Source organism: Juglans regia, chromosome 2 (genome assembly GCF_001411555.2).
Source record: "Juglans regia cultivar Chandler chromosome 2, Walnut 2.0, whole genome shotgun sequence".
NCBI classification, from domain to species: domain Eukaryota; kingdom Viridiplantae; phylum Streptophyta; class Magnoliopsida; order Fagales; family Juglandaceae; genus Juglans; species Juglans regia.
Window position 1 is genome coordinate 1,468,481 of NC_049902.1, and position 109,629 is coordinate 1,578,109.

Consider the following 109,629-nt stretch of genomic DNA (forward strand, 5'->3'; position numbering starts at 1 on the left):
TATTTTTTCTTGATCATGTTCAAGTACTCTAAGGCTCAATTTGCACTGCCGAGTGACCTAATCACGGCTCATAATATAGATCATCATAGTCTTAGATTTAGGAAAATTATATAATAACAACTATATCATAATTTATTTACAACTAATTAAGTATTAAATAATTATTTTTTCATGTCCTTTAAACTATTACTAGGACAATAATTTTGAAATAAAGCAAAAAGAAATATTTTTTTTAATATGAAGTTGTAGATAAATTATAGAATAGTTGGTGTTGTGCTATTATCCAATACTTTCAACATATGGACAACAATTTGAATTCTTATTCTCATTTAGTTATACAGATGAGATAAGATGATATGATAAATATGTAAATAATAGTGAAATAGTTTGTAAATGATAGTGAAATAGTTTGATTAAAATGTTTTATGAGATTTTGATAAATGAGAGAGAAAGTATTGAATAAAAATATTATAAAGTTAAAATATTGTTATAATATAAGTTTGTTTTGGAATTTGAAAAAGTTAATTTTTTTAAAAAAATTTAAGAAAATTATAATGATTAGTTGAAAAGTTAAAATTTTAAAATTGAAAAGTGTTTGAATTTAAATGATATTTGAATGTTAAGATAAGATGGATTGAGACCATATGTGAAATCAAACGAAGTCTTACACAATAATCTCATTGAGGCTAAACAGGTTGCGTTTGGATTTTGAGATGAGATAAATTGAGTTCTTTACAAATATTAACGAGTTGAAATGGTAGAGTGAGTTTTGTAAAATCTACTTAAAATGAGTTTAGATATTAAAATGAATTTAAATGTGTATATGAGAAGTTAAAAATGATTGTAGATCACGCATGTAAAGAGATTAGTAGGTCTCACATATAAAATAGTCTTGAGTTGAGTAATGTTTAATGATTTAAAAATTATATATTTAGATGTTAAATTAAATTTAAATTTGAACTCAACTCAGATGAACTCAACTCCTTTCATGTTCCAAACATAGCTGAAAAGATTCTGCTTGGCCCCCTCCCACGAGCCTACTGCCTGCCTGCCTGCTTTCTTAATTATTACTCAACACGAAATTCCATAATTAAAGAAAATCAAACATGAATATCATGACCATGATTAGCTTTGTAATGGTCACCATTATTAACATGCAAAGTAAAAGCTAGCAGAAATAGCAGCTTTAGTTTCTAAACAATTGGGTATAGACCGGAGGATACACACACACACACACACATATATATATATATATATATATATATTATAGGCAAATTACTAGCTATAAATATTAGAATAAGAGAAGTGAATGAGAATCATGGGTACGAAGGTGAAGTTTGGGTGTAGGAGTTGCTCCAAGCTGATGGAATAGGTGAGAATAGCTTACGGCAATATTGTCGAAAGTAGCCTATTGGACGATAATGTTATTGTATGCGATACAATAGATCATATTTTTATGAAGTTTGTCGTCTTCTAAAAGACCATGATTTTAAGCATCTAAAATATATATCCTTTATGACACGAGAGATGATCTTTCAATCTGAATTAGTGAGACGATCATTTTAAATGATTGTGACAACTACAAGCGAATCTCTTTGTAAGAGGCAGCCATATATATAAAATGAAAAGTTATATTTGTAATCGTGGAATGCGTAAGTGTCGTGTAATATTTTTGAAAAAAATGAATAAATACAATATCTATATTATGAAAAAATAAAATTAATTTTTTAATAGTAAATTTTTTTTTTTTTTAAAATGGTTGCATATTTTATGACTGTATATAACATTACTCATATATAATTCCTAACAACATTCATTGTATGTACTCTACTCTTCGAGGAGTACTAAGTTGAAATGCGGTTGGTCTTTATAACCATAATTTAAGATAAAAAGCACTTTGTAAACAGATGAAGCTAGGGAAAGACAGAGACTAAGGAGACGTTTGGATTTGAAAATGACTTGAGATGACTTGAGATGAGTTGAGATGAGTTGTGAATAGTAATGAGATGAGTTGTGAATAGTAGTGAGATTTGTGAGTTAAAGTTGCTGAATAGTAATGAATAGTAGTGAGATGAGTTGAGATGAGTTGAGATGAACTGAGATGAGCTGAGATGTCCTACGAATCCAAACGTGTTCTAAAAAGAAGAGTACCTCGAGGTTGTCTGTCCCTCTTTTTATCGAAGTAATGCCAAACCCTAGCACTAGAGGCAGTCTTTTCTCTCCTTTCTTAATGGTTGTTTATGGTTTACTTTTTCCTCGCACTGTCTCTCAAAAGGAGAATCCACTTGTGTTTCAAATTCAATTACGTACACACAAGTTGTAAATAAATCTGAATCGTTTTGCGCATGCAAGTCTTAATATTTGTATAATGGCTTTAAAGCTATATATGCCTCTAATGGAAGATCTTTTTACAGGCCGTCACAGTTGTTGCTCCATGCCTAGGTACTGATTTATATATATTATATATACATAACAATTTATTAAGCCTTAATTAATGTTGCAAAAAAAAAAAAAATACAATTGAAATGCCTTTTATGGAATCTTATGCATATTAATGCATAGTAGGAAGACTTTTATGACTTGTATGTTTTAAGCCTAGCTTCAAGTTCACCGTTTCAAATTCTGTATATTAATCATATGCGGTGCATCAAATAAAAGAATAATGATATATACAAGTTTCAAATATACAAGTATCGTATAAATTTTTTATAAAAAAAAAAAATGAATTCTATTAAGAAAATAGAACTGCTACAAACCCAAAGATATATTATACAAAGTAAATGTGATACTCCATATGATATGGATAAATGTTGGTAATGTATGAGATCTCACATTGCTTAGGAAGGAAAAGTTCTTGCTCTTTATAAGGTTCTAATTGTATCATTGACTAGTCATTTTGGAGTATAGACCATGTGGTTTAAGTATTCCATTAGGCTGTTACAAATAGTATCAGAGACTATTCCAACCAGAATTGTTTGAAAATGAGAAGTTCTTGCTTTTTATAAGATTCCAATAAGACTCTAATTGTATCATTGACTAGTTCTTTTAGAGTATAGGCCATGTGGTTTGGATATTCCATTGGGACGTTACAGTAAATCTACATACTGATGTGATTTCATGGAATCTGTTAGATTTATTTTATAATAAAAGTAATGTTATAATTTGACATACAAAATCAAGCTATATCAGTCTATAGATTTATTTTTATATAACTTATTTGTGGTTAAAATATTTTTATATAAATTTTTTTTATGGGACTATTTTTTTTAAAAAAAAGTTTGTATTAATTCATAACTTTATCTCTAACCTTACTCATCAAATAACAGTCGAATGGCGAAATCTAGACTCCACCTAATGAAATATCTCCCTATTGACAAGACAAATTGGGCAAGAGCATTAATAATCTCAAGAAGTGGTTTAGTAGTGATCTTGAGACGAGCCGTAAGGCGTAACGGAACATTTTAAAAAACGTCTCCAAAAGAACTCATAAAAAACGAGAGAAACTGAATATTAATTAAGAAAAATGACAAAACATAGGATTACATCCCGCATGACACATGACATGGTAACAACCCTCAAAAGGTCGGATCGATGATACTCTTTGTGATGAAAATAAGATTCGCGGCCACTTCGATACACATTATATATAAGCACGTCGTAAATAAAATAGTAATATTATATATAATTTTTTTTTTTTTTTGATAACATATTATATATAATTATAAGTTGTGCAAATGTCGCACATTTTTTTTTTAAAAAAAGAATGAGATTTATTATTAAAAAATTAATTTTTTTTATAAATCTCATATTTATTCATTTTTTAAAAGAATTATACAGCGTTTGCACACTCTATATAAACTACAAATATTTGTTTTTAATAAAATATGTGATATTATATTATATAATTTGTTGCATTAATGAAGCTAACTAAAATTCTTTATATCAACAAATTCAAAATATATATAGAATTAATACATTCCAATATGTTTCATTTAATACTATCTTAAATATATATATATATTTTAATTACCTCCAAGTTCCGAAGAGTAGTTTTGGTCCTTTCTCAGTTTGCTGTCATTTTAATAATCGCACGCGTTTTACACATCTTTTAACGTATTTCTACCTTTACAATTTAAAAATTTTTCCTTTCACAGACACATAGTTCCATACCGCTTTTTCTTTTTTTACCTATTTTAATCGTTTGTTTACCGTAAGAAGAGGTACCAATTTCATTCAAATGTTTGCTGGCCTTCTTCAGTAGTACTGCACGCAGCTTTACGTAGACAGGCCCAAAGGAAAGTGTGGTGGAAATAAAAAACGAGTTTATAAAAGTAAATTTATGGAACTGAATTTAGTTAAGATGAATTAAGATGGTAAAATATTATCAGAATATTATTATTTATTATTATTATTATTATTTTTTAGAATTTAAAAAAGTTAAATTATTTATTATATTTTACATTGAAATTTAAAAAAATTATAACGATGAGTTAAGATGAGTTTAACTTCCAAACAAAATCTTAAATTAGCCGATTTGGATTGGTTTGAGAAATGAGATGAGATGAGATGATTTTATATAAATTTGATAAATTATTTTTAAAATATTCTTTTTCATATTATTATTATTTTAGTAATAAAAAACGATTTCATAAAAATAAATTTTTAAATTTTCGTCACTTGTATTTAAATTGATGTAATTTCGTATGATTTATTAAGTATATTTTACAATATTAAAAGTACTTTTATAATCTTACATCAATTATATTAATTAATAAATTTATTTTTATAAAATATTTTTGTACCTAATCAAAATATTTCTTAACCCTGCCTCGTTTATTTTTTCAAAACATATCATATCATCTCATCTCATCTCATCTCATTATTATAATTTTTTTAAATTTCTACATAAAATAAAATTAAAAATTCAACTTTTTTCAATTCTAAAATAATAATAATATTAAAAAATATTTTATAATAATATTTTATTTAATTTTTAATTTTTATTTTAACTCATCTAATCTGTAAAAATAAATGAGACTAGTATATAGGCTTCTATAAATAGTGGTCCATCAAGTACCAGCCTTGCAAGGGCTCCCATAAAGGATCAAGTCATAAGATTCCTTTCAACTTATATTTATATTTGTTTAAAAAAAATATTTTTTAGATCGTTCAAAGATATTGGTTTTGGAATTTTCAACCCTACGGCCACCTAAAAATACAAGTCCGTCCATGCCAACAACTTGAAAAAATAATAATAAAGAACATCAGTTTTTTGCTTTACTTCTTATTTTACGGGCCTAATGAATATATTAGTGTATATATTTTTTAAGTAACGTCCAACTACATATATAATATTAATATATATAGGATGATGTTATCAATAATGCAGACTCGATCTATCTTCCTGAATGGTGAAGATCTAACACGTATGTATGTATATTTGGTCATGATACCGATTTATTTAAGTACTGAATATAAATCAATATATATATATATCGGTTGTTGCATGGATTACATCACAAATTATTTAACCTCGGAATCTCCTTAATTAGAAATCTCTCTCTCTCTCTCTCTCTCTCTCTATTCCATTATATCCCATTATATCATATAAGAATATATATGTTAGCTGTATATAATATAATAATATAAGTTAATTATAAACTCTTAAAAAATCATCTAAATTAAAATAGTCATATATGATTATAATGATCATCATGTAGTAGTACTAGTTACCCTTAAAACCTAAAAGACCCTAATCATTATCTCAATATCATATATACTACGGAAAAATTACTTATTTACGATCAGTTAATTATAGTGAAATGACTATTTACAGTTAAAATGAATCTGTTTTGGACACAAATAACTTTTTTGTCGCAAACAAATAGTCACAAATACTCGTTTTTCTTATAGTGTGTATATATATATATATATATGCATGCAATTTCTAAAGTCATCTGGTTTGTTTTCAGGAAATTTCTCAATTCATCTCATCTAATAATTACAATTCTTTTCAAATTTTTATATAAAATAAAATAAAAAATTTAACTTTTTTAAATTTAAAATAAAAATAATATTAAAAAAATATATTCTAATAATATTTTATTTAATTTTCAACTTTTATCTCATCTCATTTGTAAAAATAAACAAGTCAGGTTGAATATTGAAGCTGATCAAAGTCAAGCAATTCAATTAATGCTTCGCTAATGGATCCAAGAATATAATGAATATGCAATAATCATGTGAACAAAACTAGCTAGTTTGACTAAGCATGCGCAGTTATATTCTGAGCATGAAACGGTTCTCCTAATTATTAATAACATATATAATTATTAACATCCACCTTGACTATAGTCTATGACTCTAATTTCCACAGTTCTAACCCTAAAAAATGTCATCTCTGTCGGTGCATGCAGCAAACTATATATAATGGGGCATGCAAGAAGTACTGATCATCGGTTAAAAAGTTAAAAAAGATGAGAAATGATACTTGTAGTCGTAAGTGTGTAAATACTATACAGTCGTTTTGAAAAAAATAAATAAATATAAGATCTACATAAAAAGAAATTAATTTTTTAATTGTAGACCTCGCTCTTTTTCAAAATGTCTATACGATATTTATGTATTCTACAACTGTATGTAGTATTACTCTAAAAAGATTGAGTTGTCATTGCCAATCAATATTTCGTAATTGAGCAAGATAATGATGAATGAGTTGTACGTGTTTTATTAATGATCACAATACTGGCAAGCCACCCCTTCAAAACCAAACCTTTATATATTTTTTTTCTTTGGAGAAGTAGTTATAAGTACGTATTAAATGTAAATATAAAAAGTAGAAAACGTGAGAGAAACCAGATGCAGCAACTATCCCATTTTCTTGAAGTAAACCTCACCTTTGTAACGGCGCTTATTCCTTTGTACAGTAATTCAGGGCGCATGCTGCATGGTGCACATTTGTCTATAATATCTAAGAAGATTCCCTTTTTAAAGCATATAAGTACAAGCTAATACATGATACACACATGCACAAACAGAGCATAGAATAGGAGAAAATATACAAGAGAAGCTGAGAAGAGAGAGATGGGACTAGGTCATGAGCTGTGTGCAAGAGTGGAGGGCGGTTTCTTCACAAATCTGGCCAAGTCATGGTGTAAAATGGAGAAAAGCCTAAATAATGCGATCTCAAAGAGCTTTGTAGGGAAATACTTCAAACTAGAAGCTCGAAAGAGCTGTTTCACCAGAGAACTACGAGCAGGAACGGCCACTTTTCTCACCATGGCTTATATCATCACCGTCAATGCTACCATCCTCTCTGACTCCGGCGGAACTTGCTCTGTTGCTGACTGCACGGCTCCTGCAAACCAAACAGCTAGCCCGGATTGCATGTTCAAACCCAATTCTGGGTACCAAGATTGTCTTTCGAAGAACAAAAACGACCTTATTGTAGCCACTGCGTTGTCAGCCATGATCGGGTCCATCGCCATGGGAGTTCTTGCTAATCTTCCCTTAGCATTGGCCCCTGCCATGGGACCTAATGCCTACCTTGCCTACAACTTGGTGGGCTTTCATGGATCTGGGGCCATATCTTACCAAACTGCCTTAGCAGTGGTCCTAGTCGAGGGCTGTGCATTCTTTGCAATATCTGCAATTGGGCTGCGCGCAAAGCTCGCCAAACTTATACCTCGCCCAGTTCGGCTTGCTTGTGCTGCAGGAATTGGGCTTTTCATTGCGTTTGTAGGCTTACAGGTGCACCAAGGCGTGGGGCTTGTTGGTCCCGATTCGTCTACATTGGTGACCATCACTGCTTGTGCTAGCACAAACCCAGAAACTGGTGAGTGCATGGGGGGAAAATTGCAGGGTCCAAAGTTCTGGCTTGGATTAGTAGGCTTCATAATCACATCTTATGGGTTAATGAAAGACATTAAGGGGGGCATGATATATGGCATTGTTTTTGTGACAATGATATCATGGTTTAGGGGTACCTCAGTGACAAATTTTCCAAACACCCCACTTGGTGAAAACAACTACAAGTATTTCAAAAAAGTAGTTGATTTTCACATGATCAAATCCACAGCCGGGGCTGTTAGCTTTAATAATTTCAATACTAGTGAGGTTTGGGTGGCATTAGCAACCTTGTTCTATGTTGATGTGCTTGCCACCACAGGCACAATGCACACAATGGCTGAGATTGGAGGGTTTGGTAATGATGAAGGAGGTTTTGAGGGTGAGTACCTGGCCTACTTGGTTGATGCGGGCTCCACAGTCGTGGGGTCCACATTGGGGGTTTCCTCAATAGCCACTTACGTGGAATCATCAGCAGGGATGAGAGAAGGGGGTCGAACAGGATTAACGGCTGTGATCATTGGTTTGTACTTCTTCATATCATTGTTCTTCATCCCACTGTTTTCAAGTGTTCCTCCATGGGCGCTAGGCCCTTCACTAGTTATGGTTGGGGTGATGATGATGAAGGTGGTAAATGAAATAAATTGGAGTAACATGAAGGAAGCAATCCCAGCTTTTGTCACAATTCTTCTTATGCCACTAACTTATTCCATTTCCAATGGAATTATTGGTGGGATTGGGCTCTATATGGCTCTTAGCCTCTATGATTTTGTAATGGGGTCCATAAGGTGGCTGATCAAGATGAGGAGGAGGGTTATCCAGGAACAAAATCAAGTCTCTCATGCTACTGCTGGTCATCATGCAGATCCAACATCAATTCATGATCAGATCACTCATGTATGAAATATATATATTTATATATATATATATATATATATTAGACCTACCAGACCGGATCGATTAACCCTAATTATTTCGATTAGATTAATGTTTGGTATAAGGTGAAATTCATCTCCAATTGTCTACAGTTGAGTATCTAGATTTTCATTTACATTAAAAGAATTAATTTCACCCAAACCATGTTAATATATTTCATCTCATGATTATTAAAAGATATTATCTTAATAATAATAAACATTAATTAAGAAAATGAAAATGAAAAGGTGATCAAAAATTGGGTGGCTAGGCTACCGTTGTGGCCTGCTGTGACCACCCACAAGGTGGCTGGCAGTAGCCACCGTATTGGGGCCTAACGTGGCCACCCTCAGACACCCGTGGCTGGCTGAATAACTGCCGCCTCAGGGTGGTTGGGCCGCCATAAGGTGGTGAAACTCTTTCATCTCATCTCTATTTCTTCACTATTCATCAAAATATATATGGAATGTATGCGCATGCAAGAATTTACATGATTTGCCAGACACTAGACATCAACAAAATCAAAACAACATACTAAAAGATCATGAGTCCCCCCAATGCAGGGAAAACGTACATTGAGTTGAGTTGAGTTAGCCATCTCAAATTAAAATGATCAGATCTATGAACCTCAAACATGCATTCAAGTGAAAAAAACCTTTTTTTTATTTATTATAGTAGGTCTTAATTTTTCTTTAATAAGTTATTGGGCCGGGCCGGAAAGATTACATTTAGCAGGCTCGACATAAATCACAATGTTAACGTTTCATGTTGGGCTCAGCACCAGCCGCACCAACCTAGTCATAATCGCAACGGACGTAAACATTATAAGGCGAGTGGTTTTTCTGTCCTTTTGCCGTAACCTAGTATGTCACTGATCATCAAGTTAATTTGAACCCCAAAACAAACGACTCTCTTATCTGCCTGTTTTGTTTGTTATTTTTTTGAATAATTGTGGATAGTTTTTAGAGGAGATACAACAAGATTTCTGTAACACCCAGGCCCAGCATCAAGCCTACGTACTATTAACATTTTTTTAGTTAATATGTATGGATAGCCCACTTAAGATTTAATGAATAATTTTGAATAAGTCATGCACCCAAAATCTATTTTGGTGGAATATAGATTTTATTAGGCTTGATAATTAAGTTAAAATCATTTAATATTTTAGGGACCAAGTGAGATTTTTATTTGGTAATTGGCCCGAGAAATTTATGAGACGAGTTGGATTATTTTAGAATTTGAGTCGAGACTCATTAGCATTCATTATATACTTGGCTCATGATAATAAGGAAAAATCAAAGAGATTATTTAGGCCCGGTTTGGATACACAAAACCATCTTATCTTATTATTACAATTTTTTCAAACTCTCACAAAAAATATAATAAACAATTCAATTTTTTCAAATTTTAAAATAAAAATTATATTAAAAAATTATATTCTAATAATATTTTATTCAAGTTTCAACAAAATATCTTATTTCATCTCATCTTATCTGAACTGTGTAACTAAACGGGATCTTAGACTGCTTAGACCGGCCTAACTCATTTGTTAAGTCTATACACTACGTACCCAACACGTGGGCCCAAATATTTCGAAATGGATCCAAACCCAAATATGTCTGTTAAGACCAACTCAAGTCATAATTCACGAAAGCCCAAACCATGTACGCCCAAAACCCAAGCCGTGAGAAGTGAGAACCAGGTCGGGACATCACGCCATGCACGTCTCCATGGCAGGGACGTCTCCTTCCCACTAGGGTTCACGGCAACACTGTATATATATACACACACATTATACACGTTCACGCACAGCCTCTCATGCACGAAGAAATTCTCCCATCAAATCTAGGGTTGCCGCTCTGCACCTCCCCCATATCACCTCTCGGTTTCCTTGGCTACAAGTCACAGAAGGGTTCCTCCCCAAGCCGCAGCCTCCATCTCACGAAACCACCTCCCCACGTGAAGTCCAGCAGCCCACGTCTCCTTCTTCAGCCATCACGTAGCAACCTCCTTCCTCTGCTCACTCACCGTGCCACGCCAAACAGAAACCGACGCCACAGCCTGGCCACGAGCCACTGCCTTGCACCACCAGCCCGCATCCAGCCTCCATCTCACGGAACAGCAGCCCCCAAAGGAGGCAAGCCTCTGCATTGCGGGACTACTCTCACAGCCACGGTTCGTCCTCCACTGTAGAACCTCCAAGCCGCATCACCACGCACCCAGTCCAACCACAACCAACCCAGGACGGCAACCTCTGCTTAGCCACCGTAGGCCATCCCTGAAACCACCGTGTAAGAGAGCCAACAAACCACCTGCAATCATACGGCAAGCCTCTGTCTTTCACACCCAGAAACAGAGCAACCCACGTCCAGTAGCTCTTCCACGCCTTTTTCCTCAGCCGCAGATAACGCCAACCCGTTTCGTTGAGCACCACCGTTCGGTCTTGGATTTTCTTGGGTGCATATATTCAAGCCCAGCACGAAGGCGATCGAAGACACCAACCGGCCAATACGATGAAAACGATGATACCTGTCTCTGAATTTGTGCTTTTGAAGGTGATTCTTTCTCTTAAAGCAACTAAAGTTTATGTTTTCCTCGTCTTTCAATCATCGGGTTGCTCAAATTTCGTACATATTTTCTACGTTTTTTTACCTTTTGTTTCAAAGATAATGCCAACATTATTGTCTTGTTCTGAAATCCACAGAGCCGCGAAAAACGCAGTCATTCATCAGTGGATTATCTAAGTGAATTGCCGCAAGAAATTATTGTCTCCATCCTGTCACTACTGAAAATCAAAGAAGCAGGGAGGACGAGTGTACTGTCCAGTAGGTGGAGATATCTGTGGAGATACACGTGTGGTTTAGACTTTGACGAGTCAACGTTGATGAGTCAGATCCGGTGGCGAAAGGTGCGGATCGAGTGTATGGAAGCTGAAAGGCGTAGGTTTTTCCGTTTGGTGAAACATGTAATGGAAATGCATCAAAGTCAAACAATAGATGAATTCAAAGTAGGTTTTGAAGTGTACCAGCTGGGGTACTTTAAGTCTGATATTGAAAGCTGGATACACTTTTCCCTTAAAAAGAAAGTTAAAAGGCTTACACTGGACTTTGAAAATGCTACTATCTTTGGCATTACTCTTGGAAATTACACTCTTACTACTCAGTTCCTCCATAGGTATAGCATTCATTCGCTTACATCCCTCTGTCTGGCTGCAGTGGAAGTGATGACAGGACTAGTTATTGAATACATTTTATCTATACTATTAGGGAGGTGAGAGTTAGTTGGGAGGAACGAAAAAAAATGAATGCAATAAAGCAGATTTTCGTTAGAGGGCCTTAAATAAGCAATGTCCCACACCATATATATATATATATATATATATATATATATATATATATATATATATATATATATATATATATATATCTATTATATATATAAGTGCGCATCGCTTATAAACAATATTTCGTCTAACATATTTTTCCTATTTTGTCTATATTTTTATTTTTAAATTTTGGTTTTGCCCTTGGTCTTCTTTCCATTTTGTCCCTATTTCTATTCTCAATTTTTTGTTTTGCCCCTCCTCCCCCCTCCCCCATCCGTTTCTTAGTTTCCTGCAATGCGCCGCCGTATGCCGGGGTGGCCAACACCACCCCGGCCATTCTCTTTCCCTCCAGCCGGCGTCCCTCCCCATCCAATCTCAACCCCTTTCGTGCCGCCATTAACCGCCATGAGGAAATCCAAGGCGCGGCTTTTCCGTTTCTTCGTCCCCACCAGTGCGCCGCTGCATGCCAGTGTGGCCAACACCACCCGGCCTATTCTCTTCCTCTCTGTTCGGCGTCCCTCGCCTTCCAATTTCAGCCTCTCTCGTGCCGCCGTTAACCGCCACGAGCGAATCAAAGCTATCGGCTGTGCGAATAAGGCATAAACAGTGTTTTCGTCAAATAATAATTTTCCTATTTTGCCCTTGATTTTATCACGAATATAGCTTATGTTTTGTCTTCTTTCTTGCTTCTGCCGACTTCTAGTTGATGTCTTTTTACAATACTTTTCATTGAGCTTATCTCTTTGTTTTGTATTTATTTCATCTCAACTTCTTACAAACATTTTTTTTGCTTTTTTTTTCATTTTCTCATTTAGGTCCCGCTTAAATATAGAAAGATTATCAATTCATCTCATCTCATCTCATCTCATTATTATAAGAAAGTATTTTTAATGATATTGTAATTTTTTTTAACATTTAAGGGTATAAAAAATTGAATAAAAAAAATAAACTTTTTTGTCCTTATCGAAACCCATCTCGGAGGGTGTAGCACTGCTCTTAGGCTTTAGATATGAAAAATAAGTAATGTTACAAATCGGTTTGAACTTTACAATTGGACTATAGTATTTTTTTTTTTTTTTTTCAAATTGATACCAACCCTTCATAAAATTTTAATAAAAAACCAAAATGTTGAAAATTAAACTTTAATGTTGTGCAGCATTTTATTTCCTTTAATTTTGAATTATGTAAATATCGAATTGAATTGTTACATTTTAATATAAATCTAATTTTTTCCTTTTATTAATGATTTTTGTTTAATGATTTATTAAGAAATAAACTTAAATATTTTTTTTTTCATTTCTGGATAAATTGAATAGTTTATTAATTAACCCGAAATTAATTACACTATTTGAGGTAGATTTACAATTTCTAATGTATTATAGTTTGTTTAATTTTTTTTTAAATGTAAAGGATGAGACTTTATAAAATATATGATTAAATTATTTAATACATACCACTGTAGTTTTGAATTTTAAAATTGACACATTATATATTTATTTTGGAATTAACAAATATACAACATGCGCATCCAACTATAACTATTAAGAGTAATAATAGTAGGTTGGTTAGTATAATTACAAATTTTTATAAGGAAATAAGTTATAACTTCTTAATAATTTAAAAATATAATATGTCATTATTACTATTTTATTAAGCCAAGTGTGAAAATGTTAAATAAATTAATGTTTTTCCTTGTTATTATTTCTTATAGTGCTTCTGTTTTAGTAATATTAAAAAGGGTTATGAAAACTTTTGAAATAAATTAAGATGATCTGGTTTACATTCTTAAATTAAGAGTTAAAGTGCCTTTGAACTAACGCAATGATTTAACATTATTTGTAGTGCTGAATAATATAGTCTAGAATAGGTTAATATATATTAGAACATTTTTAATTTTTTTCCTTCTCTGAAAATTTATATAATGTTGGAGAGAGTTAGATGAGATAAAATTTTATAAAAAATAATTGAAAGAGAGAAAGAGTTAAATAAAAAATATTATAAAATTAAAATATTATTAGACACTTAGATTATAATTTTATAATATTATTTTTGTTTTGAAATTTTAAAAAATAAATTATTTGAAATTTTAAATTTTAAATTTTAAAAAAGTTGTAATGATTATTTTAAAAGTTTTGTATTTCAGTTAAGTTTAAAAAGGAAATGGGATATGATATGAAAATTTTGGAATAAGATCTATTTTCAAATAGACTTTTATTTGAAAATAAGTAAGGGATAAACAGTGTTCTCATCAATCTCTCTCTCTCTCTTTGTTTTTCCCTGTTTTTCTCATCAAATCCGGTTCTCTTATATTTTTGCTCTTTTGCCGATTAGGTGAGTTTGGATACTGAGGTTTTTTTTTTATAGGTTAGATCCTAATTGAGATGAGATTAGTTGAAATAAAAATTAAAAGTTAAATAAAATATTGTTAGAATATTATTTTTTAATATTATTATTATTTAAAATTAAAAAAAGAAATATTTATTATATTTTATATGAAAATTTAAAAAATTTATAATAATTTAATGAGATGAATTAAAATTATCTTTATATCCAAACCACCAAAGTTTGTTGTCTTTTTACATTTTTAAAATTTGTCCATTTTGTACTTATTTGGTCTCTACTTTGTAGAAATACTCTTTTTCGTCTTCTCATCTATGTCATTCCTCATTTTTCCGCACAAACTTCTCAGTAGCTTTCAAATTGATTGTGGTATATATGTTAAATTAATTTAAATTAAACCAAATTACAAAACACTGTCTAATATAGGTTTGTATTTTTTATTGGACAAATGTGCAAATTAGGCACATGTGCAGGGCACGTCCGCCCTTCCTAGTAAATATATAATATATGAATAATGCTACATACAGTCGTAGAATGCGCAAACGCCACACAATCATTTTGAAAAAGAGTGTAATTCACTATTAAAAAATTAATTTGTTTCATGTGAGTCCCGTATTTACCTACTTTTTCAAAACGAATATACAGCGCTTGTGCATTCTACGACTGCAAATATTATTTCTCTATATATATATACATATATGTATTATGTTGATATTTTAGCAAAGGAAAGAGATAGAAAATTGACAATATGGTTTTTCAAATGGCTACTCTAAATGTATTATAGTTCTAGTTCTACTCCCGAACCCACAACAGTATAGTGCATGTCCAAGGGATCACACCATGAAAATCATCTAAGAGATCTCAAATTAACCCTGATTGTAATATAAGATATACATATATAATAAGATATAAGATATTCAAGTTGTAATATGTTTACAGGATGTAGGCAGGCTCATCTATTTATTTGTTTAGTGCAGCAGGATCAAGGTCGGCCGCTACCCAAGTTGGGAGAGTGGGATGTAAACAACTCTGCCTCTACAGAAGGATTTACAGTCGTATTTAACAAAGCTAAGGATGAGAAGAAGACCAGTGCTGCTGCTGTCAAAGTTGTAACACCACGAAGAACTAACGAAAGATAATCAGTGATCTCCATTGATTAGCATCCTTTTTAAGTCCACAAGACATTCCTGATCTCCATTTTCAGACATTCCTGATTTATTGATTTATTAGAGTTGAATAGTTCAATTTATAATTAGATGTCATATAAAATGAACATGCTTTCTTCAATAGAGTGAAAAAAACCACCTCATCTGTATAAATGAATTAGCCCCCTACACTCATGTCAATTTTAAGGATAGTAGTGGGCAGTGGGCACACTGATTCAAAGAATGCTGCTCCTAGTGCCAGGGTATAGGCAGCTCATTGTTCGACAGAGTGCACACATCAGTTTTACGAATTTATTTGTGGTACAAGTTAGGGCATCTATGCAATATACAGTGAGGGACCTTGTATTGCAAAACAACAGCAAAGCCAAAAATAGACAATGAGAATTTGATAAAAAAAAAAACAAAAAAACAAAAACAAAAACAAAAACGAGAAACAGTCAGAAAATGGCGTTTTGGTAGACTAGAAGTGCCATGACGGCATTTTTTGCCATTTCAGTAACAAACCAACCAAGCCCTTAGCCCCCCCTCCCAAAACAACCCACCACCACGGGGTCTAGTATATAATGTATAAAGTTACACATCCTTGGAACAGTGATTCCTAGAATTCTAGGGCCTCTAGAGCAAAAATATTTACACAGGCTGCTGAAGAGTGGCATCATTTCAGCTTTCCACTTCCAAGTCCCAGCCACCCCAGCCACCCCAGCCTCATCTCTAGTTACAGATCACCAAGATGCTGATCATTCCCAGCCTGAGCCTGGGTGTACTGGATGGTCAAATATACAAGCTTGCCCAAACTTGCAAATGCCATAGCGACTATATTGTTCACAAATATAATGATCCTGTATTTCAGAGAACAAGAGCATGAAAGTAACTAATCAAGGCAAAGAAAGCATATGGTAACCTTTCCAAGAGCAGAACAAATGTTAAAAATGATATGAGATATTTCCCATATAGTTAATAATAATCATAAAAAATTTTAACAATAGTTTATCTGCAAGCTTTTTAACAATGGAACTACTTCCCGAGTTTTTATTTTCATTAAAAAAGCACAGCCCAGAAGAATAAACTTACAGGTCTCAAAGGAAGACCCGTGTCACTGAAAGCACATGGGGGTGACTTCACGATCCTATCCTTAGGGTGGTGATATCTGCAATTCAATTTAAACTTACAAGCCCCAGTTTTTATGAAACGGCTGCACTCAGGTTGGCCAGGTCGTTCTGGATATTCATCAACTTGAACCTGGTCCTCATGGTACATATAGACGTTGGCTTCAGCCAGTGTTGGATGCATACTCATTTCAGGAATATATACAGGAGCCTTAACAATCCACAAACAGGTAAAATTAATAGGATTCCCCTGCTGCTAGGTCTCGTCTACACATCATCTATTCAGGTATTAGCAAAAGAAAAGAAATCGCAAAAGAGCATAAGCAACACCAAGACTAGGAACAGCCATAGATTTACCAGACTTTCTTGAAACAGAAGCAAATACATAATTGATCCTTATTTGTTACCTAGCTTTTAAATTCTACAGTAACAAGGCATTTGGAAGTTGGAACCCCTGTAATATAGCATCTTTCATCTGTTCCAGTTACCCTAGAATCTGTCTTCTGTCAACCCGAAGATCAAAATTAATGATCATGTCAAGGGAAAATACATTCTTTTTGACAACACAATAAAGAAAAAAGAGAAATGTTTGGTCTACACATAAATCTTACACAGTAAAATTTACACACTGGTGTGGTTTATGTGATCCATCATATTGTAAAGCTCTTTTTATTGTAAAGTAAATCTGAGGAATTACATTAAACCACTTTAGTGTGTAAATTTTCTTGTGTAAAATTTGTGTGGAGACCTAACACTTCCCAAGAAAAAATACCCTCCTGTCTGAGGGCACTTACGGAATTTTAAAATTGTGATATGTGAGATAACTGATGGACACAATTGACCTAAAAATGAGTCACTTGAGGAATTTGACTAATCAACCTTCAACCATTTCACCCATAACACCCTTTTTTCATCCAGATGTAAACACTGCTTTTTTTTAATAGGTGACTGCTTTTACTTGTAAAGATGCGCTATTTCTTATTCAAAATCTAAAACAACATCCCATAAGAAGCTAAGTCAAATAAAGCTAACAAATGCCGAGGTAGCCTAGTAGTTTAAATGAAAAGACATCATCTGTAAAAATAAATACATTGATCTTGTCTAAAGAACCAGGATTTAAAGAGTTTAGAGTCTACTGAAGTTCCATGACAAGAAACAAATCCAATGCCTCCGAAAGGATTAAAAACCAAAGCAAATAATTTGGGCACTGATTATAGGACAAAAATGAACCAGAAAGACGGAGAAATTGCAAGGACCATATACTTGGATTTTAGGTTTACCGGCCAAAGAAAGAAGATAAAAATACTTCATTTTAAAATATTGACATACAGGATCTCACGTGAAATTTACTTTCTTTTTCCTAGATAAGAGAAATGAGAGGTGGTACAAAAAACCAAGGTACCTGATAGCCATAAGGATTTGGAGTAGGAACACCGTGCGGAGGTGAAAGCTCCATTGGTACAAGGGGAGCAGTTACATTCAATGTCCAAGGTGGAGACGAGGATGGCATTGATGATTGGGAAGAAGCACCTGATGCAGCAGATCCACCATCATCCTCCTGATCCACGGCCAAAGGATCAGGATGATTAAACCAGCAGTTTGCTCCATGCTTGCAGGAGCCAGTAGACATGTAGAAGGGGCACTCTTTCGCTCCCTAAGATGAATTAAAACATTGTCAATTAATCAGAGCCACTAGGACAAAAAAGAGGGGTAACAGAAGTCTCACAAAGAAATTAGAGGTTGAGAATAGAACATAGAAATATCATATAATATGGACACAAGGATTTGTCAAGAAATTATAATTAAGACAGATGTAATACTGGTCTAATTGGCAAGTCCAGAAAGTTCAACTCTAGAACTGCGGTTCCTGAAGCTTTGCCTTTTGTGTGTTTGTGTTTACAAGCTCTTCCGTACTTGCACACCCCTGACGTCAAGTAACTCTGGAACACAGCACAAGATGATGAAAACCATCATTAATGCATCATTCACAAAGCACAGAGTCAAAATGAGGTACAAAAAGAGACTAAATGTAAAAGTCACCAAAGAATCTGTTTGTAGGAAATGTTACTCTTTCAAAAAGGAGAAAGTATTTTAACAAAAAAGAAAAAAAAAACAATGTTACAGAAAGTGGCTAAATACTCCAATCCATATTAGTTATACCACAATGTTACATAGAAGCTGTAATCTTCCTTCTTTACACACATGGGCAGTGTTTGTAACAATTCATCCAGGCATTGTGCAAACTATCTCAAGTCAGGTGCGAAGGATGACTAATATGATAATATTTTTCCATCAATCGAGTCTATCTTGGGCCATAGATAATCAGTGAAATATATTTGAAATATCACTTAGAAAATGCATGAAAGACGGGATCTATGCTAGCGGAAAAATTCTGCAAAAACTGTAGCCTGCAAAGCTGTCAGTTACAGAGACCATGATAGTAGAAATAAGACCTTGCATTCTGTCTGGCCAGGCCTCTCTGTGGATTTGCCTGGTTTCTTCACCTTCTCCTTAACAACCTTCAAATCAATAAAATTGAACCACCCAAATCAGTGAAATATATGTGAAATATCACAAGAGAAAATGCCTGCAAAGCCGTCAGTTACAGAGACCATGATAGTAGAAATAAGACCTTGCATTCTGTCTGGCCTGGCCTCTCTGTGGATTTGCCTGGTCCCTTCACCTTCTCCTTAACAACCTTCAAATCAATAAAATTGAACCACCCAAATCAGTGAAATATATGTGAAATATCACAGAGAAAATGCATGGAAGATACGATCCATGCTAGTGGAAAAATTCTGCTAAAACTGTAGCCTGCAAAGCTGTCAGTTACAGAGATCATGATAGTAGAAATAAGACCTTGCATTCTGTCTGGCCAGGCCTCTCTGTGGATTTGCCTGGTTTCTTCACCTTCTCCTTAACAACCTTCAAATCAATAAAATTGAACCACCCAAATCAGTGAAATATATTTGAAATATCACAGAGAAAATGCATGGAAGATACGATCCATGCTAGTGGAAAAATTCTGCTAAAACTGTAGCCTGCAAAGCTGTCAGTTACAGAGATCATGATAGTAGAAATAAGACCTTGCATTCTGTCTGGCCAGGCCTCTCTGTGGATTTGCCTGGTTTCTTCACCTTCTCCTTAACAACCTTCAAATCAATAAAATTGAACCACCCAAATCAGTGAAATATATGTGAAATATCACAGAGAAAATGCCTGCAAAGCCGTCAGTTACAGAGACCATGATAGTAGAAATAAGACCTTGCATTCTGTCTGGCCAGGCCTCTCTGTGGATTTGCCTGGTTTCTTCACCTTCTCCTTAACAACCTTCAAATCAATAAAATTGAACCGCCCAAATCAGTGAAATATATGTGAAATATCACATAGAAAATGCATGAAAGATTCAATCCATGCTAGCAGAAAAATTCTGCTAAAACTGTAGCCTGCAAAGCTGTCAGTTACAGAGACCATGATAGTAGAAATAAGACCTTGCATTCTGTCTGGCCTGCCCTCTCTGTGGATTTGCCTGGTTCCTTGACCTTCTCCTTAACAACCTTCAAATCAATAAAATTGAACCACCCAATGAAAAAGATTTAGTAACAAAAAAATGTTATCATATGATGCCAACAAAATTTGATGCTTGAAAGAAACACACACAAAGCACCAACTGCCTGTTCTGTTCAACTGAAATATTCCTGAATGAGAGAGAGAGAGAGAGATCATTGATTGATGGAACTACTTTCCTTCCAAACGAAGCTCAAATCAAAGTTTTGAATACTGTTTCAGTGGCTGTTTCGGTTAAGACATTGGAATGAAACATTTTGGTATCGGTACCGTTTCGGGTACAATTTCGGGATAGTCTATATATAATAAATTAATTATATATGTATAAATTTTATTTCAAAATAACATTAACACAAATCTTAAAAATTTAAAACACATTTATAATCAATAATACTTCTAAGTTCTCAATCCAACTATTTAAAAAAGTAATTATTCATCTTCATCACGAAAAGAGAAGTATGGATTTGATTTTCAGTCCTTGAGAAAAAGGGATTAAAAAAAGTTAAGAAAATAGTCTTTAGATGTGAGAATTCGAGTAAAAATTATAAAAAAATCAGAATTTTTACATTAATTACACAAAAATAATAATTTCAGCCGGTACACCGAAACTGGCCGGTACACCGAAAACCGGCCGGTATTGACCGAAACGCACCGGTACGGCCGGTATTTGACCTGGTACGAAACCCCTATCTCACCCATATCAATTACTATCCGGTACGGCCGGTACCGGTACGATATTCAAAACATTGGCTCAAACACATAATACCATATCAAAACCAAGCTACCACAATCCATAGTATCACAACAATAACATTACTTCCCTCTCTACCACGGTACTATTTTTCCCTCGAATATATTTTTTTTATTGGTAAACGAAATTTTATTGATAATTAGGTTAGGCAATAACCTAAGTACATGCGATATATACAAGCGCATCACCTATGATTGATTTCCCTCAAATATTAAGCTTTTTTTTTTTTTTTTTTTTGGGGGGGGGGGTGGTTAGTATATAAGGTAAGTCAAACCTCATCTCTAAAAAAAGTACATGCAATATATGATGCATGTTAACAAAAACATTAATGTTAAACCGTAGCCTGGAAGGATGTCAGTTAAAGACCATGATAGGAGTAAAAAGAACCTTGCATTCTGTTTGGCCTGGCATCGCCATGGATTCTTCCTTTTTCTTGACCTTCTCCATCATAACAACCTTTGAATTGATAAAATAAAATAAAAAAACACAAAATGGTTAGCACCACAAAAAAATCCTATCATACGAAGCCAACAAAATTTGATGTTTGAAAGAAAAACACACAAAGCAACAACTGCGTGTTCATTTTGACTGGAATATTCCCAATTCATTGAGAGAGAGAGAGAGAGAGAACATCTATTAATGAAATATATCTGAAGTGGGAAAAATAAAATTCACTTAAAGCAGAAATCCATCCAAACTTCTCAGAAACTACTTTCCATCAAAACCACTTAAAAAAAATTAAAAAAAAAAATCCATCAAAACTATCAAAGCTCTAACAAAATTTACCCTAAAAACAAAAACCAACCAACCACAACTCAAACTAATAAACCTAGGTTTAACCCCCAATATTGAGTCCTCAAATCCAACCTCTATTTATAGTAAATTTCAAGTGTCTAGCATTTATCTAGACTATTTTTACACTAAAGCCCTCGTTCTCCATCTAAAACATATAAAAAATTCTTAGATAGGTAATGATTATTGATTACCTATCATATAAAATGGAACTCATAACTTTAACAACTACAGCTAAGGAGAACGGTGTTACCCTTATTTTCTCCAAACCCGGTACATTCCTCTCACAGAATCCCCATAAACACGGAGTTTCAGATATCCATAACAAAAACTAGGTTTCTTCTTTGCTGAAACAAAAACTTGGACAAATATATACGTAAAAACATGAATAAACATCTACAAATACACAAATACAATACATATAAACATACAGACACTTTTACACATCCATAACACCCACCCACAGCCACATATAGAAATAGATGTACATCTGAATATACCTTGTTTTTCCTTCTCAAGGAGCTATTAAACTTATTGGATCCAAACCTACTCGCCCCAGTCTCGAGGCTCCGATACTGATGGCTTTCGGTGAAAGCACCACCATTTCTCTCACCCCTGTCCACAATCACAGTTTCATTCTCATTCCAATTATCATCTGTTACGATCCAGGGGACTTGAAGGTTTGTATTATCATCCCAACCGTTGCATTCGCTCCCACCGCCCATCTCTTCTTCCCAATTTGAAGGCCCATTCTCTTTCTCTAGCTTCAGAACCAGTTCTGATACCTCTTCGAAATCCAGGTGCTGAAGCTTTTCCTGGATGACCAGTGTGTGCTCATCTGCTGGGTGATCGGGATCAGACAGTGCACGATCGAGCTCATGACTAGGGATTGGAGGCGATTGAAAACCTGATTCCCAGCCCGTGTTGTTGGAATTGGCAATGAGTTTTAATCCAGACAGTCCCATCCTCCCTCTACATTTAGAATCCTAAATTCACAGGAAAAGAGAAAGGGGGCAGAGTGCCAGAGTGTGCGTTAGATAGAAAAACAGTTTCTGTGCGGAAAGGTGGCTTTTTTAAGTTATGAATAAGAAAGGAGAAATGTCTTTTGAGATCCCAAAAAAAAAAAAATACAGAAAGGGGAAATGTCTTAACGTTTTGAATGTTGTATACTTGTACATGTACAGGTTAAGCTAACACTGGTACATTCTCTCTCAAACCCTCCCTCTCAACCTCTCCTTCCTCCTCTTGCTGAACTTCATTCACCTTTGGTCCTCAACATTTTGTTTTCTTGAAATTTCAAGAACAAATGACAATAATGTCTGATCTATAGCATTTGAGCCAACACTGTACTACATGCATGCTGGCACTGAAAAACGTATAGACATTTGAACTTCATTCACCACACAAGCTACCCGTGAGTCTCATGTGCTCTATGTCCCCAAACCTACAACGACAACATGCATCGCATTGTTTGATACATTAGCTACTGCTAGGGATGGCAATATGTGACATGACTCGGAAACCTAACATGAATATGATATGGAATTAGCGGATTTGGGTTTTGATATAAATGGGTTCATGTTAAAACGGGTTGACCCTAAGACATGATTATAAACGGGTCAATAATGCAGGGGGTTGGCATATAAGTCAAACCTCATCTCTTAAAAAACCATGCAATGTGTGATGCATGTTAACAAAAGCAATAATGGTAAAACCATAGCCTGGAAGGATGTCAGTAAAAGACCATGATAGAGTAATAAGAACCTTGCATTCTGTTTGGCCTGGCAACGCCATGGATTCTTCCTTTTCCTTCACCTTCTCCATAACAGCCTTTGAATTGATAAAATAAAATAAAGAAACCCAAAGACAAATGGTTAGGACCAAAAACAAAAATCCTATCATACGAAGCCAACAAAATTTGATGTTTGAAAGAAAAACACACAAAGCACCAACTGCATGTTCATTTCGACTGGAATATTCCCAATCCATTGAGAGAGAGAGAGAGATACAGAACATCTATTACTGAAATATATCTAAAGTAGGAAAAATAAAATTCACTTAAAAGCAGAAATCCAAACAAACTTATACCCTTTCAAAAAGGAGAAAGTACTTTAACAAAAAATAAAAAAATGTTACAGAAAGTGGCTAAATACTCCAATCCATATTATTATACCACAATGTTACATAGAAGCTGTAATCTTCCTTCTTTACACACATGGGCAGTGTTAGTAACAATTCATCCAGGCATTATGCAAACTATCCTGAGTCAGGTGCAAAGGATGACTAATATGATAATATTTTTCCATCAATCGAGTCCATCTTGGTCCATAGACAATCAGTGAAATATACTTGAAATATCACTTAGAAAATGCATGAAAAATACTGTCCACAGACTCACCCCTGTTCCTACATATGCAACACCAATCTGCAATGATCACCCTACGTTTCTTCAAATTGTCGATTGTGAGGATCTTACCCAAGAAAGCTGTCCACACAAAGAATGTTGCTTTGGGAGGCGCCTTATGGCTCCAAAGCCTTCTCCATGGAAACTAAATATTGGGATCTTGTGTGAGACTTATAAAAAGAGCGAACTGAGAATGAACCTTTACTTGCGGGTATCCACTACAACATATCTTCTTGTTGGTTGTTCGGTTTTATCGAGTACAAAAGGTTGAAAAAGTCTTCAAAGCTGCTCATTTCCCAATCTTGTGCCGCCCGACTAAAATTGATATTCTATTGGATTTGCTCCTCCGATATCACCATGACTTCAGCCACTGAAATATCTTTGGCACTTGCAATCCAGAAAAGTGAAGGAAATAAATCCTTTAGAGCACTGTTACCACACCAAATATCACTCCAGAATTTAATCTTGGAACCCTCACCCACAAGAACTCTTGTGTGTTGAGTAAAGACCCCCCATCCTCTTCTTATGTGTTTTCACAACCCCACTCAATAAGCCCCTCTCACTTCCTTAGTACACCATCCGCCCATAAGCCTTCATATTTGCTCTCAATCACCATCTTCCATAAGGCTTCTAGTTTCTTATTGTATCTCCATAACCATTTTCCAAGTAAAGCCCAATTAAAAATTCTCATATTTCAAATACTCAAACCACCATTGGAGATAGGGTAACATACCTTCTCCCACTTGACTAAGTGGAATTTGAACTCCTCACCCACTCCACTCCACTAGAAACCAAGTTGAAGTTTCTCAATTCGAAACGCCACACTTGTTGGGATAGGAACTAGAGACAAAAAGTAAGTTGCTAGATTAGATAATGTACTCTCGATCAAGGTAATCCTACCACCTTTTGACAGATACATTCTCTTCCATCATACCACTCTCTGCTCTATTTTCTCAATCATTGTGTCCCATAATAAAGACGCTCTTGAGGCAACCCCCAATGGGAGTCCAAGATAAGTCATAGGAAGAGAGACGATCTTACACCCCTGAGTGCTGGCCAATTGTCTTATATGATGAACACCACCAATTGGCACCATCTCTAATTTGTCAAATTCACTTTCAACCCGGCTTCAAAACAAAGGAGAAGGGCCTTCAGTGCTCGAACGTGGTTATGATCTACCTCACAAAAGATAAGTGTGTCATCTACAAATAATAAATGATAAATATTCCCATATCCGGGGTTCCAATCGAGAAGCCAGTCATTAAACTAATGTTAACCAATGCCGAGGTCATTCTACTTAGCGCCTTCATCACAATAACAAAAAATAATGGAGACAACGGTCTCCTTGTTAGGCTCGGCATCGCATGGACTATGCCCAGGAGGGTGATAGATTTATTGACTTGTTGACAAGGGATTAGGGGCAATCGCCAGATCACAATTGTATGGAAGATGGTGCCTTTATGTTTAATGTGCCTTTATGTTTCAAGAATAGGGAACGCTCTCCGGATGGTTTTAGGGCTTTTTTCTTTCATTTAACGTGATCGTACGCATTCTCCATGTCTAGTTTGCAGATGATCCCTGCAGTGCCAGCTTTTAGTCTACTATCAAGGCATTCATTGGCGATAAGAAGAACGTCTAAAATCTGTCTACCCTTTACAAAAACATTTTGGGGTTTTGTAATTATCTTCCCCAATACCTCACCTAGATGATTCACAAGCACCTTGAAAATTATCTTATATACCCCATTTACTAAACTAATGGGCCGAAACTCCCTAATCTCCGCAACCCCAACCTTCTTCGGTATCAAGGCGAGGAAAGTGGCGTTAAGGCTTTTCTCAAATTTTCCAACAGAGAAAAGCTCCTAAAACACCCTCATAAGATCATCATTTAATACTTCCCAGCATGTTTGAAAGAAAGCCATAGAAAAACCGTTAGGACCCGATGCCTTGTCTTTGACCATTTTCCTCAATACTTCGTAAACCTCCGCCTCCTTGAAAGGCCTCTCCAGCTGACAAACGTCATGCAGCCCAATGGAGTCAAAACCAAGCCCATCAAGTGTAGGCCACCATCCCACCTACTAGGTAAGTAACTACTTAAAGAAATCAACTACATGATTGTGAATCATCTGCTCTTCCTTACAATCAACACCATCAATTTTCAGCATATCAATGTTGTTGGTTCTCCTGTGAGAGTTAGCTATTCTGTGGAAGAACTTCGTGTTTCGATCTCCTTCCTTTAACCACAATGCTCTTGATTTTTTACGTCAAGAAGTCTCTTCTAATAACATAATCCTCTCAAGATCTACGACCAACACTATCTTCCGAGCAAATTCTTCCTGTGTAAGAGTATGATCCTCTTGTACCCTCTCTAACTCCTGGATCTCCATCACCTTGCTTTTCTTGCGTTCCCTTATATCATCAAACGACAGCATGTTCCAAAGCTTGAAATCTCTTTTTAGAGCTTTCAATTTACCCGCAAAGGTGAAGTTAGGTGTACCTTGTATCAAATATGAGGACCACCACTGTCTAACCCTGTCCACAAAGCCTTCAGATTTCAGCCACATATTTTTAAATTTGAAATACCAACACCTTCTTTGGAGACCACCACAATCCAGCATGATAGGCTAATAATCCGAACAAAGACGAGGCATTCTCTTTTGCCATACATCCGGAAAATGGCTTTCTCATTCTGGTGATATTAAGAATCTATTCAGTCGAGACCATGTCTGATTATTAGACCACATAAAATAACCCCCGCTAGTGGCAGATCCACTAAGTTCAAATCAAAGATGCACTCCGAGAATTCTGTCATTGCTGGCCGCACTATTCTGTTTCCAGAACATCCACTTGGAAATCTTATGACATTAAAATCTCTACCAATGCACCATGGAAGGTCCCACCAGCTATGTACTCCAGCTAATTCTTCCCACAATAGTCTTCTATTGTTGTCAAAGTTTGGTCCGTATACACCTGCAAAAGCCCACAAAAAGTTATCTGTCACGCTCTTAAAGAAGCATGCTACCATGAACACCCCTATAAATTCCTCCATTTTCTCCACCACCCATCCATCCCACATCACGAAAACACCTCCTGATGCCCCATTAGATGCCAAATACACCCAATCCACGTGTACACAACTCTATAAACTTCGCACAATTCTTCTAGTAATTAATTTCAGCTTTGTCTCCATGTAAACAAACAATGTCCGCCTTCCACTCACGAAGCAAGTTTCTTATTTGGAGACGCTTATTGGCCTCGTTGAGCTTGCGAACATTCCGCGATACAATTTTGGATTTCATTGGGGGGAGGCCAAACCCTTTTCTTTTGACCTGTCCTTGCTGGAACTGCCCTCATAATTCATCGACCATGTTAACCTCTTAAGCTCTCGCTGTTTTTTTGAGTCAGCTTTCATATGTTGTTGATGCCCCACTTCAATGGCGGTAAGTAGAGCCATAAATTGTTCCTCGAAACCTTCACACTCCATTCCCACACATTGTCGTATTTTCTTCACCTTGTGAAATACCATGAAACACGAGATTGAACTGGTAACATATAATTAACGAGATAGGCTCACCCACTTTGAATACCATCGGCAAACCCTGTGTCTCTTCCGCAAAAAAAATTTCACCCACCCCAACAGGCCCACTGAGCACCTGGATGAGTCTTTGTGAATTATCTTCTTCAGAAAAAGGCAGTTCTTCATTGCCAGATCGGGAAAGGTCATCTGAACACGCCTCCAAATTTTCCTCTGAGTGTTCATCCACCATAGAATCGTCAAGGAGCCATGTTTGGGAGTTCGCCAGAGTATACCCTTCTCCCCCGCATCCCATCGGCACTTTCTAGCCACCACTCGATAGGGTTGTACAGTAACCGAGAAAACCGGCTGACTCTAACTCAGACCGGTTGCCGTAGCACAGAATCGACCTAAACCGACAAGGAACCGGTCAGCGTGCGGCAGGAATATATGAAAACCGTTGTTGGCCGATTCGGCGCCGGTTTGAACAGGAAAAAACCGCTAAACAGGCCGATCGTTTACATATATATTTTTTTAGAAATATATGTAAATGAAACGGCGTTGTTTTCGGGCCTGAAAGTTTAAAAAAAAAAAAAAAACATAATAGCCAAACGGCGCCGTTTCAAAATGGATTAATAATCCCCCTACTTCTTCCCCGCGTCTTCTTCTTCCTCAGTTTACGCTGTTTCCTCGTCTGCAACTTTCTTCTAAACTCCCATGGTAGACAACAGCGCGACGCAGCATCCCTCCTCCTTCACAGAAGACGCCGATGGTAGATCGAAGGCCGCACCGACGCACGTTGAGACTGATATGATCTGTTTTCTCTCCCCAATCGACCGGTTTCGGCCGGTTCAATAGACTCATGGCAGACATCGGTGGGGTCTCGATTTGGCATCGAAACCGACGCCGAACCCATCAGTGTACAACCCTACTGCTCAACAATGAAACACCACACGGAGGTGTAGGAATGCCCACTGGATGCTCCACCGTTGTTTTTTGGACACACAACGTGTACTGACCACCTACTGACTATTCCACTGCAGTCGCCGGCGTCTTCTGTGTCCTTGTCGACAAATCCTTCGTCGTCCACTTGCTTCGCGTCAAGTTTTCTAGTGGATGGAGCCCCTTTGCATCGTTGGATGGATCCCTTTTGCATTCTCTCCACACGGGTTAGGTTCTTCCGTCATGGTGCCCCATGGGCTAAGGCCCAACTAGTAGGCCCACTTTACTTCAAAGAAATATATTTGAAAAATCACTTAAAAAATGCATGAAAGATACGATGCATGCTAGGGGGAAAATTCGGGTAGCTTGCAAAGATGTCAATTACAGAGACCATAATAGTAGGAAAAAGACCTTGCATTCTGCCTGGCCTGGCCTCTCTATGGATTCCCCTGGTTCCTTCACCTTCTCCTCAACAACCTTCAAAACAACAGGATTGAACCGCCCAAAGACAATAGTCTTGAAAAAGAAATTAGAGGTTGAGAATGGAACGCAGAAATATCATACAACATGGACACAAATATTTGTCAAGAAATTATAATTAAGACAAATGCCATACTGGTCTCATTGGCAAGTCCAGAGAGTTAGGCTCTAGAACTGTAGTTCCTGAAGCTTTGCTCCTTGTGTGTTTGTATCTACAAGCTTTTCCGTATTTGCACACCCCTGACGTCAAGTAACTCTAAAACAGAGCACAAGAAAAGAACCACAAGACGACGAAAACCATCATTAACGCATCATTCACAAAGCACAGTCAAAATGAGGTACAAAAAGAGATTAAGGTGCCGTTTGGTTAGTGAGTTTAGATGGGATGAGTTGAGATGAAAGTTGAAAATTGAATAAAATATTGTTAGGATATGTTTTTTAATATTATTATTATTTTAAGATTTGAAAAAATTGAATTGTTTATTATATTTTGTGGGAATTTTGAAAAGTTGTAATAATGAGATTAAATGAAACACTTTTACTATCCAAACGGAGCCAAAATGAAAAAGTTTACAAAAATCTGTTTGTAGGAAATGTTGGCCTTTCAAAACGAGAAAGTACTCTAACAAAACAAAACAATGTTACAGAAAGTGGCTAAATACTCCAATCCAAATTAGTTATTCCGCAATGTTACACAGAAGCTGTAATCTTCCTTCTTTACACACATCGGCAGTGTTAGTAACAATTCCTCCAGGAATTGTGCAAACTATCTTGAGTCAGGTGCAAAGGATGACTAATATGATAATAATTTTCCATCAATCGGGTCTATCTTGGGCCATAGATAATCAGTAAAATATATTTGAAATATCACTTAAGCCTCGTTTGATTATGTAGTTCAGATGAGATGTTTTATTGAAAGTTGAATAAAATATTGTTATAATATTATTTTTTAATATTATTTTTGTTTTAAAATTTGAAAAAATTAAATTGTTTATTATATTTTACGTAAGAGTTTGAGTAAATTGTAATGATTATATAGGATGAGATGAGATTTAATGATTTTGTGTAACCAAACCAGCCCTAAAAAATGCATGAAAGATACTATGCATGCTAGGGGAAAAATTCTGCTAAAACTGTAGCCTACAAAGATGTCAGTTACAGAGATGATGATAGTAGAAATAAGACCTTGCATTCTGTCTGGCCTGGCCTCTCTGTGGATTCGCCCGGTTCCTTCACCTTCTCCTCAACAACCTTCAAATCAATTAAATGAACCACCCAATGACAATAGGCTCAAAAAAGAAATTAGAGCTTGAGATTGGAACATAGAAATATCATATAACATGGACACAAAGATTTGTCAAGAAATTATAGTTAGGACAGATGCCATACTGGTCTCATTGGCAAGTCCAGAGAGTTAGGCTCTAGAACTGCGGTTCCTGAAGCTTTGCTCCTAGTGTGTTTGTGTCTACAAGCACTTCCTTCCCAATTCGAAGGCCCATTCACTTTCTCACTCTCCAGCACTTCGTCGGCCTCTTTCAAATCCCCGTTCCCAGCTTTCCCATCCTCTTGCTTCAGAACCGGTTCTGATACCTCTTTGAAATCCAGGTGCTGAAGATTTTCCTCGATGACCAGTGTACGCTCATCTGCTGGGCGATCGGGATTAGACGGTGCACGATCGAGCTCAGGATTAGGGATTGGTGACGATTGAAAACCAGGTTCCCTGCCTGTGTTGTTGGAATCGGCAACGAGTTTTGATCCAGACTGCCCCATATCTCCCTCTACATTTCGAAACCTAGATTCACAGGAAAATAAAAAGGGGGCAGAGTGCCAGAGCGTGCAGTAGATAGAAAAACAGTTTCTTCGCGAAAGCTGGCTTTTTTAATTCCTTCCTGAGTAAGAAAGGAGAAATGTCTTTTGAGATCCCAAAAAATAAAAATTGCATAAAAGAAAAGTGTAACGTTTTGAATGTTGTATACTTGTACACGTACAGGTTAAGCTAACACTGGTACATCCTCTCTCTAACCCTCCGTCTCTAGCTCTCCTCCCTCCTCTTGCCGTCTCTGGTCCACCTTTGGTCCTTCGACGTTTTGTTTTCTTGAATTTTCAAGAACAACGACAATGGCGTTTGAGCCAACACTGTACTGCATCCATGCTGGCACTGCAAAACGTAGAGACGTTTGAGCTTCATTCACTGTAGAAGCTACACATGAATCTCAATTCTCACGTGCTCTGTGTCGGTGTGTTCCCACTCCTACAACGACGATATGCATCGAGCTGTTTGATTCGTTAGCTACAGCCTGCTGCACTCAGCGTTGTCGTTCAATAACGAAGCTAAATCCTAGAACGAGTCACGCAATTATCATCCAATACTCCTGACGGGCCGCCAGCATTTATACCTGGCGAACTGCTGGCGGTCCCGAATGCGGCCTCTTTTTTTTTTTTTTTATATTTTATTGTAAACATAATTTTCTTTTAAATATTTTCTTTTAAATAAGAAATTTTTTTATTACATTTTATAATTTTCTTTTAAATATTTTTTTAACATTTTTAATCATTAAAAAAATTCATAAATAGTCAATTTTTTAATTAATAAGTAAAAAAATTAAAATATATTAAAATACATGAGCGATAAAATAAAGAGAGCAAACTCATGGGACCATTTAACATTTTTCTTGTGCAAGGATGCTGCTAGCGGGCCGCCTTGCCTTTATCGCTAGATATATCGCTAGTTGAAATTTTTTTCATATTTTATTTTAAACATTTTTTAACATCCTTAATCATTAAGAAAAAAATAAAAAAATATGCAATTTTACTAATAGTCACTTCTTTAATTATTAAATAAAAAAATTAAAATATATGAGCAGTAAGATTGAGGGACAAACTCATGGGGCCATTTAACAAAGGATACTACTAGTGGGCCGCCAAGCCTTTACCGTTGGGCGTACCCCTAAATGGTTTTTTTTTTTTTTTGTGATTTTTTGTTGAACATTTTTTTAACATTCTTAATCATTAAGAAAAAAATAAACAACTTCACTAATAGTCATTTCTTTAATCATTAAATAAAAAAAATTAAAAAAACATAAAATGCATGAGAGGTAAGATTGAGGAGCCAAAGTCATGGGACCATTTAGCATTTTCCTTGTGTAAGGATGTTGCTAGCAAGCCACCTAACTAGGGGTGTAAACTCAAACCGAAAAACCGGTCAGGACCGGACCGAACCGGACCGGTTTTACTGGTTTTGAACAGGTCCAATCCGGAACCGGTTTTTAAAATGTAAAAACCGGCCGGTTCCGGGATTTTTTGGCCCGGACCGGTTGATTAAAAAAATAAAAAATAATATTTTTATATATAAGTTTTATATATAATGTATAATTATAAATTTTTATGTGAAATTTTATATAATATATATATATTCATATATGAAATAATTTCTTATTATAATTTATAAATTATTACATAAAATGCTAATACTAAATCACTAAAAGTTTATAACTAATACTAATATATAACTTATAACTATACCAATAGTCTAATATTAATACTATTATAAAGTCTAATATATTAATAAAAGTATAAAACAATTTTTTTAAATCAAAAAGATTTTTTTTATAAACAAATTTTTAATGACAAATTGTGAAACTTACATTTTAAAAAAATCGTAAAACCGGACCAGACCGGACCGGAAATCGATAAAACCGGAAGTACAGGTTTAGGAGAGTAACCGGTGCGTAATCGGTTTTGAAAAATACAAAACCGGTACATACCGGTTCGGTCCTAGATTTTATCGAAAACCAGATCGGACCGGACCGGTTACACCCCCACACCCAGCCTTTACTGCTGAGCGTACCGCTTGTTGAAACTTTTTTTTTTTTTTTTGTGATTTTATTTTAAACATTTGTTAACATCCTTAATTATTACGAAAAATAAATAATAATAATAATAATTTTACTAATAATCACTTCCTTAATCGTTAAATAAAAATAAATAACAAATATTAAAATACATGAGTGGTAAGATTGAGTTGGCAAACTCGTAGGACTATTTAGCATTCTCCTTGTGTAAGGATGCTGCTAGCGGGCCGCCTAGCCTTTACCGCCGAGCGTACTGCTTATTGAAACTTTTTTTTTTGTGATTTTATTTTAAACATTGTTTAACATCCTTAATCATTAAAAAAAATACACAACTTTACTAATATTCACTTCTTTAATCATTAAATAAAAAAAATTAAAAATGCATAAGCAGTAAGATTGAGAGGGCAAACTCATGCGACCATTTAGCATTTTACTTGTGCAAGGATGCTGCTAGCGAGCCACCTAGCATTTACTGTTGGGCATACCGCTAGTTGGTTTTTTTTTTGTGATTTTCAGTTAAACATTTTTTAACATTCTTAATCGTTAAGAAAAAAAATAAACAACTTCACTAATAGTTATTTCTTCAATCATTAAGTAAAAAAATTAAAAAAAAATTAAAATGCATGAGTGGTAAGATTGAGAGGGCAAATTCATAGGGTCATTTAGCATTTTTTTTATGCAAAGATGTGCTAGCAGGCAGCCAAGCCTTTACCGCTAGGTGTACCGCTAGTTGAAACTTTTTTTTTTTTTTTTTGTGATTTTCTTTTAAACATTTTTTTGAACATCCTTAATCATTAAGAGAAAATAGAAAAAAAAATACACAACTTCACTAATAATCACTTTTTTAATCATTAAGTAAAAAAAATTAAAATGTATGAACAATAAGATTGGGTGGGCAAACTCATGCGACCATTTAGTATTTTCCTTGTGTAAGGATGCTGCTAGCGGGGCCCCAAGCCTTTACCACTGGGCATACCACTAGTTGAAACCTTTTTTTTTTGTATTTTATTTTAAACATTTCTTTAACATCCTTAATCATTAAGAAAAATAAAAGAAAAATACACAACTTTACTAATAATTACTTTCTTAATCATTAAATAAAAAAAAATTAAAATACAAAAGTGGTAAGATTGAGAATGCAAACTCATGGGGCCATTTAGCATTTTCCTTGTACAAGGATGCTGCTAGCGGGCCGCCTAGCCATTACCGCTGGGCGTACTGCTAGTTGAATTTATATTTTTATTTTTTGTAATTTTTTGTTGAACATTTTTTTAACATTCTTAATCATTTTGAAAAAAATAAAATATACAACTATACTAATAGTCACTTCCTTAATCATTAAAGAAAAAAATTAAAATGAATGAGCGATAAGATTGAGGGGGCAAGTTCATGGAGCTATTTAAACATTTTCCTTGTGCAAGGATTCTATTAGCTGGCTGCCCAACCTTCATCAGCGGGCTGCCCAACCTTCATCGCTAGGCATACCACTAGTTGAAACTTTCTTATTTTCTTTTTGTGATTTTCTTTTAAGTATTTTGTTAACATCCTTAATCATTAAGTAAAACAAACTAAAATGCATAAGCGGTAAGATTGAGGAGGCAAACTCATGGGGTCATTTAGCATTTTCCTTGTGCAAGGATGCTACTAGTGGGCCACCCAGCCTTTACCGCTGGACGTGCCGCTTGTTGAAACTTTTTTTTGTGATTCTATTTTAAACATTTTTTTAACATCCTTAATCATTAAGAAATAAATGCAAAACTTCACTAATAGTCAGTTTCTTAATCATTAAGTAAAAAAATTAAAATGAATGAGCAGTAAGATTGAGGGGTAAACTCATGGGGTCATTTAGCATTTTCATTCTGCAAGGATGCTGCTAATGGGCCGCCCAGCCTTTGGTGCTGGGCGTACCCCTAGTTGAAACTTTTATTTTTGTGATTTTCTTTTAAACATTTTTTTAACTCAGTTAATTATTAAGAAAAACTAATAAAAAATACACAATTTCATTGATAGTCAATATCTTAATCATAACGAAAAAATTAACAAAAGTGCATGAGTAGTAAGATTGAGGGGAGAAATTTATGGGGCCATTTAGCATTTTCCTTGTGCAAAGATACTGCTAGCAGACCGCCCAACTTTTATCGCTGGGTGTACTACTAATTGAAACTTTTTTTTATGATTTTCTTTTAAACATTTTTTAACATCCTTAATAATCAAGAAAAAGGAAAAACAAAATACATAACTTCACGAATAGTCACTTCTTTAATCATTAAGTACAAAAAAATAAAAACAAATAAAATGCATGAGCAATAAGATTGAAAGGGCAAACTCATGGGACCATTTAGCATTTCCTTGTGCAAGGATGCTGCTAGCGGGCAGCCTAGCCTTTACCGTTGGGTGCTATTTGAAACTCTTTTTTTGTGATTTTATTTTAAATATTTTTTTAACATCCTTAATCATTAAAAAAATTAAAAAATATACAATTTCACTAATAGTCACTTCCTTAATAATTAAGTAAAATAAATTAAAATGCATGAGCCGTAAGATTAATGAGGCAAACTCATGGGATTATTTAGCATTTTCCTTGTACAAGGATGCTGCAAGCGGGCCACCCAACCTTTACCACTGGCCGTACCGCAAATTGAAACTTTTTATTTTTATTTTTTTATTTTCTTTTAAACATTTTTTAAACATCGTTAATCATTAAGAAAAATTAATAAAAATACACTGCTTCATTAATAGTCGCTTCATTAATCATTAAGTAAAAAGAAATTAAAATGCATGAGCGGTAAGATAGATAGAGCAAACTCATGGGATCATTTAGCATTTTTCTTGTGCAAGGATACTGCTAGTGGGCCTCCCAACCTTTACTGTTGGGCGTACCACTAGTTGAAATTTTTTTTATTTTTGTGATTTTCTGTTTAATATTTTTTTAACTTCCTTAATCATTAAGAAAAAATAATAATAAAAAATACACAATTTTTTTAAAAGCCACTTCCTTAATTATTAAATAAAAAATAATAATAAAATACTATAAATTTGTACTAACGGTAAACACGTAGTGGCCGCTAGCACCTAGGTATGGGCTCTGGCTGTGACAGAGTCGGAATGCCCACCTCCAACTTCGACTGGGGTCAGAAGTCAACACCAGCTCCGACTCCAACTCCGATTGAAAAAATAAGTACTACAAAAAATATAAAATACTGTAAAAAAATAAGTTAACAAGCTAAAGCTAAATCAAACTACAAATCCATCAAATCGCAAATCATGAATGTAAATTTAAAATTACAAATCAAAATAAATTTAAATTTACAGTACCAAAATATTAAATAATGTCATAAATTTCATTCAAATGTGAAATAGCCACAATGACCAATGTCCCACATCAGTCTTGGACAGTCCATGTATTTGAATCGATAACTCGATAGTGATTTTCAATTTTCCTGCATGAAGTTTTAACTTTTATTGATCAGATGCACTATAGTTTTTTTAGTCATTTAACTATAGACTTCTAAACCATTAGCCAAGACTCCAAGTGATATTATGAACTCGCCTCCACCTCTAACTCTGACGAGTTTTGCATGATGGTAATTATCCTATGGTGCATCGGTCTCAGAGTCTCAATCATCCAAAATTATTATAGGGTTCACAGTTAGGTCTATAAAATCATATAAATTATAAATTAAATAATGAAAACATTAAAATTATGTAAATAATCATTTAAAATCATAAAGTTACATGATTTAAGCCTATAGCTCTCGGCATCAATTGTATCTATTCCAATGGGCGTTGAACTTAACCAGTTTTGTGTGCAAACGTGGGCATCGACGGTAGTCAGAGATAATGAACTCTGATAAGCATCCAAGACGCAACCTCCGGTACTAAACGCTGACTCAAAGGCTACCGTAGTGATATGAATGACTAGCACGTCTCGGGTTATTCGAGAAAGAATTGGAAACTTGGTGGAATTAACATTCCACTAAGTTGATAAATGAAATGTATCACTAGGTGTCTCGACATCTTCCATCAAATAACGCTCAACCTTAGACATACACTGCATAATATTCATCGATGCACGGATTTGATGAACCGCCACACCAATGGTGATAAAAGATCTGCACCTCTGTCATCCAAGAAAGATGTTGAGCTGATTGAGAGTAAGGAGCTACGACTACTACTTTCTGGAGTAGGCTGACCACTGTTGTTGTAGTGGTTATATAAGTCATCAATATCATTTCTCAACTCTCTAATAAACTCTTCAGCCTTCTTTTCCTTAAGGATGTCTCTAATCCAAGATTCTATAATTTTCAACTTATATTAGGGGTCAAGAATTGCAACCACAAATAATAACATATTTATCTTCTTAATATTCTCCCAATATTTATCATATTTGGATATTATCCTCATAATCATAGCAAATAAAAATCCTACAGTGTCAGCACAACTCTGTTTCAAGTGGTCATGAAGTCCCGAGAGCTTGTCGAAGAATGAATTTGCAGTACAATATTTGGATCCAAATAGTCATTGATTCTTAAGGTTAATTGAGGCCTAATGCAATGACCCTTTTTGATAAAATTATGTAGAATGAGCACTTTACGCATGTGGAGCAGGTTGACAAATCCTACCAACCCTTTACAATTTTTTTGGTTCATTGCTAAAAGCTTTCATTATAGAGAAGAAGAGAGGGAAAAAAATTGAGCAAAAGAGGATTAACGGATTTGTCATGTACTCAGCAACATTTCACAGTTCACAGTTTCATTTTCACAAACACCTTCCATGCATACACTGATGCCATTTTACAGTGTTCCACTCCACTATAATCCATTTAATTTTACATTTACAAGCAACTCGATAGGCCAACAGCCAACAACTACACCCAAAACAACTAATTCCAAGCAACCCAACATCATGGCAAAAAAGAAAAATTGTGAAAATTAATTAATATATAGCTCGAAGTCTCGGAGTCGGACTACACTTACGAGTTAAAGCGTCGCAAAGGCTGAACGGTGTAGACAATGACAAACGGGAACGGAGGCTCAAAGAGGGAACATAGAACTGAGAAGTGAGAAGATTCAGAGGAGATATTCAGAAGAAGGGAAAGTGATTGAGGAGAAGAAGGAAGAAGGGGGTTCTTGCATTTTGGACCCCCATGTGAAGAAATGACGTCGTTCCATATTAAAAAAGTCAGATGATTTTTTTTTTTTTTTAAAAGTCAGAGTTTGGAGTTCGGTATTCGGGACTTCGTGAAGCTCCGAACTCCGACAGTCATTCTCGGAGTCACTCTGATTCCGACTCCGCATTCCGATCACTTTGACTCTGTCAAAGTCGAAATCAGAGCGAAAGTCGGACATAATCAGAGTGGGGTGGAAGGTTTGCACAGCCCTACTAGCACCACCCTTCTTCTCTTTGTCCTAGGATTTAACCCTCTGCTACTTTCTTATTCTTGCCGTTCGTATTTTTTATTAGTCTCTTCTTATTCTTATTTGGAAGAACACTTCGGGTTTCACAAAGACAGAGAGAACAATATCATCGTTTGTTTTTTACTTTAAATTAAAATAATCGTTCCATCCACTGGTGCTGATTCTATGCATCGTTAAGGTAACCTACGGTAGATGGACAAAATGATCATTTTGAGTCAATATAAAAGAGTAGTGATAGCTAAAAACTATTTTGACAACTTTAAAAAATAATATTTTTTTATTAAATTTAAACACTTCCAAATCAAAATAAAATTTAAAATAATATTATTTAATTATATAATTGTATACAAATTGTTATTTAGGGGTAAGTTTTTCATTTCTTATAAAAGAAAACTAAGAATCAAACTTATGTATTTTGAAATGGATGTCGCTGCACGGCGACCCGGCATTTATAGTTGGGCATGCTCTACAGTGCATTTGTACCTTTCTATTATTATTTTTTTTAGTTTTTTAAATATTTTTTTAAAAAAATATAAAAATATAATAATAGTTACTTCTTTAATTATTAATAAAAAAAATTAAAATTATTACGATTATGAGTGGTCAATACTAAAGGCAAACTAATATCTTTCCTTTTAAAAACTTTTTTTTTCTCAATAGTACAAAACCCAAGAACCAAATGAGTATTTAACCCCAAATGAAACTATATAAATAAATATATATATATATATATTTATATATATATATATATATATATATATATACACTTTCCATCAATAGAGGAGGCAATGACCGGAATTGACTTCACTATCTTCTTACCAAATGATGATTATGATAATAATGTATTAGATAAATGAATCAGTCGAAGTGATATATCAGTTATAAAATTTTATTCAAAACTATAATTATTATAATTCTGATTTGAACCGGTCGGGGTGTTGTTGAGGCTTTAACAGAAACTAATAGTATTTTGTCAGGTCACATATTCTACATAAAAAAGAAGAGATGCATCACACTGGATCAACGAATTCTGCGAAACAAAACCCATAAGCCCCAATCGTTCTTCGACCTCAACCTCGTCACCTCAATCTTCTCTTGCCGCCGTCGCTCCATCACCCTCCAGTAATCTCGCATTCGCCCACCATCTTCGACACCCACCATCCTCTCTATCGTTTGCTGTGTTTGTTCATGGCTAACATTAAACTATTTCTCACTTTTAATAAATATTGGCCTCAATGATCCTTTTGCTTCTTACTTTTCTTGTAATCATATCTGCTTTACATAACTTTTAGATAAGAGCGGTGCTACTCCCACTGCTGGGAGCTCCCATTGGGGCTTCCGTTAGTGCTTTTGGAATGTGTTTTTTTTTTTTTATATTTTTTTACATGTATTTTTTAACACATTTAAATATATTTAAAAAAATCATAATATTATTAAAAAATATTTACTTAATCATTAAGTAAAAAATAATAATAAAAATAATAATTTTTTATTTAATCATTAAGTAAAAAATAATAAAAAAAACTCATAGCAGTAGAAACTAGCTGTAAGAGTAGTATTTTCCTTTAGATAAAGCTCATTCAAATTTACAATAAATGTTATGGTTCTTTATGTTAGAGTTATATCATTTGGATAATGACCCCAATCAGTTTCTCTTGCTCTAGGATTGAAATTTGAAGCTTAGCTTTGCCTAAAGATTGGAGATTTTTTGGATTTCTTTCCGTTTATTCTTTCCTGCACTCATTCTTACCATACTTTCTCCCATTTTGTAAAGACTAAAGAATAAAGAAGTATTTCCAAGGAAAGTGTGTTTTATTTTCATTGAATTCTATAATTGAATAACAGTGCTGTATATATACACAAAAGGAATGAGCTGTTGTGAGCTGTCCTAGGCCTTACTGCAAGCAGTAGGCGTGCAACCATGAGGTGGTGCTTGGCAGAGTTTGTTATAGTGCTCTGCCAAGGCCGTTACAACAGATTTCACAAATAAACAAAATTCACACTTTGCACTATGTTATTCCTGAAGGTTCTAGAGAGGCTGCTGACTTGGAGATTCCTTGCAATGTGCTTTCTGTGGTGGATGCTAGGCTGGATGCTTCAACACGCCCCCGCGAGCCTAACGGGGTGTCAACAACAGTGAGGCTCGTGCGCATTGATGAGAACCGAGTGGATACAATGGGCTTAGTGAAGATATCAGCCAGCTGGTCTTTGGATGGGAGAAAGGCAACTTGAATGGTTTTTGCAGCAACTCTATCACGAACAAAATGGAAGTCTATTTCCATGTGTTTTGTGCGGGAATGAAGGATTGGGTTGACTGAAAGATATGTTGCTCCAAGATTGTCACACCATAGTATGGGAGCTTTGGGCAGAAAAATATGAAGTTCTTTTAGGAGAGACTGTAGCCAAAGTACTTCTGCTGTGGTGTTTGCAAGGGCCTTGTATTCGGCCTCAGTGCTTGAGTGAGCAACTGTTCGTTGCTTGCGAGAACTCCATGAAACAAGATTGCTTCCAAGAAAAATGCAAAAGCCCCCCGTGGAGCGACGGTCATCCGGACAACCAGCCCAATCTGCATCTGAGAATGCTTGAATTTGAAGTGAAGATGATTTTTGGAGAAGGATACCAAAGTTTAAGGTTTGTTTGAGGTATCTTAGGAGTCGTTTGACAGCCTGCCAGTGTGAATGTTTGGGATTATGCATGAATTGGCAGATTTTATTCACTGAGAAAGCTATGTCAGGTCGGGTTAGAGAGAGGTATTGGAGGCTTCCTACAATGCTAGGGTAAAGGGTGGGATCAGGGAAGGTGGGAGAATCATGAATTGAGAGGCGTGTGGAGGCTGACATTGGTGAAGTGACACCATTTGCTGAGAGCATATTAGCTTTGGAGAGCATATCACAGATGTATTTCCTTTGGGAGAGATGAATACCATTTGCTAAGTATGTGATTTCAATGCCTAAAAAATATGACAATCGGCCTAGATCTTTTAAGGGAAAAATAGAGGCAAGATATGAGATCAAATGGTCGATTTGGCTTTGATGTGAGCTTGTTACCACAATATCGTCCACATAAATCAACACAAAAATCACTACAGATTGATGAGAGTAGATGAATAAAGAAGGATCAGCTTGGGATGGTTGGAAGCCATACTCACAGAGGGATGACCTGAGTTGCGCAAACCATGCGCATGGAGCTTGCTTTAGGCCATAAATGGCCTTATGCAATTTACAGACATAGTCTGGATATTCAGGATGAATGAAGCCAATAGGTTGAGACATGTACACTGTGTCGGTGAGTGTCCCGTGAAGAAACGCATTGTCGATGTCCAATTGTTTGAGAGGCCATCCATGAGATACTGCTAAAGAGAGAACAAGACGGATAGTGGTGGGTTTTACCACTGGGCTGAACGTCTCAGAGTAGTCGATTCCATCTTGTTGATGAAACCCCTTGGAGACGAGTCGAGCCTTGCGCCGTTCTATGCTTCTGTCAGCATGATATTTCGTCTGAAAAATCCACCTACAACCAATAACATTTGATGAGGGGGTGGGGGAACAAGTGACCAAGTTTTGTTTTGTAGAAGGGCTTGAAATTCTTTGTTCATAGCATCACGCCAGGCAGGGTAGCGTGAAGCAACTGTGTAGGAAAGGGGGTCTTCGGGAATGTCAGTAGTCGAGAGAAGACACTGCCGTGGTGTTGGGTAGGGTATTTGGCCATGGGAAAATGATTTGGGACGTGAGTTATTTGTTTTAGAACGCGTGATAATTGGAGATCTTGGAGGTGCCGGTAGTGGGTTGGGAGGTTGCAGAGAGTTAGGGTTGGAGGCTATCGAGTTGATTGGAGCAGAGGGGGAATCGGCTTGAGAAGGTGAGGTGAGAATTGGGTTATGCGAGGGGTAGATTGGGTCATGTGATGGTGGGCTTTGAATTGGGTTATTGTTGGGTAATTGTTGGGATGGGTTTTGGTCCAGAGAGGGTGATGCGATGATTGGAAGTGAGATGTGGGTGGGCTGAGTGTGATTTGAGTCCGGTTTGATAGACTTTGAATAAGGAAAAGAATTTTTGTTGAATATAACATCTCTTGATATGTACATCCTGTTGGTTTGAACATGAAGACATTTGTAACCTTTGTGAATTGGACTGTACCCAAGAAATAAACATGAAAGTGAGCGAAAATGTATTTTGTGGTTGTTGTAAGGTCGGAGATTTGGCCAACATTCGGTGCCAAAGATTTTGAGGAAAGTATAATTGGGTTCTTTTTTGAAGATTAAAAAATGTGGTGATTTGTTTTGAAGAGATGATGATGGAAGGAGATTAATGAGGTGTGATGCAGTGTGAAAAGCATCAGACCAGAACTTGTATGGGAGAGATGCCGTGGCAAGGAGTGCTAAACCCGTCTCAACAATATGACGGTGTTTTCGCTCAACCACACCATTTTGTTGGTGAGTATGTGGGCAAGAGAGTCGGTGAGTGATTCCTTGAGATTTAAGAACATTTGTGAGGGGCCGGAACTCACCCCCCCAATCAATTTGGACATTTTTTATTTTTGTGTCAAGAAGTCTTTCAACCATTTTTTGGAACATTAGAAATGTAGATGTAGCATCTCCCTTAGAGGCTAGAGGATAAAACCACGTATATCTGCTATAATCATCCACAAAAGAGATATAGAAACAAAAACCATCGTGTGATATATAAGGGGAAGGTCCCCAAACATCTACAAAAATAAGTTCCAATGGTGCAGTTGACCGATTAACAGAATGAGAAAAAGTAAGTTGCCGACATTTGGCAAGTGGACAAGTAGAACAAAAGAAACTAGGCTTAGTGGGAACAAACGGCAAACACTTGGTGTGCAAAATGTTTGAGACTAGCCTAAGTGAAGGATGGCCAAGGCGATGATGCCATTGACCAATTGTAGTCCTTTCACCAACAAGAGCCACAGAGGAGTTTTCGGGAATTGCTGAAGGAAAATGATAGAGCCCGTTATGTGTTGGACCTTGAAGTAGAAGACTCCCCGTTTGTTTGTCCTTCACACAAAAAAAAGAGTCATGAAATTCGAAGAAGACATGATTATCTTTGCAAAACTAATAAACAGAGATTAAGTTTTTGGTGATTTGTGGAACATGGAGCAAATTTCGTAAGAAAAAGTTTGTAGAGGAAGTTGAGAGTTGAGAATCACCAATGTGAGTGATGGGTAGGCTAGATCCATCACCAACTCTGATTTGTCCAGGTCCCGGATAATGGTCAGCATTGATGTTGAGGTTGTTGAGATCGGATGTAAGATGATTAGTTGCCGCAGAGTTGGGATACCAGTTCTGGTCTGAAGGAGATTGAGAGGTTGTGTAGTGAGCTGAGAAAGAACGAGGTGGTCCATGCTGATATGCTTGATCAAACCGATGGAGACACTGCAAGGCAACATGTCCTACTTTGTTGCAGACTTGACAAGTAGGCTTGAAAAAAGGTTGAGATGAGTTTTGATAGGAGTTGAATGATCGACCCCCACGGTTGCGACCATTTCGGCCATTGTTTCTTCCACCCCGAAATTGGTTATGTCCACCACGAGCGAAGGAAGGTGTGGTGAAATTTGCAGAGGGGTTGGGAAGAATGCCTTGCTGATTAGAGTGAAGAGAGATTCTGCTTTCAAGAGTTAGGAGATGATTAAAGAGTTCAGTGGAGCTAATAGGAGTTGCTCTTGTGGTGATAGAGATCACAAAGGAATTGAACTCGGAGTTGAGTCCGTTGAGAAGGTAGGAGACCACCTCAGAATCACGGAGAGGTTCTCCCGCTGCTATCATTGTGTCTGAAAGCAAGCGAACTTTGTGATAGTAATCGGCAACCGAGAGAGAGCCTTTTTTTAGATTAGTGAGTTGATGCCTGATTTGAAAAATTTTTGCTTGAGATTGAGAAGTAAACATGCCTTCTAGAGTGACCCAGAGGTCACGAGATGTACGAGAAGATATGACTTGGGCTAGGATGCTTTCAGTAAGAGAAGAAAGAAGTGTACTCAAGAGTAGTTGGTCAGTCCGACACCACTGGAGATACTCTGGACTGGTTTGTGGAAGGGGAGAGGTAGATGGAGAGGATGAGACAGATTTGAAAGGAGATGGTGGTGGAGTGGAACCATCGACAAAATGAAAGAGTTCTTGACCATGGAGATATGGTATGATTTGAGCACGCCATAGCAGATAATTTTCGGAGCTTAGTTTTACTGAAACTACATGAGAGAAATTATTAGAGAGCTGAACGGAAGGAGGGGAGTTTTTGCTGGGAGAAGAGATATCGCTGGCCATTTGGGAAGAAGACGTTAGTCGAGTGTGGTATCTGATACCATGTAAAGACTAAAGAATAAAGAAGTATTTCCAAGGAAAGTGTGTTTTCTTTTCATTGAATTCTATAATTGAATAACAGTGCTGTATATATACACAAAAGGAATGAGCTGCTGTGAGCTGTCCTAGGCCTTACTGCAAGCAGTAGGCGTGCAACCATGAGGTGGTGCTTGGCAGCCATTGCTTGTGCAAGACAACTAGAAACAAGATTACCTCCCGGGGTTGAACTGGTGATATTATAAAAAAATTATTTCCCCTTTAGGTGCAGCACCTGTACATGAAGCTTTTGAAGGCTCATTCATCTTGCTTATCAAAGGAAATGGTGCTTTAGATTACCTTTCGGCTGATAACTCTTGTTTGCAACAACTGTACTATATCTACTTTAATAAGTTTATCAATAACCCAATAAGAAGACTTGATTTTGACTTGGCTACTTGGCATTTTTCTCACCAAGGTAGCAAATTTATAAGGCATACTCTTTTTTATGCATGCCAGTTTGATCAGAAAAAAAAAGGATAAATACTATTTATCATCGTCCATGATTTGGTATAAAAAAACTAGGTATTATTTTTTTTATTTACATCAAGAGAACTGCACATATACAAAGAGATTACACAAAGTAAACCTACAAACTGATATAATTTTATAAAATCCGTTAGATCTATTTTATAATAAAAATAACTTTACAATATGACGTATCACATTAAATCACATCAGTTTGTGAATTTACTGTCGTGTAATTTCTTTGTATCTAAAGTATTTCCCTTATATCAATTATCGTTAAAAAATAATTGCTATGGGAAAACAACCTCAAGGCTGCTGAGGTTTGAATAAAATATTGCATTGCCAATTGAGCTTTTGCTCCAGACGCATCGTAGAAAGATCTGAGAAACGTATATACAAGATCCAATTACATCAAAGGTAAGGCTACTACTCATAGATGACTGGTGAACTAAACATCGATCAAATTCTGGATTCACGCATTCCCAAAACACGTTTCTAATTACAGGAGTTCCTCACAAAATACTAGTCTCCAATTTATATAGAATATGATGAGGCTTGAAGCAACTCCAACTTTCTTTACTTTCGGGCAATTCGGACACCATATATACCCTCCGAGGCCCTCTCAACCCCAAAAACACACTCATCTCCAGGTTGAATGCCATTCGCCTTGCTAAAAGCTTCCCATCCACTCGTCAAAATTGTGAAACCAGACCTCTCATGGTAGAGGACTGGCCATAATCTCATTGCCGGATCTTGCAGGAACACGACCCTCCTTTCCATTCTTCCTTTTCCATGATATGAAGATGGCAGACATGTGGGCAACTCCTGCATTGAAGGAGGTGAAAGAAGTCAGAATGGAGAAAAAAATCCAACCCCAACTCCCATGTAGCAAATCACGTTCTCATATGGTTGAGGAACCTAAGTCAAGCACAAATCATCTACTAGAACAATCATGCTAATCAGGAAATGCAATGAATCCCAACTCATCCCCAGACTCACATGAACATTCAACATTTCCTCACTTTACATTCGAACTAGTCATTAATGGTCGGCTTCATTTATACACTTTCAGCATGTTGACCTTGGTTAATGGGGAGTTTCGGGGAGGACCTATAAAACAAGGTAAAAGGGCTAGGTCACTCCTATCCCTTCATTTATAAGAGTTCTTCTATTTGCAAGTTGGTGTGGAATGAGAATATTCCACACCATTTACATGTCAAGTTTTGATTAGCGAGAAATTTGATTTTTAAACTTCTCTTGTAATTTCTCATTCCACACCATTTACATGTTAAGTTTTGATTAGCGAGAAATTTGATTTTTAAACTTCTCTTGTAAATCAAATCATACCAAGTCAACAATGTGGAGGTTGTATTTTTCACACCAGCCTAAATTTTTCCATTATAAATGTAGACTCTATTTTATTTTCAATTATTACACCAAATCAATTTATACTTGATATAACTTAAATCAGTAATAAAACACACAATACACAAACAAATAGAGAGATACATTTGTACATATATGTTGAACTAAATACTATACTACTCTATAAATAAACAAATACATCCACAGATCAGACTCTACAATCAATGCTATGGAATAAAATCTAGTTTTTAAATCTTCCAAATTAATTTCGAGATACTGTGCCACCAAATAAGTCGTTTGAACATTTCATTTATCCATTACATGGTTCTGTCAAACTAGTATAAGGAATAACATAGAAGCATACAATTGCATGGTGCACTCTCATAAGCAAATGGAATGACATTATTGAGGAATTAATAACCACATCGCTACTGCAACATGAAACAATATTGTTGATTGAGAGAAATTTGTGGTTGATATTAAAGACTGCAAAAAATAATTTCTTTTTTGAAAAGTAAAATTATTTTTTATTGAATAAAATACAAGACTCCAAAAAATGATAACTTAATAGGCTAAGGAATAACTTACAAGAAAAGATTGGCTTTCTTTGGCCACCAAACAGGAGAGACAGGCTGTATATGTTGAGGAAGTTCCAACTGAGTCAACAAGTTGAACTTTCGCCACTCGATATTTCTCTCTTGCAATCATATCAGAACTTGGGCTGTGACCTCGATCGATCATCTTTGAATCATTCGCTGTATTTGAAACGAAAAAGAAAGTGATGAGCATGCCAATACATACACTTAGCTTTAAAACAGGCAGTGACTGCTCAATTAACAATAATGAAACTTGAGTCCTAGACCACATATTTCTTGAATTATCTTCTAATGACTGCATAAATCTGAAGTCATGTTCAGAGGCACTTCTTAAATTATTTGATATTTCCATTAATTTCACTGTTAAACTTAGCAAATAATTGGTTTACGTATCAAACGGAATCTATTGAACGACCACCATTAACATTGCCCCAACAAGCATGGTTAGAAAATTAGAATACAGCAATTGTGAAGTACACAAACGAGTCTGACAGTCATGCATTTCAGTGGTAACGGGAACATCCACGAGCTCAGACATCCCATTAAATTCCTGTTTAGCACTTGAAAAACCGTCAATGAGTGAAGTATTCTCCTTAGGGAACAAGGCCACCTGATTGTTTTCTGACATTGACTCTGAGAGGTCTCCTATTACAAAACAAATAAAATGAAGGAACGGAGCATAAATGAAACAATAAAACAAGCATGATAGCAATAAATCTCCACAAGAGAACAATTAGAAGCGACTAACTTGACACTGCAGTCCCTGATCCCTCTGCAATTTGACACTTTGTAATTCCTTTAATTGGCATGTCAGAGATGTTCTCCTTATTTCCTTCAAGTCTCATGGCAGATGTGGTCAAGAGATGCCCAGATGTCCTATTTTTGCAAGAATTTTTACCAGAAGCGGATGCCTTCTTACTGATTTCTTTGGAGCAATGACTTTTCTCAATAGTTTCAAAGTCCAAAGCATCTGTAGCTGCTACTCCACTCACCATCCCTTTGGCCGCTGGGTCTTTGACAACAAAGCAGGTTTTCATTTGAGAGTTTAGTGATATATCAGTATCATAAGGAAACCTTCCATCTTTGACTGCAGCTTTGCCGGTAACATCAGCACCTGAGTTGTTCCACGTTTCAAAGTTAAACAAGTCAAACGCAGGATTTCTGTCATATCCTTGGTTGTCTCGCAAGTCTCGGTTGATTAGGTAAAATGGCTCTTCAGTGTATTCTGCTTTGGCCAAATGTTTGGCCCCTCCATTGCTACTATCACAATGCAGCATATCTTCAGGGGCTCTTAGTATTTCTTCAACATCATTCGGTTCACATTGGCTTTGATGTATCACTGCTTCTGACAAAGACATAGCAGAGGTGCTTGAAGCTTGTTTATTCATCGAACCTTCATTTTTGTGGCATTGGTCATGTTTGGAAGCTGAATTCCCATTAATCCTAGCTCTTTTCTTCACATCACTGTTCTCAGGAAAATCTACTTTTTCACACCCAGTTGTATTGAAAATCTTAACAACAAAGCCTGATCCCATAACATAATCGAACACCAAAAAATTTCCAACCTCCAGCCCATGGTCTAATGCAAAGGAACCCCATCCTCGTTCAAAAGCGAGTGAACCATTAAGATTTGATAATGCTACATTCCATTGCCGCCCACTTGAGTCCTCAAGAAAGGTTTCTTGATCAACCAATGATGATACCGTAGCAGCAAACTTGGGAGGCAAAAACTGCAATGGAATGATAGCTTATAAAGGACATAAAAGTAGTTCATTGGAGTAAAGAACTAAGCATCGCTAGGAAGACAAAGTTCTAAAGCATGTCAGAGTCTCAGAGAAGCCTGTTTAGACCCCAAATCAATTTTAGAGAAATAAATAAATAAAGGCATATGTTATAGAAAACATATCAAAAGTTAAGTCTGTATGAATAAGGTTCTTGCATTTTTGCATTATTAATCATGCTTTTGACAGCACTGTAGTCCTTTTGACAGAAAGGAAGGTGGAGTTCAAGCATTGTACCCAAATTACTGACAGAATACTTACCTTCATCCCAAATCCAGAGAACAACATAAAAAAAATGAAAAAAAAAATACACAAATTTACAGTATGATGCACTTGGAATAAAGGTAAGGAACTATTAATTTTTTTGAAAAGCATCGTTCAAGAAATTTCAACAGGATGCAACCACAAAACATAAGATAAATTGAAAGCAAACAGAAAGTAAAATGATTATAAAGTACCTTGCTGCCTTTAAAAAATGACGTTTAGGAAAAAAAAGTTGGCTCCTTGCAACTTGAAGAGAAGAAAGGGAGAGAGGGCGGGAAGTTAGTGGCTACTAAGTCAATAGGATCAGACCCACAAAGTTACTGGATGGGATAAACCTTTCCATAGAACAACCCAATAAGGAACTTATCATAGAAAGTTTTGATTTTTGATTGGCATCGGGTGCCCAGAACAAAGTCCCAACTAATCTTGGGCGTGCACAGGCCCTCAGCAAGGAATTTTCCGCAAGTGCACCTCGGATAATTTAAGGAGAAATGCCCCCAGCCATATGGCCCCTAGAAATTGTTTGCATCCAATGGTATGAACCTTAGATCTGGAGGGAGCATACCACCAAGACCAACGCTCTTACCACTTGAGCCAACCCTTAGGGGTTTATTATCATAAAACATTAGGAGTGTATTATTGATCAGACTGCATTCATGGGAATAATGGATCATCTTAATCACATCGAGAACTTTAAATGCAGCAAGACAGGCCTCTCACGTATAAAAATTATGATTCTTAGTTTCAAGCAGCTGTCAAAACAAATCAAAATTTCAGACAAGAACCAAACAATAGAATGAAAGAACCCACGATACATAGACGCAAACAGCACAGTGAAAGCAAGCATACTCATGCAGCATTGAAGGTAAAAGTGAAAGCAACAATAAACCTATAGAGTGGCTCATATAGAGGAAAAAACCCAAATTCTACTGTGCCAAGACTTTCAAAAACTGATCATCAATCATGACTGGAAAGAACACTACTAAGTAAGCTGCAGGTCAGTCATAGTAACCCTTCAAAAAAATGCAAGCAGCACAATGAAAGCAAGCATACTCATGCTGTAATGAAGGTAAAAGCGAAAGCAATTAACACATACAGTGGATTAGATAGAGGAAAATAACCAAATGCTACCATACCAAGACTTTTGAAAACTGATCGCCAATCATGACTTTGAAAAAAGCGGTAGCTCCAATCGTTGAGTTTTTCTTCCTCTGATGAACCAGCAAACATTTCTGGGTGCACTCCTTACAAGCTTCTGCCTTGCAACCCATTGCCCCTACTTTCCTGGCCACTTGCTCCACTGAAAAACTTATTTTGTTTCAACAAGGAAAGAAAAATGATTAGGAAGAAGTGAAATGCAAACCAAGAAATCCTCACCAAGGAAAATTTGGAAATTGATATGAGGATAAGCCTTAAGTGGCATATTGGCAATCATGCAACCCAGTTAACATGAACATAGATTACAGAATTGACAGACCAGAGAATCTATTTAAATAAGTAACCAGCTTATGACACCAGTAGATTGCATCTTGAAAAGACCACATTAGTGTATTTATAAGCCCCAATCTCTAACACTTCCCAAAGATGGAACTTCATGCTTTTTTTTTATTGGTAAACACTATTTTATTGATCATAAGAATAGGCACGAGCCAAGTACACGGGACCTATACAAGAGCAATGCTCCAATGCCTATGCATGATATTATGGTGATACAAGAATTTCCTTAATGTTCATGCCATTAAAATCAATTACAATTGACCAATGGAACAAAAGTGTTAAAATAAGAAAGTTCTAAGCTCATCCATTGAATGCTCATGATCTTCAAAGCTTCTCTCATTCCTCTCCCTCAAAAGACACCACCAAAGGCAAATTGGAACCATCTTCCAAATTGCTACAATTTAGGAAGTGCCCTGCGGGGCAAAGACAACACCAATTCATGAACAATGATTTAAGTTGCCTAACGTGAGGATTCCTCAAGGAAGCTGTCCATACAAAGAATGTTGCCTTTAGGGGGGCCAGCTATGGTTACTTGAGTCAACCCTGGTTTTTTATCGATTGATACTTCTGAACCTATGAAGGATTGACCCCATGAGCTGACTGTCTTCCTCTTTTATAAAAGAGAGGAAGATGCCATTTGATCCAACACCATTTACAGGTTATACAAATCAAGCTACCAAGCTAATGAGATGCAGAAAAGGATTAAAAAAAAAAAAACAAATGCCATATGGTTCACGTAGAAAATAAGAAACACATGGCAAAGTATATACTGAATCCGTTCCCAACCATATATTGTCACTGTATGCGATGTGTAGCATGTGTCTCAACTGAGGGGAAGAAGAGTGTATGGCAATGGAGATCAGTGACAGAACATTATCAGTTCTGTCGTGTAGAGAGTTCCTATGCTTCAAAGATATTGGTAACGGTGCCTTACTACCATTGCAAAGGGCTGAATTTTTTGTAAGCTACACTGCAGTTGAATATGATAAGTAATCGCTACATGAATCACAATTCCACCATCAAATAACAGATCAAAGGCAAAAAGTATGATGCTTTCCACATAATACCTGCAAAGTTCAAGTTCTAAAAACTACCTAAGACTTTTGCAACTATAAAATACCAGCGGACAAAACCTAAAGTCAATGCATTAAGATATTTTACCTCATGGACCAGAGAGATTTATCACCTAAACAGCACCATAAAGAATAAAAACTCAAACTCGATCAAAAAATATTAATCAAGTTTAAAGAGACATTCTTTCACAAAAAAGGCAAATTTAAACTCACTATATTATATTGTAATCTTGAGAAATAATATGTGCAATACAGAAAAATGAACCTTGGGTTTAAAGTCGCGCTCTTTGTGATTGTGACCGACTCTAGTCGATTTTCAGAGTCCAACAACGAACCACATGGACTAGTTTTAAGCACATTTCCGCTATAAAGCCCACGAATATGATTGATGAAACACTCGACTTCACGCCAAATTTTTTAGTTGAAACCCCAATCAGACGATAAAGAAAGAACAAAAGAAAACAAGAAGCAGATGTGATTACTTTAATTGCTCTCGGGGTATGCAGGAATTTGCCCTTCTGCTTCGTTTACGTGAAAGCGTCTGTTGGAATTACACTACGGAGGCCCCCATGCCAATTCCCAAAAGACACTCGAGTTTCGTTTCGACTCTGTAGCTTTCAAGGTTTCCTTTTATGGCGGGATTTTTTTCCCGGTACTGTTCTCGTTTATTTTTACAACATAAATTTTGTAAATTTTCAATAAATAAAGGTTTCCTCTTCGATCACTGCCATTGCTTTTCAATGAAATGAAGAGACAGGAAGATCAAAGATGGAAAGAAAGATTGATAAGCTTTTGGGTTCCTTCAGAGTTTTCACCGACTTATTCAACATCTACGTCGATTGTTAGAGGCTAGATAGAGCACTGGCATTCAATTCAAAAATTTGCCTCATTTCCTTGTGGCACTGAGACGATATGAGATAATACGAGATAAGTTTAGATTGGAATCAAATATTATTATAATATTATATTTTAATTTTATTATTATTTTAAAATTTAGATAAATTAAATTATTTTTTATATTTTTTATAAAAATTTAAATAATTTATAATAATAAAATAATTTTACTATTCAAATAAAATCAACTGCTGGATTGGAGTAGTTAAAAGAAAGAAGTTTAACCGTTGAGTTACAGTAAATCTAAAGAAAAATTTATATTTGGCATTACACTGTTCGTAGACAAATAATTATTTTATTCCTAATATGTCTCCTTCCAACTGCTCCAATTTCATTTCTCTTGTGAATCTGTCTCCAGAACTTAAAAAAATTATTAATTAATATATAGTTAATATAATTATAAAATATAAAAATAAATTTATAAAAAATATTATTATTAAAAAATAATATTTTATTATTATTTTGACTAATAGAGAGATAATTGTTATATCTCTAAGATAAAAGTAAAAAATAAATCATGTGGTTTTAGGCAAATCTCACTTTTGTCTTTTGCTATATCATTATTGCCAATGCTCTTTAAAGGTGAAACAAGAATAAGAAGATTTTCAACCAGCAGTATATTGAGATTCATCAGGCAAATTGGCTGATTAGATCACACAAAGTGTATCAAATAAGTAACCAATTTCACAACTTTAATATTTATTCAAGTCAAAAGACCAACATAAAACTTTGAAAATTCTGAACTCAAAGCTCATGACCAAAGAACCAAAAAGTTGTTAGTATGTACCTCATTATATTTGGATAGTCTATTTTTTAAAAAACATGATATACCCCATGCGTAGTATTTTAAACCATATAGGAATTGTTTTCCATAACTAAAAGTTTCCTAAACTATTTTCTTCATTTTATTTAGAATTTTTACTATGATTTGTTCTAGGGATGTCAAATCGTGTTAATGAGTCATGTCAAAACATGCATATTATACTATATAAGTCAATCATAATCCGATCCGTTAAGATAATCGTGTCAAAATCTCAAACTCTAACATGACTCATTAATATAGCAAGTCATGTCGTGTCAACCTATTTTGACCCGTTTATGTAAATGGGTTGAACAAATATGAAATTAACCCATTTGACCTAGTTAAGTTTAACATAATTTTATATAAATATTAAAATCACAACATCTATAAAAAAATATAAAACTAATTACAAATCTAAAATTACAATCTAAATAATTAAAATATCAAAATTAAAATCTCAAAAATTTTATTTTTAGGTATAAATATATAATTGTAACTTTAACTTTCTTAAAGGGTCATAACGAGTTGACTCGTTATCAACCCGTTAAGTAATAATGTCTTGATGGGTCAATCCGTTTTGACTCGAACCCGTTAAGACTAAACTCTAATCTATTTTTATCGTGTCGTGTTCGTATTGGATCAACGAGTTGTATCACATATTACTACGGCCCTTCCTTAAAGCCAATTGGAATTACAAGTTGAATGAGCTTTGCCAAAAATCCCAAAGCCTCCTTCTCAAAGGCCATGGAGCCCCAAGACCACCCCCTCCCCCCTAAAAAAAAATACGATAAACACAAAATACTTTTCACAACATATTTTATAATTATATTTTAAAATGAAGACTATTATTATAAAATACCATATAAAAGTAAAACTAATTTATAAAAATACCGTCATTTTAGATCATGTGTTGGGAAAAGTTTTGTAAAGAGTGTTGTGAGTATTATTAGTCATCTATTAATCTAAAATATAAATTCTAAATCCCGAACCTCTAGAGGCTCTTGATAACGCCGCAGCTGACCTTAGAAGTGGGACTTGCACCATCTCATCCCATTAGTTTAATCAAATAAAAAGATTACATTTTTTTTTCTTCATATGGGAAATATAATAACTGCATAATTTTGTAGAATTTGAGGGTTATAATTACGATAGGAGTGTTTTGATTGGAAGGATATAACGACTTTTCCAAAGCAACATTAAAAAAGCAGTCAAAGGGCAACGTTTGAAAGTCAAAAACTTTAATTTTGATCGGGTGAATACAATAAATACGGAGAAATGTAACGAACAAAGAATCAAATTTCAAATAAAACAAAAGAAGAAGAAGAACAAAATAATCTGCGTCTCTCTGATGTTTGATGAAGGTTAGGTTTTGATAACAGGCTGCCATACCCAACCAACCCAACACACACTTCGGAGACTCCTTCAAAGACCTTTCTTTGGGGCCTCTTTTGTTAGTTCAAACGTCCAATAATTTTACTTTAGTGTTTGTGGTACACGGGACCCACCACTTTCTGGGTTTCTCTCTCTCTCTGTGTGTTCATCTTCACCTTCACTGCTACTTTCATATATCCCAAAATCCTAACAAGGATTGGAGTCCTTTAGTGAGAGAAAAAGAGTGGAACAAAGAGTGACCGAAATGTTTGATAACTATCATCAACTTGCAGCTAAACCCTCTTACCAAGATTCCCTTAAGGTTCTGGAGGCAGATATTCAGCATGCCAATATGCTGTAAGTTCTCTCTCTCTCTCTCTCTCTCTCTCTCTCTCTCTCTCTCTCTCTGCGGGTGGTTTCTTAGTTCGATTTGCAAGTGGGGCTTGTTCTGGGTGCTAATGAGATTTTGTGGTTTGATGTTGGTTCAATCTTCCATTATATGTTACTTTTTTAAAAAAAGGAAAAGAAAAACACTCTACACTATCGAGGCTGACACTTTGAGAACATCGGATAATCAGGAAATCCTTAATAGGTCACACGTTAATATATTTTTTTGGCCCCTTCGTTCCTTTCGTTTTGGACTTTCTTTTTCCCCTTTTCTTAGTGATACGGAATTGTCACACACATTTAATGCATTTTTGGATCAAAATTGAGTCAATTTTGAGTGTACGTCGAATGTGTGTCTCATGCCTGTTCATTATGCCTATTAGCCATGCTTTTTGTGTTGTGTGAATCTGCGGATTTCAACATTTATGAAAAAATCAGGCATGCCTACAAGAAAAGGTTTATTTCTTCTGTTTATTATTGGGAAGAAGGTTTGGCTCCGCTTTGATTTATTGTAAATTATTTTCTTTCGGGTCACGAGTGGTTGGTCTCTGTAGACAATGGTTTAGGTCTGCAAAAATCTGTGGCAATTGCTGCATGTAGTGTACGCCCAAACCCATTTCACATTCAAAAGTTGTATCATAAAGAAGGTGGAAATCATGACCTCATTTCTTCTTTTCATTGTGCAGATTTATTGTTCTTTGTTATGATACTATTCTGAATTGGCAATTGATCCCGATAATACATTATTGAATTAGTAGAGCAAGATATGGTTGGTCAATTAATATGGTCTTTTGATTGGTTTGAATTTCATTATTAATGCAGGGCAGCTTCTATTCCAAGAAGCAAAGGCGGTGCCTGCCTTCAAATGAAATTGGTCTACAATCATTTGGCACCCATTTTACTGTTTTTGCTTCAGTGGATGGATTGCTCATGTACTTGTCTACTTTCAAGTTATTTAAACCTTTTTCACATAATTGTATATAAGGTTAATTTCCACTTCCCTGTTTATACATTACTACTGCCAATTAGATGGTTCTATGCACATACACACGCTTATGTATATATAATGTAAATTTTTTTTTTTTCCTTAAATTTTGTGTATTTTTTTAAATCATTTTTTAGGTGCGCTCTGATGGGAAGCCAAATATCTCTTCATGTGGAAGGAGAGCTACCGTTACAGAATTCTACGGTATGTAAATTATAGTCAATTCCTTTTCCTTTTTCTACCAGGATTTGTAATAAGGGGGTGTATGGAAAGCATACATGGTAGAAAACTGCTGCATTTGTCTGCTCAAATTTGAATTAGTTCTTTTGTACTGTCACATTTACTAGCATCCTTGAAGGATTTCTTTGAATTTATACAAGCGTTGCAACCCCTGTGCGTTTTAATAATATTGCATCACTTAAAAAAATTTCAAGAATTTATAATTGAACCTTTGTATTAGTTTGATGTTGTGATACGAGTTCTATTGTTCTTACAATTGATGTTTCTTCCAAATTGTTCGTTTCAAAGACACCTATGTGCTTTTAGAAATTACGTGTGAATTTTTTAGAATGATTTTAATATTAATATGCAGTTTTTTTACCACTTATAAAGGTAATTGTATACTGTTCCTGAACAGACTTCTTTCTTCACTATATCTCTTGTTAATGATACATCCTGAACAGACTTCACTGTAACTGCAGCTGTTATATTACCGTCTCTTCAGCGTCTCAATGGCGACTTGTCAGAGTTGGATGTTACTCGAGAGGAAGGTAGCTCCATTCAGATGGTAGTCAGGAAGAAATTAGAAAAGAAGAGAAAGATTCCAGATGTTGACTTGGAGAGAGAAGATGAGTGTGGGATCTGCTTGGAGTCTTGCACTAAAATGGTTGTGCCAAACTGCTGCCATGCCATGTGCATCAACTGTTACCGTGACTGGTATTTATGATCTTATAACTTTCATCCTCTCATTTTCAATTAGCTCCATGTTGATTTGTGATGACAAAGTGAAGCCCTAATTATTAACAGTTGGTACCTTTGTTTTTCTTTTCTATATGTTATAGGAATACAAGGTCAGAATCTTGCCCTTTTTGCCGTGGAAGTTTAAAGAGAGTGAATTCAGGAGACTTGTGGGTTCTGACATGCAGTGGCGATGTGGTTGACACTCAAACTGTGTTAAAGGAGGATATTTTGCGCTTCAATCTTTACATAAAGAACCTACCTAGGGATATCCCAGATGCCCTGTTCTTAATGTACTATGAGTACTTATTCTAATCTGAAAGGCATGAAGAATGAATGATGCACAGAAAGAGAAAAAAACTGTTGACCACCACCTGTAAAGTGCCTGGTGAGATTTTCACATCGAAAATTTTATTTAACTTGATATTTGAGTAGAACAATGTACATCCTTTGTATAAAGACCCAATAATTTTCGAAATTGCACTTCTTCCAGCATGAGGATTAAGCGGTTGGTGCTGTCTCTTGTGATTTCTGGCATTACCCTTATTTGCATAGCAAACATGTTCTGATCTAATCTCACCTTTTTTTCAATGGTTGATGGTCAAATGATCTTTTCAAGTAGAGCCCCACTTCATGACACGAGCAGGAACCAGCTTGTTAAAGTGCAGAGGCATGTAGTTCACACATTCTCTAGTGCGTTTTGTGCATTATTTTATTTTTTCTCAAGAGAAATAAACTTCATTGATAACCGAGATCTTAATACAAATTACAAAACAACACATAAACAGGAAGTCTACTTAACAATGATTAATTACAAAGTGAGGAGAATCCTTGCCGTTGTGGAAATCCAGTAGACATGGTGGGATTTTGATCAAGGGTATGATTCCATAAACATTTTTGGAAGCTGCCTATTGCGCAATTGCATGTGCGCATCGATTATGAGAATGATATATTTTTCTTGCTTTCCAGCTCTCAAATTTCTCCAGCATTAATTTCATGTCTCTTATAGTGCCCTCTAGAATCCAATCTTGAAGACTTTAATCTTCTTGTAACGCTGTTACGGTTCTCTCGGAGTCTCCCTCTATTATAATATTTTTTAAGTTTTTGGCTCGGGCTTCATGTACTACTCCTATGAATGCTGTCGTAGCTTCACCTTGGTTTGGGTTACAGCTTCCTGAATGCTCTACTGATCTGATGAATACAATTTCCCCACTGTGTTCTGGTACTGCCATGTGGTCTAACAGCAACTTCCATCTGCGCATTATAAAACATTGTACCTGTAGTTATAATCAGTTTGAAATTGTAAAATGAGCAAGTAGAAATAAAGATAAGCAGCATAATCTGTTTGTTTTTTTCTTTGGTTCTTTTCCTTTTGGGGGGGAGCATAGCCCGTGTATGCTTCATCTTGCTTGATCCGTACCATTTTCTCCTTTTGGAGGGAGAGAAGACTGCAACTACCTTAGGGGGCATAAAAATGGTGCAGATTATGCAAATGGGATAAAAAGAAAGAATAATGGTCAGTAGTGCTTTCAGATATAGAAAGGCGATCCTTCCCGGAAAGATTAACCACGAGAGACATTGATGGAGATCGGTTTATTAGATTTAAATATGTTTCAATCGTGCAGATAACCATTCATAATCGCCCCTTGTACTGCAAAGGCAACATCTATAGTCCTGCTGCCACTCGCGCTGCATTGTGATAGAATAGCAGTCTCTTGTTCGTGTAGTATATTTTTTGAAGACTTGGTCATATACTTTCTATATTATTCCTAGAAAATGGATTTGTTGTGGTAATCAAGGCAAAATAATTATTATTCCGAAAAATCTAGCTGAGTTCATTTTGCTTATTGCAGGGTACACGTGATAAGAAATGACCCCAAGAGGTACTAGAAGGAAAAAAAGAGAAGGTTGAAAGAAAAGTAGTTGAGAAGTTAATTTACATCACAGCCTACAAACTTCTTGCAATTCTTGTGGAAACAGTATTGCCATCTAAGTTGGATAATAGCACTTTGCTTTGCTTTTCACTAGGTCAAGGGTCCACCCATTTCTTTTTCTTTTTTTCTAAACAAGCAAATTTCATTAAAAAAAGGAAAAGATGATACATGAGAAGGGGGTAGTTCCCCAGCAAACACTCCAATACAATAATCACAATGCAAAAGTGACAGAAAAAAGGAAAATAAAACGGATTTTAGGACCAATTTCTTGGTCTTCACCCATGCCATACAAAGAGGATGTCATCTTAAAAGATGATTTTTAAGTAAGCCATCGCTAGAGATAGTGTAAGCTGTGGGTGCACTGTAGTTTGTTATCTTGAGATCTTTTTTGGAAAGATCCGTAATCCTTTTTTCAAGATCGTTGGTTAGGAAAAGCGATAACATAGTAAAAAGACCGATATCAGATGGACTAATTTGATGCGGATCATCTGTCTTTCTGCGCCTCTGTGGTGGCGTATGGAGGCCACACACCGATGGTTGGGAGGTGAGGTGGGACAAATCTAAAAAATCGTGAGGTGGGAAATCTGTTGGTACGACACGTGTAGCCAGCGGAGTCGATCCGTAGTCCCTTTTTCAAAGTGTCCACCCATTTCATTTGGGTGTTATGTGACCCAAGAAAAAACATTTTGCAGAGGCTTCAATAAAGACTCATTAGTCTACCTAGTTTATAGAACAATGAGGTGCCAAGTACAAATTAAGGTTAATACCTTGATCATTGGTGGAGTGGTGGTCCCCTTGATGGTTATAGCACAAATGATCTGCCAACCCCATGTTACTTGTCATTATGAATGTAGCACCAAACCAATGAAAGTTCAAATTTTTAGGTGCTCGCCATAATGGTAATGCACTGAGAGGTCGATCCCCCAACTACTGATTCTTGGTATTGTCAATTGTTCCAAGGCCATGTCTACTATAAGTCTATATATATATATATATATATATATATATATGTTGTTCTTGTCTTATCCCCAGGTAAGTTATTTCCTTGGAGAATTACAGGAGAGGATATCCATGCCATCTTATATGTTCTTAACAAAATCTTCCCAAATCAACTACTCCTTCGGCCACTTACATGTGTTTTGATTTCCCTATCAATCAACATAATGAGAAGCATCCCCAACACATGCATTTAGAACTTGCAGGCTTTCTGATGGCCGATTTAACAAGGCTGCTAGCAGACCAATCCATCATGTTACGAATACTTAAAATGATCTAACATTCTAAATTTTGGAGAGAAGTAATTAATGTACGTGAGCACAACTTCTGGCATAATATTTATGATGGCATTCTGTCATACATATTTCCAAATACAACCCCAGCTTTTGGAATCACAGCAAGAAGCAATAATGTTGTTCAACCGGAAAAATGGTAAAAATGGTTCAACCTACTCTGCGTTTCGCATCCAACAGGTAACTGAAGGGAGGGTGAGTAAGTGTTCCATTAAGGAACATGTTTGAAACCACCTTGTACATAGCTTCAGTGAGGTGAACGCCATCCCAGTTAATGTATTGTGCAGGGTTTTTGCAGGCAGTGGCAGAAGGCGTGCCGCATGTGCTGAAGATGTCAAAGTTGTAGGGTTCCCCAGTTCTTCCACAACAGGCTTTCAACTTCTCCTGGAAACCGTATTTGCTTGGATTCTTCATGACAGTCCGGTAGGCATTCCAGTAATCGGCGTAGGTGATGACAGCATGAGGAAACAGCCTCCTGAGTTGCTGCAACTTTGCCTGGAGGACTAGGTTGTGGGTGTAACTCTGGTTGTTTACGCTCTTCACACATCCTATATCGTCCCTGTCATCTTCAGGAGCCAGATACATGGCCAGCGGCAGGCACCCCGTTAATGGAAAACCTTGTACCACAACATATTTTGCACCCTTCTTCAGCAATGACTGCAAACCAATAACCTCATGAATTCATTGGGTCGGTCATTAATTACTCCAAATCAAGCATTTTTATTCAGTGAATGTCTATGAAAACGTTAACTAAAGAAGGAAAATGCCACTGTGTAGATCATGTCTAATCAACTTCTCTCTTTATCATCTATTTCTTCCTGTTACAATAATAGATTTAATTCGATTTTTGGTAGCAATATCCAAGAAGGCCGTTATGTATGAAGTGCATACGTACGCGAGGATATAGCAATGTTAATTAAGCAAACGTACCCTTATAACAGCACAGGACACGCAATATAGCAAATATTAATTGAGCACACCCTCAAGGCATGTCTTTGCCGCAAAGGAGACGCAAAAATTTAAGGTACTGTTTGGATATAAAGATTATTTCATTCTATCTCATTATTATAATTTTTTTTTAATTTTTATATAAAATATAATAAATAATTTAATTTATTTAAATTTTATAATAATAATAATATTAAAAAAATAATATTTTATTTAATTTATCTAAAATCCTCTCGTTATCTAAACAGTCGAAATCTGGCATTACGAGACGTTTACTGGGGTACTCAAGCCTCGTTTGTTTTGGAAAAATATCTCATCTAATCATTACAACTTTCTCAACTTCCAATACAAAATAAAATAAATAATTCAACTTTTTCAAATCTCAAAATAAAAATAATATTAAAAAATATACTCTAATAATATTTTATTCAATTTTTCAACTTTAATCTCATCTCATCTCATCTCATTTTCAAAAACAAACGAGACTTGAGTGGAGTCTGGAGGCTTCTTTTTTAAAATGCCATGCACGGTGGTGTACGATCAAGAGATTTTTCAGGAGAGATTGGTAGGCAAAGACAGGACTCATAACTAATAAATTTTATTTTTTTTTATCTAAAAAATATGCTGGACTTGCATAATTGTAAATGTGTTTTGGATTATTTTATAGAGAAATACTTTAATTTTTAAAAAATTATATAAAAATAAATCTATAAAATAACGTATATTGATATGATACATTATATTATAAAATTATTTTTATTATAAAATAGATTTAACCAATAACATAAAATCATATCACTTTTACTTTCATGTAATTTAATTCATTTAATTTGCATCTATAACACTTCTATGCTTACTATATGAAGTTGTTGATCTTATCTGGTTCATCGGACGTGTTAATAAAATCTAGAAACCGTAGTAATTTATCTAAATAATTACCATGCACAATTAATAGACCTTAAGGCTTTCTAAGTACCATTTGGAAAAAGAATTAAAGAAAAGAAGGCCATAGATTATTCATATACTAGAAGTTGGAAATCCCATGTGTTGTTACCTGCAAAAACTGGGTGAAGCTAGCGATTGAAAGCTTTAGGATGGTGTCACCTGGTATGGAAGATCCAACGCAGTATGCATAGTCATTGACTCCGATTTCACCAACCCAGACCAGCGCATCCTCAAATGCTGCTTTGCAATCTGATGTTCCGTTTAACTTTTTACAGTACCCCCGACTCTCCAAGAACCTCTCAAACCAAAGGAGCTGGGTTTCGATAGATTCAGGGGTTATGTCGAGGGTGATGTTGTTCTTCACAAAGAATGCATGCTTTATTGTTGTGGAACCAGCAACAGCAAAATTCACACCGGACGTCGTAGGATTCCCCTGTTTAAGGTTTCGGTAAGGTGGCAAGTAAGGCAAGGACAGAGTTTCAGCCACAAAGTCGATCACCAGCCGGCCATCGGAGTACCGGTTGGTGGGGTGGTGAAAGAAGGTGCTTCCATATGGAGGGTTCGACACGTGGCCAAAACCAGTCGGGCCGGTGATGGATTTCGTGTTGCCGGTGTCGGTGAACGAGTCGCCGAAGGCGTAGATCTTCTTGAAAGGACCCGGCGGTTTTGTTACAGTTGCAGCAGAAGATGGAGCAGCGAGGATGAAAATGGTGGTGAAGATGAATAGGTATGAATAAGAGGAAGACACGAAGTGAGAAGGCATTTTATTTCTCAAGGCTTCGATCGAGCGAGCTTTATTTTTGTTTGGCCCTTATTTCTAGCACAAGGTGGCGTTGGCGTGGCATATATATTTGGGGATCTCTTGTACTATTATTTATTAGGCTACAATTAATTCTCAATTTAATCGATCAATAATACCATTATATATGCATGGAATATAACATTAAAAAGATGATGTACATAAAATTATAAGCTAAACGATTAATGGAACAAAAAATGTGTTAGACGATCTTGAATTCTTTGATTGCCATTTTGTAATCGAGTAATGCTAGTTTTTATTCTAAAATCATACGTGCTGATATGACACGTCACGTTAGTCGGTGGGATTAAAAATGATAAAATTTAGATTTGATAATTTTTTTAAGAATAATGGGCTTCCAAATTTATTTTGATTTCAACTACGTAAATATTTTATTAAAATAATCTTATAAATTGATGTATTTTGCAAGTTGACGAGATATTTGGCATTGATTTAAGAGGCCTAGCTGTCCAAGAAGGCATGTATGTACATGTGATTTTTAATGTCAATCAACATAGAGTAGTTTGATTTGTGATTTTATATATTAAAGGATATACAATTATGAGTCAACCACTCATCTCCTACAAAATCGGCTTTCAGTTTCAGAATCAATGTGCCTATTCATTTATCAAGCGTTTGGACACGTGGTGAGAGCAAATACTACTAGCCAATAGCAGCTAGGCACATGACTACTCACACCTTTCAGGCACTGCAGATCTTCACTCCAATTATATTATTAGGGAGGTGAGAGTTAGTTGGGAGGAAAGAAAAAAAATTGAATGCAATAAAGCAGATTTTAGTTAGAGGGCCTTAAATAAGCAATGTCCCACACCAACTATATATATATATATATATATATATATATATATCTATTATATATATAAGTGCGCGTCGCTTATGAACAGTATTTTATCTAATATTTTTTTCTTATTTTACCTATGCTTTTATTTCTAAATTTCGGTTTTGCACCTGGTCTTCTTTTCATTTTGTCCCTATTTCTATTCTCAATTTTTCGTTTTGCCCCTCCTCCTCTCTCCCCCACCAGTTTCTTCGTTTCCTGCAATGTACCGCTGCATGCCGGTGTGGCCAACACCACCCCGGCCATTCTCTTCTCCTCTGGTCGGCGTCCCTCCCCATTCAATCTCAGCCCCTTTCGTACTGCCGTTAACCGCCACGAGGAAATCCAAGGCACGGCCCATCTGTTTCTTCGTCCCCTCCAGTGCACCGCCTCATGCCGACGTGGCCAACACCACCCGGCCCATTCTCTTCCCCTCCGTTCGGCGTCCCTCGCCTTCCAATCTCAGCCCCTCTCGTGCCACTGTTAACCACCACGAGCGAATCAAAGCCGCCGGCTGTGCGAATAGGGCATAAACAATGTTTTTGTCCAATAATATTTTTCCTATTTTACCCCTGATTTTATCACAAATATAGGTTATGTTTTGTCTTCTTTCTTGCTTCTGCCGACTTATGGTTGATGTCTTTTTACAGTACTTTTCATTGAGCTTATATCTTTGTTTTGTATTTATTTCATCTCAGCTTCTTACAAACATTTTCTTTGCTTTTTTTTTTCATTTTCTCATTTAGGTCCTGTTTAAATATAGAAACATTATCAATTCATCTCATCTCATTATTATAAAAAAGTATTTTTAATGATATTGTAATTTTTTTTTTGTATAAAAAATTGAATAAAAAATTAAAAAAATAAATTTTTTTTTATCCTTATCGAAACCCATCTCGGAGGGTGTAACACTGCTCTTAGGCTTTAGATGTGAAAAATGAGTAATGTTACAAATTGGTTTGAACTTTACAATTAGACTATAGTATTTTTTTTTTTTCCAAATTGATACCAACTCTTCATAAAATTTTAGTAAAAAACCAAAATGTTGAAAATTAAAACTTCAATGTTGTGCAGCATTTTATTTCCTTTAATTTTGAATTATGTAAATATCGAATTGAATTGTTACATTTTAGTATAAATCTAATTTTTTTCCTTTTATTAATGATTTTTGTTTAAAGATTTATTAAGAAATAAACTTAAATATTTTTTTTTCATTTCTGGATAAATTGAATAGTTTATTAATTAAACTGAAATTAATTACACTATTTGAGATAGATCTACAATTTCTAATATACTATGGTTTGTTTAATTTTTTTAAAATGTAAATGATGAGACTTTATAAAATATATGATTAAATTATTTAATACTTACCGTTGTAGTTTTGAAGTTTAAAATTGACACATTATATATTTATTTTGAAAATAACAAATATACAATATGCGCATCCAACTATAACTATTAAGAGTAATAATAGTAGGTTGGTTAGTATAATTACAAATTTTCATAAGGAAATAAATTATAACTTCTTAATAATTTAAAAATATAATATGTCATTATTACTATTTTATTTAGCCAAGTGTGAAAATGTTAAATAAATTAATGTTTTTCACTGTTATTATTTCTTATAGTGCTTTTGTTTTAGTAATATTAAAAAGGGTTATGAAAACTTTTTAAATAAATTAAGATGATCTGGTTTACATTCTTAAATTAAGAGCTAAACTGCCTTTGAACTAACGCAATGATTTAACATTATTTGTAGTGCTGAATAATATGGTCTAGAATATGTTAATATATATTAGAACATTTTTAATTTTTTCATTCTCTGAAAATTTATATATTGTTGGAGAGAATTAAATGAGATAAAATTTTATAAAAAATAATTGAAGGAGAGAAAGAGTTAAATAAAAAATATTATTAGACACTTAGATTATAATTTTATAATATTATTTTTGTTTTGAAATTTAAAAAAATAAATTATTTGAAATTTGAAATTTTAAAAAAGTTGTAATGATTATTTTAAAAGTTTTGTATTTCAGTTATGTTTAAATAGAAAATGAGATATGATATAAAAATTTTGGAATAAGATCTATTTTTAAATAGACCTTTATTTGAAAATAAGTAAGGGATGAACAATGTTCTCATCAATTTCTCTCTCTCTTTGTTTTTTCCTGTTTTTCTCATCAAATCCAGTTCTCTTATGTTTTTGCTCTTTTGCCGATTAGGTGAGTTTGGATACTGAGGTTTTTTTTTTTTTTGTATATAAGTTAGATCCTAATTGAGATGAGATTAGTTGAAATGAAAATTAAAAGTTAAATAAAATATTGTTAGAATATTATTTTTTAATATTATTATTATTTTATTTTTTTTTTAAAAAATTTATTATATTTTATATGAAAATTTAAAAAATTTATAATAATTTAATGAGATGAATTAAAATTATCTTTATATCCAAACCACCAAAGTTTGTTGTCCTTTTACGTTTTTAAGATTTGTCCATTTTGTACTTATTTGGTCTCTACTTTGTAGAAATACTCTTTTTCGTCTTCTCAACTATGTCATTCCTCATTTTTCCGCACAAACTTATCAGTAGCTTTCAAATTGATTGTGGTATATATGTTAAATTAATTTAAATTAAACCAAATTACAAAACATTGTCTAATATAGGTTTGTATTTTTTATTGGACAAACGTGCATATTAGGCACATGTGCAGGGCACGTCCGCCCTTCCTAGTAAATATATCATATATGAGTAATGCTATATACAGTAGTAGAATGTGCAAGTGCCACACAATCGTTTTGAAAAAAAGTGTGATTCACTATTAAAAAATTAATTTTTTTCATGTGGATCCTGTATTTACCTATTTTTTCAAAGCGATTATACGGCACTTGTGCATTCTACGATTGCAAATATTATTTCTCTATATATATATACATATATGTATTATGTTGATATTTTAGCAAAGGAAAGAGATAGAAAATTGACAATATGGTTTTTCAAATGGCTACTCTAAATGTATTATAGTTCTAGTTCTACTCCCGAACCCACAACAGTCTAGTGCATGTCCAAGGGATCACACCATGAAAATCATCTAAGAGATCTCAAATTAACCCTGATTGTAATATAAGATATACATATATAATAAGATATAAGATATTCAAGTTGTAATATGTTTACAGGATGTAGGCAGGCTCATCTATTTATTTGTTTAGTGCAGCAGGATCAAGGTCGGCCGCTACCCAAGTTCGGAGAGTGGGATGTAAACAACTCTGCCTCTACAGAAGGATTTACAGTCGTATTTAACAAAGCTAAGGATGAGAAGAAGACCAGTGCTGCTGCTGTCAAAGTTGTAACACCACGAAGAACTAACGAAAGATAATCAGTGATCTCCATTGATTAGCATCCTTTTTAAGTCCACAAGACATTCCTGATCTCCATTTTCAGACATTCCTGATTTATTGATTTATTAGAGTTGAATAGTTCAATTTATAATTAGATGTCATATAAAATGAACATGCTTTCTTCAATAGAGTGAAAAAAACCACCTCATCTGTATAAATGAATTAGCCCCCTACACTCATGTCAATTTTAAGGATAGTAGTGGGCAGTGGGCACACTGATTCAAAGAATGCTGCTCCTAGTGCCAGGGTATAGGCAGCTCATTGTTCGACAGAGTGCACACATCAGTTTTACGAATTTATTTGTGGTACAAGTTAGGGCATCTATGCAATATACAGTGAGGGACCTTGTATTGCAAAACAACAGCAAAGCCAAAAATAGACAATGAGAATTTGATAAAAAAAAAACAAAAAAACAAAAACAAAAACAAAAACGAGAAACAATCAGAAAATGGCGTTTTGGTAGACTAGAAGTGCCATGACGGCATTTTTTGCCATTTCAGTAACAAACCAACCAAGCCCTTAGCCCCCCCTCCCAAAACAACCCACCACCACGGGGTCTAGTATATAATGTATAAAGTTACACATCCTTGGAACAGTGATTCCTAGAATTCTAGGGCCTCTAGAGCAAAAATATTTACACAGGCTGCTGAAGAGTGGCATCATTTCAGCTTTCCACTTCCAAGTCCCAGCCACCCCAGCCTCATCTCTAGTTACAGATCACCAAGATGCTGATCATTCCCAGCCTGAGCCTGGGTGTACTGGATGGTCAAATATACAAGCTTGCCCAAACTTGCAAATGCCATAGCGTCTATATTGTTCACAAATATAATGATCCTGTATTTCAGAGAACAAGAGCATGAAAGTAACTAATCAAGGCAAAGAAAGCATATGGTAACCTTTCCAAGAGCAGAACAAATGTTAAAAATGATATGAGATATTTCCCATATAGTTAATAATAATCATAAAAAATTTTAACAATAGTTTATCTGCAAGCTTTTTAACAATGGAACTACTTCCCGAGTTTTTATTTTCATTAAAAAAGCACAGCCCAGAAGAATAAACTTACAGGTCTCAAAGGAAGACCCGTGTCACTGAAAGCACATGGGGGTGACTTCACGATCCTATCCTTAGGGTGGTGATATCTGCAATTCAATTTAAACTTACAAGCCCCAGTTTTTATGAAACGGCTGCACTCAGGTTGGCCAGGTCGTTCTGGATATTCATCAACTTGAACCTGGTCCTCATGGTACATATAGACGTTGGCTTCAGCCAGTGTTGGATGCATACTCATTTCAGGAATATATACAGGACCCTTAACAATCCACAAACAGGTAAAATTAATAGGATTCCCCTGCTGCTAGGTCTCGTCTACACATCATCTATTCAGGTATTAGCAAAAGAAAAGAAATCGCAAAAGAGCATAAGCAACACCAAGACTAGGAACAGCCATAGATTTACCAGACTTTCTTGAAACAGAAGCAAATACATAATTGATCCTTATTTGTTACCTAGCTTTTAAATTCTACAGTAACAAGGCATTTGGAAGTTGGAACCCCTGTAATATAGCATCTTTCATCTGTTCCAGTTACCCTAGAATCTGTCTTCTGTCAACCCGAAGATCAAAATTAATGATCATGTCAAGGGAAAATACATTCTTTTTGACAACACAATAAAGAAAAAAGAGAAATGTTTGGTCTACACATAAATCTTACACAGTAAAATTTACACACTGGTGTGGTTTATGTGATCCATCATATTGTAAAGCTCTTTTTATTGTAAAGTAAATCTGAGGAATTACATTAAACCACTTTAGTGTGTAAATTTTCTTGTGTAAAATTTGTGTGGAGACCTAACACTTCCCAAGAAAAAATACCCTCCTGTCTGAGGGCACTTACGGAATTTTAAAATTGTGATATGTGAGATAACTGATGGACACAATTGACCTAAAAATGAGTCACTTGAGGAATTTGACTAATCAACCTTCAACCATTTCACCCATAACACCCTTTTTTCATCCAGATGTAAACACTGCTTTTTTTTAATAGGTGACTGCTTTTACTTGTAAAGATGCGCTATTTCTTATTCAAAATCTAAAACAACATCCCATAAGAAGCTAAGTCAAATAAAGCTAACAAATGCCGAGGTAGCCTAGTAGTTTAAATGAAAAGACATCATCTGTAAAAATAAATACATTGATCTTGTCTAAAGAACCAGGATTTAAAGAGTTTAGAGTCTACTGAAGTTCCATGACAAGAAACAAATCCAATGCCTCCGAAAGGATTAAAAACCAAAGCAAATAATTTGGGCACTGATTATAGGACAAAAATGAACCAGAAAGACGGAGAAATTGCAAGGACCATAAACTTAGATTTTAGGTTTACCGGCCAAAGAAAGAAGATAAAAATACTTCATTTTAAAATATTGACATACAGGATCTCACGTGAAATTTACTTTCTTTTTCCTAGATAAGAGAAATGAGAGGTGGTACAAAAAACCAAGGTACCTGATAGCCATAAGGATTTGGAGTAGGAACACCGTGCGGAGGTGAAAGCTCCATTGGTACAAGGGGAGCAGTTACATTCAATGTCCAAGGTGGAGACGAGGATGGCATTGATGATTGGGAAGAAGCACCTGATGCAGCAGATCCACCATCATCCTCCTGATCCACGGCCAAAGGATCAGGATGATTAAACCAGCAGTTTGCTCCATGCTTGCAGGAGCCAGTAGACATGTAGAAGGGGCACTCTTTCGCTCCCTAAGATGAATTAAAACATTGTCAATTAATCAGAGCACTAGGACAAAAAAGAGGGGTAACAGAAGTCTCACAAAGAAATTAGAGGTTGAGAATAGAACATAGAAATATCATATAATATGGACACAAGGATTTGTCAAGAAATTATAATTAAGACAGATGTAATACTGGTCTAATTGGCAAGTCCAGAAAGTTCAACTCTAGAACTGCGGTTCCTGAAGCTTTGCCTTTTGTGTGTTTGTGTTTACAAGCTCTTCCGTACTTGCACACCCCTGACGTCAAGTAACTCTGAAACAGAGCACAAGATGATGAAAACCATCATTAATGCATCATTCACAAAGCACAGAGTCAAAATGAGGTACAAAAAGAGACTAAATGTAAAAGTCACCAAAGAATCTGTTTGTAGGAAATGTTACTCTTTCAAAAAGGAGAAAGTATTTTAACAAAAAAGAAAAAAAAAACAATGTTACAGAAAGTGGCTAAATACTCCAATCCATATTAGTTATACCACAATGTTACATAGAAGCTGTAATCTTCCTTCTTTACACACATGGGCAGTGTTTGTAACAATTCATCCAGGCATTGTGCAAACTATCTCAAGTCAGGTGCGAAGGATGACTAATATGATAATATTTTTCCATCAATCGAGTCTATCTTGGGCCATAGATAATCAGTGAAATATATTTGAAATATCACTTAGAAAATGCATGAAAGACGGGATCTATGCTAGCGGAAAAATTCTGCAAAAACTGTAGCCTGCAAAGCTGTCAGTTACAGAGACCATGATAGTAGAAATAAGACCTTGCATTCTGTCTGGCCAGGCCTCTCTGTGGATTTGCCTGGTTTCTTCACCTTCTCCTTAACAACCTTCAAATCAATAAAATTGAACCACCCAAATCAGTGAAATATATGTGAAATATCACAAGAGAAAATGCCTGCAAAGCCGTCAGTTACAGAGACCATGATAGTAGAAATAAGACCTTGCATTCTGTCTGGCCTGGCCTCTCTGTGGATTTGCCTGGTCCCTTCACCTTCTCCTTAACAACCTTCAAATCAATAAAATTGAACCACCCAAATCAGTGAAATATATGTGAAATATCACAGAGAAAATGCATGGAAGATACGATCCATGCTAGTGGAAAAATTCTGCTAAAACTGTAGCCTGCAAAGCTGTCAGTTACAGAGATCATGATAGTAGAAATAAGACCTTGCATTCTGTCTGGCCAGGCCTCTCTGTGGATTTGCCTGGTTTCTTCACCTTCTCCTTAACAACCTTCAAATCAATAAAATTGAACCACCCAAATCAGTGAAATATATGTGAAATATCACAGAGAAAATGCCTGCAAAGCCGTCAGTTACAGAGACCATGATAGTAGAAATAAGACCTTGCATTCTGTCTGGCCAGGCCTCTCTGTGGATTTGCCTGGTTTCTTCACCTTCTCCTTAACAACCTTCAAATCAATAAAATTGAACCGCCCAAATCAGTGAAATATATGTGAAATATCACATAGAAAATGCATGAAAGATTCAATCCATGCTAGCAGAAAAATTCTGCTAAAACTGTAGCCTGCAAAGCTGTCAGTTACAGAGACCATGATAGTAGAAATAAGACCTTGCATTCTGTCTGGCCTGCCCTCTCTGTGGATTTGCCTGGTTCCTTGACCTTCTCCTTAACAACCTTCAAATCAATAAAATTGAACCACCCAATGAAAAAGATTTAGTAACAAAAAAATGTTATCATATGATGCCAACAAAATTTGATGCTTGAAAGAAACACACACAAAGCACCAACTGCCTGTTCTGTTCGACTGAAATATTCCTGAATGAGAGAGAGAGAGAGTGAGAGATCATTGATTGATGGAACTACTTTCCTTCCAAACGAAGCTCAAATCAAAGTTTTGAATACTGTTTCAGTGGCTGTTTCGGTTAAGACATTGGAATGAAACATTTTGGTATCGGTACCGTTTCGGGTACAATTTCGGGATAGTCTATATATAATAAATTAATTATATATGTATAAATTTTATTTCAAAATAACATTAACGCAAATCTTAAAAATTTAAAACATATTTATAAAACTCAATAATACTTCTAAGTTCTCAATCCAACTATTTAAAAAAATAATTATTCATCTTCATCACGAAAAGAGAAGTATGGATTTGATTTTCAGTCCTTGAGAAAAGGGGATTAAAAAAAGTTAAGAAAATAGTCTTTAGATGTGAGAATTCGAGTAAAAATTATAAAAAAAATTAGAATTTTTACATTAATTACAAAAAAATAATAATTTCAGCCGGTACACCGAAACTGGCCGGTACACCGAAAACCGGCTGGTATTGACCGAAACGCACAGGTACGGCCAGTATTTGACCTGGTACGAAACCCCTATCTCACCCATATCAATTACTATCCGGTACGGCCGGTACCGGTATGATATTCAAAACATTGGCTCAAACACATAATACCATATCAAAACCAAGCTACCACAATCCATAGTATCACAACAATAACATTACTTCCCTCTCTACCACGGTATTATTTTTCCCTCCAATATATTTTTTTTTTTGGTAAACAAAATTTTATTGATAATTAGGTTAGGCAATAACCTAAGTACATGCGATATATACAAGCGCATCACCTATGATTGATTTCCCTCAAATATTAAGCATCTTTTTCTTTTTCTTTTTTTTTTTTTTTTGTGGGGGGGGGGGGGGGTTAGTATATAAGGTAAGTCAAACCTCATCTCTAAAAAAAATACATGCAATATATGATGCATGTTAACAAAAACATTAAAGTTAAAACCGTAGCCTGGAAGGATGTCAGTTAAAGACCATGATAGGAGTAAAAAGAACCTTGCATTCTGTTTGGCCTGGCATCGTCATGGATTCTTCCTTTTTCTTCACCTTCTCCATCATAACAACCTTTGAATTGATAAAATAAAATAAAAAAACACAAAATGGTTAGCACCACAAAAACATCCTATCATACGAAGCCAACAAAATTTGATGTTTGAAAGAAAAACACACAAAGCAACAACTGCGTGTTCATTTTGACTGGAATATTCCCAATTCATTGAGAGAGAGAGAGAGAACATCTATTAATGAAATATATCTGAAGTGGGAAAAATAAAATTCACTTAAAGCAGAAATCCATCCAAACTTCTCAGAAACTACTTTCCATCAAAACCACTTTAAAAAAATTAAAAAAAAAATCCATCAAAACTATCAAAGCTCTAACAAAATTTACCCTAAAAACAAAAACCAACCAACCACAACTCAAACTAATAAACCTAGGTTTAACCCCCAATAATGAGTCCTCAAATCCAACCTCTATTTATAGTAAATTTCAAGTGTCTAGCATTTATCTAGACTATTTTTACACTAAAGCCCTCGTTCTCCATCTAAAACATATAAAAAATTCTTAGATAGGTAATGATTATTGATTACCTATCATATAAAATGGAACTCATAACTTTAACAACTACAGCTAAGGAGAACGGTGTTACCCTTCTTTTCTCCAAACCCGGTACATTCCTCTCACATAATCCCCATAAACACGGAGTTTCAGATATCCATAACAAAAACTAGGTTTCTTCTTTGCCGAAACAAAAACTTGGACAAATATATACGTAAAAACATGAATAAACATCTACAAATACACAAATACAATACATATAAACATACAGACACTTTTACACATCCATAACACCCACCCACAGCCACATATAGAAATAGATGTACATCTGAATATACCTTGTTTTTCCTTCTCAAGGAGCTATTAAACTTATTGGATCCAAACCTACTCGCCCCAGTCTCGAGGCTCCGATACTGATGGCTTTCGGTGAAAGCACCACCATTTCTCTCACCCCTGTCCACAATCACAGTTTCATTCTCATTCCAATTATCATCTGTTACGATCCAGGGGACTTGAAGGTTTGTATTATCATCCCAACCGTTGCATTCGCTCCCACCCCCCATCTCTTCTTCCCAATTCGAAGGCCCATTCTCTTTCTCTAGCTTCAGAACCAGTTCTGATACCTCTTCGAAATCCAGGTGCTGAAGCTTTTCCTGGATGACCAGTGTGTGCTCATCTGCTGGGTGATCGGGATCAGACAGTGCACGATCGAGCTCATGACTAGGGATTGGAGGCGATTGAAAACCTGATTCCCAGCCCGTGTTGTTGGAATTGGCAATGAGTTTTAATCCAGACAGTCCCATCCTCCCTCTACATTTAGAATCCTAAATTCACAGGAAAAGAGAAAGGGGGCAGAGTGCCAGAGTGTGCGTTAGATAGAAAAACAGTTTCTGTGCGGAAAGGTGGCTTTTTTAAGTTCTGAATAAGAAAGGAGAAATGTCTTTTGAGATCCCAAAAAAAAAAATACAGAAAGGGGAAATGTCTTAACGTTTTGAATGTTGTATACTTGTACATGTACAGGTTAAGCTAACACTGGTACATTCTCTCTCAAACCCTCCCTCTCAACCTCTCCTTTCTACTCCTTCCTCCTCTTGCTGTCTCTGCTCTACCTTTGGTCCTCAACATTTTGTTTTCTTGAAATTTCAAGAACAATGACAATAATGTCTGATCTATAGCATTTGAGCCAACACTGTACTACATGCATGCTGGCACTGAAAAACGTATAGACATTTGAACTTCATTCACCATACAAGCTACCCGTGAGTCTCATGTGCTCTATGTCCCTAAACCTACAACGACAACATGCATCGCATTGTTTGATACATTAGCTACTGCTAGGGATGGCAATATGTGACATGACTCGGAAACCTAACATGAATATGATATGGAATTAGCGGATTTGGGTTTTGATATAAATGGGTTCATGTTAAAACGGGTTGACCCTAAGACATGATTATAAACAGGTCAATAATGCGGGGGGTTGGCATATAAGTCAAACCTCATCTCTAAAAAAAACATGCAATGTGTGATGCATGTTAACAAAAGCAATAATGGTAAAACCATAGCCTGGAAGGATGTCAGTAAAAGACCATGATAGAGTAATAAGAACCTTGCATTCTGTTTGGCCTGGCAACGCCATGGATTCTTCCTTTTCCTTCACCTTCTCCATAACAGCCTTTGAATTGATAAAATAAAATAAAGAAACCCAAAGACAAATGGTTAGGACCAAAAACAAAAATCCTATCATACGAAGCCAACAAAATTTGATGTTTGAAAGAAAAACACACAAAGCACCAACTGCATGTTCATTTTGACTGGAATATTCCCAATCCATTGAGAGAGAGAGAAAGAGATACAGAACATCTATTACTGAAATATATCTAAAGTAGGAAAAATAAAATTCACTTAAAAGCAGAAATCCAAACAAACTTATCAGAAACTACTTTCCATCAAAACCACTGGAAAAAAAAAAAAAAAAAAAAAAGACCTTTTCTCCAAACCCGGTACATTCCTCTCACAGAATCCCCATAAACACGAAGTTTCACATATCCATAAACAAGATGATGAAAACCATCATTAATGCATCATTCACAAAGCAAATAGTCAAAATGAGGTACAAAAAGAGACTAAATGTAAATGTCACCAAAGAATCTGTTTGTAGGAAATGTTACCCTTTCAAAAAGGAGAAAGTACTTTAACAAAAAATAAAAAAATGTTACAGAAAGTGGCTAAATACTCCAATCCATATTATTATACCACAATGTTACATAGAAGCTGTAATCTTCCTTCTTTACACACATGGGCAGTGTTAGTAACAATTCATCCAGGCATTATGCAAACTATCCTGAGTCAGGTGCAAAGGATGACTAATATGATAATATTTTTCCATCAATTGAGTCCATCTTGGTCCATAGACAATCAGTGAAATATACTTGAAATATCACTTAGAAAATGCATGAAAAATACTGTCCACAGACTCGCCCCTGTTCCTACATATGCAACACCAATCTGCAATGATCACCCTACGTTTCTTCAAATTGTCGATTGTGAGGATCTTACCCAAGAAAGCTGTCCACACAAAGAATGTTGCTTTGGGAGGCGCCTTATGGCTCCAAAGCCTTCTCCATGGAAACTAAATATTGGGATCTTGTGTGAGACTTATAAAAAGAGCGAACTGAGAATAAACCTTTACTTGCGGGTATCCACTACAACATATCTTCTTGTTGGTTGTTCAGTTTTATCGAGTAAAAAAGGTTGAAAAAGTCTTCAAAGCTGCTCATTTCTCAATCTTGTGCCGCCCGACTAAAATTGATATTCCATTGGATTTGCTCCTCCGATATCACCATGACTTCAGCCACTGAAATATCTTTGGCACTTGCAATCCAGAAAAGTGAAGGAAATAAATCCTTTAGAGCACTGTTACCACACCAAATATCACTCCAGAATTTAATCTTGGAACCCTCACCCACAAGAACTTTGTGTGTTGAGTAAAGACCCTCCATCCTCTTCTTATGTGTTTTCACAACCCCACTCAATAAGCCCCTCTCACTTCCTTAGTACACCATCCGCCCATAAGCCTTCATATTTGCTCTCAATCACCATCTTCCATAAGGCTTCTAGTTTCTTATTGTATCTCCATAACCATTTTCCAAGTAAAGCCTAATTAAAAATTCTCATATTTCTAATACCCAAACCACCATTGGAGATAGGGCAACATACCTTCTCCCACTTGACTAAGTGGAATTTGAATTCCTCACCCACTCCACTCCACTAGAAACCAAGTTGAAGTTTCTCAATTCGAAACGCCACACTTGTTGGGATAGGAACTAGAGACAAAAAGTAAGTTGGTAGATTAGATAATGTACTCTCGATCAAGGTAATCCTACCACCTTTTGACAGATACATTCTCTTCCATCATACCACTCTCTGCTCTATTTTCTCAACCATTGTGTCCCATAATAAAGACACTCTTGAGGCAGCCCCCAATGGGAGTCCAAGATAAGTCATAGGAAGAGAGACGATCTTACACCCCTGAGTGCTGGCCAATTGTCTTATATGATGAACACCACCAATTGGCACCATCTCTAATTTGTCAAATTCACTTTCAACCCGACTTCAAAACAAAGGAGAATGGCCTTCAGTGCTCGAACGTGGTTATGATCTACCTCACAAAAGATAAGTGTGTCATCTACAAATAATAAATGATAAATATTCCCATATCCGGGGTTCCAATCGAGAAGCCAGTCATGAAACTAATGTTAACCAATGCCGAGGTCATTCTACTTAGCGCCTTCATCACAATAACAAAAAATAATGGAGACAACGGTCTCCTTGTTAGGCTCGGCATCGCATGGACTATGCCCAGGAGGGTGATAGATTTATTGACTTGTTGACAAGGGATTAGGGGCAATCGCCAGATCACAATTGTATGGAAGATGGTGCCTTTATGTTTAATGTGCCTTTATGTTTCAAGAATAGGGAACGCTCTCCAGATGGTTTTAGGGCTTTTTTCTTTCATTTAACGTGATCGTACGCATTCTCCATGTCTAGTTTGCAGATGATCCCTGCAGTGCCAGCTTTTAGACTACTATCAAGGCATTCATTGGCGATAAGAACAACGTCTAAAATCTGTCTACCCTTTACAAAAACATTTTGGGGTTTTGTAATTATCTTTCCCAATACCTCACCTAGATGATTCACAAGCACCTTGGAAATTATCTTATATACCCCATTTACTAAACTAATGGGCCGAAACTCCCTAATCTCCGCAACCCCAACCTTCTTTGGTATCAATGCGAGGAAAGTGGCGTTAAGGCTTTTCTCAAATTTTCCAACAGAGAAAAGCTCCTAAAACACCCTCATAAGATCATCATTTAATACTTCCCAGCATGTTTGAAAGAAAGCCATAGAAAAACCGTTAGGACCCGATGCCTTGTCTTTGACCATTTTCCTCAATACTTCGTAAACCTCCGCCTCCTTGAAAGGCCTCTCCAGCTGACAAACGTCATGCAGCCCAATGGAGTCAAAACCAAGCCCATCAAGTGTAGGCCACCATCCCACCTACTAGGTAAGTAACTACTTAAAGAAATCAACTACATGATTGTGAATCATCTGTTCTTCCTTACAATCAACACCATCAATTTTCAGCATATCAATGTTGTTGGTTCCCCTGTGAGAGTTAGCTATTCTGTGGAAGAACTTCGTGTTTCGATCTCCTTCCTTTAACCACAATGCTCTTGATTTTTTACGTCAAGAAGTCTCTTCTAATAACATAATCCTCTCAAGATCTACGACCAACATTATCTTCCGAGCTAATTCTTCCTGTGTAAGAGTATGATCCTCCTGTACCCTCTCTAACTCCTGGATCTCCATCACCTTGCTTTTCTTGCGTTCCCTTATATCATCAAACGACAGCATGTTCCAAAGCTTGAAATCTCTTTTTAGAGCTTTCAATTTACCCGCAAAGGTGAAGTTAGGAGTACCCTGTATCAAATATGAGGACCACCACTGTCTAACCCTGTCCACAAAGCCTTCAGATTTCAGCCACATATTTTTAAATTTGAAATACCAACACCTTCTTTGGAGATAGGGCTGAGCACCGACAGTTTCGGAGTCGGAGGGCCCAACCTTCGACTCCGACTTTGTCGGAGGTCGAATCCGACCTCCGACTCCGACTCCGACATGTAGAGAATCCGACTCCGATCCGACTCCGACTTGTCGGAGCGGAGTCGGATCGGAGTCCGATTTTTTGACTTTTTTTTTAAATTTTTTTTTAACTTCATATTTGACCTACTTTAAAAAAAAAAAATGTGGGCTTTCAAATTTCAATTTTCTCAAAATTACAATCCAAACTTATTAAACTTTTGATTATAATAAAAAATACAACTAAATAAAACAAATAACATACTAACATACATTCAAAAAATTAAAAAAAAAATCATATTTTTACATGTACTCCCATCGTCCATAATTCCATATCCACATCCAACTAATCACTACAATAAACAAATGCACCGTATACGAAATGAAGATTAAAAAAAAAGCACCGTATAGTTACTATAGTATACTATTATAATTACTATGAATCTATTTTTAATTATATTATATATATATGATATATATTATTATATATGAATATTAAAAAAAAAAAGGCACCGTATATGAAATGAAGATTCAAAATATAGTATTACTATTTTATATATAATATAGTATCAATATATTATACTATTATACTATTAGTCTATTACTATATCTTATAGTATAATTACTAATACTATAATATCATACTATTAGTATGTTAGTGATTTAATATTATATATATTAAATCTCTAATCTCTTATACTTGATATATATATTAATATATATAAATATTAGTAATACACTAATAGTATTAGTATATTAATATTAGTATTAGTTATATTAGTAGTGACATTAGTTATACTAATAGTTATATTAGTATTAGTTATTATTAATACTATATATTATACTAATAGTGATATTAATACTATATATAGTTATAATGATTAGTATAACTACATTAGTTTTAGTTATAGTAATTTAACATAACTATATTAGTATAAGTTATAGTGAATCAGTGATTTAGTGTAGGTATAATACTATAAGTTATAACTATAGTCTATAATAGTATTAGTATAAATATTAGTATTAGTTAAAGTGGATTACTAATAGTATTAGTATTAGACCATAAATCTAATTAATATACTAATGTATATTAGTATTACTAATATATTTATCAAAATGAATATGTTGAGAATTTATTAAGTCAAAAAATATAATAAATGCAAGATATTGTTATATAAAATTTATATGAATAATACTTTAATTATTATTCATTAGTATTATATGTTATTCTAAATTTATAGATTAGTGTTTATCCATTAGTATTACATGTTGATGTTATTATGCATCTTAGTGTTTACAGTATATTATATATACATTAGTATTACATGTTATTATATTTATACATTAGTAATTTAGTGTTACAACTTACATGTAACATGGTAGTAATATTGTAAATTTGTAATAGTAAGATATTTACGTATAGTCATATACTAAACTATTATTATTTATTAGTCAATTTAGTCTATATATTATAGTATAAATATATTATTTAACTAGTATATTATTGAGTTTAACTAACTATATAAGATATAGTTGTATAAAATTTAAATGATTAATATATTGAAAAACACATATTTTTATAAAATATATATAAAATCGGAGGCAGAGTCGGAGGACCAAGTCGGAGGCGGAGGCGGATTGTCGGAGGCGGATCGGAGCGGAGTCGGAGTCGGTTCTTCAATGACTCCGACTCCGACTCCGACTTCCAATAGGGAAAAAACTCCGACTCCAACTCCGACTTGTCGGAGTCGGAGCGGACTCGGATTCGGAGTCGGATTGTCGGATTTTTGCTCAGCCCTATTTGGAGACCACCACAATCCATCATGATAGGCTAATGATCCGAACAAAGACGAGGCATTCTCTTTTGCCATACATCCGGAAAATGACTTTCTCATTCTGGTGATATTAAGAATCTATTCAGTCGAGACCACGTCTGATTATTAGACCACATAAAATAACCCCCGCTAGTGGCAGATCCACCAAGTTCAAATCAAAGATGCACTCCAAGAATTCTGTCATTGCTGGCCGCACTATTCTGTTTCCAGAACATTCACTTGGAAATCTTATGACATTAAAATCTCTACCAATGCACCATGGAAGGTCCCACCAGCTATGTACTCCAGCTAATTCTTCCCACAATAGTCTTCTATTGTTGTCAAAGTTTGGTCCGTATACACATGCAAAAGCCCACAAAAAGTTATCTGTCACGCTCTTAAAGAAGCATGCTACCATGAACACCCCTATAAATTCCTCCATTTTCTCCACCACCCATCTTTCCCACATCACGAAAACACCTCCTGATGTCCCATTAGATGCCAAATACACCCAATCCACGTGTACACAACTCTATAAACTTCGCACAATTCTTCTAGTAATTAATTTCAGCTTTGTCTCTATGTAAACAAACAATGTCCGCCTTCCACTCACGAAGCAAGTTTCTTATTTGGAGACGCTTATTGGCCTCGTTGAGCTTGCGAACATTCCACGATACAATTTTGGATTTCATTGGGGGGAGGCCAAACCCTTTTCTTTTGACCTGTCCTTTCTGGAACTGCCCTCATAATTCATCGACCATGTTAACCTCTTAAGCTCTCGCTGTTTTTTTTAGTCAGCTTTCATATGTTGTTGATGCCCCACTTCAATAGCGGTAAGTAGAGCCATAAATTGTTCCTCGAAACCTTCACACTCCATCCCCACACATTGTCATATTTCCTTCACCTTGTGAAATACCATGAAACACTAGATTGAACTGGTAACATATAATTAACGAGATAGGCTCACCCACTCTAAATACCATCGGCAAACCCTGTGTCTCTTCCGCAAAAAAATTTTCACCCTCCCCAACAGGCCCACTGAGCACTTGGATGAGTCTTTGTGAATTATCTTCTTCAGAAAAAGGCAGTTCTTCATTGCCAGATCGGGAAAGGTCATCTGAACACGCCTCCAAATTTTCCTCTGAGTGTTCATCCACCATAGAATCGTCAAGGAGCCGTGTTTGGGAGTTCGCCAGAGTATACCCTTCTCCCCCGCATCCCATCGGCGCTTTCTAGCCACCACTCGATAGGGTTGTACAGTAACCGAGAAAACCGGCTGACTCTGACTCTGACCGGTTGCCGGAGCACAGAATCAGCCTAAACCGACAAGGAACCAGTCAGCGTGCGACAGGAATATATGAAAACCGCTGTTGGCCGATTCGGCGCCGGTTTGAACGGGAAAAAACCGCTAAACCGGCCGACCGTTTACATATATATTTTTTTAGAAATATATGTAAATGAAACGGCGTTGTTTTCGGGCCTGAAAGTTAAAAAAAAAAAAAAAAAACATAATAGCCAAACGGCGCCGTTTCAAAATGGATTAATAATCCCCCTACTTCTTCCCCGCGTCTTCTTCTTCCTCAGTTTACGCTCTTTCCTCGTCTGCAACTTTCTTCTAAACTCCCATGGTAGACGACAGCGCGATGCAGCATCCCTCCTCCTTCACAGAAGACGCCGACAGTAGATCGAAGGCCGCACCGACGCACGTCGAGACTGATATGATCGGTTTTCTCTCCCCAATCGACCGGTTTCGGCCGGTTCAATAGACTCATGGCAGACGTCGGTGGGGTCTCGATTTGGCATCGAAACCGACGCCGAACCCATCAGTGTACAACCCTACCGCTCGACAATGAAACACCACACGGAGGTGTAGGAATGCCCATTGGATGCTCCACCGTTGTTTTTTGGACACACAGCGTGTACTGACCACCTACTGACTATTCCACTGCAGTCGCCGGCGTCTTCTGTGTCCTTGTCGACAAATCCTTCGTCGTCCACTTGCTTCGCGTCAAGTTTTCTAGTGGATGGAGCCCCTTTGCATCGTTGGATGGATCCCTTTTGCATTCTCTCCACATGGGTTAGGTTCTTCCGTCATGGTGCCCCATGGGCTAAGGCCCAACCAGTAGGCCCACTTTACTTCAAAGAAATATATTTGAAAAATCACTTAAAAAATGCATGAAAGATACGATGCATGCTAGGGGGAAAATTCGGGTAGCTTGCAAAGATGTCAATTACAAAGACCATAATAGTAGGAAAAAGACCTTGCATTCTGCCTGGCCTGGCCTCTCTATGGATTCGCTTGGTTCCTTCACCTTCTCCTCAACAACCTTCAAAACAACAGGATTGAACCGCCCAAAGACAATAGTCTTGAAAAAGAAATTAGAGGTTGAGAATGGAACGCAGAAATATTATACAACATGGACACAAATATTTGTCAAGAAATTATAATTAAGACAAATGCCATACTGGTCTCATTGGCAAGTCCAGAGAGTTAGGCTCTAGAACTGTAGTTCCTGAAGCTTTGCTCCTTGTGTGTTTGTATCTACAAGCTCTTCCGTATTTGCACACCCCTGATGTCAAGTAACTCTAAAACAGAGCACAAGAAAAGAAGCACAAGACGACAAAAACCATCATTAACGCATCATTCACAAAGCACAGTCAAAATGAGGTACAAAAAGAGATTAAGGTGCCGTTTGGTTAGTGAGTTTAGATGGGATGAGTTGAGATGAAAGTTGAAAATTGAATAAAATATTGTTAGAATATGTTTTTTAATATTATTATTGTTTTAAGATTTGAAAAAATTGAATTATTTATTATATTTTCTGTGGAAATTTTGAAAAGTTGTAATGATGAGATTAGATGAAACACTTTTATTATCCAAACGGAGCCAAAATGTAAAAGTCAACAAAAATCTGTTTGTAGGAAATGTTGGCCTTTCAAAATGAGAAAGTACTCTAACAAAACAAAACAATGTTACAGAAAGTAGCTAAATACTCCAATCCAAATTACTTATTCCGCAATGTTACAGAGAAGCTGTAATCTTCCTTCTTTACACACATCGGCAGTGTTAGTAACAATTCCTCTAGGAATTGTGCAAACTATCTTGAGTCAGGTGCAAAGGATGATAATATGATAATAATTTTCCATCAATCGGGTCTTTCTTGGGCCATAGATAATCAATAAAATATATTTGAAATGTCACTTAAGCCTCGTTTGATTATATAGTTCAGATGAGATGAGATGAGATGAGATGTTTTATTGAAAGTTGAATAAAATATTGTTATAATATTATTTTTTAATATTATTTTTGTTTTGAAATTTTAAAAAATTAAATTGTTTATTATATTTTACGTAAGAGTTTGAAAAAATTATAATGATTATATGGAATGAGATGAGATTTAATAATTTTGTGTAACCAAACCAACCCTAAAAAATGCATGAAAGATACTATGCATGCTAGGGGAAAAATTCTGCTAAAACTGTAGCCTGCAAAGATGTCAGTTACAGAGATGATGATAGTAGAAATAAGACCTTGCATTCTGTCTGGCCTGGCCTCTCTGTGGATTCGCCCGGTTCCTTCACCTTCTCCTCAACAACCTTCAAATCAATTAAATTGAACCACCCAATGACAATAGGCTCAAAAAAGAAATTAGAGCTTGAGATTGGAACATAGAAATATCATATAACATGGACACAAAGATTTGTCAAGAAATTATAGTTAGGACAGATGCCATACTGGTCTCATTGGCAAGTCCAGAGAGTTAGGCTCTAGGACTGCGGTTCCTGAAGCTTTGCTCCTAGTGTGTTTGTGTCTACAAGCACTTCCTTCCCAATTCGAAGGCCCATTCACTTTCTCACCCTCCAGCACTTCGTCGGCCTCTTTCAAATCCCAGTTCCCAGCTTTCCCATCCTCTTGCTTCAGAACCGGTTCTGATACCTCTTTGAAATCCAGGTGCTGAAGATTTTCCTCGATGACCAGTGTACGCTCATCTGCTGGGCGATCGGGATTAGACGGTGCACGATCGAGCTCAGGATTAGGGATTGGTGACGATTGAAAACCAGGTTCCCTGCCTGTGTTGTTGGAATCGGCAACGAGTTTTGATCCAGACTGCCCCATATCTCCCTCTACATTTCGAAACCTAGATTCACAGGAAAATAAAAAGGGGGCAGAGTGCCAGAGCGTGCAGTAGATAGAAAAACAGTTTCTTCGCGAAAGCTGGCTTTTTTAATTCCTTCCTGAGTAAAAGAAAGGAGAAATGTCTTTTGAGATCCCAAAAAATAAAAATTGCATAAAAGAAAAGTGTAACGTTTTGATGTTGTATACTTGTACGCGTACAGGTTAAGCTAACACTGGTACATCCTCTCTCTAACCCTCCCTCTCTAGCTCTCCTCCCTCCTCTTGCCGTCTCTGGTCCACCTTTGGTCCTTCGACGTTTTGTTTTCTTGAATTTTCAAGAACAATGACAATGACGTTTGAGCCAACACTGTACTGCATCCATGCTCGCACTCCAAAACGTAGAGACGTTTGAGCTTCATTCACTGTAGAAGCTACACATGAATCTCAATTCTCACGTGCTCTGTGTCGGTGTGTTCCCACTCCTACGACGATATGCATCGAGCTGTTTGATTCGTTAGCTACAGCCTACTGCACTCAGCGTTGTCGTTCAATAACGAAGCTAAATCCTAGAACGAGTCACGCAATTATCATCCAATACTCCTGACGGGCCGCCAGCATTTATACCTGGCGAACTGCTGGCGGTCCCGAATGCGGCCACTTTTTTTTTTTTTTTTAATTTTATTTTATTTTATTGTAAACATAATTTTCTTTTAAATATTTTCTTTTAAATAAGAAATTTTTTTTTATTACATTTTATAATTTTCTTTTAATATTCTTTTAACATTTTTAATCATTAAAAAAATTCATAAATAGTCAATTTTTTAATTAATAAGTAAAAAAATTAAAATATATTAAAATACATGAGCGATAAAATAAAGAGAGCAAACTCATGGGACCATTTAACATTTTTCTTGTGTAAGGATGCTGCTAGCGGGCCGCCTTGCCTTTATCGTTGGATATATCGCTAGTTGAAATTTTTTTCATATTTTATTTTAAACATTTTTTAACATCCTTAATCATTAAGAAAAAATTAAAAAAATACACAATTTTACTAATAGTCACTTCTTTAATTATTAAATAAAAAAATTAAAATATATGAGCAGTAAGATTGAGGGGACAAACTCATGGGGCCATTTAGCAAAGGATACTACTAGTGGGCCGCCAAGCTTTTACCGTTGGGCGTACCCCTAATTGGTTTTTTTTTTTTTTTGTGATTTTTTGTTGAACATTTTTTTAACATTATTAATCATTAAGAAAAAAAATAAACAACTTCACTAATAGTCATTTCTTTAATCATTAAATAAAAATAAAATAAAATGCATGAGAGGTAAGATTGAGGAGCCAAAGTCATGGGACCATTTAGCATTTTCCTTGTGTAAAGATGTTGCTAGCAAGCCACCCAACTAGGGGTGTAAACTCAAACCAAAAAACCGGTCAGGACCGGACCGGTTTTACTGGTTTTGAACCGGTCCGATCCGGAACCGGTTTTTAAAATGTAAAAACCGGCCGGTTCCGGGATTTTTTGGCCCGGACCGGGCCGGTTGATTAAAAAAAATAAAAAATAATATTTTTATATATAAGTTTTATATATAATGTATAATTATAAATTTTTATGTGAAATTTTATATATAATATATATATTCATATATGAAATAATTTCTTATTATAATTTATAAATTATTTACATAAAATGTTAATACTAAATCACTAAAATTTTATAACTAATACTAATATATAACTTATAACTATACCAATAGTCTAATATCAATACTATTATAAAGTCTAATATATTAATAAAAGTATAAAACAGTTTTTTTAAATCAAAAAGATTTTTTTTATAAACAAATTTTTAATGACAAATTGTGAAACTTACATTTTAAAAAAATCGTAAAACCTGACCGGACCGAACCGGAAATCGATAAAACCGGAAGTACAGGTTTAGGAGAGTAACCGGTGCGTAATCGGTTTTAAAAAATACAAAACCGGTACATACCGGTTCGGTCCTAGATTTTATCCAAAACCAGACCGGACCGCACCGGTTACACCCCCACACCCAGCCTTTACTGCTGAGCGTACCGCTTGTTGAAACTTTTTTTTTTTTTTTGTGATTTTATTTTAAACATTTTTTAACATCCTTAATTATTACGAAAAATAAATAATAATAATAATTTTACTAATAATCACTTCCTTAATCGTTAAATAAAAATAAATAAAAAATATTAAAATACATGAGTGGTAAGATTGAGTTGGCAAACTCGTAGGACTATTTAGCATTCTCCTTGTGTAAGGATGCTGCTAGCGGGCCACCTAGCTTTTACCGCCGAGCGTACTGCTTATTGAAACTTTTTTTTTTTTGTGATTTTATTTTAAACATTGTTTAACATCCTTAATCATTAAAAAAAATACACAACTTTATTAATATTCACTTCTTTAATCATTAAATAAAAAAAAATTAAAAATGCATAAACAGTAAGATTGAGGGGGCAAACTCATGCGACCATTTAGCATTTTACTTGTGCAAGGATGCTGCTAGCGAGCCACCTAGCATTTACTATTGGGTGTACCGCTAGTTGGTTTTTTTTTGTGATTTTCTGTTAAACATTTTTTAACATTCTTAATCGTTAAGAAAAAAAATAAACAACTTCACTAATAGTTATTTCTTTAATCATTAAGTAAAAAAATTAAAAAAAAAATTAAAATGTATGAGTGGTAAGATTGAGAGGGCAAATTCATAGGGTCATTTAGCATTTTTTTTATGCAAAGATGTTGCTAGCAGGCAGCCAAGCCTTTATCGCTAGGTGTACCGCTAGTTGAAACTTTTTTTTTTTTTTTGTGATTTTCTTTTAAACATTTTTTTGAACATCCTTAATCATTAAGAGAAAATAGAAAAAAAAAATACACAACTTCACTAATAATCACTTTTTTAATCATTAAGTAAAAGAAATTAAAATGCATGAATAATAAGATTGGGTGGGCAAACTCAGGCGACCATTTAGTATTTTCCTTGTATAAGGATGCTGCTAGCGGGGCCCCAAGCCTTTACCACTGGGCATACCACTAGTTGAAACCTTTTTTTTTTTTGTATTTTATTTTAAACATTTCTTTAACATCATTAATCATTAAGAAAAATAAAAGAAAAATACACAACTTTACTAATAATTACTTTCTTAATCATTAAATAAAAAAAAATTAAAATACAAAAGTGGTAAGATTGAGAGGGCAAACTCATGGGGCCATTTAGCATTTTCCTTGTACAAGGATGCTGCTAGCGGGCCGCCTAGCCATTACCGCTAACGGATTTAGTATATAATGTATAAAGTTACACATCCTTGGAACAGTGATTCCTAGAATTCTAGGGCCTCTAGAGCAAAAATATTTACACAGGCTGCTGAAGAGTGGCATCATTTCAGCTTTCCACTTCCAAGTCCCGGCCACCCCAGCCTCATCTCTAGTTACAGATCACCAAGATGCTGATCATTCCCAGCCTGAGCCTGGGTGTACTGGATGGTCAAATATACAAGCTTGCCCAAACTTGCAAATGCCATAGCGACTATATTGTTCACAAATATAATGATCCTGTATTTCAGAGAACAAGAGCATGAAAGTAACTAATCAAGGCAAAGAAAGCATATGGTAACCTTTCCAAGAGCAGAACAAATGTTAAAAATGATATGAGATATTTCCCATATAGTTAATAATAATCATAAAAAATTTTAACAATAGTTTATCTGCAAGCTTTTTAACAATGGAACTACTTCCCGAGTTTTTATTTTCATTAAAAAAGCACAGCCCAGAAGAATAAACTTACAGGTCTCAAAGGAAGACCCGTGTCACTGAAAGCACATGGGGGTGACTTCACGATCCTATCCTTAGGGTGGTGATATCTGCAATTCAATTTAAACTTACAAGCCCCAGTTTTTATGAAACGGCTGCACTCAGGTTGGCCAGGTCGTTCTGGATATTCATCAACTTGAACCTGGTCCTCATGGTACATATAGACGTTGGCTTCAGCCAGTGTTGGATGCATACTCATTTCAGGAATATATACAGGAGCCTTAACAATCACAAACAGGTAAAATTAATAGGATTCCCCTGCTGCTAGGTCTCGTCTACACATCATCTATTCAGGTATTAGCAAAAGAAAAGAAATCGCAAAAGAGCATAAGCAACACCAAGACTAGGAACAGCCATAGATTTACCAGACTTTCTTGAAACAGAAGCAAATACATAATTGATCCTTATTTGTTACCTAGCTTTTAAATTCTACAGTAACAAGGCATTTGGAAGTTGGAACCCCTGTAATATAGCATCTTTCATCTGTTCCAGTTACCCTAGAATCTGTCTTCTGTCAACCCGAAGATCAAAATTAAGAGAAATGATACTTGCAGTCGTGAGCGTGCAGTCGCCGTGCAGTCGTTTTGAAAAAAGTGAATAAATAAGGGACCCACATGAAAAGAAATTAATTTTTTAATAGTGGACCCCACTCTTTTTCAAAGCGACTGCACGGCGTTTGCGCATTCCACGACTGTATGTAGCATTACTCCAAAATTAATGATCATGTCAAGGGAAAATACATTCTTTTTGACAACACAATAAAGAAAAAAGAGAAATGTTTGGTCTACACATAAATCTTACACAGTAAAATTTACACACTGGTGTGGTTTATGTGATCCATCATATTGTAAAGCTCTTTTTATTGTAAAGTAAATCTGAGGAATTACATTAAACCACTTTAGTGTGTAAATTTTCTTGTGTAAAATTTGTGTGGAGACCTAACACTTCTCAAGAAAAAATACCCTCCTGTCTGAGGGCACTTACGGAATTTTAAAATTGTGATATGTGAGATAACTGATGGACACAATTGACCTAAAAATGAGTCACTTGAGGAATTTGACTAATCAACCTTCAACCATTTCACCCATAACACCCTTTTTTCATCCAGATGTAAACACTGCTTTTTTTTAATAGGTGACTGCTTTTACTTGTAAAGGTGCGCTATTTCTTATTCAAAATCTAAAACAACATCTCATAAGAAGCTAAGTCAAATAAAGCTAACAAATGCCGAGGTAGCCTAGTAGTTTAAATGAAAAGACATCATCTGTAAAAATAAATACATTGATCTTGTCTAAAGAACCAGGATTTAAAGAGTTTAGAGTCTACTGAAGTTCCATGACAAGAAACAAATCCAATGCCTCCGAAAGGATTAAAAACCAAAGCAAATAATTTGGGCACTGATTAGAGGACAAAAATGAACCAGAAAGACGGAGAAATTGCAAGGACCATAAACTTAGATTTTAGGTTTACCGGCCAAAGAAAGAAGATAAAAATACTTCATTTTAAAATATTGACATACAGGATCTCACGTGAAATTTACTTTCTTTTTCCTAGATAAGAGAAATGAGAGGTGGTACAAAAAACCAAGGTACCTGATAGCCATAAGGATTTGGAGTAGGAACACCGTGCGGAGGTGAAAGCTCCATTGGTACAAGGGGAGCAGTTACATTCAATGTCCAAGGTGGAGACGAGGATGGCATTGATGATTGGGAAGAAGCACCTGATGCAGCAGATCCACCATCATCCTCCTGATCCACGGCCAAAGGATCAGGATGATTAAACCAGCAGTTTGCTCCATGCTTGCAGGAGCCAGTAGACATGTAGAAGGGGCACTCTTTCGCTCCCTAAGATGAATTAAAACATTGTCAATTAATCAGACAACTAAGGCAAAAAAGGGGGGTAACAGAAGTCTCACAAAGAAATTAGAGGTTGAGAATAGAACATAGAAATATCATATAACATGGACACAAAGATTTGTCAAGAAATTATAATTAAGAAAGATGTAATACTGGTCTAATTGGCAAGTCCAGAAAGTTCAACTCTAGAACTGCGGTTCCTGAAGCTTTGCCTTTTGTGTGTTTGTGTTTACAAGCTCTTCCGTACTTGCACACCCCTGACGTCAAGTAACTCTGAAACAGAGCACAAGAAAAGAACCACAAGATGATGAAAACCATCATTAATGCATCATTCACAAAGCACATAGTCAAAATGAGGTACAAAAAGAGACTAAATGTAAAAGTCACCAAAGCATCTGTTTGTAGGAAATGTTACCCTTTCAAAAAGGAGAAAGTACTTTAACAAAAAAAAAAAAAAACAATGTTACAGAAAGTGGCTAAAGACTTCAATCCATATTAGTTATACCACAATGTTACATAGAAGCTGTAATCTTTTACACACATGGGCAGTGTTAGTAACAATTCATCCAGGCATTGTGCAAACTATCTTGAGTCAGGTGCAAAGGATGACTAATATGATAATATTTTTCCATCAATCGAGACCATCTTGGGCCATAGATAATCAGTGAAATATATTTGAAATATCACTTAGAAAATGCATGAAAAATACTGTCCACAGACTCGCCCCCGTTCCTACACATGCAACACCAATTTGCGATGATTACCCTACGTTTTCTCGAATTGTCGGTTGTGAGGATCTTACCCAAAGAAGCTGTCCACACAAAGAACATTGCTTTGGAGGTGCCTTATGTCTCCAAAGTCTTCTCCATGGAAACTGAATATTGGGCTCTTGTGTAAGACTTATAAAAAGAGCGAACCGAGAATGAACCTTTACTTGCGGGTATCCACCACAACATATCTTCTTGTTGATTGCTCGGTTTTATCACGTACAAAAGGCTGAAAAAGTCTTCAAAGCTGCTCATTTCCCAATCTTGTGCTGCCCGACTAAAATTGATATTCTACTGGATTTGCTCCCCCCGATATCACCATGACTTCAGCCACTGAAAAATATCTTTGGCACTTGCAACCCATAAAAGTGAAGGAAATAAATCCTTTAGAGCACTGTTACCACACCAAATATCACTCTAAAATTTAATCTTGTAACCCTCACCCACAAGAACTATTGTGTTGAGTAAAGACCGTCCATCCTCTTCTTATGCGTTTCCACAATCCCACTCAATAAGCCACTCTCACTTCCTTAGTACACCATCCCCCCCCCCCCCCCTTCCCTCCAACCTCCATATTTGCTCTCAATCACCAACTTTCATAAGGCTTCTGGTTCCTTATTGCATCTCCAAAACCAACCTCCATATTTGCTCTCAATCACCAACTTTCATAAGGCTTCTGGTTCCTTATTGCATCTCCAAAACCATTTTCCAAGTAACGCCCAATTAAAAATTCTCATATTTCTAATACCCAAACCACTATTGGAGATAGGGCAACATACATTCTCCCCATTGACTAGATGGCATTTGAACTCCTCACCCACTCCACTCCACAAGAAACCACGTGGAAGTTTCTCAATTCGAAATGCCACACTTGCCGTGATAGGGAATGGAGACAAAAAGTAAGTTGGTAGATTGGATAATGTACTCTTGATCAAGGTAATCCTACCACTTTTCGACGAATACATTCTCTTCCATCCTACCAGTCTCCGCTCTACTTTCTCAATTACTGTGTACCATAATAAAGACACTATCGAGGCAGCCCCCAATAAGAGTCCAAGATAAGTCATAGGAAGAGAGGCAATCTTACACCCCAGAGTGCTAGCCAACTGTCTTAAATGATAAACACCACCAATTGGCACCATCTTTGATTTGTCAAAATTTACTTTCAACCCGAACACTGCTTCAAAACAAAGGAGAAGGGCCTTCAACGCTCGAACCTGGTTATGATTTGTCTCACAAAAGATAAGTGTGTCATCTACAAATAACAAATGAGAAATATTAATAATTCCTCTATCCGGGATTCCAGTTGAGAAGCCAGTCACGAAACCAATGTTAACCAATGCTGAGGTCATTCTGCTTAGCGCCTCCATCACAATAACAAAAAGTAATAGAGACAACGTGTCTCCTTGTTAGGCTTGGCGTCTCATGGACTATGTCCAAGAGGGTGATAGATTTATTGTCTTGTTGGTAAGGGATTGGGGGCAATCACCAGATCACAGATGTATGGAAGATGGTGCCTTTATGTTTAATGTGGTGCACATGGACCGAAAGAAATGGTCGCTGTTTCGAGAATAGGGAATGCTCTCCGGATGGTTTTAGGGCTTTTTTCTTTCATACTTTGTTGCTTTGGGCTGCTTCTATTGTATTGAATGGAACGAGTCTTAAAGACTTTTATGCTACTCTCCATAGTACTTAGTTTTGTAATTAGGCTCTTTCCTGTATACTTCCTATGTACTCGGGCCTTGCCTATTTACATGGATCAATAAAACTCTTTTACCTATAAAAAAAAAAAAAACCTCGTGTGCTATTAAAAAAGCCAGCTGAGCTTCCATTTATCAAAACTGAGAATTTTACCATTGATATGCACCAGCAGATCCACGATCGCCTCCTCTCCTCAAAACCACACCTCCCAAGAAGGTAAAGAAGAAAATATCAGTTAACGTGATCGTACGCCATCTCCATGTCTAGCTTACAAATGATCCCTGCAGTGATAGCTTTTAGTCTACTGTCAAGGCATTTATTGGCGATAAGAACAACACCTAAAATATGTATTTACAAAAGCATTTGGGGTTTCGTAATTATCTTCCCTAATATCTCACCTAGATGATTCACAAGCACCTTGGAAATTATCTTATATACCCCATTTAATAAGCTAATGGGCCGAAACTCCCTAATCTCCACAGCCTCAACCTTCTTCGGTATCAATGCAAGATAAGAGGCGTTAAGGCTTTTCTAAAATTTCCAGCCGATAAAAGCTCCTAAAACACCCTCATAAAGATCATTCTTTAACACTTCCCAGCATGTTTGAAAGAAACCCATAGAAAAACCGTCAGGACTCGGTGCCTTGTCTTTGACCATTTCCTCACTACTTCGTAAACCTCCGCCTCCTCGAAAGGCCTCTCCAGGCGACAAACATCATGCGGCCCAATGGAGTCAAAACCAAGCCCATCAAGCGTAGGCCGCCATCCCACCTTCTCAGTAAGTAATTGCTCAAAGAAATCAACTACAAGATTGTGAATCATCTGCTCTTCCTTACAATCAACATCATCAATTTTCAACATTTCAATGTTGTTGGTTCTCCTGTGAGAGTTAGCTATTCTGTGGAAGAACTTCGTGCTTCGATCTCCTTCCTTTAACCACAATAGTCTTGATTTTTGATGTCAAGAAGTCTCTTCTAATAAAATAATCCTCTCAAGATCTATGATCAACACTGTCTTCCAAGCTAATTCTTCTTGTGTAAGAGTCTGATCCTCTTGCACCCTCTCTAACTCTTGGATCTCCATCACCTTTTGCTTTTTATACGTTCCCTTATATCACCAAATGACTATATGTTCCAAAGCTTTAAATCTCTTTTTAGAGCTTTCAATTTACTCGCAAAGGTGAAGCTAGGAGTATCCTGTATCAAATATGAGGACCACCACTGTCTAACCTTGTCCACAAAGTCTTCAGATTTCAACCACATATTTTCAAATTTGGAAACCACCACAATCTAGCATGATAGGCCAATGATCCGAACAAAGACGAGGCATTCTCTTTTGCCATACATCCGGAAAATTACTTTCCCATTTTGGTGATATTAAGAATCTATCCAGTCGAGACCACGTCTGATTAGTAGACCATGTAAAATAACCCCCCGCTAGTGGCAGATCCACTAAGTTAAAATCAAAGATGCACTCCGAGAATTCTGTCATTGCTGGCCGCACTCTTCTATTTCTAGAACATTCACTTGGAAATCTTATGACATTAAAATATCCACCAATGCACAATGGAAGGTCCCACCAGCTATGTACTCCAGCTAATTCTTCCCACAGTAGTCTTCTGTTGTTTTTTAAGTTTGGTCCGTATACACCTGCAAAAGCCCACAAAAAGTTATCTGTCACACTCTAAAAGGAGCTTGCTACCGTGAACACTCCTATAAATTCCTCCCTTTTCTCCACCACCCGTCTATCCCACATCACCAAACCACCTCCTGACAACCCATTAGATGCCAAATACACCCAATCCACGTGTGCACAACTCTATAAACTTCGCACAATTCTTCTAGTAATTAATTTTAGCTTTGTCTCCTGTAAACAAACAATGTCCGCTTTTCACTCACGAAGCAAGTTTTTTATTTGGAGACACTTATTGGCCTCGTTGAGCCTGCGAACATTCCACGATACAATTGTGGGTTTCATTGGGGGGAGGCCAGACCCTTCCCTTTTGACCTGTCCCTGCTGGAACTACCCTCATAATTCATCAACCATGTTAACCTCTTAAGCTCTCGCTGTTGTTGATGCCCCACTTCAATGGCGGTAAGTAGAGCCATAAATTGTTCCTCGAAGCCTTCACACTCCATCCCCACACATTGTTGTATTTCCTTCACCTTGTGAAATACCCAGTCTGAAATGAAACACTAGATGGAACTGGTAACATATAATTAAGCGAGATAGGCTCATCCACTCTAAATTCCATTGGCAAAACCTATGTCTCTTCTGCAAAAAAAATTTCACCCTCCCCAATAGGCTCACTAAGCACCTGGATGAGTCTCTTTGAATTATCTTCTTCAGAAAATGGCAATTCTTCATTGCCAGATTGGGAAAGGTCATCTAAACACCCCTCCAAAATTTCCTCGAGTGTTCATCCACCTTAGAATCATCGAGGAGCCGTGTTTGGGAGCTCTCCAAAGTATACCCTTCTCCCCCGCATCCCATCAGCACTTTCTGGCCACTGCTCGATAGGACTGTACAGGAACCGAGAAAACTGGCCAGCTCAGACTCAGACCGGCCGCCGAAGCACAGAATCGGCCGAAACCGACAAGGAACCAGTTGGCGTGCGGCAGGAATATATGAAAGTCAATGTCGGCCAGTTCGACGCCAGTTTGAACGGGGAAAAAACTACTGAACCGGCCGACCATTTATATATATATTTTTTTTCGAAATATATGTAAATGAAACGGCGTCATTTTAGGGCCTGGAAGTTAAAAAAAAAACACATAATAGAACGGCGCCAAAGCCAAACAGTGTTGTTTCAAAATGGATTAATAACCTCATTCTTCTTCGCCGTGTCTTCTTCTTCCTAAGTTCACGCAGTTTCCTCATATGCAACTTTCTTCTAAACTCCAATGGCAGAAGACGGCGTGACGCGGCATCCTTCCTCCTTTACAGAAGACACTGACGGTAGACTGAAGACCGCACCGATGCACGTCAAGACCAATATGATCAATTTTCTCTCCCCAATCGATCGGTTTTGGCCGGTTCAATAGACTCATGGCAGACGTCAGTGGGGTCTCGGTTTGGCATTGAAACCGATGCCGAACCCATCGGTGTACAGCCCTACTGCTCGACAGTGAACACCACACGAAGGTGTAGGAATGCCCACTAAATGCTCCACTGCCATTTTCTGGACACACGGCGTGTACTGACCACCTACTGACTGTTCCACCGCAGTCGCCAGCATCTTTTGTGTCCCTGTCGACGGATCCAGGCATTATGCAAACTATCTTGAGTCAGGTGCAAATGATGACTAATATGATAATAATTTTCCATCAATCGGGTCTATCTTGGGCCATAGATAATCAGTGAAATATATTTGAAACATCAAATAGAAAATGCATGAAAGATACAATTCATGCTAGCGGAAAAATTCTGTTAAACTGTAGCTTGCAAAGCTGTCAGTTACAGTGACCCTGATAGTAGAAATAAGACCTTGCATTCTGTCTGGCCTGGCCTCTCTGTGGATTTGCCTGGTTCCTTCACCTTCTCCTTAACAACCTTCAAATCAATAAAATTGAACCACCCAAATCAGTGAAATATATTTGAAATATCAAAGCCTGCAAAGCTGTCAGTGAGACCATGATAGTAGAAATAAGACCTTGCATCCAGCCCTGGCCTCTCTGTGGATTTGCCTGGTTCCTTCACCTTCTCCTTAACAACCTTCAAATCAATAAATGGAACCACCCAAATCAGTGAAATATATTTGAAACATCACATAGAAATGCATGAAAGATACGATCCATGCTAGTGGAAAAATTCTGCTAAAACTGTAGCCTGCAAAGCTGTCAGTTACAGAGACCATGATAGTAGAAATAAGACCTTGCATCCAGTCTGGCCTGGCCTCTCTGTGGATTTGCCTGGTTCCTTCACCTTCTCCTTAACAACCTTCAAATCAATAAAATTGAACCACCCAAATCAGTGAAATATATTTGAAATATCAAAGCCTGCAAAGCTGTCAGTTACAGAGACCATGATAGTAGAAATAAGACCTTGCATCCCGTCTGGCCAGGCCTCTCTGTGGATTTGCCTGGTTCCTTCACCTTCTCCTTAACAACCTTCAAATCAATAAAATTGAACCACCCAAATCAGTGAAATATATTTGAAACATCACATAGAAATGCATGAAAGATACGATCCATGCTAGCAGAAAAATTCTGCTAAAACTGTAGCCTGCAAAGCTGTCAGTTACAGAGACCATGATAGTAGAAATAAAGACCTTGCATCCTGTCTAGCCTGGCCTCACTGTGGATTTGCCTGGTTCCTTCACCTTCTCCTTAACAACCTTCAAATCAATAAAATTGAACCACCCAAATCAGTGAAATATATTTGAAATATCACACAAAAAATGCATGAAAGATACGATCCATGCTAGTGGAAAAATTCTGCTAAAACTGTAGCCTGCAAAGCTGTCAGTTACAGAGACCATGATAGTAGAAATAAGACCTTGCATTCTGTTTGGCCAGGCCTCTCTGTGGATTTGCCTAGTTTCTTCACCTTCTCCTTAACAACCTTCAAATCAATAAAATTGAACGACCCAAATCAGTGAAATATATGTGAAATATCACATAGAAAATGCATGAAAGATACGATCCATGCTAGCGGAAAAATTCTGCTAAAACTATAGCCTGCAAAGCTGTCAGTTACAGAGACCATGATAGTAGAAATAAGACCTTGCATTCTGTCTGGACTGGCCTCTCCGTGGATTTGCCTGGTTCCTTCACCTTCTCCTTAACAACCTTCAAATCAATAAGATTGAACCACCCAATGAAAAAGATTTAGTAACAAAAAAAATGTTATCAACAACAAAATTTGATGCTTGAAAGAAAAACACACAAAGCACCAACTGCATGTTCTGTTCGACTGAAATATTCCTGAATGAGAGAGAGAGAGAGAGAGATAGAGAGAGATCATTGATTGATGGAACAACTATCATTCCAAACGAAGCTCAAACCAAAGTTTTGAATACCGTTTCGGTTAAGGCACTGGAATGAAATATTTCGATACCGGTACCGTTTCGGGATAGTCTATATATAATAAATTAATTATATATGTATAAATTATATTTCAAAATAACATTAATGCAAGTCTTAAAAATTTAAAACACATATTTATAAAATTCAATAATACTTCTAAGTTCTCAATCCAACTATTTAAAAAAATAATTAATTATCTTTATCATGAAAATGGAAGTAGGGATTTGATTTTTAGTCCTTGAGAAAGGGGGATTAAAAAAAGTTAAGAAAATAGTTTTCAAATGTGAGAATTAAAATGAAAATTATGAAAAAGTCAGAATTTTTACATTAATTACAAAAAAAAAAAAAAATTCGGCCGGTACACCAAAACCGGCCGTTATTGACCAAAATGTACCGGTACGGTCGGTATTCGACCCGATACGAAACCCCTATCTCACCCATATTGGTTACTGTCCGGTACGGCCGGTACGGTATTCAAAACATTGGCTCAAATACATAATACCATATCAAAACCAAGCTACCACAATCCATAGTATCACAACAATAACATTACTTCCCTCTCTACCACGATACTATCTTTCCCTCGAATATATTTTTTTTATCAGTAAACAAAATTTTATTGATAATTAGGTTAGGCAATAACCTGAGTACATGTGATATATACAAGTGCATCACCTATGATTGATTTCCCTCAAATATTAAGCCTCTTTTTCTTTTCATTTTTTTTTTTGGGGGGGGGGTATATAAGTCAAACCTCATCTTTAAAAAAAATACATGCAACGTACAATGCATGTTAACAAAAACAATAATGTTAAAACCGTAGCCTGGAAGGATGTCAGTTAAAGACCATGAAAGGAGTAAAAAGAACCTTGCTTTCTGTTTGGCCTGGCATCGCCATGGATTCTTCCTTTTTCTTCACCTTCTCCATAACAGCCTTTGAATTGATAAAATAAAATAAAATAACCCAAAATGGTTAGCACCACAAAAAAACCCTATCATACAAAGCCAACAAAATTTGATGTTTGAAAGAAAAACACACAAATCAACAATTGGGCGTTCATTTTGACTGGAATATTCCCAATCCATTGAGTGAGAGAGAGAGAGAGAGAGAGAACATCTATTACTGAAATATATCTGAAGTGGGAAAAATAAAACTCACTTAAAGCAGAAATCCATCCAAACTTTTCAGAAACTACTTTCCATCAAAACCACTTATAAAAAAATAATAATAATAAAGAAAAATCCATCAAAACTATCAAAGCTCTAACAAAAGATACCCTAAAAAAAAAACCGACCAACCAAAACTCAAACTAATAAACCTAGGTTTAACCCCCAATATTAAGTCCTCAAATCCAACCTCTATTTATAGTAAATTTCAATGTCTAGCATTTATCTAGACTATTTTTACACTAAAGCCCTTGCTCTCCATCTAAAACATATAAAAAATTCTTAGATAGGTAATGATTAGTGATTACCTATCATATAAAATGGAAATCATAACTTTAACAACTACAGCTAAGGAAACGGTGTTACCCTTCTTTTCTCCAAACCCGGTACATTCCTCTCACAAAATCCCCATAAACACGGAGTTTCACATATCCATAACAAAAACTAGGTTTCTTCTTTGCTGAAACAAAAACTTGGACAAAGATTTACGTAAAAACATGAATAAACATCTACAAATACACAAATACAATACATATAAACATACAGATATTTTTACACATCCATAACAGCCACCCAAACCCACATATAGAAATAGATGCATGTCTAAATATACCTTTTTTTTCCTTCTCGGGCGGCGACTAAACTTACAATTGGATCCAAACCTATTCGCCGGAGTTTTGAGGCTCCCATACTGATGGATTTCGGTGAAAGCAGCACCATTTCTCTCACCCCCGTCCTCAATCACAGTTTCATTTTCATTCTCATTCTCATTATCATCTGTTACGATCCAAGGGACTTGAAGGTTTGTATTATCATCCCAACCATCGCATTCGCTCCCACCACCCATCTCTTCTTCCCAATTCGAAGGCCCATTCTCTTTCTCACCCTCCAACACTTCTTCGGCATCTTTCAAATCCCAGTTCCTCGCTTTCTCATCCTCTTGCTTCAGAATCGGTTCAGATACCTCTTTGAAATCCAGGTACTGAAGCTTTTCTTGGATGACCAATGTGTGCTCATCTACTGGGTGATCGGAATTAGACAGTGCACGATCGAGCTCAGGACTAGGGATTGGAGGCGATTGAAAACCTGATTCCCAGCCGGAATCCGCAATTAGTTTTAATCCAGATAGTCCCATCCTCCCTCTACATTTAGAACCCTAAATTCACAAGAAAAGAGAAAGGGGGCAGAGTGCCAGAGTGTGCATTAGATAGAAAAACAGTTTCTGTGCGGAAAGGTGGCTTTTTAAGTTCTGAATAAGAAAGGAAAAATGTCTTTTGAGATCCCAAAAAAAAAGTACAGAAAGGAGAAATGTCTTAACGTTTTGAATGTTGTATACTTGTACATGTACAGGTTAAGCTAACACTAGTACATTCTCTATCAAACCCTCCCTCTCAACCTCTCCTTCCTACTCCTCCCTCCTCTTGCTGCCTCTGCTCCACCTTTGGTCCTCAACATTTTGTTTTCTTGAATTTTCAAGAACAATGACAATAATGTCTGATCTATAGCATTTGAGCCAACACTGTACTACATACACGTGAGTCTCATGTGCTCTATGTCCCCAAACCTACAACAACAATATGCATCGCGTTGTTTGATACATTAGCTACTGCTGGGGATGGCAATATGTGACATGACTCGGAAACCCAACATGAAAATGACATGAAATTAGCGGGTTTGGATTTTGATATAAATGGGTTCATGTTAAACGGGTAAATAATGCGAGGGGTTGGTATATAAGTCAAACCTCATCTCTAAAAAAATATGTGCAATGTATTTTGGGATGTCAAAGATGCCCCTTGCCTCATCTCTAACACTAGGGGCAGCTGTCTGCAACTCTCAGAATTCTGGAATGGAAGGAGGAAAGGATTGTTGGTGATTCCAGAGGGCGCTAATGGCATTGGATGGAAAGGCTTTCTGCAGTCCATTCGAAGTGTTAATGGGGAGTTTGGAAAAACAGTGGAAAGGCCGTCCTCAGTCAAAGGTGCTTCGTACACTGCGGTTTTGAGGTCATTGGCGGGTAGTCCGGTCGAGAACAGTTCAGCGGCAGAAGGAAAGAATAAGGCACTTATAGGAGACAAAGGCCGTCAGGTGACATTGGGAGAGGTGGAGGGGGTCTTGTGGGATGGGGTTGGAGGCTGGCATCTTTGTTCATGCCAGTGTCACTATGCCTCCTGAGGGAGCTGTAGGACCTCAATCACCATATGCAGATGGGGTTGGTACTTCTGTCGAGGGTTCATCCTTAGTTGAAAGACGACGGGGGACCCTCCAGGGTCTTGAATATTTTGGAAGAAATGGTCAAACCTCTTTTGGAAGATGCAAGTAGGGTTACAAAAGGTAGTGCTTCCCCTTCCTGTGCTACGGAGGGAACAGTAGAGCCAGACAAAGTAACACGACAAGGATCATTGGGGGGTGGTGCAAAGTCCAGCAATGTTGGTGGAGGGGAGGAACTTGTAATGGTGGCAGAATGCCAGAAACAATGGACACTAGCGGTTTGTCGTTGGTGCCTCATGTGGGGGAAGGTTTGCAATTGGGTACGGTGGCTGGAAATAATGTCGTTCCCTTGGTTTCTATCCCTCCGTTAAACGATATAGCAGGTTCATCATCAGATTGGGTTCTGAATAAAGTTAACAGACTTTAGCAAATCCTGGGTCTTTCATATGGAGAACAGAGAGAATATGAAGATCAATTTAAAGCTCTACTCACTGCGATTGAGGCGAGTCACACGCTTGAAACCAAATCACATTTTAAGAAAAGCAGGGAATTAAAGCGTCTTTTATGTTCAATCAACTACGATGATAAGGGAGGTAACTCAAGTGGAGGGAAGAATAAAGGGAGGGCATTGTAAAGACGATCTCATTGTGGGATGTTCGGGTAGAAGATTAGTTTTATGGAAACAAGTGGTTGGGGTTGGGGAGGTGTGTCCAATTTGGGCTTGGTGTATTTTGGGTAGGTTTCATGGGATTTTTGGGTCATTAGAGGCTCTCTTGTATGGGTTAGGTGTTTTCTTGTATACGTACATGGTTACTCCTATTTTTGGGTCATTTGGGTAGGTTTCTTGTATGGGTTAGGTGTTTTCTTGTATACGTACTTGGTTACTTGGTTACTCCTATTGATTTAGATATATAATATTTTTACTTATCAAAAAAGAAATACGCGCAATGTATGATGCATGTTAACAAAAGCAATAATGTTAAAACCATAGCCTGGAAGGATGTCAGTAAAAGACCATGATAGGAGTAATAAGAACCTTGCATTCTGTTTGGCCTGGCATCACCATGGATTCTTCCTTTTCCTTCACCTTCTCCATAACGGCCTTTGAATTGATAAAATAAAATAAAATAAAGAAACCCAAAGACAAATGGTTAGGACCAAAAACAAAAATCCTATCATACGAAGCCAACAAAATTTGATGTTTGAAAGAAAAACACACAAAGCACCAACTGCATGTTCATTTTGACTGGAATATTCCCAATCCATTAAGAGAGAGAGAAAGAGATACAGAACATCTATTAATGAAATATATCTGAAGTAGGAAAAAGAAAATTCACTTAAAGCAGAAATCCAAACAAACTTGTCAGAAACTACTGATGATGATGATGATGAATAAACTTGGACAAATATATAAGTAAAAACATGAATAAACATCTACAAATACACAAATACAATACATATAAACATACAGATATTTTCACACATCCATAACAGCCACCCAAACCCACATATAGAAATAGATGCACGTCTAAATATACCTTATTTTTCCTTCTCGCGCGGCGACTAAACTTACAATTGGGTCCAAACCCATTCGCCGGAGTTTTGAGGCTCCCATACTGATGGATTTCGGTGAAAGCAGCACCATTTCTCTCAACCCCGTCCTCAGTCACAGTTTCATTCTCATTCCCATTATCATCTGTTACGATCCAGGGGACTTGAGGGTTAGTATAATCACCCCAACCGTTGTATTCGCTTCCACCGCCCATCCCTTCTTCCCAATTCGAAGGCCCATTCTCTTTCTCACCTTCCAGCACTTCGTCGGCCTCTTTCAAATCCCAGTTCCCAGCTTTCTCATCCTCTTGCTTCAGAACCGGTTCTGATACCTCTTTGAAATCCAGGTGCTGAAGATTTTCCTCGATGACCAGTGTACGCTCATCTGCTGGGCGATCGGGATTAGACGGTGCACGATCGAGCTCAGTATTAGGGATTGGTGGCGATTGAAAACCAGATTCCCTGCCTGTGTTGTTGGAATCGACAACGAGATTTGATCCAGACTGTCCCATTTCTCCCTCTACATTTCGAACCCGAGATTCACAGGAAAATAAAAAGGGGGCAGAGTGCCAGAGCGTAACAGTTTCTTCGCGAAAGCTGGCTTTTTTAATTCCTTCCTGAGTAAAAGAAAGGAGAAATGTCTTTTGAGATCCCAAAAAATAAAAATTGCATAAAAGAAAAGTGTAACGTTTTGATGTTGTATACTTGTACGCGTACAGGTTAAGCTAACACTGGTACATCCTCTCTCTAACCCTCCCTCTCTAGCTCTCCTCCCTCCTCTTGCCGTCTCTGGTCCACCTTTGGTCCTTCGACGTTTTGTTTTCTTGAATTTTCAAGAACAATGACAATGACGTTTGAGCCAACACTGTACTGCATCCATGCTCGCACTCCAAAACGTAGAGACGTTTGAGCTTCATTCACTGTAAAAGCTACACATGAATCTCACGTGCTCTGTGTCGGTGTGTTCCCACTCCTACAACGACGATATGCATCGAGCTGTTTGATTCGTTAGCTACAGCCTACTGCACTCAGCGTTGTCGTTCAATAACGAATCAAAATCCTAGAACGAGTCACGCAATTATCAATCAATACTCCTGGCGGGCCGCCGGCATTTATACCTGGCGTACTGCTGACGGTCCCGAATGCGGCCTTTTTTTTTTTTTTTTTAGTTATTAAAAAGTCTTTTTTAATAATATTATAAATTTTTTATATTTTTTTTAAATATTTATTATAATTAAAAAAATACATAAAATAAAAGAAATACAAAAAAAAAACATTTTACCTTTCCGATAGATTCTCGGTTTACATCGCTCGAGAGATGTAGAGATGTAACACTACTCAAACTTATGAGCATTGCTACACAACCTCCACCACACTTCACATTTTATATTTTTTTAAAATTTTTAAATTTTTAATATTCTTTTTAAATTTTTTTTTGAGTTTATTCTTTTTAAATTATTTTAAATTTTTTATTCATTATTTATATAATAAATTTTTAATAAAAAAATAAAATAATAAAAATTAAAAATAATGTAGAGTGTGAAGTGTTAAGAGGTTGTGAAGATTTTTTGCAAACCTACAAGGCCATTCAGTATTTTCTAGTGCAAAGATCCTGTTAGCATTCCTTCCAGTTTTTACCGCTAGAAAACTTTTAGTTGAAATTTTTTTTTATTACATTTTATAATTTTCTTTTAAATGTTTTTTTAACATTTTTAATCATTAAAAAAATTCATAAATAGTCAAATTTTTAATTAATAAGTAAAAAAATTAAAATATATTAAAATATATGAGCAGTAAAATTAAGAGAGCAAACTCATGGGACCATTTAACATTTTCCTTGTGTAAGGATGCTGCTAGCGGGCCGCCTAGCCTTTATCGCTGGACATATCGCTAGTTGAAATTTTTTTTATATTTTATTTTAAATATTTTTTAACATCCTTAATCATTAAAAAAAAATTAAAAATATACACAATTTCACTAATAGTCACTTCCTTAATTATTAAATAAAAAAATTAAAATATATGAGCAGTAAGATTGAGGGGACAAACTCATGGGGCCATTTAGCAAAAGATACTACTAGCGGATCGTCAAGCCTTTACCGTTGGGCGTACCCCTAATTGGTTTTTTTTTTTTTTTGTGATTTTTTGTTGAACATTTTTTTAACATTCTTAATCATTAAGAAAAAAAATAAACAATTTCACTAATAGTCATTTCTTTAATCATTAAGTAAAAAAAATTTAAAAAAAAAATAAAATGCATGAGAAGTAAGATTGAGGAGCCAAAGTCATGGGACCATTTAGCGTTTTCCTTGTGTAAGGATGTTGCTAGCAAGCCACCCAGCCTTTACCACTGAGCGTACTGCTTGTTGAAACTTTTTTTTTTTGTGATTTTATTTTAAACATTTTTTAACATCCTTAATCATTAAAATAAATAAATAATAATAATAATTTTACTAATAGTCACTTCCTTAATTGTTAAATAAAAATAAATAAAAAATATTAAAATGCACGAGCGGTAAGATTGAGTTGGCAAACTCGTAGGACTATTTAGCATTCTCCTTGTGTAAGGATGCTGCTAGCGGGCCGCCTAGCCTTTACCGTTGAGCGTACTGCTTATTGAAACTTTTTTTTTGTGATTTTATTTTAAACATTGTTTAACATCCTTAATCATTAAGAAAAAAAAATACACAACTTTACTAATATTCACTTCTTTAATCATTAAATAAAAAAAATTAAAAATGCATAAGCAGTAAGATTGAGGGGGCAAACTCATGCGGCCATTTAGCATTTTACTTGTGCAAGGATGCTGCTAGCGAGCCACCTAGCCTTTACTGTTGGCATACCGCTAGTTGGTTTTTTTTTTGTGATTTTCTGTTAAACATTTTTTTAACATTCTTAATCGTTAAGAAAAAAAAAATAAACAACTTCACTAATAGTTATTTCTTTAATCATTAAGTAAAAAAATTAAAATGCATGAGTGGTAAGATTGAGAGGGCAAATTCATAGGGTCGTTCAGCATTTTTTTTTTTTTGCAAAGATGTTGCTAGCAAGCAGCCAAGCCTTTACCGTTAGGTGTACCGTTAGTTGAAATTTTTTTTTTTTTTTTTTGTGATTTTCTTTTAAAAAAATTTTTGAACATCCTTAATCATTAAGAGAAAATAGAAAAAAAAATACACAACTTCACTAATAATCACTTTTTTAATCATTAAGTAAAAAAAATTAAAATGCATGAGCAATAAGATTGGGTGGGCAAACTCATGCGACCATTTAGTATTTTCCTTGTGTAAGGATGCTGCAAGCGGGCCCCCAAGCCTTTACAACTGGGCATACCACTAATTGAAACCTTTTTTTTTGTATTTTATTTTAAACATTTCTTTAACATCATTAATTATTAAGAAAAAATAAAAGAAAAATACACAACTTTACTAATAATTACTTTCTTAATCATTAAATAAATAAAAATTAAAATACAAAAGCGGAAAGATTGAGAGGGCAAACTCATGGGGCCATTTAGCATTTTCCTTGTACAAGGATGTTGCTAGCGGGCCACCTAGCCATTACCACTCGGCGTACCGCTAGTTGATTTTTTTTGTTTTGTATTTTTTGTTGAACATTTATTTAACAATCTTAATCATTTTGAAAAAAATAAAATATACAACTATACTAATAGTCACTTCCTTAATTATTAAGTAAAAAAATTAAAATGAATGAGCAATAAGATTGAGGGGGCAAGTTCATGGAGCTATTTAAACATTTTCCTTGTGTAAGGATGCTGTTAGCGGGCTGCCCAACCTTCATCGCTAGGCATACCACTAGTTGAAACTTTCTTATTTTCTTTTTGTGATTTTCTTTTAAGTATTTTGTTAACATCCTTAATCATTAAGTAAAACAAACTAAAATGTATAAGCGGTAAGATTGAGGGGGCAAACTCATGAGGTCATTTAGCATTTTCCTTGTGCAAGGATGCTGCTAGCGGGCCACCCAGCCTTTACCGCTGGACGTGCCACTTGTTGAAACTTTTTTTTGTGATTCTATTTTAAACATTTTTTTAACATCCTTAATCATTAAGAAATAAATACAAAACTTCACTAATAGTCAGTTCCTTAATCATTAAGTAAAAAAATTAAAATGAATGAGCAGTAAGATTGAGGGGGAAAACTCATGGGGTCATTTAGCATTTTCCTTGTGCAAGGATGCTGCTAATGGGCCGCCCAGCCTTTGGTGCTGGGCGTACCCCTAGTTGAAACTTTTATTTTTGTGATTTTCTTTTAAACATTTTTTTAACTCAGTTAATTATTAAGAAAAAATAAAAAAAAATACACAATTTCATTGATAGTCAATATCTTAATCATAACTAAAAAAATTAACAAAAGTGCATGAGCAGTAAGATTGAGGGGAGAAATTTATGGGGCCATTTAGTATTTTCCTTGTGCAAAGATACTGCTAGCAGGCCGCCCAACTTTTACCGCTGGGTGTACTACTAATTGAAACTTTTTTTTATGATTTTCTTTTAAACATTTTTTAACATCCTTAATAATCAAGAAAAAAAAAATACATAACTTCACTAATAGTCACTTCTTTAATCATTAAGTACAAAATATAAAAACAAATAAAATGCATGAGCAATAAGATTGAAGGGGCAAACTCATGGGACCATTTAGCATTTCCTTGTGCAAGGATGCTGCTAGCGGGCAGCCTAGCCTTTACCGTTGGGCATACTGCTATTTGAAACTCTTTTTTTGTGATTTTATTTTAAATATTTTTTTAACATCCTTAATCATTAAAAAAATTTAAAAATATACAATTTCACTAATAGTCACTTCCTTAATAATTAAGTAAAACAAATTAAAATGCATGAGCCGTAAGATTAATGAGGCAAACTCATGGGATTATTTAGCATTTTCCTTGTACAAGAATGCTACAAGCGGGCCACCCAACCTTTACCACTGGGCGTACCGCAAATTGAAACTTTTTTTTTAATTTTTTTATTTTATTTTAAACATTTTTTAAACATCGTTAATCATTAAGAAAAATTAATAAAAATACATTGTTTCATTAATAGTCACTTCATTAATCATTAAGTAAAAAGAAATTAAAATGCATGAGCGGTAAGATAGATAGAGCAAACTCATGAGATCATTTAGTATTTTTCTTGTGCAAGGATACTGCTAGTGGGCCTCTCAACCTTTACTGTTGGGCGTACCACTAGTTGAAACTTTTTTTTTTTGTGATTTTCTGTTTAATATTTTTTTAACTTCCTTAATCATTAAGAAAAAATAATAATAAAAAATACACAATTTTTTTAAAAGCCACTTCCTTAATTATTAAATAAAAAATAATAATAAAATACTATAAATTTGTACTAACAGTAAACACTGAGTGGCCGCTAGCACCTAGGGATGGGCTCCGGCTGTGACAGAGTCGGAATGCCCACCTCCGACCTCGACTGGGGTCAGAAGTCAACACTAGCTCCGACTCCAACTTCGATTGAAAAAATAAGTTAAAAAAATAAGTACTACAAAAAATATAAAATATTGTAAAAAAATAAGTTAACAAGCTAAAGCTAAATCAAACTACAAATCCATCAAATCGCAAATCATAAATTTAAATTTAAATTTAAAATTACAAATCACAATAAATTTAAATTTACAGTACCAAAATATTAAATAATGTCATAAATTTCATTCAAATGTGAAATAGCCACAATGACCAATGTCCCACATCAGTCTTGGACAGTCCATGTATTTGAATCGATAACTCGATAGTGATTTTCAATTTTCCTGCATGAAGTTTTAACTTTTATTGATCAGATGCACTATAGTTTTTTTAGTCATTTAACTATAGACTTCTAAACCATTAGCCAAGACTCCAAGTGATATTATGAACTTGCCTCCACCTCTAACTCTGACAAGTTTTGCATGATGGTAATTATCTTATGGTGTGTCGGTCTCAGAGTCTCAATCATCCAAAATTAGTATAGGGTTCACAGTTAGGTCTATAAAATTATATAAATTATAAATTAAATAATAAAAACATTAAAATTATGTAAATAATCATTTAAAATCATAAAGTAACATGATTCAAGCCTATAGCTCTCGGCATCAACGGTATCTATTACAATGGGCGTTGAACTTAACCAGTTTTGTGTGCAAACGTGGGCATCGATGGTAGTCAGAGATAATGAACTCTGATAAGCATCAAGACGCAACTTCCGGTGCTAAACGCTGACTCAAAGGCAACCGTAGTGATAGAAATGACTAGAACATCTCGGGTTATTTGAGAAAGAATTGGAAACTTGGTGGAATTAACATTCCACTAAGTTAATAAATGAAATGTATCACTAGGTGTCTCGACATCTTCCATCAAATAACGCTCAACCTCAGACATACACTGCATAATATTCATCGATGCACGGATTTGATGAACCGCCACACCAATGGTGATGAAAGATATGCACCTCTGTCATCTAAGAAAGATGTTGAGCTGATCGGGAGTAAGGAGCTACGACTACTACTTGCTGGAGTAGGCTGACCACTATTGTTGTAGTGGTTATATAAGTCATCAATATCATTTCTCAGCTCTCTAATAAACTCTTCAGCTTTCTTTTCCTTAAGGATGTCCTTGATCAAAGATTCTATAATTTTCAACTTATATCAGGGGTCAAGGATTGCAACCACAAATAATAACCTATTTATCTTCTTAATATTCTTCCAATATTTATCATATTTAGATGTTATCCTCATAATCATAGCAAATAAAAATCATACAGTGTCAGCACAACTATGTTTCAAGTGGTCATAAAGTCCCGAGAGCTCGTCGAAGAAGGAATTTGTAGAACAATATTTGGATCCAAATAGTCATTGGTTCTTAAGGTTAATTGAGGCCTAATGCAATGACCCTTTTTGATAAAATTACGTAGAATGAGC

General features: G+C 35.9%; 5 protein-coding genes across 16 annotated transcripts; 2 read left to right on the forward strand and 3 right to left on the reverse strand.

Annotated features, from left to right (window-relative positions):
* The first annotated feature begins 7,056 nt into the window (after positions 1-7,056).
* On the forward strand, positions 7,057-8,766 carry LOC109014776 (adenine/guanine permease AZG2-like). The gene has a single exon (XM_018997276.2). The coding sequence runs from the start codon at positions 7,084-7,086 to the stop codon at positions 8,746-8,748; it is 1,665 nt and encodes a 554-aa protein (XP_018852821.1). The 5' UTR covers positions 7,057-7,083; the 3' UTR covers positions 8,749-8,766.
* Positions 8,767-15,910: 7,144 nt separating this feature from the next.
* On the reverse strand, positions 15,911-103,617 carry LOC108984969. Of its 6 annotated transcripts, XM_035686761.1 has the most exons (35): positions 103,410-103,617; positions 102,692-103,321; positions 102,190-102,255; positions 99,556-100,098; positions 98,644-98,709; positions 97,473-97,538; positions 97,246-97,311; positions 96,792-96,857; positions 96,622-96,687; positions 96,235-96,300; positions 84,006-84,071; positions 82,941-83,060; positions 82,736-82,840; positions 75,128-75,193; positions 73,857-74,342; positions 72,957-73,025; positions 71,720-71,785; positions 71,493-71,558; positions 71,315-71,380; positions 71,088-71,153; positions 70,909-70,974; positions 29,078-29,143; positions 23,572-23,637; positions 22,308-22,793; positions 21,382-21,471; positions 20,189-20,254; positions 19,962-20,027; positions 19,784-19,849; positions 19,557-19,622; positions 19,330-19,395; positions 19,151-19,216; positions 18,518-18,637; positions 18,100-18,351; positions 16,663-16,908; positions 15,911-16,430 (listed from the first exon to the last, which is right to left on the reverse strand). In XM_035686761.1, the coding sequence occupies exons 2-35, from the start codon at positions 103,214-103,216 to the stop codon at positions 16,329-16,331; spliced, it is 4,596 nt and encodes a 1,531-aa protein (XP_035542654.1). In that variant the 5' UTR covers positions 103,217-103,321; positions 103,410-103,617; the 3' UTR covers positions 15,911-16,328. The 6 variants fall into 6 exon arrangements, with proteins under 6 accessions (XP_035542654.1, XP_035542656.1, XP_035542660.1 ...); XM_035686763.1 differs by lacking the exon at positions 96,792-96,857 and having other exon boundaries at positions 72,936-73,025; XM_035686767.1 differs by lacking the exons at positions 96,622-96,687; positions 96,792-96,857 and having other exon boundaries at positions 72,936-73,025.
* Positions 45,533-52,615, reverse strand: LOC109003466 (B3 domain-containing protein Os12g0591400-like). Of its 7 annotated transcripts, XM_018981604.2 has the most exons (7): positions 52,290-52,615; positions 52,073-52,171; positions 50,374-50,545; positions 47,941-48,922; positions 47,670-47,837; positions 47,185-47,351; positions 45,533-46,056 (listed from the first exon to the last, which is right to left on the reverse strand). In XM_018981604.2, the coding sequence occupies exons 3-7, from the start codon at positions 50,506-50,508 to the stop codon at positions 45,808-45,810; spliced, it is 1,701 nt and encodes a 566-aa protein (XP_018837149.2). In that variant the 5' UTR covers positions 50,509-50,545; positions 52,073-52,171; positions 52,290-52,615; the 3' UTR covers positions 45,533-45,807. The 7 variants fall into 7 exon arrangements, with proteins under 7 accessions (XP_018837149.2, XP_018837150.2, XP_018837148.2 ...); XM_018981605.2 differs by lacking the exon at positions 52,073-52,171; XM_018981603.2 differs by having other exon boundaries at positions 50,374-50,537; positions 52,073-52,615.
* On the forward strand, positions 54,829-57,714 carry LOC109018365 (E3 ubiquitin-protein ligase AIRP2-like). The gene is made up of 5 exons (XM_019000514.2): positions 54,829-55,231; positions 56,084-56,246; positions 56,384-56,450; positions 56,948-57,182; positions 57,308-57,714. Exons 1-5 carry the CDS (start codon positions 55,140-55,142, stop codon positions 57,516-57,518), a joined length of 768 nt encoding a protein of 255 aa, XP_018856059.1. The 5' UTR covers positions 54,829-55,139; the 3' UTR covers positions 57,519-57,714.
* On the reverse strand, positions 60,436-63,168 carry LOC109003464 (GDSL esterase/lipase At3g48460-like). The gene is made up of 2 exons (XM_018981597.2): positions 62,429-63,168; positions 60,436-61,083 (listed from the first exon to the last, which is right to left on the reverse strand). Exons 1-2 carry the CDS (start codon positions 63,080-63,082, stop codon positions 60,577-60,579), a joined length of 1,161 nt encoding a protein of 386 aa, XP_018837142.1. The 5' UTR covers positions 63,083-63,168; the 3' UTR covers positions 60,436-60,576.
* Positions 103,618-109,629: the final 6,012 nt, after the last annotated feature.

Coding starts and splice junctions, on each gene's coding strand:
- LOC109014776 (XM_018997276.2), top strand. CDS start 7,084: ATGGGACTAGGTCATGAGCTGTGTGCAAGAGTGGAGGGCGGTTTCTTC.
- LOC109003466 (XM_018981605.2), bottom strand. CDS start 50,508: ATGGGTTGCAAGGCAGAAGCTTGTAAGGAGTGCACCCAGAAATGTTTG. Junction 47,838..47,940: donor ATCAGGGACTGCAGTGTCAA/GTTAGTCGCTTC, acceptor GTTTTGTAATAG/GAGACCTCTCAGAGTCAATG. Junction 47,352..47,669: donor TGACTGTCAGACTCGTTTGT/GTACTTCACAAT, acceptor TTTCAAATACAG/CGAATGATTCAAAGATGATC.
- LOC109018365 (XM_019000514.2), top strand. CDS start 55,140: ATGTTTGATAACTATCATCAACTTGCAGCTAAACCCTCTTACCAAGAT. Junction 55,232..56,083: donor ATTCAGCATGCCAATATGCT/GTAAGTTCTCTC, acceptor TTATTAATGCAG/GGCAGCTTCTATTCCAAGAA. Junction 56,247..56,383: donor TTCACATAATTGTATATAAG/GTTAATTTCCAC, acceptor ATCATTTTTTAG/GTGCGCTCTGATGGGAAGCC.
- LOC109003464 (XM_018981597.2), bottom strand. CDS start 63,082: ATGCCTTCTCACTTCGTGTCTTCCTCTTATTCATACCTATTCATCTTC. Junction 61,084..62,428: donor GCTTCACCCAGTTTTTGCAG/GTAACAACACAT, acceptor ATTGGTTTGCAG/TCATTGCTGAAGAAGGGTGC.
- LOC108984969 (XM_035686761.1), bottom strand. CDS start 103,216: ATGGGACAGTCTGGATCAAATCTCGTTGTCGATTCCAACAACACAGGC. Junction 73,026..73,856: donor CCTTGAGAAGGAAAAACAAG/GTATATTCAGAT, acceptor ATCAATTCAAAG/GTTGTTATGATGGAGAAGGT. Junction 20,028..20,188: donor CAGGCCAGACAGAATGCAAG/GTCTTATTTCTA, acceptor ATTGATTTGAAG/GTTGTTAAGGAGAAGGTGAA.